Source organism: Chanodichthys erythropterus, chromosome 8, assembly GCF_024489055.1.
Source record: "Chanodichthys erythropterus isolate Z2021 chromosome 8, ASM2448905v1, whole genome shotgun sequence".
In the NCBI taxonomy this organism is placed as follows: Eukaryota; Metazoa; Chordata; class Actinopteri; order Cypriniformes; family Xenocyprididae; genus Chanodichthys; species Chanodichthys erythropterus.
The window spans coordinates 41942097-42043892 of record NC_090228.1 but is presented as its reverse complement, the minus strand read 5'-3'; the positions used below and the strand labels follow the sequence as shown (position 1 = coordinate 42043892).

The following is a 101796-nucleotide window of genomic DNA, read 5'->3' as shown; positions in this document are numbered from 1 at the left end:
TGTAGCTATTGGCTAACATAACAGGCATTGACAACAATTGTCATATATGCCCTTTTTTTGGTAATCAGAGTAATGAAGTTGGAGGGAGCAACAACATGGAGAAAGAGGATCTGAGGAGGAGCTTTGATCTCTTGAGGGCACACGGTGTGACTTTTGACAGCATTGTTACAGACCAGCACCCTCAAATACAAAAATACCTGCGGGAGGCCAACATCACACAGTATTACGATGTACAGTTGTGGCCAGAATTATTAAACCCCTTCATAAATATGATCAAAGGTGACTCTAAAAATAAATCTGCACTTTTGATCTTTAATTCATAAAATTAGCAAAACTCTAACCTTTCATTGAAGGAAAAGAATTGAAAGTGGGGGAAAATAACATTAAGAAATAAATGTTTTTCTCCAAAACATGTTGCCCACAATTATTAGCACCCCTAGAATTTTTCATGAGTAAAATATCTCTGAAGTATATTCGCATTCATATTTAAATTTTTTTAGCTCACTGGGGTGATCATGAACATGAAATTGTCCAGCCAGGACTTCCTGTTACACAGGAGTATAAACATGAGGAAACACAAAGGCCAAATTCCCTTAATCATTCATCACAATGAGAAAAAACAAAGAATATAGTTCTGATGTGCAGAAAAAGATTGTTGAGATTCACAAAACAGAAAGTGGCTGTAAGAAAATACCTAAAACATTGAAAATCCCCATTTCCACTATCAGGGCAATAATTAAGAAGTTCCAATCAACTAAACATATTACAAATCTGCCTGGAAGAGGACGTGTGTCTAAATCATCCTAATGCACGGTGAGGAGGAAAGTTTGAGTGGCCAAAGACTCTACAAGGATCACAGATGGAGAATTGCAGAGATTAGTTGAGTCTTGAATCTCAGAAAGCCTAAAAAAAATGATCAAACAGCACCTACATCACCACAAGTTGTTCAGGAGGGTTTCAAGAAAAATCCTCTGCTCTCATCCAGAAACAATCTCAAGCATATTCAGTTGTCAGACAAGACTGGAACTTCAAACGGGACCGGCTTCTATGGTCAGATGAAACTAAAAAAAAGAGCTTTTTGGCAGCAAACCCACCAGATGGGTTTGGTGCACACATGGATAAAAAGTGCCCCATGCCCACGGTCAAATCTTTTGATCTTTTGGATCTTTAATGTTTTGGGCCTATTTTTCTGCTGGAGCTCCTGGACATCTTGTTCAGATACATGGTATCATGGATTCTATCAAATACCAACAGATAAAAAATCAAAACCTGGCGCTTCTGCTAGAAATCCATTAATGGGCTGTGGTTAGATCATCCGTTGGGACAATGATCCAAAACAAACATCAAAACCAGCACAAAAATGTGTCACTGAGCACAAAATGAAGCTTCTGCCATGACCATCCCAGTCCCCTGACCTGAACCCTAAAGAAAATGGGACTGAAGAGAAGAAGCACCAACATGGAGCTGGAATCTCAAGGATCTGGAGAGATTCTGTATGAAGGAATGGTCTCTGATCTCTTCTCAGGTGTTCTCCAAACTCATCAGGCATCATAGAAGAAGACTCGGAGCTGTTATCTTGGTAAAAGGAGGTTGCAAAAAGAATTGAATAAAAGGGTGCTAATAATTGTGGGCAACGTGTTTTGGAGAAAAACATTTATTTCATAATGTTATTTCCCCCCCACTTTCAATTCTTTTCCTTCAATGAAAGGTTAGATTTTTGCTAATTTTATAAATTGAAGATCAAAAGGATAAACAATGCAGATTTATTTTTAGAGTCATCTTTGATCATATTTATGAAGGGGTCTAATAATTCTGGCCAAAACTGTATGGCACATTGAAAAAGGTATTAGCTCCTGTCTGGGTATGTGTTGTTTATGTGCCTAATGACTGTCATAGTCTCACAAACTGGTTATTTCTTTAAACAGATCAGTAAAAATGATACAAAACCATACCTTTGACCAGAACTTTCTTTTATTTTATTTTGTGTTCAATAAACACACTGTATCTTTCTGCATGGCTGAATGAAAGTTAGATTTTTTTATAGTATTAGGAGTATCAAAGAAACTGCTGAGGATTGCTCAGAACAAAGACAGTGAAAAACTGCAGAAGTGGTATCGCAGTATAAAAAAAACACATATATTGGACAGCGGCTTCTTCTTCATCAGGGCCAGAGCGAGTGGCAAAGTGGACGTCAATTTTGTTTTTGTTTGTTTTTAAATATAAAGTTTAATAAGTTCCACTTTCCCACCAGGAACAACTGCCTTCTCTAGATTAGAGAAGATCCTCAGAAACAAGAGGATTCTGAAGGATGTTGAAAAACTGAGCCCTCACCATCAAACCTCATCACTGGAGGCGTTCCACAGCGTAATTCTGCGCTTTGCGCCAAAGAATGTTGTCTTTTCTTTCCTGGGAATGTTATGCAGGTAACTCAATATAATTGGGAAAGGAGTGTGTACACAATTTAAAACACGCAAGTGTTGTAATGTAATGTTAACCATTATTTCTTCTTTATAGACTCTACCTGGCAGCCCTACATTTTAGATTATTGCACAGTATATTGCACAGTGCCTTTGGCTGGCCACAATAAAATGCCACTCTAAAATGTGCAGTTTTATCACACAGCACAATGCCACAGATGTCGCAAGTTTACAGGGAGAGAAACTGACAGCTCCCATGCAGTGATTTAAAGCCACAACAGGTGGATTCAGCGCCATGGCCAGCTTTGCAGCCTAAGGAATCACAAACAGTTGTCAGTTGGTGTTGATTCTTCACTCAACTAATTCTTCAGATTTAAAACTACTATAGCTTTCAATCCTCAATGACCTGAAATCCTAAACTATGACTCAATGGCCTGATATCCTAAAACAAGACTCAATGACCTGATATAGCATTTGATCATACAAAACTGGAATCAATGAAGTGCATCATGCATTTTGGAACTACATCAAACTTTATCCTCTCCCAAATATTAATAAGAGCACAAGTGTTCCATTAAGATAATATATTTAGTAAAATGTAAAAAACGTAATAATGTTTGCCTTTCTTTTCTCACTGTCACTAGTCTCTTGTTCTCCATATCCCTTGTGTCCAAGATACTGTAGCTGCTAATGTTCAACCTCACTCCCTCTCCATCTATAAAACTGACCCTGTCTCTCTGAATCCTTTACCTTTAGAACTAAAAAGGCCAACCAACATTTTGTCCAGATGTTGAAAGCATTCACTATGGGAAAACATTTAAAATTCCCTAAAATCTGACCATTTTACATTTAGCCATTTACAAATTTATACTTTGGGTGTACTTTATACTTTCAGCTCAGGAGCATAGCTCAATTTTTTCTTTGCAGAGCAGATATCCGGTTTTTGATGTAAAATTTAATAGCCAGCCAGTCCCTCTGTTTTAGGGCTTCCGGCTCAGATTTGAGGCACAAATCGCAGGCAGCCTTTCCTGGTATACGACAGGATTCAATGAAGTGCATCATGTGTTTTTCAACTGCATCAACCTCCACCTTCTGCCAATTCTTTTTCTTGACTGGTTTGCGACCTAAATAAGAATGAAATTAGTGAACTTGAAAGTAGGACAAATTAATAAAGCTTTGCTAGCATTCTCACAACCCAATAACCAAACCCATAAATAAATCACCTACCAAAACAGTTCCTTTAAATTAAACTGAGTTCTTCACTACAAATACTGTTAGAGAACTGTTAGGGCCTAGTGTGTGCAAGTTTTCGCTTTTACCTTGTACAAGGCTAATGGAGAAGCTCACTAATTGTTTAAGATCTCCCCTCACCTGGCAGTCTAGGTCCTAGTTATGCTCTAATTGAAGTGAAAGACAAAAAACCAGCATACACTAGCCCCTCCATGGAAGGGTTTGGACACTCCTGGGTTAAGTGGTCAGCCCTTTAGACTAACTGTTATAAACTTGGTCAGGTACAACCAGTCACTTCCCAGATCACACACCATGCTAATTGCTCCCCACAAGAGATCAGTTGTAGTGGTTTTGTTTACTTCATAACTGACTGTTCCATGATTAGTACATTACTAGTAGTGCATGGCAATGCAAAGAATACACCATGGTTAAAAAGGTCATTTGACAGTAAAACTTGATACTTTTCAATTTTGACTAGTCAGTTGGTTGAGAGGTTAGATTAATTTCTGTTTACAAAAACAAATCTGCAAAATATCTTGGCAGCCCTACACTCTAAAACATATTTGTCAGCTTTTGGTCATGTAAGGCCTGTGAATCTCAACCAAAGTTCCTTCAGGCTCTGACCATCATGATATAGATAAACATAGCCTAATTTATGATGTTGAAAAGGAATTCAGGAAGCTGCTGCTTTATATTACCTCAAAGTTTACACCCCATTCTAGGTGGAAGCATGAAGGAGTTAGGATTTGGCTTAGTAAAGAAAGAGAACATTCCTTTTTGATAACCCAAATTCTGTTAAAAGAGCAGTAACTCAAATCTTATCTTTGTAGAAGCAAATACCTGATGAAAAAACTGATGCAGACATGCATCTACAAGTACAGCAAGTACTGAAATAGATACCTGGTGTGTTCTCCTTCAGCCTGGCCTCTTGGATTTCTTTGTCACACAGGATTGTCTCTAAAATAAAAAGAAGGCAGTTGACAAAGCCATCACAACGCTATTTGGAGTGTACTGGAAAAACAATATCTGCATTTTCTTATATTTGTCTATGGAAAAGGCATTGGTACCATTTGGAGCGATGTTGATATCATCAAGGTTCTTTCCTTTAAACTCTGATAAACGCCCCTGCTCAAGGGCCATGAGAATCTTGCTGATCTTCGCAAGCTGGAGAGTGCCCTCAGGTAAGCGATAGAACTGGCGTTGGACTCTGATATCTTGGTCAAGGAAATCTGCCAGTTGGTCAAGCTCTGTGTCATTGAGATTGAGTACTTTTGAGAGTGTAGCAACATGCTTATTGAGCTTTGTAGAGGTGAGTGAGAGAGGGTTCTTGGCTCCACAAGCTTTCACAAAGTAACGGATCCAATCTGACCCTCTGTAGTGGGACACTGCATATGGCCGTGCAAACAAGTATGGGTTGTTATCAGCCACTCCACATTCTTTTCTCTTCTCCACAAGCAAATCAAGGGAATCCACCATGGCAGGGGTTAAGAGCACAGGCACCTTCCTCCCTCTTTTACCACTTATTTCAAGACTCACAAAATGCTTGCAGAGACTTTTCTCTAGCTCAGAGAGAGCAACATTGACATCTTCATGAGGATCTGATTTGTCTCTTAGGATGAAAGTTGAAACAAGCATTTTGGAGACTCCACCTTCTTTATCCCTGTTGAATAAAATTACTTGTGACAGAGTCACTTTTGTCAAGTTAGCCCAGTTGCAAGATGAGCACTCTGATGTCAAGTCACTGTAGAACTGGCGCCGCTTGTCATCCAGGTAGTAATGCAGAGTTTTTACATCTTCTGTAAAAGGTAACAGCTGTGGGGAATTCCACTTGGACTCTGTGAGGCTCTGTAAGGCTTTGGCTGATATAAGCTCCTTCCACCTGGCATCATACACTTGACGAAAGCAGCGAGCCGCTGTTGCACCATCATTATCACCTTTCATCATTGCATCATTTTCAAGGAGCATGGACACATTTTTCAGTTCACGTCCAAGCTTTAGAGCAAGTGTTGCACTTTTGTATTTGCTAGTTTCCTCGTTGAGACCCGCTGTGTGTCTTACAGCAGTAACTGCTAGCATGAAGTTTTCTGGTGTGACATAATCTTTGATAGTCTGCAGTGGTGTGACCTCTTTACCATGTAAACGCAGCCGACCAAGCTCCCTCAACTTTTGACGAATGTATTCGTGCTTGCTGACATTGGCTCCAAGCCTGTTATATAGATGTTTTCCAAACTCCATGATGCAGAGATCATTTTTTACTTCAAGAGAGATATCATCTTGTGTCATGTTGCTCACCAACTTCCAAACACTTTCACTAACCGCAGAGGGTGCCAGTTCAGCAAATGCACAGAGAGATTGGACACTAGTTTTTCCAGGTTTAGATTTAACACTGCTAGGTTTGAATTTACAGCTCTGCTTGTGTCTCCGAAGCACTTTTTTCTTAAACAACCCTTGACAGTGCACACAGTGAATGAAGTCTTGACCCTCACACTTTTCTTTTGGTTGTTTGAAGGGAACAAGAATTCCAGACCCTGTTTTTATAACTTCAGCATTATGTGCAAAGTTTCCTTTGTTTCTCAGATATTCAAGCTGCAATTTCCTTTGATGGGATCCCTTTGGAAAACTCAATGCTCTTGAAACCTCAATCTCTTTTGAGTGAGCACGCTCCAAGTGTCTAGACATTTTTTGGACCGCTGATCTACAATATAGGCAGTGCTGTCGCTTGTTGTACATTCGAGATCCATTACTCTTTCTGACGACAGCAGGAACAAGTACTGATACATCTCCAACTGTTGCTTTACCTGATGTGGTGCTGTCAGGAGCATTATGTTGGCTTTGTGTTATAGCAGCAATTCTGTCATTGTCCTGGAATTTAGCAAGAGATGTCTTGAATTTGCGCTTGCATGGAAGTGAACAACGTACTGTTGCATCAGCTCGACTTTTTAATGATAGTTCTGGGCTCACGTTACTATCCCCACTTGTGGATGGAACATATTTTTCTCCACTGTCCTGGCTTGATTCACTTATTTTTTCAGATCCAACAGAAATCTTCTGATTAACCTATAAAAACATAACAAATAAGCTATACAACACACAACTAGGTTTTTCCAATACAACATGAGTAGGTTAATTATAGCTACACAGATTACTACAAATCTAAATATTATTGGTGAAAATTGTTTTCCATTTTCATGGCTGAAGCCTGTTGTTGTTCACAACAAAGTCACGGAATAAAAACATAATTCTGTAAGAATACCTTATTTTATCCTGCGCATTCTCATCTCTGATGTCTTTTTTTTAGTTCTTGCAAGTCTACATTTCTTAATAATTTTGTACATAAAAATGTTAACATTTTAAAGTAAGACTTGTTTGCTTTTGATATATCTGTCTTGAATGTAATAAAAATCACGTGGGTCTTAAACAAAAGGAATGTATTACAACTGTGCTCATAGTAACTGGCTAAGTTAAGCTTCTCAATGGATTCATTATTTTGACAGACCTTTGATCTAAGTGCACAGCTTAGCACAGTACACATTTGGGCATGTCCAAATCCACTTTTGCTAGTTTGACGGCAGATAAAAGTGTCTGTGCACCGGGCGCATGGTCTATAAAGGTTGTACTCCGTTGCATAAATAATAATTGGGTGTGGTTTGGGCGTAACATGCAATAATCCGATCAGAGTTTCATCTCCAATTTCCCTTTAAGAGCCAGGTGCGTTTGTACCATGGAATATTGCTATTATGATGGCGGATTTGCTAAGCAGTCAGGAAAGATTCGGATGACCCGTTGTCTTCCACGCCTGTGAAACTGAGTTGGTAGAAGGCCAACACCACTTTAAGAATTCACAATAAAAACAGAAACACAAGAACGTTTTGGTTTTGTTTTATCCTATAATGAAGTAACAGTTCAAGTGTTTTCACCATAAAGGCAAAACGAATCCCCTAGCTTGCATCTATGTTAAAAAATGCAATGTGATTAAATATCCACTTTTACATACACGCTGAGCTTTCTTACTAGGCTACAGATGAAGCAGCTCGATCGTCTGCAGTTGTTCTCTCCTAGAGGTGCATTTCACTGATGCGCTGTTAAAATAATACTAGAAAGCGCGCTATTGACTTTAGACCAGGTTTTTGTGGGTCAATGGCGCGATCACCTTCCGATGTATTACGATAGCAATACGGCAAGAATTATCCTGAACACACCTCCCTGTAAGACCAGCACGCTCATGAGCGCAAAAATGAGCACAGGGCGATTTGCTATTTTAACGGTGTGAGCGCTTGATGGGAAATTGACAACTGCATTGGTCTTATACTAGCAAACACAGCTTGCGTCAGGCTTTGTGCTGCAGCTGCAACATAGAGCCCTTGTTTCAAGCCCTGAGTATTGTCTGAATAAAAAGGCTTGCTTACTTGCCATTTAAGGATTTAAGCATTTTTTCCAGCTGCTAGCGTACTTTTTCAATTTTTTTCAATGGGAATGCCGCCTTCAACCCGGTCGCCTCGAGTTGAAGAATGTTCAACTTTGAGTAAAACGCTGCGCTCATCATTGTCACTTTTTAACCAGCCGTCCAATCATAGTGGAGGAGGGGCGGGACAAATACAACACCGACCAACTGTCACAACATTCCTGCTGTACTACGACATCAACAGAGAACGGAACAAAATGGATGAGAAATTAATATTGCTGGTCTCCAAACATACAGTGATATGCGCAAGTTTGGGAATCCCTTGCAGAATCTGAAAATGTGAATCATTTTAACAAAATAAGAGAGATCATACAAAATGCATGTTATTTTTTATGTAGTACTGTCCCGAGTAAGATATTTTACATAAAAGATGTTTACATATAATCCAAAAGACAAAAAAGTAGCTGAATTTATTAAAATATCTCTGTTCATAATTATGTGAACCCTTGATTATCAATACTGTGTGTGGTTACCTGGATGATCTATGACCGTTTTTTGTTTTGTTTTGTGATGGTTGTTCATGAGTCTCTTGTTTGTCCTGAGCAGTTAAACTGAGCTCTGTTATTCAGAAAAAATCTCCATGTCCTGCAGATTCATCAGTTTTTAAGCATTTTTTGCATATTTGAACCCTTTCCAGCAGTGACTGTAGGATTTTAAGATCTGTGTTTTCATACTGAGGACAACTGAGGGACTCAAACACAACTATTAAAAAAGATTCAAACATTCACTGATGCTCCAGAAGGAAACACGATGCATTAATAGATGGGGGGTGAAAACTTTTAGAATTTGAAGATCAAGGTAAATTGTACTTAATTTGTCTTCCAGGAAACATGCAAGTATCTTCTGTTGCTTCCGAAGGGAAGTACTAAATGAAAAAAAAAAAAAATATTATTAACAATATTTCAACAAAATAAGAAAAATTTGGACTTCTTCATCCTGTTCAAACGCCCCCCCCCCCCCCTCCCCTTTTTAAAAGTTGTGTTTGAGTCCCTCAATTGTCCTCAGTGTGAAAAGATGGATCTTAAAATCATACAGCCACTGCTGTAAAGGGTTCGAATTTCCAAAAAATCCTTGAAAACTGAAGAATCTGCAGGATCTGGAGGATTTTTCTGAAGAACAGAGTTCAGTTTAAATGCTCAGAACAAGAATCAAGGGTTCACAAACTTTTGAACGGAGATATTTTAATAAATTCAGCTACTTTTTAGTCTTGTGGATTATATGTAAACATCTTTTATGTAAAATATCTTACTCAGGACAGTACTAAATAAAAAAATAACATGCATTTTATATGATCTCTCGTATTTTATTAAAATTATTCACATTTTCACAGATTCTGCAAGGGGTTCCCAAACTTTCGCATACCACTGTACATCGCAAGTAATTCTCCATTGTGTCAACATTTTTAGTATGAAACAAATTACCTGCAAAATCAGTTATAAATAACAGTGCCACGGATAATTTGTATCATAGCAACAAAGCATCTCAATTGAAAAAAAAAAAAAAGCTGCGCAGCTGAAGCATTCTCAAGCGCTCACAGCTAGGCGTTTTAAGCAGAGCGCCTAGCGTTTTCAGCTAGCTAAAAACGCTTTGGTGGACACATGGCCTTACTGGCAAAAATACTTAACCTACTTATTGATGCAATTTGTTGCACTGATGCATATTATAAAACATTTTCATAGTAACAGTGTAGATTTTCAGAAACAACACTATCAAGGAACATACATTCTTACACATCATGCCTTGCACTATGGCTGCTTACCAAAATTCTTCTTGACCTCCTAAGTCTTGGCACAATTTTATGTACAACGTTATCTTCCTCCGCATCTGTACTTGAGTCAAAACTTTTTCTTGTCCGCTTAAATTGGGGCACAATCATTAGAATATTTTCTTCATCTGGACTGTCAAAATGCTCTTCAGACCAATTAAGAGTCTCCTCCATCTTAAAAACAATGAATGAAATGTTAAAATATCACAGATTCTGAGGAATAATTGTGCTATTTTCTTACAAAACGCTACAATGTGTCAGTGGCTCATAAATAAAACTGTTTGGTGAAATCATGAATAATTTACAAATAAAAATATAGAGATAGAGCATGTACATGTTTAAAATGTACATGACAGAGCAAAGCTGTCAAGTTTTTTTTTTTTTTGTAAAAATGGCATATTCACACAGTTTCACCACATAAAAACATTGGACTTGACTAATGGAGAATAATTCTAAATAGGGAAATGCTGCTTGCCTTACCAGAATGCTTTTAGTCCTTCTAAGCTGTGGCACATGTTCTCCTTCCACAGTACGTTTACTACTGAGATGCTATAAAGGAGAAACAAATTATAAACAGGATGACATTTACTGAAAGTGCTGTTTTGTAATTAAAGCAATAGATAAAGTCTGATGTGCAAAACCAGTCCGCTTTCTACAGTAGTTGCATACAATAGTCCGTATGGCTGAATCTGATTGATAGCCATTGTTTATTTTGGAGAACGTTTTTTACCCACGTTTAACAATGTCACAGCTTTCAGACGCACTCAACACAACAACACTCAACGCGCTGTGCACGCTCGTGCATAACCTGATTTTGCTGAGTTCAAAATGTTCCTGGGTCAAAATTTTTGTTGATCCTGGAACAACATTCAAATCAATTAACTTTAAAAAAGTAATTAGTTCTAGTTACTAGTTACTTCTTGCAAATAGTAACGGAGTTAGTAACTGAGTTACATCATTATAAAAGTAACTAATTACCAGGGAAAGTAACTATTGCGTTACTTTAAAAAAAAATATATATATATATATGTAAAATAACTTGAATGCCCCCATTATTAAATATAAGTCCAAGAATATTCTTGATCCAACTCGTGATTCATGATCCGCTCTTGCTTATGAAATTTCTTTGTAGGCTACTGTACAATACAGGGTTGCCAACTCTCACGCATCTGGCGTGACACTCACGCTTTCAGCATCAATCTCACGCACTCACGCACACGCAAGAAATGTCACGCCAAAATCCATTTTTCTCCCCTCTCAATCCGTTACTTTCTGTTGATGACTAGACCACAGCGTATTAATGACAGGAGAGGAGTTTAAGGCCCACAGCTGTTACATCTCCCTACAACGTTCACATTGCAGTATTCTCTGATCGTTGATTGGCTGAAAACCTTGCACGTGATATACGTCAGTTGCGTGTGAGAAGTTCAGAGAAAGTTCAGAGAGAGTTCGGAGTCGGCACGTGTGAAAGTTTGGAAGACAATCAAGGTAAGCAAATAATAAAATGGTGAGCCATGCCCCCAGACCCCCCTAGCGGAGGTACATCCAACAAAGTTTTACAAATTACAGTGTCAAATAATGTACATTTTCTGAACAAGAATACGACAACAAAAGCTCCTTTCATATCAGTAAAGCTATTAATAGAAAATTGAAATGTCTTTGGACAAATATAGATTTGGGCTAAGCCCCTAATGTTTACAATGTCTGGCTCCGCCCCTGTCAGATAACAAAACTGACAAAAATAAAATATTTCACCCCAATGATAGCCTACTAAGTAAACATGGACTGACATTGATTTTTAAAATTAGGGTTACCAAACATTTTCTCCGCGCACACGCGCAAACTGAAATTTTTACAAAGTCTCACTCCAGCCAAAGTCCCAAAGTTGGCAACCCTGACAATACGTGTTGGTAGCCATTAAAGAAAATATAGTTTCATATATATATATATATATATATATATATATATATATATATATATATATATATATATATATGTTTGTTATGTTTTAAATTAATTTGATTATGAAAAGTTAACACCATGAGTAAGATGCATCATAAGATGCGCAATATATATCGGGAGACATGGAGTGGGTCATGATTTTAAACACTTCATTCAGTTTTGTTTTGTAGAAAGCCTCTCTTTAAAGTGAATTTCGTTTTGTAAAAATTGCATCTTAATTTTAATCAATGTTTCATCAACCAATTGCCTGGATTTAATAAATAAGAAGCAAATATAGCAGACAATATAATCATGGCAGGCGCAGACGCGATCACTGGCGCGTGAACTAGAGTACGTCTTTTAGGCTAAATGAACCGAAACTCAGAGGCTGCTTGCCTCGCAGACATGAGAAATATATCTATAGAAAGCTTGAAATATATAAAACGAAAAGAAATAGGCTACTCTGATTATGTAGCCTAATCCGAATGAAATGTGCATTTTCTCTCTAGGTGCGTCCAGTATATGCGGAGATGATGAGAGTCAGCAATGTCAACTTCATCTTCGCAGCTGACACTGATTCAGAAAACATTACCTTATTAATAAACAATTAAAATGTCTCCTTGCTGTTTTTTGTCACATTCATAATCATTACTTTTGCCAGTTCATGGCAAGCGTTATGAGTGCGCTTGAGTGCCTTTATAGCCTATATTAGGCTACATAAACGCTCATTTTTAGTTTATTCTCTCCAGTATTTAAGAAATTAAATTAATATAAATGTGATAAGTGAAATGGCTTAAATGAACAACTACTAGTCGACTAGAAAAACTTATTTCACATATTTTCGATCCAGCATGTCACGAAGGGTATTCTGGCTTGAGCTTGCGCTCGCACGCTCTGACACACACAGAGCATTATTTCATTATTATCAGTTTAAAATTATATTTGTGAATGACTAACTGCAGCACACACCAGAGAAAAATCTTTGCAGGTCCTATGAGAGAGCTTACTCGGATGAAAACTACTTCAGTGAGCTCAATTATAGTAACGCAGCATTTTTTTGCCAGTAATGGTAACGGCGTTGTAACGGGAGAAAAAAGTACTAGTTTGATTACTCGTTACTGAAAAAAGTAAGTTTACTAACGGTGTTAGTAACGCCGTTATCCCATCACTGTCAATTAATCAGATTTGAGGGACAAGTTTACATATTATGTCAAGTTTAGGCTTAAAATCATGAATTGGTGCTTCTACATCAGTGTTATTAATCTATCATTTCCCTCATTACTACTCTATAGGTGCTCAATTACTACTCTATAGGTTTCTTGACATGAGACTGACAGAAACAGTGTTTCACCCCCCCCCTTTTAATAGAAAATCCCCTATGCAGTCAGTAACAACCAGCAATGACATTCATGGGATTTACAGTTAGGTCATAAGCACGCAGCGAAAACATTTGTGACACCAAATCATGTTTTTGAGCCAGTAATTAAAAAAGTTAGTAGCTCAAGTAACACCAGTGGAAAAGGTTAGTGTAGAGCCCTGAGACTCACCTTCAGAATTGAAGAGGAAACCTCATTGGTGTCTTGTACCCTTGTGTTGGAACTTTCCTCCAGTTCCTTCTTGCTGTGTTCAAAGGCCACATTGGTAGAATGCCCACCATCAACCTGTAACATGAATTACATTTAATGATTGTGAATTCAAACCATGACCAATTCATATGCAAACTCTTTTGTTTAAACATCAAGACATTAACATTGCATGACATGCATTGTTGATTTTGAACTGATGGAATTAAACATTCTAAAAGGTTTTTATCACCCATATTGATATTTGGACCCCACAAAGGTAGACCAGTGTATGAGTGTATAAATATGTACTTATACACTAACATATGACCAAGTGGAAGAACTCTGTTTTGGGCAATACTAAAAGAGAAACAACAATTAAAAAGATTTTTTTCACATTATAAGAACAAAATTAATAGGAATGTAACATTTTAAAGTAGGTTTTTAGCCTAAATGTCATACATGGTTCCCACAAGGGTGAACCAGAGAAAGTGTTTTTCAGACTACACAAACACTGAAGCAAATACAAATAACAAACTTGTGCCATTGGACAAGATAAGTAACAGTAACCTGGAATATGATTGCTGCTTCCCACTTGAATGGTGAAAGTATATTGGCATGTTCACCAAACAAGAAGACTCACCTTCAGAATTGAAGGGGAAACCTCATTGGTGTCTTTTACCCTTGTGTTGGAACTTCCCACCAGTTCCTTGTTGCTGTGTTCAAAGGCCACATTGGTAGAATGCCCACCATCAACCTGTAACATGAATTACATTTAATAATTCGTCCCCTTGGAATTTTAAGGTTCTATTTGCGTTCTGAGCAGTTTTGAGATATTGAGCTTCAAGTTTTGCATTACATATAGGAAAACTTATATGGGGAACAAGTTTCTTTCAAACATGAAAATAACAAGGACCCTAAATGTATTATAAATATACAATATCAAAATCCTCTCAGATTTGTAAATGAGGATTTTTGGAACGGGTCAAATGCAGATAGAACATTCTAATTCTAAAAAAACACTTTTCGCTTAGAATTATAAGGTTCTATCTGCCAAAACATTATTTGCAGCCATAATTTTCAAGAAACAAAAATAGTTTACTTATAATTTATTTTGAAACATAAAATTAATGTTGTAACAATGTCTCAACATGTGTTAGAAAGTAAGTCTTGGCTTAGAAAGAAAGTAAGACATTTCAAATTAAGCAAGGCAGGTCTAAATATTTTGTCCAGTGCAGATGTTAATTTTTGGTACCAATATGGTGGGTAATTAAATACATTATTGCAGAAATTGTTACTTTAATCTTCCTTTTGTTTAGACAGAAAGCAGTTATTGTAATACATCTGAGCAGGACTTTATTCCACCTAAAGTGGGCCAGGTAAAATGGCTTTCTCTCTAGACATCAGTATGGCTGAAATAACATGCTAACGTTTATTGTTGTAATTAAGACCCTGTGGTGCCCACAAGTTGAACTTATAGAGACATTCACCCAGAGACTGCTCCTTTAAGGGAGCGGGTTGGGGGATATAGCGTTTCCGGGTTAACGTTGTGAGATTGTTGTTTACATCTCTCACTCTACCGCTGTACCACTGTACCGCCGTTGTGTTGTATTGAAGTGGAGAGTAAAACAGACTCGACGTACATCTGTCTCCTGTCTCCTCACTTATTACACTCCACATTTGGTGACCTCGACGTGAGTTGGATAAGGCTGAAATATGTCACACAACGGCGGTGGTGAAAATGATGCGGCCGCAGCGCCCGCCGCCGCTAGCGGTGCGGCTAATCTCGGCGCGATCTATGCTGCCACCATCAAGTTGCCGGACTTTTGGCAGCACAATCCACGGTCATGGTTTCAACATATCGAGGCCCAGTTCCAGCTGAGAGGGATAACGCAGGATGTTACAAAGTATTTTCATGTAGTAGCGGCTTTGGATGCCTCGACGACAGCCAGAGCTATGGCGCTATTAGAGGCCCCTCCGGCGGACGGCAAATACGACGCACTTGAAACATTCCTGTTAAGCCTCTTTGAACTGTCGGAGCTAGAGAAGGCAGAACGCCTGCTGTCCCTGAATGGCCTTGGCGATAACAAGCCATCTGAGTTAATGGAGAAGATGCTGGCTGTGTTGGGCACGGCGGATCCATCATTCCTTTTCGCCCACATATTCCTGCGGCAGCTTCCAGCACCTGTGCGCACCGCACTGGCCAGTTCCCCCCTCCCTTCCTCCAGAGACTATCGGGAATTGTCTGTGGAGGCAGACAGGATTTTCCTCGCTAACCGGCAGCAGTTTGTCCATGCGCTGTTGCCCCCTCAGCACACGTCTGCCCCATTCCCACCGTCAGTGGATGACCAGGGCACTGCAGCTGCTGTGACAGCCCGCCGACAGTGTGAGGACGGGTGGTGTTATTACCATTACAGGTTTGGGGCCAAAGCCAAGCAGTGTCGCCAGCCTTGCAGTTTTGGAGCACAGGGAAAAGCCAGGGCCGGCGCTCATTAGTAGCTATTGGCGCTGGCCGGGACTGCAAGCTGTTATTCATCACTGACGCTTTGTCTGGCCGGCGGCTGCTGGTCGATTCTGGGGCTCAGCGCAGCATCCTGCCAGCGAAGTCTGTGGACACCATGGCTGGCGGACATGGCCCCCCCTATGGATGCCGCTAACGGCACACCCATTCGTACTTATGGCACGAGGTATGTGGAGGTGTGTTTCGGCGGGCGGCGTTTTGGCTGGGATTTCGTCATGGCTGCTGTGTCTACATCTCTCCTGGGGGCGGATTTTCTCTGCGCTTACAGATTGTTAGTGGATGTTACGAACTGCCGCCTGATAGACGCCCTTTCTTTTGCTTCGTACCCCTGTACACTGGGAGGGGCGGGGGCGCTTTGTCTGTCGAACACGCTTGCCACAGGAGACCTGTATCAACGCCTACTGGCTGAGTTCCCTGACATCACCACGCCCACATTCTCATCAGCGGTGGCTAAGCATGGCGTGGAACACTACATCACCACAGTGGGCCCCCCAGTCTATGCACGGGCCTGGCGCCTCGACTCTGCTAAGCTCGCGATCGCCAGGGAGGTGTTCGCCACTATGGAGCACCTCGGCATCGTGCGACGCTCCAACAGCCCGTGGGCTTCCCCCCTGCATATGGTGACCAAAGCTGATGGCAGTTGGCGTCCCTGTGGTGATTTCCGTCGTCTAAACAATGCTACCACCCCCGATCGGTACCCTGTACCGCACATACAGGACTTTTCCGCTCACCTAGCCGGTGCCACCATCTTTTCGAAAGTGGACCTGGTTCGCGGTTACCACCAGGTGCCGGTCCACCCGCAGGATGTCCCCAAGACAGCAGTCATCACACCCTTTGGCCTTTTTGAATTCCTACGGATGCCCTTCGGCCTCAAGGGGGCAGCGCAGACATTTCATCGCCTTATGGACTCTGTCTTGCGGGACATGCCTTTCCTGTTCGTTTATCTGGACGACATTCTTGTGGCCAGCGCGTCTGCAGACGACGACCTGACACACCTCCGGCAGTTGTTCGGCCGGCTCAGTGAGCATGGTCTCATCGTCAACCCGGCCAAGTGTGAGTTTGGCCGGTCATCTATCACCTTCCTGGGCCATCACGTCACCCTGCAGGGAGCCGTCCCCCTCCCTTCCAAGGTGGACGCCATAGTCAGTTTTCCATATCCACACACTGTGCAGTCCCTACAGGAGTTTCTGAGCATGGTGAACTTTTACAACCGTTTCCTCCCCCACGCGGCCCTACTCATGCGTCCCTTGTACAATGCTTTGCGGGGTGGGAAACCGGCAGATGTGTTGGATTGGTCCCCGGAAATGACCGATGCCTTTGATGCTGCCAAAACCGCGCTAGCCAATGCTGCTCTGCTGGCGCACCCGTCTCCGACCGCCCCAGTTGCTCTTACCATGGACGCCTCTGATTACGCCGTGGGCGCTGTGTGTGAACAGTGGGTGGGCGGAGCCTGGCAGCCGCTGGCCTTTTTCAGCAGAAAGCTCCGTGACTATGAGAGGAGATATAGCACCTTCGACAGAGAGCTCCTTGGTCTTTTCCTCGCTACCCGCCATTTTCGTTTTCTGTTGGAGGGCCGGCAGTTCACGGCTTTTGTTGACCACAAGCCACTGACGTTCGCCATGGCCAAGTCTTCGGAGCCATGGTCTGGTCGACAGCAGCGTCAGCTCTCTGCCATCTCCGAGTACACCACTGACATTCAGCACGTGGCTGGAAAAGACAATTTCGTCGCCGACTGCCTCTCCTGGGCGGTCACGGAGTCTGTCCACTTGGGACTCGACTACGCAGCAATGGCCAAGGATCAGGCCGTGGACGCTGAGGTACAAGCCTATAGAACAGCCCCCACGGCGCTGCTCATGGAGGATGTGACGTTTGACACGGCCAACGCTACACTCCTCTGTGACGTCTCCACGGGCCAACCGCGCCCCATGGTACCTGCTGGCTGGAGGCAAAAGGTTTTTGACACCATCCATAGCCTTTCCCACCCCGGGGTGAAGGCCTCCACCAAGCTTGTGGGAGCCAAGTTTGTCTGGCCAGGCCTGCGGAGGGATGTCAGCGTGCAAAGGTGACTCGTCATACCAAAGCTCCTTTAGCGCCCTTCAAAGTGCTAGAGAGGCATTTTGATCATGTGAATGTGGACTTGGTGGGCCCATTTCCCCCCTCCCGTGGTTATACTTACCTCCTCACCATGGTGGACAGGACCGCTAGGTGGCCAGAGGTGGTTCCCCTGTCTTCCATTACATCAGTGGAAGTAGCCCGGGCGTTCATTATGGCTTGGGTGGCCCGTTTCGGCACACCATCGGACCTCTCTTCGGACCGGGGTCTGCAGTTCACGTCAGAGCTTTGGACAGCAGTCGCCGAGGTCCTGGGGGTGAAGGTCCACCGTACCACAGCCTACAACCCACAGAGCAATGGGCTTTGTGAGCGGTTTCATCGGGACATGAAAGCTGCGCTCAGGGCCAGCCTCACGGACAACAATTGGGCTGACCGCCTCCCATGGGTTATGCTGGGCCTTCGCTCCGCCCCCAAGGAAGATCTGCAAGCCTCATCAGCCGAGCTGGTGTACGGCCAGCCTCTGCGCGTTCTGGGGGAGTTTCTTCCAGACGCCACGGCTTCCCATCGTGCTGTGTCTCGGGGGATTGCAGACGCTTTTGTTCCCATTCCAACGTCTCACCATGGCCTTCCTCAGTCCTACGTGCCCAAGGATTTACCTTCAGCCAAGTATGTTTTCATACGCCATGACGGCCATCGTACCCCAATGCAGCCCCCCTATGATGGGCCCTTCCGTGTCCTGGCCGGAAGGTCTAAGAACTTTGTTGTGGATATGGGGGGCAGGCCTGAGCGGGTGGCTATAGACCGTCTCAAACCTGCTCACGTGGATATTGGTGAACCGCCTCAGCTGGCCCAGCCCCCACGGAGAGGGCGCCCTCCTGCGGCAGCCTCGGCCCCTGCTCTTGTCCCTGACACTGTCCCTGCTCCGCCTTTTGCCCCTTGCCCCTCTCCTGTTAAGCGCAGCCGGTATGGCCACCTCATCCGCCCCCCTATACGTTGACTCTTAGGGACTGTTTTGAATTGGGCTGTTCGGTTTTGCACTAGTGTATAGTGTCCCTGTTCGGTTTGGGGACTGTTATTATGGGTGAATTCTGGGGGGGCCTGTGTGGTGCCCACAAGTTGAACTTATAGAGACATTCACCCAGAGACTGCCCCTTTAAGGGAGCGGGTTGGGGGATATAGCGTTTCCGGGTTAACGTTGTGAGATTGTTGTTTACATCTCTCGCTCTACCGCTGTACCACTGTACGCTGTTGTGTTGTATTGAATTGGAGAGTAAAACTGACTCGACGTACATCTGTCTCCTGTCTCCTCACTTATTACACTCCACAACCCCCTCAATTAAATTGTTGACTATTTGACCTTTAAGGCTTAATATTGTAAAAATTAAGACATTTTAAGACATTAAAAACTGCAAGAAAACAGACATGCTTCAGCAAAGTAATTCATAAAGTTTAATATTCATTGGTAAATGATTCACTGACATATATATATATATATATATATATATATACATATAAAATCACAAAAAATGTCAGACTCATTTTTTAAAACACAGATAATACTCTCTATCTGACTTAATGTCACTCATCTTCGCCTCTGAGATGATGTTCTTTTTGGAGAGTACCCTTAGTTTGGGCAAGATGGATGCTTGCTTGGTCCTCTTATGTCTACTTTAACTCTTGGATCTGCATGTGATTTTGTGTAATGAAGAGTATACAGGTGCTGGTCATATAATAAGAATATCATCAAAAAGTTGATTTATTTCACTAATTCCATTCAAAAATTGAAACTTGTATATTATATTCATTCATTACACACAGACTGATATATTTCAAATGTTTATTTCTTTTAATTTTGATGATTATAAAATCCCAAATTCAGTATCTCAGAAAATTAGAATATTGTGAAAAGGTTCAATATTGAAGACACCTGGTGCCACACTCTAATCCGCTAATTAACTCACCTGCAAAGGCCTTTAAATTGTCTCTCAGTCTAGTTCTGTAGGCTACACAATCATGGGGAAGACTGCTGACTTGACAGTTGATCACTGACACCTTGCACAAGGAGGGCAAGACACAAAAGGTCATTGCAAAAGAGGCTGGCTGTTCACAGAGCTCTGTGTCCAAGCATATTAATAGAGAGGCGAAGCGAAGGAAAAGATGTGGTAGAAAAAAAGTGTACAAGCAATAGGGATAACCGCACCCTTGAGAGGATTGTGAAACAAAACCCATTAAAAAATATGGGGGAGATTCACAAAGAGTGGACTGCAGCTGGAGTCAGTGCTTCAAGAACCACTACGCACAGACGTATGCAAGACATGGGTTTCAGCTGTCGCATTCCTTGTGTCAAGCCATTCTTGAACAACAGACAGCGTCAGAAGCGTCTCGCCTGGGCTAAAGACAAAAAGGACTGGACTGCTGGTGAGTGGTCCAAAGTTATTTTCTCTGATTAAAGTAAATTTTGCATTTCCTTTGGAAATCAGGGTCCCAGAGTCTGGAGGAAGAGAGGAGAGGCACACAATCCATGTTGCTTGAGGTCCAGTGTAAAGTTTCCACAGTCAGTGATGGTTTGGGGTGCCATGTCATCTGCTGGTGTTGGTCCACTGTGTTTTCTGAGGTCCAAGGTCAACGCAGCCGTATACTGTGATGGAATTTTTGAACTAATTAATGAACTAACATTTCTTTTCTTCTACAGGCCTAATAATAATAATAATCTAACTTAGAAATAGAGAAACAGTCACTAGGACTGAGTGTTGTGATTCAAAACATTCTGCTGTGCTGGCTAGACAGCATCCTTCTGGGGATAAAAAATAGTCTTTGAGAGGTTGTTTTGACCTATTGAGTAATCTGAACTATTAACCCAGTGATATTTTTTGATGATCCTGTGATTCAGTTGTTCTAATCTAAATTTACTCCGGCAGTAAGCGGGACAGAGGAACTGAGATGTTTTTCTTAAATCTAAACCAATCATATTGGGACTGATGATAATGAGTAATAGATCATGCCATACTGACTGTAAAGTGTACCTGAAATCCTATAAAACCTTTGTATTCCTTTGTTCGGAGAGAGATTCTCTGGAATGATGAGAACTCTCCCGGCCGTGATTAAAGCATATTCTGAGGCATAGACTGGAGTCTGTTTGGTTTTTAGGCTGCAGCAAACAACTAAGCGCTAGAGAACTCTTTCCATACTATAGTGATAGTGTTTAGTGGTGAGGAGCACTAAAGAGCTTATTATCAGGTGATAGTGCCGGTGGGGAACACTAAAGAGCTTAGTATCAGGTGGTAGGCCCCCAAAACAGGCCGAGACGTCGGCCAACTCGAACAGGTACTGAAGTACGCTCAGTAGAGTATAAATTTATTGGTTTTTGTTTATGGTGTCAGGGACACCCAGATTTAACTAAGTCAGGTGCGTAGGGAAAAATCTACCACAATACCAGGACGTTTTAGAGCACTTCATGCTTCCTGCTGCTGACCAACTTTATGCACTGTGGAGTGGCCTGGAGTAGAGTATTTCATTGTTATCTTTTTAATTTGAGGATGCCTTGTCAGGAAATCTGCCATAGGAAAGGCTATTATGGAGCTTCTGTTCTGAGGCACACAACTGTCACTCTATGTTATCTCAGTGGCATTTGGATGGTCACGCACAACGCGTTCTAATATTTTCATTAGTCCACTTGCAACATCATTTCCTCCCCTACCTGACATTACCTCTGTCCACAAAGCACAGTAGCTTTTTTAGTTTGCGAACAGTGAGCAGTAAGATTATACAAGTTAAGTTTCCACTTGTAGAAAAAAGAGCTAATTTCGGCACGTGGACGTGAAATAACATTCTGTAGGTCAAATCAGACTGTAAGAGTATCTTTATCCTGTCTGTCTTTTTGGCGCTCTTGGTGCATTGGCGTCTTGTCAGCTATATGCTTTGTTTGATGGTATTCATCACTTTGGCCTACCATGTTTGCTTTAAGGCAGTCTCATATGCTTCACACTGATCACACCAATCCTTTTTATGGGTGTGAAAGCTAAGGTTGAACTCTGTGTTGAATATGAATCGGTAATAAGATTCTTTCACAGGTGTATTTCCATTCTCGTTGCATTTAAGTCTGTAGAGATCATACATCCTTGAAACATTGAATACCGGTTCAAGGTACTGTCTTTCTGTGCTGGCACGACAGTAATGTGACTCAACCACAGGAAATGAACTGATGTGTGCCTTTACCTGCTCTTTCTGATTTTCATCTATGCATTTTTTTGCATGCTTTCCCCTTGCATCTGATTTTGGCATGCTAGTCATCTGATTTTTCTTCATGTGTGTATTATACACAGGTTTCTGGCTGATGGCAAGTGTGCCCAGATAAAACTGCTTACAGACTCTCACCTTTTCACCCTCTACATTTAGATAGTACTTAAATGAGTAGGTACGCTTTCTGTGTGGTTCATCACAGGTTTGTCTTTCTTTTTCTGTGCAGTCTGTAGTCATGGCTATAAAGTATATTTCCTGTTTTGACTCAACTGGTAGAAATGTGTAAAGCATTTCTCCCTTTCAGCTGGGGTTACTTTCTTTGCACATTTGTATTTACATGACATACTACAGTTCTTCAGAGTTTTCACTTGTTTGGCAGAAGCCTTTTTATTTGCAGAGTTGACATGTTCCTTGCCCTCCTGATAAAGTTTCTTGCGGGTACATGCTTTCCATGTTGAAGGATTTGAAACATGTCTCCTGTTTCTTCTTTTCTGAGTAGCCCCCAGCTCTTCAATTTGTAAACTGGTAGGTGCAGTCACTGGCTTGGTCAATGACTCAGTCGCTGGCTCCACTGGTGTGGTCACTGGCTCTGTCACTGGCTCCACTGGTTTGTCTGGTAAGACCCTAAGCCCTGCTGCAACTACCTTGTCACCTGCCTGGAGAAAAAAATATATTTGAAAAAATACATATTTAAACTTAATATTTAAATACACAATGTAAAAAAAATAGGCATGCAATAAATTCATAAAAGTTTCTTATTATTAGCTCACTACCTCTGTAGCTCAAAACTAACCAATTCTGACTGACTGACTGACTGACTGATTCTTACCTTTCCTCTCTCTATTGTTCTCTGTCTTGGTATTACTGGACTACTTGTTTCTCCCTCTGTCTCTAAAAGTCTGATTTTACGTTGCTCCTATACAACATTGCTTCTTCCCTCTCTGCCTTAGTTTCTCTCCCATTCTCTGGTGATGCTTTTTTCACATTTTCTTTGCCTGGTGCTCTCTTTCTCATTCTCCTGCTGTTGTTTCTAGCATTACTTTTTCCCCTCCTGGATATGTCAGGTTCATTACAAAAATAGACAAAATAATAATAATAATAATAAATTTTGCATGGTATACCATTGAGTAGCTACAGGCTACAATCATTCTGAAATCATTTTAATACTGAGGTAACCGCTTTAACGATCTTTCACAAGTTCACATTTTCACATAACGATCATAACTTACTGTAACCGCACTATTTTGAGTAGGATAGGTTTGTTTGTTTTTTCTGTATTTTTTTTTTATCTTAGCGCTTGCCTCAAAGGAACTATGAAGCTAGCGCTTCTGGCTAGTGTGGTGTCTAAGTAAGAAAACAATCTCCTCAGCAAGACCTAAAAAAAACCAAAAAAAGACTGAACTTGCCTGGAATTTGGGCTGCTGTCCTTGACAAGATCGTCAATAAAACTGTCGATCTTGAGGTTTCTTAAAAACTTTTCGTTGCGTGCCATAATCCTCACAGATATTGTGTGTCTGTGATTTTTCTTGTCGTCAAGGAAAAAGCCGGCGACATGGTATATAAAGTAGATTGGTCTTGATTGTTCCTCTTCTGTGCATTCAAAGTGCTGATTGGCTTACGCAGATAGAACCTTATAGACCCAAGTTAGAGTTCGACTTTGTAGATAGAACCTTTTTATTTTTTAAATAAAAAATCCCAAAATGTACACAAATTAGAAAAAAAAAACATCACATAATGTAAATAAGTTGTCACAGAATAACAATATGTGAATAACTCAATTTTGACAAAAATGTCAGATAGAACCTTATAATTCCAAGGGGACGATATGTTTAATCGTCAAAAGAATGAAATTCAATGCATTGATTTTGAACAGAAGATTGAACATTCTAGAAGACTTATCAGCCATATTGATATTTGGACCCCACAAGGGTAGACCAGTGTATGTGTGTATAAACATTAGGGCTGAAACGATTCCTTGAGTAACTCGAGTAAGAGAGGCAAAATCAGTTGCCTCGAAGCTTCGTTTAGTCCATTTAACTACACACGGTCATGTTGCAGAATGAGTTTTCGTGTAAGGACTCGGAGTATGTGCGGATTGCGGTTATATCCTTGGGTCAGGTGGGTAAAGTAGGCTAATAAAAAGTAAAATTCCAAAAATTGCGGGTGGATGAGAGATAAATCATTGATGAGTTGAGTTTAATAAAGACGCAGAACTCTCATTTCATGGTAAAACACAATGAATGTGTGTCATTTTAAGCTCATTTCAAGATCAAAGACCGCAATGCATGAGAGAGCAGCATCAGCACTGGTAATATAAAAATACAAAAGATTTTTTTTTTTAATGCAACCTACTTCAGTGTAGCTAATGTTACGATAGCATCACGCTTAACACTAAGAATTTGAATAATTGTAATGTGACGATCGGGTGTCGAGATCTAAATCAGAGAAAATCATGTGCGGGTGGATGGTTTGTTCTTAACAGCAGATTCAGTGACATTAGAGCTGATCCACGCATCTCTTGTATGCCCATCTCTACTCTTGTTCTTGTTCCAAGTTTCCTTCCTGTCCAATATGGGACAGGTAGCAATAAGAGGCCGGAAAAGTTAAATGTACACATAAGGAACAGCTAGAGGACCAATTTGCAACTTATTAGGTCAATTGGCAAGATGATTGGGTATAAAAAGAGCCTCTCAGATTGGCAGTGTCTCTCAGAAGTCAAGATGGGCAGAGGATTACTAATTCCCCCAATGCTACAGCGAAAAATAGTCGAGCAATATCAGAAAGGAGTTTCTCAAAGAAAAATTGCAAAGAGTTTGAAGTTATCATCATCTACAGTGCATATCATCCAAAGATTCAGAGAATCTGGAACTATCTCTGTGCGTAAGGGTCAAGGCCGGAAAACCATACTGGATGCCCGTGATCTTCGGGCCCTTAGACGGCGATGCATCACATACAGGAATGCTACTGTAATGGAAATCACAACATGGGCTCAGGAATACTTCCAGAAACATTGTCGGTGAACACAATCCACCGTGCCATTCGCTGTTGCCGGCTAAAACTCTATAGGTCAAAAAAGAAGCCATATCTAAACATGATCCAGAAGCGCAGGCATTTTCTCTGGGCCAAGGCTCATTTAAAATGGACTGTGGCAAAGTGGAAAACTGTTCTGTGGTCAGACAAATCAAAATTTGAAGTTCTTTTTGGAAAACTGGGACGTCATGTCATCTGGACTAAAGAGGACAAGGAAAACCCAAGTTGTTATCAGCGCTCAGTTCAGAAGCCTGCATCTCTGATGGTATGGGGTTGCATGAGTGCGTGTGGCATGGGCAGCACATCTGGAAAGGCACCATCAATGCTGAAAGGTATATCCAAGTTCTAGAACAACATATGCTCCCATCCAGACATCGTCTCTTTCAGGGAAGACCTTGCATTTTCCAACAAGACAATGCCAGACCACATACTGCATCAATTACAACATCATGACTGCGTAGAAGGAGGATCCGGGTACTGAAATGGCCAGCCTGCATTCCAGATCTTTCACCCATAGAAAACATTTGGCGCATCATAAAGAGGAAGATGCGACAAAGAAGACCTAAGACAGTTGAGCAACTAGAAGCCTGTATTAGACAAGAATGGGACAACATTCCTATACCTAAACTTGTCTCCTCAGTCCCCAGACGCTTGTAGACTGTTATAAAAAGAAGATGGGATGCCACACAGTGGTATACATGGCCTTGTCCCAACTTTTTTTTGATGCCATGAAATTTCCCTTAAAATGATACATTTTCTCAGTTTAAACCTTTGATATGTCATCTATGTTGTATTCTGAATAAAATATTGAATTTTGAAACTTCCACATCATTACATTCTGTTTTTATTCACAATTTGTACAGTGTCCCAAATTTTTTGGAATGGGGTTTGTGTGTATATATTTATATATATATATATATATATATATATATATATATATATATATATATATATATATATATATATATATATATATTTTATATATATGTGTAACGGTTCACAAAATTCATGGTTCAGTTCGATACGATACACTGGTGTCACGGTTCGGTTCGGTACGTTTTATCACAACTATGCAGTGTTTTCAGCCACATAACGTTCTTTAACATTCATTCTTTTAAGATTTCAGATATTTATATACGCATAAGCACCATTAAAACAATATATTTAGAGTTTATAAAATGCACACTGATGTCAGACATCAGTGGAAGGAGCAATAACAATCCATTCAATTACAATTTGCCGATATTTATTCATATCAGACACACATAATGGGCCTACGTAACTATAAAGTTTACTCTATTATTCTTCCAGTTCACCAGCCTCTTACTTGCATATATTTCGGGAGAAAATTATGAATTCACCTGCTGTAAATCTGACTGACAGGACTGTGAACTGCAGCGCAAAATAAGATGGCGCAAACCTATCTCACATTATAGATCAAGATAAAGATCATTTATAAAGGCTTTTAAACGACAAAACACACTCACACATATTTGAGGATCGGAATATCAGATAGTTGATAACATGGTAAGCAAGTTTGTGAATATTTTAAATAAACAAGGAAAAACAAAATAATAGTGATCCATCTGTCATACAGTGTTATTGTTGCTGCGCTCAGCGCTAGTGACACGCAAGACGCGTCGCTATGGAAACATTAAAGGCAAACGTTCTAAAATAACGGTTGCATTAAAAAAAAAACTCACTCTGGGGGGAGATTAGAATATTTTAAACTCACGCTCGAAAGGGATAAAACAAAAACAGCTCCTTATAAAAAAATGAAAATGTTATATAGCTTACATGGAATCCAAAGTGCACCCAAACACCAGACCTGTTTGTTATTTGGACGATCTTCTATTTCTGGTCTGTTAAACCTTTACAGTCTATGTGTTAAACACATTAGCCATTTTGCAAAGAGCCTTCAGCGCGTACTGAGTGAGCGAGCGCCTGCCTGAGTAGCCAAATGTAACGTTAAATCAAACGCTCCAGACGCCCCAGACGCGTTCGGTTTGAACGCAGCATAACATAAACGTATAAGTTGGTGTTTTTTTTTCTTCGGGGGTGTCAGGGGCGTTGCCTGTTACATCGATTGGGTTATTGGGCTACCTTGTTGAACGCATAACATTATATTTCACAAACTTTTTTATTTTCCAAATGTAATTAATTAGTCCAACGAACCGTTCGGTACATAATGCGTACCGCGTACCGAACCAAAAGCCTCTTACCGAACGGTTCGATACGAATACGCGTATCGTTACACCCCTAATATAATATATATATATATATATATATATATATATATATATATATATATATATATACACACACTAGGGCTGTCAAAATAATGCATTAATTTCGATTAATTAATCTGAGAAAAAATAACGCGTAAAAAAAATGAACGCAGATTAATCTATTCCGTATTGACCTTTGAACCTGGAGCCGTTCTCGTGCGCGCAAGCTGTCTTGTCTTCAAAGTAAGCACTGTCTTTGCACTCTCTCTACCTCATACATAATAATCTTAATCAACTGACACAATGCTAAAAGTTCGTAAAACCTAATCCATGTTTCATGAGGCGCATTCAGAGAATGTTTTTCCTGAATAACCGCTGGGTGTGAATAGTGCTCAAAAAACGTCACCTCATCTTCTCTGACAGGTGCCCTGCACGTGCAGCTGACATAAACCACACTTTCAGTAAACAAAAAGAAAATCCTATCCAGTGGTGAAGTGTTTTCTGTATAGACAAATCTTTTGCGATATCCTAATAACAGTCGCGATTCGCACGCAACGCGTCAACGTCCGCTAATGTCCAATTCGCGACCTAATGACTCATTTGAACAGATTCATTTTAATGAATCATGACAACAACTGATTCTTCCACACGGTCTATAATGAATCATTTACTCAAACAACTCTGAAGTGAGAACATAAGTGTGCTTACTCCATTTAGCAAGAGTGGTTAGTAAAATTAGCCTTAATAATTCAAAGTATTTTCAGGTTATTTAAATGACAATGTGTAGTAAATTAGGTCTACCTATAAAATCAGTTAGTTTAGACTGGAGTGAGGTGAAACCAGAACAAAGCAAGTTGTTGTTAGCTAGGTGTATTCAATTGTATATGGTAGAAAATTATATTATTAGTTAATATAACTTCTAAATGCAAAAAATACTTTTCAGGTTTAGCAAAAAAGCATCTTCTCTTACAAAGCTATAAAATCATTTTTTTTTCATTTATTTTTTATTTTTTTGCAAAGAGGGCAAGAAAGAATTAAAGTGAGAGTGACTGGTACTTTATTGTCAGTATCGGGCTCGTAGATCACGTGGGTAGGGCACTTTTTACTGTTTGTGTGGATGACCATGTCTGTCACCACCGAAGACCATTTTTGACCAGGGAAAAACCCTGCATTAATTAATTTGAATTGAAATATTTAATACTTTCACAGCAAAAAGTATGTATACAATTAATTTAGATTAATTAATCACAGAGTATGTAATTAATTAGATTAAAATTTTTAATCGGGTGACAGCCCTAATATATATATATATATATATATATATATATATATATATATATATATATATATATATATATACACACACACACACATATACACAACTATTTTTAATGTAGTAATTTATTATAGTACCTTCGGTATTTCCATGCAGCAGACATTTTCAGCTTCGCTGGGCATTTTATTACAGTTTTCACATCTGCACCTAAATAAACGACAAAAATACACCAGTGTATTTTATGTTATTGTTATTTATTGGTACAGTGAAGATGCCTAATCAAACCTTTATAACATGGGATGTGAAAGGTAAGAGAGTTTAAATTAAAAACTTACCACTGTGAAACGTCCTGCTGAAGTCGCGCTTGCAAAGGATGTTCCAACTGATCATCTTGTTCATCTGCATTTTCAGGATCCGACTCGGGCTCGAACTGGTATGGTAAAACTGAAGACATAATTATAAGTATATAAGTATATACACTCGCGATTATGTTAAGGGGCATTACATTTCCGACACACGCTTGACGTGTTTGGCCAATCACAACGCACATGGTCAGATCAGAGCACACTGCACTTCTAGGAAGGATGGGCTTTGTAGAAATCTACACATTTTTGAAAAACTGAGCATAGAGGCTCTACAATAATGTACAGTATGTGAAAAATGTATTTTTTGAACATTAAAGCATGTTAACATTCTCTTGCACCCAAAAATGACATTCTTCTGTAGAGCTGGACATTTTACTAAAGATCAAATGACTGAGTTCAGCTCTGAGAATGAAACCAACCTGTTTGTTTCTCAGTATCTTCATGGTTCACTCTGAATGCTTCTTCAGTCCTGATGTCTTCTCTCTCCTCTTTATTAAACGACACATTTGTTTGTTCCTCAGCATCTTCTTGTTTCAGACTGAATCTTGTTTCAGACTGAATCCTGATGTTTTCACTCTCCTCTTTAATAAACGACACATTTGTTTGTTCTTCAGCATCTTCTTGTTTCAGACTGAATACTTCTTCAATCCTGATGTTTTCAGTCTCCTCTTTAATAAACGACACATTTGTTTGTTCCTCAGTATCTTTTTGTTTCACTCTGAATGTTTCTTCAATCTGCATGTCTTCACTCTCCACTTTCATTCGCCATATTTATAATAGTGTGTCACGTGGATCTCAGTCACTGCAGGAGTTTTTCTGTGTATTTGGACACTGTAATGTTTAAGATGCGAATAATTAACAGACAGAAAAATAAATCACAACTACATCTCTGGGTGCGTCTCAATCAGAAGTCAATCAGAGTTATTAGCCACCCCCTGCAGTACAAATTAAAGGTGCCCTAGAATTAAAACTTGGCATAGTTAAATAACAAGAGTTCAGTACATGGAAATGACATAAGGTGAGTCTCAAACTCCATTGTTTCCTCCTCCTTATATAAATCTCATTTGTTTAAAAGACCTCCGAAGAACAGGCGACTGTTACGTAACAGTCGGGGTGTACGCCCCCAATATTTGCATATGCCAGCCCATGATTGAGGCATTACACAAGGGCAGAATGTCTGGATGTGCACAGCTGAATCAACAGACTAGGTAAGCAAGTGATTTTAGTGATTTTAGTGATATTTGTAAATTGTCTTTCTAAATGTTTCGTTAGCATGTTGCTAATGTACTGTTAAATGTGGTTAAAGTTACCATCGTTTCTTACTGTATTCACGGAGACAAGAGCCATCGTTATTTTCATTATTAAACATTTGCAGTCTGTATAATGCATAAACACAACTTCATTCTTTATAAATCTCTCCAACAGTGTAGCATTAGCCATTAGCCACGGAGCACAGCCTCAAATTCATTCAGAATCAAATGTAAACATCCAAATAAATACAATACGCACATAATCCGATGTATGCATGCAGTATGTATGACGAACACTTTGTAAAGATTCATTTTGAGGGTTATATTAGCTGTGTGAACTTTATGCTGTTAAAGGCAAGCGCGAGCTCTGTGGGTGGGGGAGCGCAAGATTTAAAGGGGCCGCAGCATGAATCGGCTCATATTTAATGATGCCCCAAAATAGGCAGTTAAAAAAAATTTATAAAAAAAAATCTATGGGGTATTTTGAGCTGAACACAGACACCTTTAGGGGACACCTTAGACTTATATTTACGTTCGATGGCACCTTTAAAGTCCCCCTGTAGACAATCATTTTATCCCTTAAATCTGATCTTTGATCACCAAAATGAAAAGCTTGAGGCATTTTTTAATTTAACGTAAACTAATTCTTTAGACAGTCAATTGCTGCGAACTACTAGCGGTTTAATTTTGTCTGTATCATTTTTCCCCAACATTTCCTATTTGTATTTAACAAATATTTAAAAGAATATCATAGCATAATTTAATGTAGTTGTAATTTTTCAGTGTATATGATTTCATTTGATTGGTAACAGCCCTATAGTGTCTTATAATTTTAATCAAATGCATTATCTGATCTAATTTAAGAATTTAAAATTAAAGATGAAGACAAAAAGCCAAATGCCCTTGGGTAACTATTACAAAATTCAGATTTAAATATGCCAACGTTAATATAACACTGATGATAATATTGCTTCAGAATAAATTAGATATACACAACAACAAATCAAAATTTTTCCAGACAATCAACTTTTTTACTTGGAGAAGTGAATCACCGATTTAACTGTCCAAAGAACAAGAACATGAAGGCTTTGACAAGTCTTTAAGAACATAAATTATACATGCTCTTCATATTTTATAAGTTAAGTTGGTATTTAATTATCTGTATATAGATTTAATTTGCAATAGGTTTGTAAAAGTTTAATTCATTACACGTGTGTTTGTGTTTTCGTTGCATGCAGCGTTCGCTGAATCGAGCTCTTCGAATCACTGAATCATTACGCGAATCTTTTGATTCAGTTGACTCGGAGCAACAAAAGACACCACTTTATCCAGAGACCGAATTCGTGTTTACTGTGAACTGATGAAAGCGAAATGAGACGCACCTTTTCTGTTACTTATGTGCGGATGCACTTTTCTCACAGAAATAACGTTTATTAATGTTAGATAAAGCAATGCAATTGTACATTTAATGCATCATAATTCATTTAAGATCGCCTCTAATCATTATAAAAAGAGGTTGAACGATTTTTATCGATTCAAACACGTTAAATGCTTAAAAACAAACCTTTCTTCAGCCAATTCACAATAGATGCGGGCTCTGGGCGCAGAATTATGACGTCAGACTAAAATAAAAGTCCCATTCACAAGCTGCTTTCTAAAATCATAAAGTACATAGATATTTACATGCAAAAACACATACATAGTAAAAATAATAAGAATTAAATAAGGTATTCATATATGAATCATCGGAGGAATGCATATTTAACCCTCATTCCCCCCTCACACTTATAGTCATGTTTTAGATTAAGAGAAAAGAGAGTATACAAATTATATATATATATATACAAATAAGAATATGAATTATATAAATGCATTTACACAGCAAAAAGAAAATATCTTGCTATATCAGTGCAAGGTAAAGTTGTGAAGTTAGTTTATATAGCTGATAAAATGTACAGAGATGCTAACTTTTATCTATATTTGTTAATTTAAACAAAAAATTTAATAATAATTGTAAGAACGAAAAACTTAGCGCCATCAGTCCACAACATTTGAATGAACACCTTGTGCAGAGTAGATCCATGTGTATTAATTATTAATAATTGTAAAAAAACAACAACACATGTATTCCACCACAGAGAGCACAGAGTGGATCATAATACATATAGGACCTATTTGAATTCTGCACAGAATGCTGTATTTTAAAGCAATATAGAGGAGATTAGAAGAAAACTGAGGCTTTACGGAGCTCAACAGCTCTGGCTGAGCTGTGATTTAAACAACACACTATTGGCGACTTTATTTAGTTTCCTTTAATTATATATATATATATATATATATATATATATATATATATATATATATATATATATATATATACACAAAAAAAATCTTTGTTTTTGTTTTTTTAATTAATCTCTTAAGTAGAGAGAAGAGTCTTTCCATCCTTTCCCTGTTGAGGAAGAAATAGGTTGTTTGCACATGACGTCATTGCTGTGGCATGAAAGGATTTTTCTATATAGGAATCGCTATAAAAATAGCTGCATGCTATTGCAGAGTCAGCTGGTGCTGATGTGGATGTTGCCGGCCACACTTTTAGCCAATCGCGAGGGATCAGCGGACAAACGTGATGATTCATGAGTGACAGGTTTTTAGTGCGATGAGATATGATTTTGAACATGTAGCTGTAAATTCAAGTGATCACAATGCCAGAAATGACCTAAATCCAAGTTACACAGTAAATAACAGGAGTGTTTTTCAAAACGTGAATTACATCTGTGAAGGGATAGGATGCAAAGTCTCTAGATCACTTTAAAATGAAAATTACCCCCAGCTTTACTCACCCTGAAGCCATCCTAAGTGTATAAGACTTTCTTCTTTCTGATGAACACAATCAGAGTTATATTAATTAATATCCTGACACATCCAAGCTTTATAATGACAGCCAACAAGTCTGAAGCTAAAGAAAGTGTATCCATCCATGATAAACATGCATATGGCTCTGGGGGGTTAATAAAGGCCTTCTGGAGCAAAGTGACGCATTTGTGTAAGAAAAATATCCATATTTGATAAGTTATAAAGTAAAATATGTAGCTTCTGCCAGACCACCTTCTGTATTCAACTTACGAATAGTGTAAGTATAAGTATAGTGTAAGTAAGTTTTGAGATCAGTCATCACTAGATATTGTTGAAAAGTCATTATTTAGGTGGTTTTGGTGCACAAAAAGTATTCTCTTTGCTTTATAATATTAAAGTAGAACCACTGTAGTTAACTGTTTTAAATATGTTTTTAGTACCTTTATGGATCTTTAGAGGTGACTGTGACATTAGCTGGCAATAGACACCTCAAAGTTTGAAACGGCTTGCCAAGCTCCAGCTGCAAAACACCTTCGTACTACCATTGGTCAGTGATAGGAGGTGTGCATTGAGGCTCCGCCTTCACTCACATGGAACTGTTCTCTGACTCATTTCTTCTGTAGAGTTTGTTGAGGTAAGATCTCCACGGGTGAAAACATGAACACACTGGATAGCCGCTTTATAGTATAAAATGAAGTTGTGCTTCTGGTGAAATGAGGTTTTTCATGTTTGCTTAAAAGCAAGCAGCTTTACAGTATCAATCTATTGAATAAAGTGCTATGTAAATAAACATGACTGGAGTGCTAATTCTGTTATGATCAGATGCTTTTCTTATGCTTTCTAGAAAAATGCTTGCAGTTTTCTCATTTTGTTGTTTATTTTATTACTGAGAAGAAAGTGTACAGCTCGTATTTACATATTCTTCTAACCATTGCTCTCAGCAGTGTGGGTGGCATCAGATGTTTGATTACAGTATATCGCTGGTCATGCATTTCAAACTTTGTTTTACTCCTAAACGAAGAACGATAAAGAACTTAGTATGAAGTATATCGGGGCCATAAGTCTTGTGACATTTGTCTCTGCTGTTCTTGTTAGTGCAACTCTCTAGGTTTGGTCTAGTTTTTGTCTTCACAGTCTTTGCAGGTCATTGCAGATCCTGGAAATTTCTATAGTGCTCTTTGACTTCTAATCCTATTTTTTCTGGGTTGTCTGCTACCAACATCCTCTTCTCGTCCCAACTATATGGCTTTAAGTGTTTTTGTTGGCTTGACTCTGGAATATTCAACCTCTGGAAATACTGGTCTCTGAAAAAGCCTTGAAATCGCCCGTCGTCAATGTTACATAGTGGATTCAGAAAGTATTCAGGACCTTTTTTTTGTTAGGTTGTAGACTTATGCGAAAATGCTTTTTTCTCTTCAATATACACTCCATAACCTATAATGGAAAAACAAACTAGGTTTGTTAAAACTTTGCAAATGTATTAAAAAGAACAAACTGCAATATCACATATATTTTCAGATCCTTTGCTGTGAGGCTTAGCTCAGATGCATCGAATGTCTCTGGATCACCTTTGAGATGTTTCTAAGCTTTGATTGGAATATATATTTGCATTGGGAAAGGCACATACCCATGTACAAAAGGTCTAAAAAGGTGAAAATGCATATCAGAGCAGGAGCCAAGCCATTATGGTTAAGCCCAGAACACACCAAGCCGACAGTTGGCCGTCGGGCAGTTTTTGTTCGTCGGCCGACTAAGTTTTCTCAGTGTGTTCCGCACTGTTGGCTAAAGTTGGTCCTCGTCAGCTTTTTTTGGCCAATTCGACATGTTGAATTGCCGTCGGAGCTCGTCGGTCAGTCGAGCCATCTGATCATTCTGATTGGCCGTTCAGCTTACTGCCACCTGCTGGTACAGAAAGGCATTTCTTCTTACGCAGGTGCAGAACAGACGTGCTACTTGGCCGTTGGTTTGGTGTTGAGCTTTGGTTTGGTGTGTCAGGCCAACTTTGGACACAGACGCTGCTGACATGAACCAACCCCACAGTCTGCTTTTGTCGCCACTTGTTCGTCAGCTTGGTGTGTTTCGGGCTTTAAAGGAACTGCCTGCAGAGCTCAGAAGCAAGATTGTGTTGAAGCATTGAAGGTTCTTAAGAGCAGAGAGGCGTTCGTAATTCTTAAATCAAAGAACGTTTAAACAACCAGGGATTGTCCAGACAGGACAATGGGTCTCATTCACTAATAATTGTGTATTCTCTTTGTATTTATACACACCTTTTAACTCCTCATGAAAACTTTCACAACACGTGCATATGCACATGAATCTTATGCTGATGAATATGGAGTATTCTAAACAAGGAATATTTCTTGATTTCTTAAACCTCTTGACCCAGGCCCTGAAAATTTTAATTTGTTTCCAAGATAATTTTGACGTTTCAGGTCTCTGTGGATATATGTAATTCTTCTCCCACTGAAGACATGTGAAGCCTCATGTGATTGTTAAGATTTCCTTTAAATCTGAAACTCTTTTCACACTGAAGACACTTGAAAGGCCTCTCTCCAGAGTGAACTCTCATGTGAGACTGAAGGTTCCCTTTAAGTGTGAAACTCTTTCCACACTGAGGGCAGGTGAAAGGCTTCTCTCCAGAGTGAATTCTTATGTGAACCTCAAGGATTGCTTTGTTTTTACAAGTCTTTCCACAGTGATGGCACATGAAAGGCTTCTCTCCAGTGTGACTTACAACATGCCTCTTAAGATGATCGCTGTCTGTGAAACTCTTTCCACACTGATGACATATAAAACTGTTATCTTTTGAGTGAATCTTCGTGTGGTAATTAAGTGTTTCTTTACGTCCGAAACTCTTTCCACACTGATCGCATGTAAATGGCTTTTCTCCAGAGTGACTTCTCATGTGAGTCTTCAGATTTCCTTTTCTTGAGAAGTTCTTCCCACACAGTTTGCAGATATAAGAGCTCTCTCCAGTGTGATTTCTCAAGTGGGTATAAAGGGTTTCTTTACGTCTGAAACTTATTCCACACTGAACACATATGAACGGTTTCTCTCCAGTGTGAATTCTCATGTGAGTCTTCAGATTTCCTTTTAGTGAGAAGCTCTTTCCACAGAGTTTGCAGGTGAATGGATTCTCTCCAGTGTGAAGTCTCATGTGGGCATTAAGTGTTGTTTTATACACAAAACATTTTCCACAGTGATCACATGGGAATGGCTTCTCTCCAGTGTGAACGTTCATGTGATTTTTGAGGCTAACCTTATGACAGAAACTCTTTCCGCAGTGATCGCATGTGAAAGGCCTCTCTCCAGTGTGGATTCTCATGTGAGTCTTAAGGTTTTTACTGAATCTGAAATGTTTTCCACACTGATGACACAAGAAATGTTTCTCTCCAGTATGAGTTTTTACATGATTTTTAAGGAGTTTCCTGTCTGTGAAACTCTTTCCACAATGATGACATTTAAAACAGTTCTCATTTAAGTGAGACTTCATGTGGTAAGTAAGCTTTTCTTTACATCTGAAACTCTTTCCACACTGACCACATACAAATGGCTTCTCTCCCGTGTGAATTCTCATGTGATTCTTAAGACTGTCTTTTCGTGAGAAGTTCTTCCCACACAGTTTGCAGGTGAAAGGCTTCTCTCCAGAGTGAACTCTTTTGTGGACGTCAAGGTTTTGTTTTTGTGTTAAATTAGAAATGTTAGATTTTTGAGGTCTTTTTCGTGAGATCTTTTCAGTCTGTGTAGATTTTTCTCCAGTCATGAAATCATGATGTTTCTCAAACTGATTTTTATCTTCCACTTCATTGAGTTCTTGATTCTCGTCTTTCAGCAGCATCAGGTCTAAGGTGAAAAGAGGCAAATGCAAATTAACACCAGTGCAGACCTGCCAAGCTTGGAAAAAAATTGAGTACCATCATTGTGACGGGATGGGACACAGGGTTTGAGGAGATGGGGGAGTTCATATATATTCTAAAATTTTTCAACATATAAATTTGTTGTGAAAAAAAACAACGCAGTCACATATTTCAGAAAAACTCTTAATTAAAAGACATATTTACATTTAGGAAGAGGCAGCCATTTGTGCACATGTATGAATAATCTGCTTTTGAGAATTTTACATCATTCATCACCTCTGCTTATAGTCGCACTTGCTCTTGACTGCTTTGTCTCATAGCTTGCTGACTTGACCTTTCTGAGAAGAGCATCACTAAAGCTTTCCATGTGACAAGACAGTCTTCTTTGCAGCCATGCTCACCTTTCTTTTCACCACGGCACTTATGTCAATGTTCAGGTTGGCTCTGTTATGGGTCTTGTTTTTTGTAACGAGACTGAAAACCTTCTCACAATCAGCATTGCTATGAAAGACAACCGATAATCCAAGCATTGTCAACTTAATTGCCTGGTGAACATGCAAGCTAGCTTTCAAATTACGACAATACTCTTATCTGTTTTTTTGCAAAACAGAAATTAAACACTTACTACAGTACAGTAAATGGTAAAACCATGGTACATTTTCGTAAGTGCTGATCTATAAACTATTTTCATTACAAATCAGGGTAAATGTTTGCACCTCTTGTGGTTAAGTGGCACAAACTCACACCAAATGAGTTTCTGTGGAGCAGCAGTTAGGGCTGTTTCTTTAATTTTTGGAATCAAGTCTGTTTCCAATTCCTGGTTATGGAATCTATTGGAATTGATTTCAAGACTGTATTTTAGTCATATAGTTTTAAGTACAGCATTTTAAGCGGCTAATAGTAATCACTACACCTGCTTAGCATTTGTAATGTAAACATCCTTAAAGGTGCTAAAGAGGATCTTTTCGTCGACTGAGAAACCAAAGACTCGTAAACACTCGTATTGGAACACGCGCTCGTCTTGCACAAGGAACGTCACGGCAGTGATTGACAGGCCAGAGGGCCAATCGTTTATGCGAAGATCGCGTAAACGTTTGGCTGATGTTGTTAAGGCCCTACCTCGTGCACAGATGATGTATATTAATATTATTATTTTCAGTGCACCTAATAAATAGTCTTTTATCAGTTAGTAAAGACAGTTTCAAGTAATATTGCAAAAATGTATAAAACAAAACATCCTCTTTAGCACCTTTAATTGATATGGTAATACACCAAATCACATGAAAATCACATACTGGTGGATTCAAAATGGTCAATATTCATGCATTTTATTCATATCTCATATTAACCATCCATTATCATTTATGGTTCATGATTTCTTAATATTACCTATGATTTCAAGTAGTCATATAATCTTACTCAATGTACTCAATTACTATCATATAATCACATACTTACTCCTTATTGTACTCATTTATTATCATTGTATGTTTATAATTTTTCAAGTGATCTTTAAGTGTTTCGAGGTAATGGGTAATGTTGACACTGGTTAATGTTGGATGATTGCCATGTTCTGTCACGGGTGCACACAAGAACAAGATGATAGATCCAAGTGCAGCATAAGGGTTTATTGGGCAATCCAAATCGTAGTCCAGAGAACAGGCAAGAGTCAAAATCCAGAATATCAGTCCACAAAACAAAAAGCCAGCAATACAAAATGTGCAATACAACAAACCACAACCAAGGACAGAAACAACTGAGTATAAAAAGACAGACACTAATGATGAAACACAAAACAGCTGGGTGCAATGCCAATGAGATAATGAGTCCAGGGAAGTGTCTTATGTGTGTTATGGGTGAGACAGGTGACAAAAGTCCTTGTTGGAGTGCCCTCTGGTGGCTAAACTTGGCACTCCAACTCATGATCGTGACATGTTCTGCTGAAGCGAAGATATTCTCAGAACTGATGTTCCTGTGCACTTGATGCACCTTTTCCTGCAATATTTTGTACTCAACTAAGATGTGATATTTGAAATGTGTTAACGTTGCTATTCTGTTGTTCTGACAAAGGTGTGAAACCGACTCTTTCTGGCAATCTGGTAATGTCAACAGTCACGGGACCATAAAATTACCTAATAACGGGCTTGATAGCAATAAGCCATAAAATGTCATAAATTCTTCAAATTGTCCAAAACAACAGAAAAGTTCAAGCTGGCCTCTCTTATCTATCCATACAGACCTTGAGGGTATGATGTATGCTTAAGGTATATAACTGACCTGTTAATTCGACTGGTACCCTTACTCTTATCTTTACTCGCCTCTTGCTGTCTCTCATGGCGCCACTTCTACGTTTTCCTCGCAGGTTACTATACTCAGAATTCAGAATCTTCTAATTGTAGATGTTAGATTTTTAATGGTTGTCATACCTGTTGGTTTCATTAAACTTTTTATCATCAATTATGTTATGTTGTGCTATTTTAAGTTTGAATCTAATAAATAAAGAATTTTACATTGGCGTCATTGGCTGCCTGGATCTCATTACCTCAAATTTTTGCATCACACACAATCCATATATTATCGTAACTGTGTTAATTAGTTTCTTGATTCACATGTAGAAATGTTTCTTTGGGTTTGTTTTTCATGGAGCTCAGAAAATTGAGGGAAGCTAAATTAAATAATGACATCATGAAATTGACCTAAAGAGAAGGAAACTTCGGACGTTATGAATCAGCATATCGAATCATGATTCAGATCGCGTGTCAAACTGCTGAAATCACGTGACTTTGGCGCTCTGAACCGCTGATTCGACACACTAATTCATAACGTTTCAATGCTTCCTGAAGCAGTGTTTTGAAATCAGCCATCACTATATAAGTAGTTTTTTTTTTTTTTTTAGGTGCACCAAAAATATTCTCGTCGCTTTGTAATATTAATATTGAACCACTGTACTCACATGAACTGATTTAAATATGTTTTTAGTACATTAATGGAACTTGAGAGAGGAAATGTCATTGCTCCTTATGGAGGCCTCATCGGATTTCAACAAAAATATCTTAATTTGCGTTCCGAAGATTAACAAAGGTCTTACGGGTGTGGAACGACATGAGGGTGAGTAATAAATGACAGAATTTTCATTTTTGGGTGAACTAACCCTTTAATATAAAGAAAATCCACACGTGTTGCTGCTACAGAAGAAACTCTCATCCTAGATCAACTTATAATGCTGCAGTTACAACATTTGCATTGAGCTTTATAGAAAATGTGAAACTTTCAACAGTTACCTCCTTTAGTGCACAATGTGCGTCTTTAATTTGAACTGTTTGTGTTACTCACAAACATTCAAACTGTTTGATTTAAACTAATATGTTGCAGTTTGTTATTTACCCAACAAAGCCATTTAAATGAACAAGCTGTCAGTGGGAGAAATGTTTTATTTAATTAGCAAGCAGGTGTATGACTTAATACTTCTTGATTCAGTGAATATGTATTGTTGTTGTGTTCAGATATGTTAATATGTCATTATAATAATATTGTTTTTGTAAACCAACCTGTTTGTCCCTCAGTATCTTCTTGTTTCACTCTGAATGTTTCTTCAATCTTCATGTCTTCACTTTCTTCTTTAATAAACGCCATCTTTATAATAGTGTCACGTGGATCGCAGTCGCTTCACCAGGAGTTTTTCAGTGTGTTTGGACACTCTGTCATGTTTAAGAAGAGAATAATTAGCAGAAAGAAAAATAAACCAAAAGGGTATGTCTCAATCAGCTCATTAGTTTAGTAGTCAGAGTGAGAGTTAATGGCCTTGAATGACCTGATTAGCCAAAAACACTCAAAATTAGCTCTGCATATTAATGACATAACACAATTTTATAGTAGGTTTATATTTAGGCATGTATGCTTTATTGCTATTTAATGATACATTATGCTCCAAAACATTTGCAGTTGGTTTGTATAACTTTGTCATGACATGTTTGTGTTTCTGTTGCATTTACACAGTTTTGACCAGCATGTGTCGTCAGCGTGCGATGATAATTCAGTCATTATGTGGAGTTTTTCTCCATCACTGTTCGCCAGTGACCGAATTCGTGTTTATGATCAAATGATTCACGAATCAAAACGAGACATGCTTTTTCTGTTACTCGTGTGTGGATGCTGTTTACTCACAAAAATAACGTTCATTAATGTTAAATAAAGCCTTACAATGTCACATTCAATAATATATAAACATTTAATGTCACTTGTAAAATATATAAACTTGACTAAATCGTTAGCATTGATTTAAATATAAAACCACAAACCTTTCTTCAACTGAATCACAACAGATGCTGCTTTATGACGACATATCGCCACGCCAAAATAAAAGTCTTATTCACACGCTACTGTATAAAATCTCAAAAGTGCAGAGAAATGTGCACCCATTTAAAAAGCATCTTATATATTATACATACATATATATATATATATATATATATATATATATATATATATATATATATATATATATATATCAATAAAATATTCAAATGTCAATATAAATCAATATGCTTAAAGAGTTAGTTTACCCAAAAGTGAAAATTCTATCATTAATTACTCACCCTCATGTCGTTAACCTGTAAAACCTTTGTTCATCTTCGGAACACAAATTAAGATATTTTTTATGGAATCCAAGGGTATCTGATCCACACATAAGCCAAGTTTCCATCCAGTTTTTGCAATTTTTTTTATCGACAAAGCAAATATGCGCAAAAAAATATTTGCGAAATTTGCCATCTCAAGGCTGTTTCCATCCAATTGGCCTTTTAACGATAAAATTGTTTGAATGATGATGTCATCCAATCCAACATTGTTGCAAATGTTTTCTTGTATCACAAACAAAATCTCTTTTACAAAAATTGCGTATATCTCAAATTCGTAGCTATATTTCGCATCCAGAATATTTGTAAAATGTACAGAGTAATGAGACAATTTAAATTCATCAGTAGGCTACTGCTTATTTTCACATATAATGTTATTAAATATGAAATATAAGAAGAATGTGGTGAAGTGGAGCAGCTTGTCTGACAGGACTTTATTTAAAGAAAAAAAGGTTTGGACACAGAGCAGTTCATTTGTCCGGTATGCAAAAAACATGTAGGCTCCATAAAAAGATTGGTACAGTGAAATATTAAGTCTTTGCATATTGCAACAATGTTTAACGCCTTGAACATGCAGTCAAGCCAGTCGCGGTCTGATGCATCCGAGAACACATTCAGATCATTCAAAGCATTTTATTTGTGTATTTAACTTTTTTAAAAATTGTCTGAATTAGCTAAACTGAGGCTTATTGTCACGTTAGAGTTTCTATTAGAGCTTTTTCCAACCACTTTATTCTCCTTTTTTATTTGAGATAAAATTCTATAGCCTATTAATAAATTACACTTTTAAAATTATTTTATTTACAAGTGTCATGTTGATTTTCATTGGCCTGTCCAGGGACTGCAGGTGTAAATTAGCACAAGTGCTATAACCTGGTAAATTGCATCTCTCCTTTTTAAGGTTAATGTATATTTTACACTGTCCCTGTTTAAATAAATAAATAAATAAATGAAAAAAAGAAAATAAAAATTTTATGACAGCACTTTTATTTATTCAGATACAGAAGTAACATTTCTGTATTTTATTTTACCTTTCTTTTTGTCACCGTTGTTGAGCTGCAGAGATTTTCCTTGTGTGATGCATTTTGAACTAGCCTACAGTGAAACGGTGCTTTAACGGGAGCAACACCGAACGCAGACGCTGCAGGCTATAGGCCAATTCTGTCATGTGACACCAAATTTATTTGCGTTAAAGCCCTTTTTCTCGACAAAACGTGTTTCCAAACCAGGTTTTTTTTTTTTTTTCTCAACATTTGAAGTATGGACATAGAATTTATGCGCTAAAGATAAACGAAAAAATATTGTGTCGACATTTGAGAAATTTTATCGACAAATGGCATTTTCATCAGCTATATCACTAAAAAAATCCTTGGATGGAAACCTGGCTACAGGCAGCAACATCATTGCACCTTTTGAGGTCCAGAAATGTACTAAAAACATTGTTAAAATTGTCAATGTGACTACAGTGGTTAAACCTTAATATTATGAAGCGACGAGAATGCTTTTTATGTAAAAAAACAAAACAAAAATAACTTTATTCAACAAATTCATCTGTCCTCTGTCATACTGCTATGCTATTTTCGTTGCAGAGCTTCAGTGTTTACGTACAAATGGCGGCTCAGTATTGGTCAATAATGAGTCGGCGATCTGAGGTAGAACATGGAAGCTCTGCACTGCATTCACCATGTACACTGCATAAGAGACTGACACAGAAGAGAAGAAATTGTCGAATAAAGTCGTTATTTTTGTTTTGTTATTGCGCACAAAAAGTTTTCTCATCGCTTCGTAACATTAAGATTGAACCACTGCAGTCATGTGGATGCAGTCATCTTTAAAGGGGCTCTATGTAATAATGACACCCAGTGTTCAAAATAAGTACTGCAGTCCAAATTCAAAATATTGTTTGGCCCGCCCCCCCGATTTTGGCTCGCCGACAGGTTTTGAGAAATCGCAGACAAATGCCCGAAATCACAGGCAAATCGGTGCTCGTTCATGCGAGTGACAATAACGCAGTGTTCATGAGCAAAGACGCGTTCTGAGAGAATCGCCGACGAGTCACCGACGCCCGTGAGATATTTGGCATGCTAAATATCTGGACCTGTCGGCGATTCAAAATCCTGCAGTGTGAAAAGTGTTCTGACTGAAAACTACATCGGTGATGACTGACAGCCACTGAGAGAGCAAGATCCAGAACAGCGGGGAGTTCGGGGAGGAGTTATAGACCACAATATCAGCAAGCATGGCTTCATTCACATAAACATTACAATTCTATCAAACAAAAACAAAACACAAACATTTGCTTGACCATCCACAACAGCAGCACATTGAAAAGTTATGTATTTACTCCAACTCTCATTGCAGAACACACACTCCACAGTCTCCCCAACCATTTCCTCCTCCATATTCTTCTTTTCTTTTTCTTGTTTTCGCTGCAAATCAGTGCACAGGCAACTCGTATTGCAAGTGTCTTGCGGGCTACCGTTTTTAATAATAATAATAATAACTCCGGTGTTGCACGCGTGATATCGGGTTGTTTCCTTGTCACATCTCGCGTGTGTTTGGTTGTGAAACGTAGTTTGCGTGCCAGACAGAGTTGTCGGCGATTCTTCCTATAGTAAAGTCATGCAGTGTGGAACCTTCTATCGCCGATCCATTGTGCAGTATGAACACAGCAGCGACTGAATGCTGGCCAAGATAGTCATGCAGTGTGAAAAGAACAATGACCCGACTACTTTGAAAATCGTGCAGTCTGAACTCGGCATTACACACACAGTCACATTGTCTGGTCTCGTTTGCATCAAAGGACTTACCTGAATGCTTACCTCAAGGACTCCCCTTGCTACTTACCTGTACTCCATGTACCCAAGTTCCTCTCCTCGTCTTCGATCTGGTGTGAAGTGTTGTTTGAAGTCATCTACTCCATTCATCATTCTCCATTGTCACTCTGCAACCACAAAAGGACTATGTCATTCTTTATATCATTCATCAGTCACAAACTTGCATCTGTTTACTCACCTGTTGTCATCCAGATACTCTGTTTGTGTTCAATAAACTACCTGTTAACCTATCTTCTGTCTCCCGGCTGGTCCTATTGTAACAGCGGTGTTTTTCGCCAACTGGCAACCAGTGATGTCGAAATACTATTGGATAAACTGGCAGCACACGGTTTCACACAGACCAAAACAAAGACAGACATTCAGACACGGAATGCATATTTTCAAAGTAGAATATATGGCTGTAGCATTGTTTTTCTGAGGAACAAGTTGGTGAACTTAGCATGTTTCCTAAATATCTGCAAACATATCAGGGTATATTTATGCTTTAATAAAGTAAAAATCTTTAGAGGTGCCCTAGAACCAGTTTTTACAAGCTGTAATATAAGTCTAAGGTGTCCCCTGAATGTGTCTGTGAAGTTTCAGCTCAAAATACCCCATAGATTTTCTAAATTAATTATTTAAACTGTATTGGGGGGCGTACATATTAATGATCCCGATTGTTACGTAACAGTCGGTGTTATGCTGAGATTCGCCTGTTCTTCAGAGGTCTTTTAACCCCTTAACTGTCACCCCCACTTTTTTTTTTAGACAAGAAAATGCACTATCCAAACTTAAATGGTTGTAATTCAAGCATACTTTGGAGTATAGACAAAAGGCTGGTCTTGTTTTAAAGATGAAATTTAGATTAGGCAGATTATTGTAGATGTGAAAAAACTTATGTAAGTGAAACAGAAAAAAAGTTATAGAAGTTTATGTTTATGAAAATGTAAAATGTAAAAATATAATATTTTATATTTTACATAAAATATATATTTTACAAAACAAGTTTTACTCTAAAGCTGCAAGGAAATCAAAGCCAAAAATCTGATCAAGTTGTGTTCCAAATTTCAGGTTGATATCTCAAAAAATGAGCTTTCAGTAAGATTTTGTTTGGGCGCAGTACCACACTTTTTCACTAGATGACAACCAAGCTCCATTACTGACCATATAAAGGCGTCTCCATTTCCATATATGGTTTGAGTGATCTGAACCATATATTTCCATTATTTTCATACAATTTATGAAGTAGATATCCTATATAAAAGAAGTATGGGAATTTTGGCAGAATTTGATATGAATTCAGCCTCTAATAAACATAAAAATAACATGTATGTAGGCCTAGGTTATAGATCGGCGCCACAATCATAAATTTATTTTTTTTCCTATTAAAAACATTTTCAGACCTTTTTTTCTCAAAAAATTGAATGGATGTTATCTTTTGAACTCTTGGCATGAAAACAAACATGTTTAAACCAATCTTTAATGATTTTTCATGTTCATTGCAATTTCAAAATAAAGGTCTGAACATGCCTTATGAGTATGAAAATATGCTTGTTGCAAACTGATAAATTACTGCTCCTATGTAATTTATTTTGGAAATCAGCCACCAAATATGTAAACTACAGATTCTAAGCTTTCAAATGATATATAGTTTGTCAAGATTCGTTTAGGTTTAGTATAGAATATTACTGTTTTAAATATGTAATGGCAAACGTCCCACTTGTGGGACGGTGACAGTTAAGGGGTTAAACAAATGAGATTTAAAGAAGGAGGAAACAATGGAGTTTGAGACTCACTGTATGTCATTTCCATGTACTGAACTCTTGTTATTCAACTATGCCATGGTAAATTCAATTTTTCATTCGATGGCACCTTTAATGCCTTTCTAGACCTCAAGAGGTGCAATGACTTTGCTGTGTATGTGTGGTTCAGATACCCTCGGATTTCATCAAAAATATCTTAATTTGGGTTCCAAAGATGAACGAAGGTCTTACAGGTGTGGAACGACATGAGGGTGAGTAATTAATGACAGAAATTTCCTTTTTGGGAGAACACTTTCGATTTTAAGTGGTTAACTGCTCATTGATTCCCCATTGTTGACTCTTAACACTTGACCTCATACCACAACATTCATTAATATTTTTTTTTTATTCAAAGCATTGTACTTTGAATATAATTTAAAACATTATAAACAAGGTATAACATAGGACATAGCATAATTCCTACTGATATAGGAATAAAACAACAAAAATGTACTGAAGCGCTATTATTGGAATGAAAATGACAAACTATTCAGACAACTGTATACAACTATTTACATCTATTTACCACATTCTGCATCTTCTAATAGTACTAGAAGATGTGATGTACTTTGGAGTGTGTCCTACATGTCCTGCTGGCTGGTGAGAATCAGAAACAGCAGCAGGAGGAAGCACCAAATCAGTAAGCTCCAGGATTAGAGCTTCCCAGAATTCCTTGTTATTTTGCCCTCTTGTTTTGGAGTGCAGCCAGTTGCTGGTGGATGATGAAGGCATTTACCACTGCAATATCCACTAAGTGATTAAAAAGTGAGCGGTACCACTTTCAGGTTTTGCAGAGTACAGAATACTATCTGATGAAGGTATCGGACACATCCACTCCTTCCCATGATCCTGTATGGAATGCAAACATAAAAGTCCAATGAACACCTTTGCAATTTTTCCCCAACACCACTAAACAATTATACTCACATGTTGTAGTCGGACACTGCAGTAGGAATGGGAACAATGATAATTTAGGTCCATTGACCCTCACACAATTTTACCCTCCTCTGGACGGTCTCATTTCCAGTGGTCAAGTGGAAGGAGGAGCACATCAACACTTCTCTCGTGTCCTTCCATTCCACAGAGAGCGGGAAAATCACAAGCATAAATCTCATCCTTAAGGTCGGAGTTTACACCCTCCAAAAAGCGTGCAATCAAGGCAGGTTCATTCCACTCACATTTGGTAGCTAATGTGCGGAACTCAATGGCATAGCCTCACGTCCGTAGACTGATCGATCGAAAACCTTGGTCATCTCCTCCTTGAATAAGGCAAACCTCTCACAGCACGCCGCATCCGATTCCTAGACTCGTTGTCCAGTCACTCGCTCTCCCAGACAACAGTGAGATGACAAAAGCGACCTTGGCACGGTCCTCTGCGTAGGTGGAAGGCTGAAGGGAGAACACAACCTCACACTGGGTTAGAAATGCTCTGCATTCCGTGGGCTCACCCGAATAACGAGAAGGGTTGTTAACTCTGGGATCGGCGGCACAGCTTGAGGTTGGCTGATCCCACTGGAGATAATAAAGGCGAATGTTCAAATCTGTGACCTGGGCGGCAAGGTTCTGCATGGCAGCAGACAGCTTTTCCTCGCTCGTGTCTGCCCAACATAGCCCCCTGCAACTCGACAGCGGAGCAAATGGGTGCCTGTTTCGCCGGGTCCATGTTGGCCAGATTATTCTGTCAGGGAGGACGGAGGACCCAGAAGCGAATGGCAGGAACAGAAACAGTTTATTAATAATATAATGAAACACAGGCAGTCTGCCGAGCACCAACGTCTTGTGTGCACGCAGCTGGGGAACTTAAAGTCCAAAATTAACTGAAGAGGAGTCCCGAGCTTGACAGAGGTCTTTCACATAAAATATGCTATTCCACGAGACAAAATGACTGAATTTATAAAAATTGCCCCATTCAAAAATGTATATACACTTGAATCTTGTCCTGTCATTACATGATAATCCACGACTGTTTTCATGTTTTGCAATAGTTTTTTGGGAGTCCCTTGTAACTGTAAAAAAAAAAAAAAAATTACAACTTTTAATTGCAACTTTTTATCTCACAATTCTGACTTTTTTCCTTGCAATTGCGAGTTTACATCTGACAGTTCTTAACTTTTTTCTCAGAATTGCAAGATATAAACTTGTGTGGAGATGATCAGCATGACACAGTTATTGGGATAGATGTTTATAAAGAGAAAAGGTAACTGTTCATGATGGCTGCATGATAAGAAAGACAAGACAACTGTTTTTGTAAAAATGTTTAATAAAGAGCATGCTAGTAGAATAGTAAGGAAATAGCATGTATTAGTAAGAAAGGCAGTTATTACCGTTGAAGGATGTCTTGAAGACGAAGAGCAGGACACAGCAAAGAAGAAGAGTCCATGGAACAAAGAGACAAGGCCTTTATATATAGACTCAGATGAGGAGTATTCCAAAGAAGATGACCTCAAAAAGTCAGATTGTCTATAAAAGGCTGAAACGTAAAAACAACAGAGGCTGTTTCGCGCCTGAAGAGCTTCTCCAGCACCAGAACCATCGCTGATGTTGCCTCCATCGCTTATATCCCCGTGATTGAATAACTATTTGATATTTATACTTTATTTAATTACTTATATAGAATGTTTGTAGAATATATGTAATGCTAGAAATACTAATTGTAATAAATAAATGAACTTATAACTTTATAACTAAACTTGGCCTCATTAATTTAAGTCATTGAACCTGAACAGACCACGGAAAAGTCTTCTATCTGATTTTATTTTAAAATGCTTATAATTTAGATCAGATTTGACTTACTTACCTAACCTGAGAATAATAAAGAATAAGGTAAAGGTGTTTAGAGACGCACCATAAAACAGCCTTTAACACTATGATTATTCAGGTAGAGTAAAGGCCCTTTCACACCGGACGCGTAACGGAAAAGCGAAACGAAAAAGCGAATAGTTCGCGTTCTAATAGTTCGCGTCAAAACCATTCACATCAGCCGCGACGCGAATTTGCGACGTTTGTGCTCTGAAAGATTCCAAAACATTCGCAGCGACAGCTGAATGAAAAAATATATATATTTCAACAAAATAATCTTCATCCTGTTGGAAAGGTTGGTCAGTTTAACTGCTCAGGACAAACAACATAGACACTTTATCATCCAGTGAAGATGAGCTTTTCATTTTTTTTTTCAAAGACCGAAAAGAAGTTTTTGGGTGCACCCAGTCTTAATAACACATTCACTTTCCATAGTCACGGACACAATTTAGGTTTTAAAAAAAAAATCAACAAGTTTTACCTCAGAAGGTTATGTTATCCTTGTCTATAGCCTACAGCGACTTGCATGTACTCCCACACAGGAGCTGTAATGTCGTGAGAAATGCGATACCTGTCAAAGGTTAATGTTCATTGAATAGCTAGTGACATCTACTGGACATTTCATTTACAGAAAAGAAACCCACTCACATATACTGAGAGTAGCCCAGGCTATAAATAGGCTTCTGTCTAAGATAAGAAAACCTTTATTTGTCCCACAATGGGGAAATTGTATGCCTATGGACTACAGATAGAAGGTTAACTACTAGACATATAGTTTAAATAAACATTCACAAGGTAGTTTTCTATTGTAAATGCGTCGACACACAAGCTATCAGATGATCCGTCATTGTTGCTGTGACATCACCTTTGTTTCCTTGTATTTGATTGGTTGAAGCCTTTTCTGTCGCCTCGAATGTGAAAAAAAATCGACATTGAAGTGAAAAAAATAAACGTTGTTTTTTCGCAGCAGCACATTCGCGTTCGGTGTGGAAGCACTCATTACACAAACAGCTGATCAAAAAACAAAACCATTGCGCGAATAATTTGCGCGTCAAAATCGCATCCAGTGTGAAAGGACCTTTAGGATAGTCAAATCTAGGCTAAATCATAAAGTACTCACCCGCCTGCAGGTTGAAGTTCTTCAGGAATGATGGAAAACTCCTTTGTGGTTTTTCTTTTTTGAGGCTCAGTTTGTAGTTATAAGTACAGTCTCACAGAAGGCAGTTGTAACAATAAAAATGAATCAATAAAAATAAATTATTCGGTAACGTTTTATTTTACAGTGCTGTAGTTACACGTTACTACATGTACTTACTATAGTAATAACAGTAAATTAAAGGTGCTACAGAGGATGTTTTGTTTTATAAATTTTTGCAATATTACTTGAAACTGTCTTTACTGATAAAAGTCTATTTATTTATTAGGTGAAAGGAATAACATCAATATACATCATCTGTGCATGAGGTAGGGCCTTAAAAACATCAGCCAGTCATTTGTGTGATCATCGCGTAAACGATTGGCCCTCTGGCTTGTCAATCACTGCCATTACGTTCCTTGTGAGAGACGTGCGCGGAACGTAGTAACAACTGCAGATTATGAGTTACCTGCAGTGAGTCCGACATAATGAATCCACTAACACGACACGGCGAATGCCGGCGGTAAACACTCGTGTTCCAATACTCGTGCACGAGTTTTGGGAGGCGTTCCCTCGAACGCATTTGCTCATTTTAAAAACTCACTAACAGTCTTTGGTTTCTCAGTCGTCGAAAACATCCTCTGTAGCACCTTTAAGCATAATTACAAGTAACTAACCCTAAACCAAACCCTAACTGTAACTCTATAGTAAGTACATGTAGTTAATTAATAGTACTCAGAACTTATTTGAGTAATTACAATGTAACTGCAGCACTGTAAAAAAAAAAGTAACCAATTATTCTGCTGTTTGCATAATTTTTATTATTATACTATGTAGTATTGTAGTTAAGTTTTTATTGAAATGTCTTATGCATACTGCAAATGTTCTTGGCATATGTGTGTCTCATCTTAACCTACTGGGAATGCATGCTTTCGCATTAAAGATAAACCAGGTCTAAGCACTGAAATGTTTCCATGTTTACATAAAATAAGTTGGCCAAGTTTTAATATGTGCCTTGAGTTTTTAGAAGTTGATTTACAGAAAAGTTTAGTTTATAGAAAACTCTTGTTTGAAAGCATTGCATTTGTTAATTGCACCTATTGGTACTAAAATGTGACCATATTTTGTTATATAAGGTTTAATACCTGGTTTTTCCTTTACCATGACTTTTTAGTAATGTTTGCATTTCATTATTTTTCTATACATAATTACAACCCGAATTGGGGAAGTGTTGGGACGTTTTCTAAATTTGAATAAAATGAAAACTAAAAGACTTTCAAATCACATGAGCCAACATTTTATTCACAATAGAGCATAGATAACAAATGTTTAAACAGAGAAATTTTACAATTTTATGAACAAAATGAGCTCATATCAAATCTGATGCCTGCTACAGGTTTTAAAATTTTTGGGACGCGGGCATGTTTACCATGGTGTAGCATCTCCTCTTTTCAAAACAGATTGAAGATGTCTGGGCATCGAGGTTATAAGTTTCTGGAGTTTTGGTGTTGAAATTTGGTCCCATTCTTGCCTGATATAGGTTTCCAGCTGCTGAAGAGTTTGTGGTTGTCTTTGACGTATTTTTCTCTATAGGTGAAAGATCTGGACTGCAGGCAGTCCAATTCAGCTCCCGGACTCTTCTATGACGAAGCGATGAACACTCAGAAACACTGTTCACATCATTCAAATGGGAATTTTCTCAAAGAGGTCGAACGTATGGCCAGGTTTGATCCCATTATGAAAGATCACCTTAACTGTGTCGAAAGAGGAACAGCAAGTCACAACAGCTACCTAGGCCATCATGTGCAGAATGAGCTGACTGATTTGTTGAGCAGCAAAATCATATCAGCTATTGTCACGGAGTCACAGCCAACACCAACACATCATCAACACATCGTCACTGGATCATCTCGCTCCACCCACTCATTCACAGTCCCCTTAGTACTGATTCTATTCAGAAGTGCTTGATCATATTGACTCACCTACTTCCACTGTTTACCTGTGTTCGATGGGCCAAGCTTAAGAATCATGTGAGCATCACCTTAAAGATGTGGGCAGAAACAAGGTGGAAGAGCAAGGTCAAGAGTGTCGACCCCATGAGGTATCAGGGAACTGCCGTGAGAGAGGTTTTAATTGAGGTGAGAGACCACACCAAAGACCCTGCTATAAAGGCTGAGGCCCAGTTTTTGTCTGGGGAGGTGGGGTCATACCGCTTCAGCATCTGCACGGTTGTTTGGTATGACATGATATCTGCAATACAGCATGCCAGCAAACTCATGCCGTCTCCTAATATGCATGTGGACCTAGCTGAGAGTCTTTTGAAGAAGACTGAGCGAGATTTACAGGGCAAGTGGCTTTGTGACTGCACAGATGGCGACCAAAGACATTTGTGAAGATATGAATGTGGAGGCTGTTTTAAAACAAAAAAGGCTGAAGTCCACAAAGCACCACTTCTCATATGAATCACATGATGAGCTTTTCAGTGATGCACTTAGGAAGTTGGAGGTTGGATTCTTCAACATTGTCGTTGATGCAGCCACGTCAGACATCAAGGAGATATTTTCCACATTGGAAAATGTGGGAAAGAAATTCAGGGTTTTGACAAATTTCCCAAGTCTTGCAGATGAGGAGCTGGCAGAGCAATGTGAGGCACTAGGCACCACACTGCACTTTCAGGGGAACCCTGATTTGGACAGTAGAGAGCTTGTGCAGCTAATTAGTGCAGGTCAACTTCCCTGACCTGCCATCAAAGACCATGAGCCTTCTTGAGCTTATCACTTTTATGCAAGGATCTATTGGAGATCTACCCCAACTTTTGGACTGCTCTCACTTACTCTACCAGTCACTGTGGCTCAAGCAGAGAGAAGCTTTTCAAAACTAATGTTGATAAAGTCGTACCTGAGGTCAACCATGTCACAGGAACGGCTCACTGGCCTTGCCGTCATCAGTATCAATCACTCAATAGGGGAGCAGATTTCATACGATGATATCATTGATGACTTTGCATCAAGGAAGGCCAGAACCTGACCTCTCAGTTGCTACTAACAAATCTCTTGAGGACACCTTAAAATCACTTGGAGTGGAGACCCCAGAAGACTTAATGTCTTGAGGAATCAGATCTGGTGGCTGTACTGAGGACTATTCAGGCCAGAAAACTTATTTCATCTTTGAAATACATATATTAAATCACAAAGACCTCAATGGTAGACAAATCAAATATTGTTACAATTTAATCCTAAAATTATATTTATTTTTCTCATTAAACATTGAGGTAAAACTCATCACAGTCAGTGCTCATGTTTTATTAAGAGTTTATGTTAGTAGGGCTGTCGCGGTAAAGGAGGTAATTTTGAGTAGCTCAATAGCAAAATATGTGGTATTATCGGCAATTATTTCTTTGTTTATTTATTTATTGCTTTATACATAAATAAGTGTTACGATGTGCTAGGCACGAAAATGACACGGGTAACCAATGAAACGGAAACTAAACAGTGTTGAAACAGGAACTTAAGTAAATAGAAGAGAATGTCTAAATAAGGGTCCACATAACAGAACAAAAACATGATACTAAGCTAGTTGGGCTATAACAAAACAAGTCATGAGCTCAAAACGCGTATCGCACTACAATAAGATGCCAGAAATATGAACTACTCACTAGATGCACATTTTACAGAGTTTAATCATTAATTAATTCTTTGCATTATATAGGCATTTAAAGGGTACTCTTACCAAGGAGAGGAGGTGATTTGGATCGTATTCTGCTTAAACGGGAGGCCTATTGGATACACAAACTAAAAACTTTATCTCCATATGGTTTAAATGTTGATTTTGATCTAAGTTTTTTTTTATGAATGAAATGATCCAAGTCAGTATGTATCGGACTGAAACTCATGTACTGTATAATAGAGTATTTTGTTTATTTTGACATTATTTGTGATTGTTGACATTCAAGTTGCTGTTCTATTTACTGTAAGATTGGAATTGGAGTTTTTTTGTTTTTTTTTAAGAATTATTAATTAATTGTTTGTTGGACTGAGATTGATTGCTTACATCTGCGAATAATTACGTCTATTTATACTTCTCTCCATTATGTGTGAAATCACACCTTTACAAAGGGTTTTTGCAGAAACGGTGGGGAAATAAAGTATTTGCAAGTGAGTATGCGGTCATATCTCCTTTATACAGATTCATTATCTCTGACCTGCACCTCAGGTGGTGTGCATTTGCTTAAGTGCTTTATTAAAGCATTGTGTATTTACCATGCTAACTGTTGTTTCTGTAACCTTACAATGTGTTATTATGGACAGTGGTGGCTTATACCAACACACTAATTTTATTGTATTAGCAAATAATTTTTTGGGACAGCATTTAAATTGCCTTACCTTATAGTATTTATTCATCAGTGTTAGTGATATTCTTACAATTAATGGGCCCTATTTTAACAATCAAAGCGCATGGTCTTAAAGGGATACTCCACCGTTTTTTCATATTAAACTATGTTATTCCCTTAACTAAGGCGAGTTGATACATACCTCTCTCGTCTCAGTGCGTGCACTAAATCCCTCTGTCTTGCGGCGAAACTTTGTTAGCACTTAGCTTAGCCCAGTTCATTCAATAGGGGCCAAGCAGAGAAGCTACCAAACACCTCCACGTTTTCCCTATTTAAATACAGTTACTCGCGAAGTGTAACTCGACCTAGGACGGTGACACAAAACAAAACGTTGCGCTTTTCTAAGCGTGTAAAATGGATAACTATATTGTATGGCGGAATACCATAGCAAGTGCTCGGGAGCACTTTGACTTGGCGCAGTAATATCTTCACTCGTGAAAAGTCCTCTCACCGGCCCCCGCTCCCTCTCCTCCTCCCTCTCATTTCCGTCAATAGAACCAACGTGACTTTTACAGGAGAGGGAGCGGGGGACTTTTCACGAGTGAAGATATTACTGCGCCAAGTCAAAGTGCTCCCGAGAAAAATGGAAAAACTGGAAAAATGGTCAGCGTGCCTGGTGCATGGTCTAAAAGGGTTGTCCCTATTCTCTTAATGAGTAATAGGTGTGTTTTAGGCATAACGTGCAACAAACCTATCAGAGTCTCGTCTCCCATTCCCTTTAAAAAACCAGTTGCTCTTGCGCCATGGTGGATTTTCTATTTACGTGGCGGGATTTGCAAGTGGAAAAACGAAACGCTACTCTAGCAAGGAAACGGATCTTTTCATGCACAAGGTTAAAGCGCATGAGCAGACCATCTATGGGACAAGCCAGATTCCACCAAAGCATTTTTATCTTTATGCACACAATAATAATATTTAACATTGTGATCCTTTTATTTTTAATAATTGGCATGCCTGTGTGCTGCTGTGTGTCCCTGTGTGTGTGTAATAATTAAAGTGTATGTGCGCCTATAGGCACATATTACTAACATGCTCTTTAAATAAACAAAATATTGCTCCATTGACTTTAGATCAGGTTTCAGTTGGTCAATGGCGCAGTCCATTTCAGTTGCATCAAAATAGCAACACGCAGACAATGCGCCTGAACACATCTAGTTTTCAGACTAGCATGCCCATGGGCGCACAAAATGGCGCAAATGCATTTGCTATTTAAACAACGTGGCACAACGTGACGTGAAAATGATAACTGCATCGGGCTGAAACTAGCAAAGAACACTTGTGTCGGGCCTGATGCTGGGTGTAGGATAGGGCCCAATGTGTATTTTAGGTAAAGTGGGATGGTATTGGTGTGTGTTTGTGTAAATAAATTTGTAAATATAATAAATTTGCTTTGTTCAAATTCCTAAAAATGGGAAAATATTGGTCACATTTAGCAAGGAAAGCAAGGAAGATTAACTGCTTTGGATTGTTTATTGCACCAAATTAATTTAAAAAGAAACTGTTTATGTACATACAGGCTACTGGAAAAATGACAAAGAATCAACTGCGCTGATTAAAAAAAAAAAAAAGGAGCTTGATCACAATTTTAAAATTAAAAACTTAAGAGTCAGTAAATTCAGATATTACATTAATAAATCAAAAATGACTACTAAATAATAACCCCTATAACTGGCAGAAACGAGTAATGCAATGTTAATTTCTCAACCTTGGGGCCTAATTTATAAAATGTTGCACAGAAACCATCCTAAATTTGATCTTACAATCATTTCTCAGATGTGCGTACGTGTGATTCATAGAATGATTGAACACACAGAAAACGAATGTACGCCTCTCTTTCAGATGTGAAATCTATAAATGGCAAATGATCTTGAACTTGCGCGCAGCTGAATGGTTTCAGTAGTCCATGTTATAAAAGACACCTAATTAATGTAATTTACAAATAAAAGATCACCAGTTATCATCCAAATCCTTTAATTTAGAGTGGCGAGCTGCAAGAATAGCTTAGATTTCCAAAAACCTGCAGTAATCTGACCAGGAAAAGTGACTTTTTCCACGACAAAGACCGTTTTTATAAAGGCAGGAACACACCAAGCCAACGGTTGGCTGTCGGGCAGTTTTTGTTCGTCGGCCGACTAAGTTTTCTCAGTGTGTTCCGCACAGTTGGCTGAAGTTGGTCCTCGTCTGCTTTTTTCGGCCGATTCGACATGTTGATCATTCTGATGATCATTCTGATTGGCTGTTTAGCTACTGTCACCTGCTGGTACGGAAAGGCATTTCATCTTACGCAGGAGCAGAACGGACGTGCTACTTGGCAACTTTGGACCCAGACACTGCCGACGTGAGCCAACCCCGCAGTCTGCTTTCATCGCCACTAGTTCGTCGGCATCAGTTTGGTGTGTTCCTGCCTTAAACATGAGTGTTGGCGTGGATTTACGTGTATGCACACTCTAAGATCAAATCTGTGCGTATAAACACTTTACAAATGAAGCCCCTGGTCCTGAAGTCCCCCCATTTTGAGTCTGACTCATTTCAGGTCCTGGAGTTTCTTATAATGAGCTGAATCTGATGTTTAATTAGGGAGAAACACAAAATGTGCAGTGTTGGGGGTCCTCCAGGACCAGGGTTGAGAAAATGCATTCTTTGTCCATTTGTTTGTCTATTTATAATCTCTTACATTGTGACATTTCACAACAAGACAGAAGTTCAACTATATTTTGATTAAAAGGCATCAAGATGCACTTCAATATATGGAATTGAGTGACACTTCTACATAGTCAAAGTATAAAGAGGTGAAGGAAATAAAAAAAAAAATGTCAGATGTAGCCCACATTCAGCTGCGTTTAATTTTACACAGATACGCATTTTCTGTTGCCATATTCTTTAACAAATAACACAAACAGAGTCTTACATTTGCATGACTTTTCATGTGTAGCTGTAACTGTGAAGGAAAAAGAAATATTACCCTGATCACAATTGAATTTGCCTTCCTCCAGAATGAATGCACAGGTAATTTTTGAAATTGCTAGTTCTTCTAAACCTCGTCAATCCAAGGAACACGGCATTTTCTTTCCAGAACGAGTTTGCAAATGACGTTTCAAGTCTGTGTGATATATGAAACTCTTCTTACACTGAAGACACTTGTAAGGCCTCTCTCCTGTGTGAACTCTAATGTGAATGTTAAGGTTTCCTTTAACTGTGAAACTCTTTCCACACTGAGGGCAGGTGAAAGGCTTCTCTCCGGTGTGAATTCTCATGTGATCCTCACAGTTCGCTTTCTTTGTGAAACTCTTTCCACAGTGATGGCACATGAAAGGCTTTGCTCCGGTGTGAGATTTTACATGCCTCTTAAGGCGTTTCCTGTCTCTGAAACTCTTTCCACATAGATGACATAGAAAACAGTCCTCTCTTGAGTGAATGCTCATGTGATGATTAAGGTTTTCTTTATATCTGAACCTCTTTGCACACTGATCACATGTGAACGGCTTCTCTCCAGTGTGAATTGTCATGTGAGTCTTAAAAGTTTCTTTTCGTGAGAAGCTCTTGCCACAGAGTGTGCATATGAAAGGACTCACTCCAGTGTGATGTCTCATGTGGGTATTAAGGTTTTTTTTGTGCGTAAAACTCTTTACACAATGAAGGCATTTGAATGGTTTCTCTCCATTATGAATTCTCATGTGAGTCTTAAGATTTCCTTTTAGTGAGAAACTCTTCCCACACTGTTGGCAGGTGAAAGGCTTCTCTCCAGTGTGAACTCTTATGTGGGCACTAAGGTATTTGTTCTGTGTAAAAGTCTTTGCACACTGAGGGCAATTGTAAGCCTTTTCTCTAGTGTGAATTCTCATGTGCCTGTTAAGGTTTGCTTTTTGAGTGAAACTTTTTCCACACTGTCGGCAGGTGAAAAGGCTTTTTCCAGGGTGATATTTTTCTTCCAAATCATTCAGTTCTTGACACTCCTCTTTCAGCGGCCTCAGGTCTAAGGCAGAAATAAACAAATACAAGTTGAAGGGATAGTTTACCCAAAAATGAAAATTCAATGTTTATCTGCTTACCCCCAGAGCATCCAAGATGTAGGTGACTTTGTTCTCTAGTAGAACACAAATGATGATTTTTAACTCCAACCGTTGCTGTCTGTCAGCCATATAATGCATGTCAATGGGAACTTTGTATATAAGAGTAAAAAAAAAAACCAAACATGCACAGACAAATCCAAATCCAAATTAAACCCTGCGGGTCTTGACGACACATTGATGTCCTAAGACACGAAATGATCGGTTTGTGTGAGAAACAGAACAGTATTTATATACTCTTTTACCTCTAATACACCACTATGTCCAACTGCCTTCCACATCCGGTTAGTGAGGTCTGAACGTGCTCTGACAAAGGAAGTGATCTCTCGCACTCGTAGTATAGGTGCGAAAAATCACTTGCGTCATCAGAGCGTGTTTTCAGACCTCACCAACTGGATGCGCAAGGCAGTTGGACATAGTGGTGTATTAAGCCCCACCCACACGGAGACGCGTTTCTGTGAAACTGCGCAAATTTTTTATCGGATAGGCGTTTTGTCCACACGGATCCAACGTTTTCGAAAGGTGAAACCGCTATTTTTTTTAAACCGGGTCCCAGAGTGGATAAATCTGAAAACGCCGTCTTTGCGTTTTCGTGTGGACGGGGCAATCCATATATTTTATGAAACGATGATGTCCTCACCCCACATGTCGACCCTAGTCAGATATGCTAACTAGGGATGTCCAGATCCGATCACATGATCGGAAATCGGGCCCGATCATGTGGTTTCAGACTCGATCGGAATCGGACATTACCTCCCGATCAGGACTCGGATATATATGTATTAGGGGTGCAACGGTTCTCTGTAAAAAATCTAACCATACGGTTCTCCACTTACGGACCGCACTTGCACTGCGGTCCATCTCGAATGACGACGCATCTATTGGTTAATATAGTTTGTTTAAAATAGCAACGGGGAAAACATACAGAGTTCAGATAATGTATGTTTCAATCGATGGATGCACAAAACGTTACAACAACGATAATCAGAAAGCGTGGACAAAACAGTCGCTCTTTGTAAACTGTTAACTGCGAGTGCCGTCTGCTGTAATGTCCAGTCATTTACGTCGTCATCACCCGGGTGTTGATAGCGCGCAAGCGCAGGTGAGACCAGAAAAGCACACGTTGCTGTCTGTGTTTAACAGACAAAACTCATTTAAGCCTTGCTGATTTAAACCTTAAAAGAACAAGACGCGAAAGAGAACTCGCACGCGCTGTGAGAAGATTTGTATGCGCTCATCCGAAGCGCGCACACGCTTATTCCAGTCAGCGCGCAAATACTGAGTTCTCTTTCAAGTCTTGCGCTTCGGCGGCCACATTCATACAAAAATTATGTCAACATGCCCGTCCTAGTGAGTATCCTAGCAAACATAGTCGGTTATGTCTTAAGTGAACGTATATTAGTCGAGAAAGACAGCGCATATGGAACAGTATATGTACTGGATTGTGCATGTCTTAAAGGGAAAAAAACTATTCCTGCTGCCTGTTTTTAATGTTAAATCAAACAACAAATAACAAAGAAATCACTCACTGCTCTTGACTGAATAGTTTTTGTAACTTCAATAATGATTAATCTTTATTTTATACAGTAAAGATAATATGCAGTGATATTTTATATTTGATTACTATTTGAAAACTGTTAGATACCTGAAAAACCTGAAAAGCACTGTTCCTGGATCTGTTTTTTCGCTCTTCTTTATACTTTTTTATGTAGGCTATTAAGTATCGGATCGGGACTCGGTATCGGCAGATACTCAAAATCAAATGACTCGGACTCGAGGGCAAAAAAAAGTGATCGGGACATCCCTAATGTTAACAGCACAAAACAGCACCAACAACAGCAATAGCAAACTCTACATGCTTGCGTTTGTGCTGCAGAAGCTACTGAGCCAAAATAAAGTGTTATTTCTAAGCTTTGCTAAAGTTTGTATTCAGCGCGCAAGGTTTATGCGCATGCTCCAAGTCTTCTTTGCTTCTTTAAGTGCATTTCTGCGGCAGAATTATAGTGCCACATAATGGTCTGGCATGTATACTACATCATTTTGAGTCATTTCAGTGGTTTCGTGTGGACGCAGATATTTTTTGAGACGAGGAAAAAAAAAAAAGAAAGATCGGTTTAGGGTAAGCTCCGGCTTCGTGTGGACGTAGCCTTAGAGGTAAAAATTAAAGAAATACTGTTTCTTGCACAAACCAATTGTTTCATGTCTTAGGACATCAATGTCTCGTCACGAGCCGCAGGGTTTAATATGGATTTGTCTGTCGTGTTTTTTTTTACTCTTATTGATGGAGTTCCCATTGACACGCATTATAAGTCTGACAGACGGCAGCGGTTGCAGTTAAAAATCATCATTCGTGTTCTACTGAAGAAACAAAGACACCTACATCTTGGATGTCCTGGGGGTAAGCAGATAAACATCAAATTTTCATTTTTGGGTGAACTATCCCTTTAACCACAGTTTAATTGGCACAAAGCAAGAGACATAATGATATGCTAGATCCCATACCCACTAAGCTCCTTGCTTTCTTTAGGACCAAATACTTTCTAGCAAACACTAATCAAACAACTTATCAAAAACCCAGAATAGAGGACCGCATTGGGATCCTGCAGGGCTCTACAAAAAGTGTGGAATTAGGTGGATTTACCTGTACTGTAAACTCTAATGCTCAAATTAATTAATTGGTTTGAGTAGAGCCAACTCAAATTAAATTAAAGGTGCTCTAAGTGATCCTGGGCAGAGTAACTTCCTGTTGACGTTCGAAGTGTTGTCAAACAAAACAGAGGCTAGCTAGACCCTCCCTCCCTCTGATCGCTATGCAAAAGTTGCGCGTGCTCGTCACTCTTTGCTCCGCTCAAACGGCACACCTCCAGGCACTCAGCTGTTTTCGAAAAGTCTCGGTACAGTGTATGTATCTTTTATAAATATGATAAAACTAAAGACTTTTTGGAGATATGAAGATGCTATACTTCTCTATAGGTACTTAAGATTAACATGAGATTGGCAGAAACTGTGTGTGATTTCTCTAAAGATTAATATTTTTATAAGGATCAAATGACTGAGTTTAGCCTTGATAATGAAACCAACCTATTTGTTCCTCCGTTTCTTCTTGTTTCAGACTGAATACTTCTTCAATCTTCATGTCTTCACTCTCTTCTTTAATAAATGCCATCTTTACAATAGTGCGTCATGGATCTCAGTCACTTCACCAGGAGTTTTTCTGTGTGTTTGTCCTGTTTAAGATGAGAACAGTTAACAGAAAGAAAAATAAATCACAACTAAATCTCTGGGTGCGTCTCAGTCAGATCCCTAGTTCAGTATTCAGTGCACTGGTAAGGGTGACAAGAGTGATAATTAAAAAATAATGGTCTGATTAGCCAAAACACAATCAAAATTAGCACTACAAAAACAATAAAAGGACACAAACTACACAAACACTTCATATTTGATTATGTATGAGTTATATTTCGTATTTAATGATTTGTATATCTCATTTCATAGATCATCATTGCCATATTCACATCTTATGTAGTGCTCGGTTGTATTTACACCAATTTGACCTGCATGTGTTCGAGTGACTCGAATCAATGAATCATTTTGAAACAATTGATTCAATTGATTTGGAATTTCAAAAGCTCCGTTTCTCTCATCGCTACTTGCCGGTGACCGAATACGTTTTTTACTTATTCACGATGTAGGGAGATAAATGACACTCACCGTTTCTGTTACTCACAAGCTTTACTCACAAAAATAACGTTCATTGATGTTAGATAAAGCATTACAATGCTATTAATTAGTTCATTCAAAGTTCTAAAACTATAAAATTACGTCAGCTGTTTACACTGATTTAAACACTTTAAATGTTTTAAAACACTAACCTCTCTTCAGCCGAATCACAACATACACATGATCGCAGCGCCGACTTATGACATCACATCTTCACACCAAAATAAAAGTCCCGTTCACACGCTCCTGTCTAAAATCACAAAAGTGCATATAAGTTTAAAGTCCCCATTAAATCAAAATGATTTTTTTTTTTTTTTTGGCATTTAGTATGAATATGTTAACCTTAATTATAAATAACTAACAGGGGTGTTAAATATATCAAACAACTGTCAATACACAAAACAAGATTGGAACTTTCTTTCCAGATTGACAAGACTGTTGAGGACACAGTTGTCCATTCAGAAGGTGACAGAGTCTGTAACACTTAAGCCCTATTCAGACGGGATTAGTTTTACATGGGGAGGTGGGGGTAAAGTAATTATTACCAGAGCTTCTCAGTGATTTTAGTCCTGTCCGAATGTGCTAGCTCGGTAATCATTATGGACAATGTCAGTAAAGATTACGGCGACTTTTACCTTCTGTAAAAAGGTCTGGAAAAATTACCTCAGGTAATACTAATCCCATTTGAATAGACCCGCTGTAAATATGTATGGTAAAATTCCGTCATTTCCTGTTTAAAAGTAGTTTTTGGCGCATTTTGCAAGCATGGAGGCGCTTGAAGAAGCATTTGGTTGTGTTGTAGGTGGTGGGACAACTCTGTGGCAAACCTCCAGTGTTTTCCGCATACCATTTAAAGCAAAAACAATATCGAAAGTACTTAGAGGCACAAAACTTCTTTTAGCTCTAGGTAAGTGTCTATTACCAACACAATCCAATCAGAATCGTTAGAGTGGACCTAACTGTATTAACGTGTATATATACTGTATATATATTTGTGTGTGTGCTGGTACCTCAATTTCAGGATGCCAAAAACAATATTTCATCAACTTTGCAATGACCTTACCCCTCTCATTCATCCACAAATAACTGCAATGAAAAGTCCTGTACCCCTGGAAAAAAGAATGGCCATCACTCTCTATAAACTGGCGAGCAATATGGAGTTCCATGATGTGGCTAATTTATTTGGAATTGGTATTAGAACAGCCTGTGACATATTTTGGGAGATGTGCAAGGCACTTTGCCAAATTAGGAAGAAATATGTCACAAGGCCCAAAAATGAAGCAGAAATGCAAGCTATCATTGATGGCTTTGAAAGAAAGAGTGGATTCCCAAAGTGTGGGGGTGCCCTAGATGGCACACACATCCCCATCATTGCACCTTCAGCATACCACACTAACTACCACAACCGTAAAGGTACAGTGTACTGCTTCAAAGCCTTGTAGACAGCAATTACAAGTTCCTTGACTTTGATGTTGGCTGGCCGGGGAAATGCCTCGATTCTTTTGTGTTCGAATGTTCTTATCTCTCACAAAATCTTGAAAATGGATCATTCTTTCCAAAAATAACAAGAAAGATTAATGGGGTTCATATACCTATAGTGATTGTGGCCGACTCTGCATACAGTTTTAACAAGAATGTTATGAAGCCTTTCCCTGAAGGCACAGCAACTGCTTCACAGTGCAGCTTCGACGAGCACCTGAGTCGGGCACGCATCCATGTGGAGCACACATTTGGATGCCTTAAAGGCAGATGGCGGACTCTGATGAAAAGGAATGACTCAAGGACAAGCAACATAAAATACATTGTGCTACACAACTTCTGTGAGAACTTAAATCATCGACACCACACCACACTCAAACATCACTCCATGAAGTCAACGAGGGAGAACAAATCCGCAAGGCTTTAGAGGTTTTTATTAATGACTTGTCATAAAAACACTGACAAGAAATCCACAACATGCCACAGTGCTAAAGTGACCAAAACAACTCAGGAATAACTCAACATTCAACAAGATTCTACAAGTTGTTAAGACTTTATACAGTTCTAACAAGTTATTTCAGGAAAATAAAAAATAGCTTAGGTTTTATCTTTTGTTAAAATCACTTTTTTTTTTGTACAAGTTGTACTAATACTACACAAAGAAACGAGTAACCTATTGTCAACTTCTGAAAACAGTTATCTAACTGTGCAGATGTAATAAAACTTACATATTCTTTCAAGAAAAAAATTAACATTACAACTTTGTTTAAATAAAACAGCTTGTTCTTAAAGTTTTGTGCAAATACTTAAAAAAATACACTTTACCAATAAAGTGTATTTTTCTCTTCTTTGTAATAAAGTTTAAGGAAACAGTTTTGAAAAACATACAAGTGACCTGTAAGAAAAATATCCACTTTATGAAAGAGTGTGGGGATGAGACTGCTGTTTTGGGAGACACTGGTGTGGCACTTGGAGCAGGGGGACCAAAGGGAACCTCAGAAGGAGCGAGATAGCTAGGATATGGGCTATAATTGAATGGTGTGGTGGAAGGAAAGGCTGTTGGCCTAAGGAAATGAAATAACTGCATAATCAATTCTCTGTTCTCTCTCGAACGCCTCTCCTCAGCCTCCATCCTTCTCATTTCAAAATCGAGGTGACACTTCTCAAAATCCATCCGGTTCCTCTCAGCTTCCTTCTCCCATTCCAGTCGGTCCCTCTTGTACTGCATGTAGTCCCCACCTGAAACAGCTTCGTGCTGGAAAATGCGGTCAAGGCCCTTTTCCACAGCTTCCATGACTTGTGTTTTGTTCCCTTTATGTCTACGTCCCCCTGTCCAGACCTGCAGACTCCTCAGAGTAAAAAAGGTGACAGTGTCTGGGGGGGTGGGGGGTGCCCCAAGCTTGATTTTTTTGTGATTTTAATATGCAAATTACACATTTCTTTTTATTTACAACATTGAAACGCATGGTAGTGTTGTGACGCATGACACAAATAAAAAATAAAAGACTGACAGACATGAAAAACATTTATTTTTTTTGTCTCTTAGCTTGGATGAGTGTTTCACAAGCTCTCTTGCACCTGGCTGCATGTCGCTTTCCGGCCAGCGCCTCCTCTTCTGCCTTGGCTCTTCTTGCTGCGGCAGCACTTGAGGACAAAATAATAGCTGTTATTTTTGCTCCAAAAAGCTTGACTTACCTTGAATTTAACTGTCAATAAGCTTCTTTGCATCAGACTCACGTGTAGCCATTCAATGACGATCTCTCAGTTGGCGCTGTGTGCTTCAAGATTCTGACGCAAGTGCTAAGATTCCGATTGGCCCAGAGAAATATCAATTATAAGAATTATCCAATAATGTTTTGCAATTCACATAAATGACCCAAATGACCAAGAAAAAGCTGATTGTCACCTAAAAGTGACAAGTTTGCAGGTCTGCCTGTCAAAAAACAGTAAGATTGGTTGACAGGGATACACATGATTCTTTGAGAAGAGTGATATATTGAAAGAATTACATTTTAAAATATTTACAGAATTAATTTAAATGAAGCGCAACCGTTGCTTGGTGTTGGATCTGGCCCTGGTGATGGTTGTGGACATCTTGCTGGAATTGTGCTGGGTCCTGCAACATCCTCTTGATTGTCAGGTAAAGATTCTGTTGTGCTCGATGTAGAATCTTGCTCGAGATAGTCAGAAGGAGATCTATGTGATCTGTGATGACAGCCGTTATTTAACTATACTTTAATGTTATTTCATGTTATCAACAGCTTCCTACCCATATGCAAAATTAATTATAATTTTTTTTTTGCAAAGTATATGCTGTATAAGCTCAATGAAATATGTATTTTGAAACAGAAATTGTGTAGTTTCAACCTTCATATACTGAAATGTATAACTTATAAATACGTACATAACGTATTTCAGGGCCTTACAGAATGTTCTTTGATAAATTTTCTATAAATGTTAACAACAAGAATATTTTCTTAACTGATAAAAAATTATTCTTACCCAATACTGCATCCATTTCTTCAAAATATGGGGACTTCTTTCCAGCCAGATCAGTGCCAGTCCGTCTGTTGTGCTTAATGCACTCTCTACAGGTGCTGGTCATATAATTAGAATATCGTGAAAAAGTTCAATTTTTTATTGTAAATTATTTTTAAAAATTAAACTTTCATATATTCTAGATTCCCTGCATCTAAAGTAGATGATTACAGCGTACAGCTCATGAAAGTCCAAAATCCAGTATCTCAAAATATTCAAATATTTCCTAAGATCAATCAAAAAATGGATTTTCAAAACAGAAAAGTTCCAGTTCTTTAAAGTATGTTCATTTGTACACTCAATACTTGGTCGGCAGCACATATTACAGCAAATGACTTGCTCCTAGCACAAATTACAGCATCAGTGAAGTGTGGCATGGAAGTGATCAGTGTGGCACTGCTGAGGCACTATTGAGCCTTCAGATAATTTGTATATTGTTGGATCGACTGTTTCTCATCTTTCTCTTGAAAATATCCCATAGATTCAGGGGTCAGGCATGTTGGCTGGCCAATAAAACAGTAATATCATGGTCAGCAAATCACTTGGAAGTAGTTTTTGCACTGTGGGCAGGTGCTAAGGTCCTGCTGGAAAAGGAAATCAGCATCTCCATAAAGCTTGTTAGCAGATGGAAGCATAAAGTGCTCCAAAATCTCCTGGAAGATGGCTGCATTGACTTTGCACTTGATAAAACACAATGGACCGACACCAGCAGACGTCACGGCCCCCCAAATCATTACTAACTTCAGAAACTTCATACTAGACTTTAAGCAGCTTGGATTCTGTGCCTCTCCAGTCTTCCTTCAGACTCTGGGACCATGATTTCAACATGAAATGCAAAATTTACTTTTATCTGAAAAGAGGACTTTCGACCACTGTTCACTGTCCAGTTCTTTTTCTCCTTAGCCCAGGTAAGATGCTTCTGACGTCGTTTCTGTTTCAGAAGTGGCTTGGTAGTCCTTTTCCTGAAGATGTCTGAGTGTGGTGACTCTTGATGCGCTGACTCCGGCTTCATTTGACTCATTGTGAAGCTCTCCGAAGTGTCTGAATCGGCTTTACTTGACAGTATTCTCAAGCTTGTGGTCATCCCTGTTGCTTGTGCACCTTTGCCTACCCGATTTCTTCCTTCTAGTCAACTTTGCATTTAATATGCTTTGATACATCACTCTGTAAACAGCCACCACATTCAGTAATGACCATCTGTGACTTACTCCCTTGTGGAGGGTGTCAATGATTGTCTCCTGGACCGATGCCAAGTCGGCAGTCTTCCCCATTAGTGTGGCTTCAAAGAACAAGAGATACCCGGAATTTATACTGTAGGGATGGTCATTTAATGAAACTCAAATGTATATATTCTAATATTTTGAGATACTGGATTTTGGACTTTCATTAGCTGTACGCTCTAATCAACAATTTAAAAAAATTTACTTTACATGTACGGAATCTAGTATAAATTAAAGTTTCATTTTTAAAAATAATTTACAATAAAAAAATGAACTTTTTCACGATATTCTAATTATATGACCAGCAACTGTATACCTTTTTTCAGGTAGTCGATTCTATCCTTCAGTTTTCCCCATTCTCCAAAATCTTCCTCAACTTTTGGACATTTACTTACAACTTCTCGATAAACCGACGTTCTCCCCAAACACAGCGTTTCCTCCCTGCTCCAGTTTCGCTTTTTTCTTGTCGGCGCCATGTTGTCTGTTTGCTCACGTGATAACAGGAAGCAACGTCATACGCACATGATGACAAGGAGGTTACTGTGGTGCGTAAAGCGAGTTACCCCTCCCACTTCTGCTAGTTTTACTGAGATGTCTTATCCCGTGCGAATTGGCCATTAATATTACAGATGTCCTGAGGTAAAATTACTTTACCCCCACCTCCCCATGTAAAACTAATCCCGCCCAAATAGGGCAAAAGACCCCACTCTGTTCATCAAGCAATGCCATACCTGCAACATGCACAAACCCTCACATCAAGCTCCTGCTGACCTTCTACAGCATTGAGCTTTCAGTGGTTCATGATGTGCAGTGGTTGAGCAAGTAGTTTGTCATAACTGTGTGCTTCTGTTAACTAGTGCAAGTTCATTCTCACACTATAATAGTAATTTATAGCTCAGAATTTGCATAGTCATCACTTTCCCGATGGAACGTGCTCTCTCAGCTGGACTGAGTGGCAAAAGAACCTGCTGCATGATTGGATGTAATAGAGGAAACTGCGAAAACGCGAGTAAAACAAACAATTACACTAAAGGTTTGGCTTGAAAGTGTTCCTTATGACATGTCAAAGAAACCTAATCCATGGATATTGACATGCAGCCAGGAATCATGTTTCCTGACATGTGTCTGATTTTGACGCCAGGGAACTACATAGAGCAAATCTGTCTGTGAATATTTTATATAACTATAATATAGGTAGGTTTAAATCGGAGCGATCACTTATATCAAGGTTATATATTTTGTCATATCGTCCAGCCCTATAACTTGTAGTTTTTGTCACTGTTTATTTAAAAACACACAATTATACATAATTTAAAATGGTAAATATTTAATTGATGAGTTGTCAAAACAATATATAACAATACAATATATACAGTATTATATCCCTTAAAATCCAACATTTTGACACAAAATAACTGCAAAACATGTTTCTCTGCTGTTTTTGTGAATTGTAGCGATATATTTGCTTCTTTTTTCTGTAGCTTTCTGCACTCTTTAAATATATACCTCAGGTTTTATGTCAAAGTTATTTGTACAGTCAATCACAAAGCTCATTCCCATTTTGGATGTGTTTTGTGTTTTTCACAGCATTCACGCTGAAAACCAATGTTGCCGCTCAGTCTTTTGCCACTCATGGGCGTAACCTCAGTCATAACGGTCGACAGTGACGTCACGCACATACCCTCTATAAGGAATGTTCAGATTTGGCCCACATTCAGCTGCGGTGTAAACACAGCCTTAGTTTTACACATTTATGTATTTTCTGGTGCCATTTTAAATGGCCAAGCCATTTGAATCTCTTTCCACATGAAGAACAGGAAAAGCGTCTCACACCTGCATGACTTTTCATGTGTATCTGCAAGTGTGAAGGCAAAATAAATCTTTTATTACACTTAACACAATTAAATGGCTTTTCAGAGTGAATGTGCAAGTGATTTTTGAAATTGCTCCTTTTTCTAAACTTATTACCACTTATTTTGTGCCCGTTAAATTGTTTCATGTCTGGACAACCTATTCCGCAATGAATCTTCACATGGGAATTATTGGTTAATCTGAAACTCTTTCCACACTGTTCACATGAGTGTAGCTTCTCTCGAGAGTGCATTTCCATGTGTTTTTTAAGGTTTCCTTTTTGAGTGAAACTTTGTCCACACTGCTGACAGGTGAAAGGACTCTCTCCAGTGTGAATTCTCATGTGGACTTTAAGGCTTCCTTTTTCAGCAAAACTCTTTAAACACAGTTTGCAGGTGTGAGGCTTCTCTCCGGTGTGAATTCTCATGTGGGAATTAAGGGTTGGCTTATGTGTAAAACTCTTTCCACATTGATGGCAGGTATATGGCTTCTCTCCAGAGTGAATTCTCATGTGGCTTTCAAAGCTTCCCTTATGAATGAAACATTTTCCACACAGTTTGCAGGTGTAAGGCTTCTCTCCAGTGTGAATTCTCATGTGCTTGTTAAGATTTCCTTTTTGACTGAAGCATATTCCACATTGAGAGCATGTGAAAGGCTTTTCTCCAGTGTGAACTCTCATGTGGCAATTAAAAAGTCCTTTGCTGTTAAATTTTTTTCCACACTGATGGCAGGTAAAAGAGCTCTTTTCAGTGTGACTTCTCATGTGGACTTTAAGGCTTGCTTTTTTCTTGAAACTTTTTCCACACTGTTGGCAGGTGAAAGAGCCATCTTCAATGTGAACGCTCATATGGACTTTAAGGTGTCCACGCTGATTGAAACTCTTTCCACATTGTTGGCAGGAGAAAGGCTTTTCTCCAGTGTGAATTCTCATGTGGACTGTAAGGTTTCCACGTTGAGTGAAACTCTTTCCACACTGCAAGCAGGTGAAATCATTTGTAGTTCTTGTCTGATGGCGGGTAAAAGAGCTTGTTTCAGTGTGAACTCTCATATGGCCTGTAAGGTTTGCTTTGTTGTTAAAACTTCTTCCACACTGCTGGCAGGTGAAAGAGCTCTCTTCAGTGTGGATTCTCATGTGGGCCTTAAGGCTTCCTTTTTGAGTGAAACTCCTTCCACATTGTTGGCAGGAGAAAGGCTTCTCTCCAGTGTGAATTCTCATGTGGACTGTAAGGTTTCCACGTTGACTGAAAAACTTTCCACACTGAAAGCAGGTGAAATCAATACTAGGCCCTCTCTTTTCAGGTATTTTTTTTGAGGAAGTCTTTTCAGTCTGTGAGTAACTAAACAATTTTTCTCCAGTTATGAATTCATTAAATTTCTCTTCCATATCATTCAGGACTTCAATCTCTTCTTTCAATGGCATCAGGTCTAAGATGAAAGAGACAATACAAGTTAACCACAGTTTAATGCCTTAAAAGATGTATGCCTTATCATATTAAAGATACTGCACTTATTAATGTTACAGCTCTCTTAAAGTGCTATTAGATCTTTCAACAACATGGATCATGGCATTATTTTGAGTAGCTTGAGAATTATGCTGGCATTTTTGGACAAACATTACCATGATTTAAGACATATCTAAATGCTACCACTCATCAAACAATGCAGATCTCATCAAACACAAGTATGGTGTGCCACAGGGTTCAGTATTAGGTCCTCTGCTTTTCCACAGCTTGGCTTAGAGCATCGGTTTTTCTCTAACACACATGCAAAGAGAAAACAATAGTCTCAAATGCCACATACAATTAATCTACATGTAAGTGATATTCTTTCTTGTTTTTTCCCCCCAAAATGACTAAGTTTGTTTGAAATTAGTCAGCATTTAAAGACCCTGATATATTCAAGTGAAATCAAAGAGCAAACTTGTGTGATGTAATTTTACATAACATCAGGCCATAACGAAGTTAGATTGGAGTTTGTTTCAGGAGTTTGAAATTGCTTGCCAAGGCGAACTTTGAAGGTGTTCACCAGCTAGAACAAACCTTTCCGCAAACTACCATTGGTCTGTGGCAATAGAGTGGTGCAGGTATGACATTACTTTGTAGGCCAAAACTTAAAACAAGTTAGGATTTAGCACTTCCGGTTCCATCGTCCCCAAGTCTATTCTTTTTTAAATGGGATTTTGGTTAAATGGTTGACATAATGACTTTCACGTTTTATTTTACTACATAAAATACATCAGTATTACCCCACTTGTGATTTTTTAAAGCTGTTACATGTCTTGAAATGTTGGTTGCTAACAAGTGGCTAAATGGGACTACAGAGGCTGTTGGACATTGAATATCATCACTCTAAACAGGTCAACTCAGGGTACATTTACATGGCAGTTTTCCGTGAACAGAAGATCCCCATTCATACGAAACCGTGAAAATTACTAAAAACACGTAATGCGCATGTGCATGACGTCATTTTCACAGATTCCCGTTTTTGTTGTTTACATGGAGACCGTTTTCAAAAACTTGCACTTACAAACCAGTTTTCAAAAGTTTTCAGGCCACCAAAATGCTGTTGTTGTGTAAATGAACTGCCATAGTAAGTTTTCGTGTAAACAGCCCCTTATTCTGCTTTTACAGTCTAGTCATGCTCAATTGTGCTTTTATAAACTATTCTTACTCAAATTTTCTGGGAAAATGTTTTTAGAAGAAAACTGAAAGAGTTGTTGGAAGCTCAGTGATGGTGACGTTGAAGTTGTTGGACCGTGGTGGAGTTCGTTTATAGCCTACTTTTAGCTTTTTACATCTGGCAAATGCAATTAGGCTTCAAAATTCATAAGAGTTGTGTTTATCTGTGAAAATAATCTTGGACAAAACGTGCAAGTATCAAACTTTTGTTGACCTCAGAGCTTACTTTTTGCAACAATCCAAATGCCTATGGAATAATCCTATTGGGTTTTTGTCAAGGGAACCATGTGATGCGACAAATTAATGTCATACCTGCACCAAGTTGTACCCTGAGGCTCCACATTCTTTGATGTGGAAATTTTCTCCAGCTCATTTCCTCTGTTTGATCCATCGAGGTCAGACGTCCAGAGGTATGAACAAACACATACTGAGAGCTGCTTCATAATAGAGGTCGACCAATATGGGTTTTTCTCTGGCCAATGCCGATATTTAGAAATCAGGGCAGCCGATGGCCGATGATGCTGATTTTTTTGGCTGATTTTCTTTTTTTCCCCATCATCTCATAAAATATAAGTTAAGTAATAAGACGTTATACAGACAATTGCTTAAATTAAACATTTATTGAACAACACAAGCTTCTCCAATCAGTGCACTAAAAATAATTTATCTGTTAAATGTTAAATACACAAAACAGGTGATCAAAAATCTAGACTGTCAAATTAACTTAGTAGTAGCCTAATGCATAGTAATAATAATACATGGCTCAACTTTTTAAGCACCTTCTCAAAACTATTCTGAAGCATGCTTCTATACTGTAAGTCAAACAGCCATAATCTATGTGATAACAAAAATAAGAGTTCACCCATTTTACAAAGCCTGCTGCTCATAACTGCATCGAGTGCACTGGCCACGAGTGATGACGTTGTGGAGGCTATGTGTCGGACCCACAGACACATTTAATGAGGAAAGTTAATATGGACGTTTTAGCCAGAAGTTTCGTCTGAATTGCACGTTTCTACTTTCACATGCAAATGACTTCTTGCACTTATGATAAACATGGTCAGCATCAATTCTAGTGGACTACAATGTAAGTACTCTGTCAAAATGGTCTGTTTTCCCCTGCCATCATCAGATGAAGCTGTGTGTCAACGAAGCGGCTGCAGAGTGAGTTGCTCCGTCTCACACGCAGCTTCAGAGGGAGAGAAATTCACCAGTAACGTACAGAAACTGAATTTATAACGTCAGAGTTTATCTATACAGCGCAGGCTTGTATAATAATTTAGCCGCTGGGCTCCTTACCAGGTTTTGGTACCCACGCCTACCTGTAGCCTGAACTAGAGCTGGTTAAAGGCTCGCTCACCCCGTCCACCTACAGGACGATCCGCGAGTACAACAGGGCATGTGTGAGTGACTTGAGAGTTTCAAAACAGCAGTCCACTAAATCAGTTTTTCCGCGCTCACGGACAAAGGAGTATAATTTGAAAGGCTAGTGTGCTCAACTGTGCGTGAAATGCAGCGTGATGTATATGAAGTATAACTGGTCTTTTATGCCGATGGAATGACAATCACACCTGCCTATTAATCGTCCTAATTTGCAGCACAATCGACTAATTAAAAAATGCCAAAAATCGTCCCGAAGAAGTTCGCTGTGAGAATATCGGGGCCTTAAAGGGGACCTATTATGCCCCTTTTAGATGTAATATAAGTCTCAGGTGTTCCCAGAATGTCTTGAGATTCAGCTCAAAATACTGTTTATTACTGTTTAAAATAATGTTTTTGGGTGGGAGAAAAAATGTGATGAAAAGGCTCAAACTGTTCAACAGATATGACCATACATTAAATCTAAATAATATATATTTATATATAAAATATTATGTAGAGCTGTACATTTTATTAAAGGTTCTCTAAGTGATCCCGGGTGGATGTAACTTCCTGTTGATGTTCGAAGTATTGTCAAACAAAACAGAGGCTAGCTAGACCCTCCCTCCCTCCCTCCCTCCCTCCCTCCCTCCCTCCCTCCTCCTCCTCCTCCCCTCCGTGCTTCCTGAAACAGTCATGAATGTGCATTTAAAATCATTCTTGTCGGTTATTGGCTGGAGCGTGTTTATTATGTTTTGTGGTCCAGGCTGCACCAGTTTGTTTTCATTGCCCTTTTCGGAGCTTGTGGCGACTACTGAGACCGCGTTTTTTTTACAGTGTGTTCAGGGGGCAGGCAGCTAGCGGATAGTGAGGAGATGTTTGCTGTATGTGACAAAAAATGTTTTGGCCTAAAAACACGAGACATCACTTAGAGCACCTTTAAGGATCGGCTTTGAGAAAGAAACCAACCTGTTTGTTCTTGAGTATCTTCTTGTTTCACACTTAATACTTCTTCAATCCTGATGTTTTCACTCTCCTCTTTAATAAACGCCATCTTTGTTTGTTCGTCAGTATCTTCTTGTTTCACACTGAATGTTTCTTCAATCTTCATGTCTTCACTCTCCTCTTTAATAAATGCCATCTTTATAAAAGTGACACATGGACCTCAGTTGCTTCAACGGGAGTTTTTTCTGTGTGTTTGGAAAGTTTGTCATGATTAATATAATAATAAACAGAAAGAAAAATAAATCTAAAATAAGTCTCTGGGTGCGTCTCAATCAGCTCTAGTTCAGTAGTCAGTGCACTAGTAAGAGAGTAAGACTGATAGTTAATGGCCTTAAATGACCAGATTAACAACAACATAATCAAAAACACTATAAATTAATTCACAAATTATATATAAATTTAATATTTACATTTATTCTTTACATTTATTGATTCGTATATTATATTAAATAGATTACATTTTCATGGAAACATTTGCAGTTGGTTTGTAAAAGTTATTTATTAAAGATGTTTGTGTTCACGTTGCATTTACACTGTTTTGACCAGCATATCTCGATTTAAGCGCGTCGAATCACTGAATCATTTTGAGAAACATTTAATCCAGTTCCTCCTGAGTTTAGAAAGCTCAATTTCTCCATCATCTTATCAGCGTCTGAATACGTGTAATTATTCACGCAATACGACGCGAAATGAGACGCACCATTTTGGTTACTCAAGTATACACCCTTTAGCTTCTATAACGATAAAATTGCATCGATTTAAACACTTTAAATATCTAAAACACAAACCTTTTTCCAGCCGTTCATAATAGATACAGGAGCGCGGCGCCGACATATGACGTCACATAGCCACACCAAAATAAAAGTCCCATTCACACGTCGTGTCTGAAAATCACAAAAGTGCATCCACATTTACATACAAAAACATAATTTAAAATATATCTCAGTAGTTTTTAGAGTTGAATTCTTAGTTAATTTAAATATATGTTGTCTAATGTTTGAGTTAAGGTACTATTTTTACCAGGGGGCAGATTTTTTTTCTTTCTACAGATTGATTTGATGCATTTCTCACATTTCTCGTCAAAAACTAATATTTTACTATTATACAATGAACAGTGTTTGTCAATAAAACTAAATCTTTTATTAGAGTCACAGACTATTTTAAAAACACAAAATTATTTTTACCTATTTTTCTCAAGTTGCCATCCCAGAGCGGTACGAGAAATGCAAGACACAAGTTGAAACCAAGCTGTCACAAGTGGGATAATATGCAGCAACAATGGACTTGTTGTCCAGTCGAACAACGGAGCCCTACATAAGTCTGACCATACACTTTATTAAAAGAACATTGCAATGGGGATGACAGAAGTATTGGCTGCCTTGAGCCTAGATGAGAGACGTCTAATCTGTATAACCACAGACAATGCTGCAAACATGGTGAAGACTGCCAAACAGGATGGAGTTACCTCAGGTTCTGTCTGAGGACAAGGCAGCATGGCATCTGATTCAAACCTGGCAAGATATAGATGTCCTGGAATCTGTCAGCAAATCATTGGGCCCACTGCTGGACTTCACTGATGTACTCTCAGGAGAAGATTAGTGTCTCCTATATATAGCCAGTTCTTCACCTCTTCAATACTTTGATGCTGCTAATGAAAGAGGAAGACACTGACCTGACCAAGACCTTGAAGAAGGAGATGTTTCACTACATTAATGAGAATTATAAAGATGACGCTACTCAGGAGCTGCTAGATGTGGCCTCTTGTTTGGACCCCGGTTTAAGATGGGGTTCATCAGTGCGTAAGCCCAGAGTGAGGGCCAGAGTTGCATCAGAGATGATAGAATGCCAGAAAGAGACATTAAGCTGCAGCACTGAGGTGGAGCTTGAGGTTGCTGAAACATCCCAGGCAAAACAAAAAAAAAAAGCCAAGAAGTCCTTTGGAAGTTTCTTTAAACAGAGCAGAGCTGCAGCAAAGGTTGATTCCTTCAGGATGCTGTGGAAGCAGAATTCAGCAACTACCTTATAACACCTTCCATAGACAAAGAACAAGATCCAAGAGCAAGGGCGCTGCTCTCCTCTTTATGAGCCTGTCCCCTGTCGTGATGGCTGCTTTGTTGCTTCTCTCCAGCCGCATACCTAGGTTCTGACAGCTGGAACCCTGGCTCAACATCTCCATTCACCCATCGACAGAGCTCCAGAGGAACACGAGGAAAGTTAGAAGCCACCACTGTCCACTCTGCTCTGTTCCCATGTTTGTTGCACTCTCGCCACAAGGCTGGACCATACATATGGCGGGCAGGAAGGTTAAAAAATATGACTTGGAATAAAAGATGGCAAGCAAAAACTCAGTGGAGGATGATGCAAAATATGGCAAATGATGTCGAGACCTGGATCTGGATGGCTCGTCAAAGTACCTTTGGGTTCTATTCAGCTGCTTTGTCAATTAAATGTCCATCTACATAGTTATCTGGAATGTAGGTACAGCATACGGTTCTTATCATAGCACAGACTCCTCCTATGGCTGATGTCAGTTGGTCCAGGGTCATTCTGTTATGAAGGAAACGCTGCTAAGCGTATAACTGCCCTCCACAGGTCAAAGTTTGAACTAATTTTATATGCAATATGCTAGTTCAATAGTATATAACAATTAGTTCAAACTTTGACCTGTGGAGGGCAGTAATACACTTAGCAGTGTCTACACTGCTGGAATTCAAATAGAGAAGAAGAAGAAGAGAGCTAGTTCAAGATGAGCATTTCTGGTTAAAACTTATATAATTTATTTATTTATTTTATTTTTTTCAGAAAATGAGCGATGGTTTCACTAGATAAGACCCTTATTTCTCATCTGGGATCGTGTAGAACAATTTGAAGCTGCAGTGAAACTAATTATGACCTTCAACTGTTTGGTGCCCATTGAAGTCCACTATAAGGAGAATAATCCTGGAATGTTTTCATCAAAAACTTTAATTTCTTTTCAACTGAAGAAAGAAAGACATGGGCATCTGGGATGACATGGGGGTGAGTAAATTATCAGGAAAAGTTTATTTAAAAGTGGACTAATCCTTTAAAATACTTTAGCGGCACTGTTTTTCTTTGAAGTGGGAAACACTTCTACCCACTTTGACCATGTCTACCATTACTAGACAATACTTTTTTCCCTTAACTAGGGGTTAACGTAGTAAGGTGATCAAATGGTTTACTTGGTGGTGGGTGTGCTGCCTGCTGCACTGTTACTCCCCGCCAACATTTCGCAGATTAAAGGGTTAGTTCACCCAAATATGAAATTTCTGTCATTAAGTACTCATCCTCATGTCGTTCCACAGCCGTAAGACTTTTATCTTTTCTAACCATTTTCTAATATATGTTCTGTCTAATTCAATCAGCAATGTTAAGCTGGCTGAACAAACACTTAAGTAAAGCTGACAATACTCATTTTTAGTATAAACAACTCATTTGAATTAAGTTTATTTAGTTACATGAGTTATGTAATGTGAACAAGAATGGGTTAAGTGAAAGTTAATTTGAGTTGTCAAGTCACTTTTATTTATATAGCACTTTTTACAATGCAGATTGTTTCAAAGTAGCTTTACAGTGATATCGGGAACATAATTTTGACTGTACAGCAGCTCTAGAAGAAAATAGTGTCAATGTCCAGCCTAAGTAAGTTCAGTATTGATTCATTCGGTTGTAAACAGAATGAATAATTCACTTATCTATAGAGCAGCTCTGGAGAAAACAGTGATGTAATCATCCAGCTCAGTTCAGTTTGAATACAATGGTGTCAATGCAGGCAGATCAGCAATAATGTTGAATATCAAGTGTCCTCGACTAAGCAAGCCAGAGGAAACAGTGGCAAGGAACCGAAACTTCATCAGGTGACAGAATAGAGGGGAAAAAAAACCTTGGTAGAAACCAGGCATGATTTCTGATTCAGGCAGCATTACAGGTCAGATTGGGTTGGAATATTCAAAATACTGTGAATATATAAAATATTGGGAAAATATTGTGACATTTCACAGCAAGAGGGAAGTTTTGTAATATATTGATAGCTTCTTTATCTAATATATCAAATCTACTGTATTAATCTTATGCCTCTATCCAATCAAAATTAATTTCACACAGATACATATTTTATGGCGCCATTTTAAATTGCCAAGTAATTTAAAATTCTTTCCACTTAAAGAACAAAAATAGAGTCTCACATATGATTTTTCTGGAGTATCTGTAGGTGTCATCAGTGTAATAAAAAAACTTTTGCACAATTAAATTGTCTGTGAAGGTGATTTTTGAAATGGCTCTTTTTTCTGCAGTGTCTTTCCAGAATGAGTTTGCAAATGACATTTCAGGTCTGTTCGATATGTGAAACTCTTCTCACACTGAAGACACGTGAAAGGCTTCTCTCCAGTGTGAACTCTTATGTGAGTCTTAAGGCTTTGTTTAACTGTGAAACTCTTTCCACACTGAGGGCAGGTGAAAGGTTTTTCTCCAGAGTGAACTTTCACGTGAACATTAAGGTTTGATTTGTTTGAGCAACTCTTTCCACACAGATGACACATAAAAGGCTTCTCTCCAGTGTGAGTTATTACATGATTCTTAAGGTGATCACTGTCTGTGAAGCTCATTCCACACTGAAGACATATAAAACTGTTATCTCTTGAGTGAATCTTCTTGTGGGAATTAAGGGCGACTCTTTGTCTGAAACTCTTTCCACACTGATCACATGTGTATGGCCTCTCTCCAGTGTGACGTCTCATGTGGGATTTAATAGTTGCTATATGTGAAAAACTCTTTCCACACTGAGGGCATGTGAAAGGCTTCTCTCCAGTGTGAACTCTCATGTGGATTTTAAGGCTTGATTTTCGAACGAAAAATGTTCCACACTGTTGGCAGGTGAAAAGGTTCTCTCCATTGTGAATTCTCATGTGGGCGTTAAGTCGTTCTTTTTGAGTGAAACTTTTTTCACATTGTTGGCAGCTGAAAGGGCCCTCCAAAGTGTGAACTCTCATATGTTTATTAAGATTACCTTTTTCAGCAAAACATTTTCCACACTGTTGGCAGGTAAAAGGCTTCTCTCCAGTGTGAATTCTCATGTGGACTTTAAGGTTTCCAGGTTGACTGAAACTCTTTCCACACTCTTGGCAGGTGAAATTACTTCTAGCTCTCATCTTTTGCGAGGAAGAATTTTCAGTCTGTGAGAAACTAAAAGACTTTTCTCCAGTTATGAAATCAGGGTTTTCATTCTGATCTTTCTCCTCCTTTTCATACAGTTCTTGACTTTCTTCATTCAGGGCCATCAGGTCTAGGGTAAAAGAAAAGACAAATTAATTCGTTTAACAGCACAAAGCAACAAATATCAAAACATTTAGACATTTAAAGAATTAAAATAAAAAGTACATTCTATACATCTTTATAGGAAGTGTCTCTACAGTATGCTTAGTTAACCATGTTGAGTACTTCTGATGAAATAAGATGGCCTATCTGCATGTTATTGGGAAATTTGAGATGGCCTGCTTGCTGGACCTAGTCTACGTCTAAATCTTCATCCTTAGGCTCTGGGTGTTGAAAACAATGAAGATTTCTGAATTGTCTGCAATAGAATATATTCATCTGGATCATTCCATCATCCATTTTATACCCTGCAGTGTCAATTCCACGATACACAACAGCAAAACTCTTTCAGTTATACTTTTGCCTCTCCGAACTTCCACTGGCTCTACATTTACATCCAGATGTTGTGCATCAATCTAGTTAGAAATACATTCATCGTGGATCCCGACGGAGTTATAACATTGATACAAATTCAATACGATCCTTTTGGTCATCTTATCCACACCGTATAAGGAAATCAACACTGACCACTGATCACACCGTGCTAACCAGCCTTTCTGGTTAACAACAACACTGACAAATCGAAGTTCTCCTTTGGATTACTGAAAATCCGACCTCTCTCCAATAAAGGCCCTTTGATTTATGACCTTCTCTCTGAATGTAAGTTTGATTTTTTTTTTTTTGCTTGACTGACACTTGGCAGCAGCCTGATGAATTTTTACATCTCAATCAGCCAGTTCCTTTGGTTTATGTTTGTAAACCCTGTGACTCTGGTCGAAGATGGGGGCAATTATTCACAATGAAAAGGGGAAAGTACCTCCTATAACTGTACCTGCTTTTACTTCATTTGAATCCACTTGACCTCTTGTTGTCAATACAAGTCAATCTATCAAATTTTGCAACATCAGGACTATTGATATATGTGACCAGTGCTGGCAAAATGAGTCAGAATGTATGAAATGTCAATTTTGGTAAAATTTGAGGTTTTTACAAGAATGAGTTCATTAAGCTCTCATCTAGCGATCCGAATGCTACAAATAGCACTTAAACATCTAAAAATATCTTTAGTTGTATGTTTCCTGAGAGGAGTACCTTCCTAAATCTTTCCTTTAATTTAATAATCCATGAAATAATGCAGTTTTTCTTTGCTCGTTTCTCAGTGACTGGTGCTTCCCCTCAGCACAAGTTTGATATCGTTGTAATTCCAACTTTGTAAATATTCATAGCAAATTCTCGATGGCATGAGTCCGAAACAATGAAATGTGATTTTCAAATGCATGCTGATGTACACTAAACCAGCTTGTTGCTAACCAGTTGCAATAACACCTTCGGTGATTAATCAAAACACTCCGCGCGGTGGCATATTGTATCATGGATGTGTCCATTCTCTAAAAACACGAAAAGTAAAGACAGCAGAACTGGATTTTAATTCAATATTTCACCTATATATTTCACCTGTTTTGTAATGGACATGGATGATAGTGAGAGTGCTCAGTCTTTGGCTAATGCTTTGAGTGATTGACAAGATGATTGTGGACATTAATGTAACAAATCTTGAACAAGGGTTGGGCATGGACACAATATGAAACTGTCATGACTGTCAAAATGAACTTTGCTACTGTAGCTGTGTTGATCACTATTAATCTGGCTACAAATCCATGCAGGAAAAATCATACCCCATTTCCAGAAAAGTTGGGACATTTAGTAAAATGCAATAAAATCCACAATCTGTGGTTTGTTAATTGAACATAGACTGTAAAAATATTATGGATGGGCACCTTCACTCTCTTCCATTGTAGTAACTGAAGCTGCCAGTGTGTCTATATGGCGCTGATATCTTGAGTCTCAAGTCTGCGCATAGAGAACTTGAAACCTGAGTCTGTGCAATAGTAAGCGCGAAGTGAAGCAGCGATATCAAGGTCCCGCCCATACTCAGAACTGTTATGGAAATGTAGAAATTAAAGTTAAATCTCCATTCATCTCGCGAAGATCCAGAAAAAAAGTCAGTTGGCGCCTCAATGGCCACAGCTGTCAATCATGACGTCACACCCCCATTTTTATAGCATTAAATAACTAACTAAAACCAAACTTATTTAAAGAATGAACACCAGTGTGATTAAAAACTGCCTAATATGACAGAAATTGTCTTTGGAAAAAAATATTTGAAGTGTAATTTAATTGTGTAGTTTGTCCCATGTCCCACTGGAATACATAGAGAGGGCGGGGTTTATGACCTATACTGCTTCCAGCCACCTGGGGGCGATCGAGACGCTTCACTTTTCAGGACTTGTGTGGCATGCTTGGTTTTGAATCTTTTTTTAACTGACAAAAGTACAGAAAAAGTTTTCCAATGTTTTCACTGACCAACATAATTGTATTTTGTATAAACAAATTTTGATTTTGATGGGTGCAACACACTCAAAAAAAGTTGGGACAGAGGCAAAATAAAAGTGAAAAGATCAGAGATGCTGCTGAGTTCTCTGAGCTCAAGCTCATCTCAGATGGTCTAAAAGACGGTGGAAATGTGTGCTGTGATCAGATGAGTCCATATTTCAGCTTGTTTTGAGGAGAAAGAAAAAAACAAAACAAAACAAAAAAACAGATATCGAGTTCTCAGCCCCAAAAACGAAAGAGACCATCCAGACTTTCATCAGCGACAGGTGCAAAAGCCAAAATTTGCTCTTTCTGACTCATTTTCCAGTACAGGTCACATATCTGCTTTATTTTCTGATGATCTTGCCACTTTTTCCAGCAAAGGTGATTTATCCACTGTGTATGACCAGGGCTGGATTTTCTGAAACCTTCGGAACTCTACGCTGTTCTTAAGTTATACCTTAAGCTGTACCTTAACATTAATATTTTTCCCAAAACGTTCTTAGTTAAGTATACCTTCTGTAAGTTATTTGTTTGTAAGGTTGGTCTGGACAACTCTTAGCTATACCTTATCATGGAGCATTCACACCAGACGCGACTTGCGCGAATAAATCACGCTATTCACGCGTGGTTGGACACTTGAACATTTTGAGTTTATTCACGCGTGAAATTCACTTCACAACAGACACAAATTCACGTCATGAGAGGGGCTTCTGCCAGGCGGCTCCAGTCTCTTTGCGAAATGGTTGACATGGATTTTGTTGAGAGGGTAGCTGAACATCAACTCGTCAGCGGGAAAGTAGTTGTAAAATACGGCAAATAAGCTCAATTTGCTGGCTTTAGCTAGCTTGTAGTCTCAATATGTCTATATATATAGCTCAAATTGTGTAAAGAGCGTTTTATACAACTTACCAGATCATCCGACCTCCTCACTTTCCAGAACTTACCAGATCATCCAACCTCCTCACTTTCTTCCAAGCTAGATACTTTTTATTCCTGTTTCTATGAAAGTGTGAAGATGTATCGTACAGCTCCAGGTATCCACATACAACAATGATGATTTTGTCCTCCACTGTTGTTTCAGATTTCTGCCTCCGCTCGCTTCATCATAATCACGTCCCTACTAGAGCAAGCTCCTGATTGGTTAAAGCGGGGCAAATATTCACCAAAGTTCAGATTTTTCTAATCAGGCGTTACGCGCATCAAATGCCCGAAACCCTCAATTCGCGCAGCAGGATGTCTATCGCGTCTTCGCATTGACTTAACATGTAAATCACTCCCACTTAACGCCCACTTATTCGTATCTGGTGTGAACACACCATCACTGTTGACAGTTCACTCCACTAGTAGCCAACACTGTGCAAAAAAGCTTCTTTAAATCTCGGAGCCCATACATAAATTTTAGGGCTGACCGATATATCGCATGAAATTGTCACGCGCATTTCATCAGTAAAGCCGGTTCCCTGATTACCGCTAAATCACCATCACCTGCTTTCAAATGGAGCGGCATTTAATAGACAGAGCCGTAGTTCGCGGACAAGCCAAGCAATATTGTGTTCATTATCGAAGGCGATTCATCTGCGATATGAACGCGATATTGCATGGCTTGTCAGTGATCTACGGCTCTGTCTATTAAATGCCGCTCCATTTGAAAGCAGGTGATGGCGATTTAGCGGTAATCAGGGAACCGGCTTTACTGACAAAATGCGTGTGACAATCGCATGCGATATATCGGTCAGCCCTAATAAATTTTGTATCGTATGGGCGCTTTGTCCAGATGTATCCAGCGTTTTGGGAGCATGAAACCACTTTTTTACACCGGGTCCCAGAGTGGATAAATCTGAAAACAACACCCTTGCATTTTCATGTGTACGGACAATCCGTATATTTTGTAAAACGAAGTCATCACCCCATGTGTCGATACTAGTCAGACACCACTACATCACTAAACATCAACAACAATGGCAGACTACGTGCTACATGCTTGTGTGTGTGCTGTACAGGCATTATTTCTAAGCTTTCCTAAAGTTTATATACAGTGTGCAAAGTTTATGTGCATGCTCCAAGTCTTATTTGCTGTTTTAAGTGTATTTTTTGTGTTGTAAATATAATTTATTCTGAAGCTTTGACATATTTAAATCTGCATTTTTGTGTTATTTACCCCAAGGGCATTTTTGGGGGGGCTGAGTTCAGCTTTAAGAATGAAACCAACCTGTTTGTTCCTCAGCATCTTCTTGTTTCACTTTAAACGTTTCGTCAATCTTCAGGTCTTCGCTCTCTTCTTTAATAAACTCCATCTTTATAATAGTGTCACGTTGATCTCAGCTGCGTCACCAGGAGTTTATCTGTGTGTTTGGACAATTTTTCATTAAGATTAAAAAATAATTAACAAAGAAAAATAAATCCAAACTAAATCTCTAAGTGTGTTTTAATCAGATCCCTAGTTCAGTAGTCAACGCCTAAAAAAACCCCCACTTCATATTGTGTTATGGTTTATAATTGTCACTTAATGGTTTTAAATGACATTTCATATAATACACTTTAATCAAAACACGTGCTATTGTTGGTGTTCTCGTTGCATTTACACTGTTTTGACCAGCACGTGTCGTCAGCGCGCGGCGATTCAAGCGCTTCGAATCACTGAATCATTTTACGTAGTAATTAACACAAAGATCCGTTTCTCCATAACTACTCGCCAGTGACCGAATTTTTGATTCACAAAATAGGGAGCAAAATGAGACCCACCTTTTCTGTTTCTCACATGTAAATGCGCTTTAATCACGAAAAATAACTTTCATAAAGTTATATAATGCATTTCAATGTTACATTCAATAATTAAACATTAGTTTAAATACAAACACTTTAAATACAAACCTTTCTCCAGCCGAATCACGACGCTGCAGCGCGGCGCCGCTTTGTGACGTTACATCACCACGCACTCCACAATAAAAGTACTGTTCACAAATAAAAAGTACTGTTCACGTGGTTATTTATCATAGTCAATTTACACCAATTTTACCATCACTATACATTGGGCCAACTGAGTTTAAAAATAAGAAATGTACAAAAGTTTATATTACACATTTTCAATAATGTCATGTTTCCTTACAGATCTGCAAGCAATAATTTGGATATTTTCTTTGACAATTTTTTTTTAAACATATTAGAACTTAATATTTAAAATTTCCAGTTCACCCCAAAATTAATGAAACTCACTTTAAAATCGTATGATATTTACCCTTCTGAAGAGTTTCTAAGGGTTATATTTAATATTGAAATGATTTGTTTTTTTGTTTTTGTTTTTTGCTTGCAAAAGTGTCTTCTGGGACAAAGTGCAATTATGGTTAAAAGAGATAAATGTGGTTTAATTGAATCTGTCCTTTATAGATATTAAGTATGGAAACTATGAAGATGGTAAAAAAAGTTTTGATTAATATTTTACTTTTGTTAATTTTATTCACAAATGTAGATTTTTTTTTTAAATCACCCCCCTGTTTACAGTATTTAAGAATTAGAGACAATACTCAAAAACATTGTCAAAAACAAAAATAAAAAAGCTGGAATTTTGTTAGATTTATTGGATAAATATAATTTATTATAATGTTTTTATTAAGCATCTCTTAACACTGATGTCTTTGAATGTAAGTTGTGTACCAATTTGTTTTGTACATTTGTAATATTTTTGTTAATACTTCAATAAAATAGGTAAATCAGGTGTGCAAAGAAATTCACATACAAATAAAACATAAGCGAGTATCATTCAGAGTTGAATTCTTTGTGAAATACATATTTAAATCCATGTTCATTTTAATATGTTGGGAATTCTGCCAATGAAAGCCTTTGAACCTCATCTAATATGAGATTGTCTAGCTGAACACTAGTGTTTTGTGCAAAAAAAAAAAAAACTATACAAGTGATCTTTTTTTTTTTTTGACACTGTTTGTCAATAAATTTAAACATTCAGGCCAGACAAAACAAACAAAACAAATATGCAACAATCAATCGGTAACATTTTGCAGTTTAAATGTTTATTAAATTCATGCCATCACAATGCAGTAATTTCCACACACACCCTTCTTAAATTTACCACATAGTTGAAAGTACAAATATAATCAACTGAACAATTACATTTTCAGTTATGACACCTAAAACACTAATGGACTACCTGCACAACTACTTCCACATTCTTCCATTACTTCCATTATTACTACATTTATAGCAGCAGCAGCAGCAGCAGCAGCAGCAGCAAAGGTTCAGCATAGAGTAACAGTCCAAGTAACAACAAGATAACAGTCCAGGGAATAACGCTCAGAAATGACCACCATAGCAAATCAAGACTTCACGATGTATGAATGCAAGTGTGTGTGTTATATAGGGTGTGTGTGATGCCGTGCAGGTGTGTGTGCAATCAGTCCCAGGAATGAGGGCCTATGGGTAATGGAGTCCGAATGAGATTCAGTATTCCGGTGATGGTTCCCTCCGGCGGTCCGGAGGATGAGACGAGGGCGCCACATTCATGACAGTGAGACTGTCCAAATTAGTCCAATTTAGAGATGACTGATAGCTTATCAATGTTGCTAACTGCCGATACCTAATTTTACCGAGAGAAAAGTCATGAATAACATATGTGGTCAAATATTATGTCAGAATTAAATAAACGAGAAAGCAGGCATCTTTAATGAATTCATCTCATTATAATGGTCGGGGGATGGCGCTATAAAAGCACATGATCATTGTCTTAAAAGTGCATGGACACGAGTTAAAGATACTAAATTTAATACTATACATAAAAACTGCATACAACAATGTATACTTATTAATGTGTTTATTATTGATGTGAGTTTTTTATTATCTTTATGTATAAGAACACGGTTAACTATGGAAAATCAAATCTATGTTTAATATAAGCTACCATCAATACGCCTAAAGCTGACACGGAGGTATGTATAATTACAAACTAAAGTCACTATGACTTTTATCTATTTCTAAAGTAAGCTACATAAATGTATGTGACAAAGTTTCTGCGACAGCATTCTGACGTGATTCATCAGTGTCCGAATTCCTCGCTTCATTTCGTTCACTCCTTAGTGCACTTAACCATAGACATTATGCACTTAACTGCCATCCATCATGTTGGCTATGGTTTTGAGAATCAGTAAACAAGTGAGCGATTCTGGACACAGCAGCAGAGTTGACACCGAGAGTTGATTCCTGTGCTGGAGTCGACCCTGACTCTGTGGCTATTCAGAGTCGAGGAATCGACTCTTTTTTGCTCATCACTAGTCATTATATTATTAACATTTGACCAAAATCAAGCTGAAATGGATTTAGAAAGTTTTTCACCAGTGAATGTTGGTTTGTCAAAGTGTTTGTCTCTCATTAGAACGGCAGCATTGGAGGCAGTAAGTTCATCACATTACTTTCATCAACTTAAAGTTTATTGTAGCTATGTAGGCACTCACTTTTTTATGTAATTCAGCCAAAATATTATGATATAAAAGAAAATGCTGTCTGACAGACCAAAATGTGTGCGGCACTCAAAAGATATTAAAGCGGCAGTGGATTCCAGAATACAACCCCTTCAATATTATATAATTATACACTGTAAAATAAATTCAGACCACTCCAACTCAACATTTTCTAGAGATTGGTCACATCTAAATTTTTCAATTGGCCTAATTGAATTTACATTTGCCATTTCATAACCATATAATTAAATCAGATATTTTAATGTTTTATAAGTTGCAAAATTAGAATGAAAATGTATTACAGAAATGATTAGACATGTTTAACATGGTCAAGCAAAAATTGTAGGAAAACGATCATTTAAATGTTACTTTACTTAATTGCGTTTACATTCACAGTTAAGACACTTGTGATTGCAAATAAATATCACATGATCAATGTAGCAAAATTCAATGTGGATTTAAAAATGCATTCCTAGCCGATCATTTCCAATTCCCGAAAATCAGACAGATACACTAGACACGTTTCAGACTACTGTGAGCCCAATGATGATGAACTAACGCTTTTTAATGAATGAAAGTAAACTTCAGTGACTAGTGATTTGCAGCTAATAGAGATATTTGCGCTCTTTTTTTTCTACATTAAAGCACATTCCACAAAAAATGCAATCCGACTGTTAATTTGCTAGTGATAAAACACCAAATATAAACATTTATTCACAAGATCAACACACTAATCCACAAGAAACTGATTAACATGAGCTGTAACCGACTGTCATAAAACTTTGAACGGTGGACACTGATGTCACTGCCACACAATAGGCGGAGGTGCATCACATGATCCAAGTTAACCGTTACACTTTTTCCAATGGTAAGAGATACAGACCCTCTCATCTCCCAATAATAACACAATATGCTTGTTCAACTTCATGCAGTGATGTGCAGATTGGTGGCTGACTTGAAGCAGTGCATGCTGGTTATAAATGCTGTCAGACTTGAGACAGAATGATTGTCGGAGAGGAGCTGAAAACGGAGACTTGAAGTCAGACACTTTTTTGCTTCCCGTAGTGATGCTCGTGTTACGTTTACATACTTTATCACAACTGAAGTGAAATAAAAATACAGATTTGTGAGGATTAGTGGAACTGAAGGTGTGAGAATAAACACGAACATCGCTGTCATGCGCAGGGCCGTACGCAGGGTTTTATATTTACCGAGGTCACAAAATGTGTTTTACTAGGGGGGTTGGGGGGGATGCTCCCCCGAGAAAATTTTGATTTCCTTGATGTACATATATGCATTTTAAGACGTTTTAAGGCCAACAAATTGGATAACAATAGCTTTAAAACCATGTCAACAAATACATACATGCATGCAGTTTTGAGGCAGCTTAATCGCATGTTTGGTAATTCCATGACTTCATTTACCTCAGAATAATGATGGTGCATGCCTGTAGTTTCTTTAGCGCTTTAGTTAAACTATAATGCAGTAATATGCAGCACGCGCCGCGCATTTGCGCGAGCAATTCTTGAGTTCACGCTTCGAGCACAGTAGGCTATAGCCTAACAGCTGATTGGAGTTTTACTGACATAGCCTGACAACATCTCATCTGACAGTTCACTGTTGTTGTTTTGTTTAATTCTTATTCAAAGAACAATAACAAACCATGGCATAGCCTAGCCTACTGCTAGTTCACAGTAAAATATCACAGTCAGATGAGCAGGCTGCGCATATCTGACTAAACGGGCTTGTCGAATGGCTGGCTGTGACTGTGAGTGGGACTTTTTTCGTTGAGCAAAAGTCACTATTGCTGATGTTGCTTAGCTGACCGTCTAACGGATAAAGTACTATCAATCTACTTAGCCAGCAAACTCGAACAAGCCTGTTTAGTCAGTCCTGTTTAGTCCTGTGACAACGTAGTTTTGTGTGTTTCTTGAGATTCTAATGACAAATGAAACTTAGCGCTTCACAGCGCTGAACAGTCTGCCACTGACACACACAGGCTCACCTTCTCTCCTACTCTTTCCCTGCCCTTCTGTTGTTGGCTTTTTAAAACTTAATTTAGTTTGATGCAAGTTCTTCTTCATGTCTGCATTTCGCTCAAGACCACACTACGATGTATTAGCTTCCGTGAGAAAACATACAATCAGCCTGCCGGCTTTCCCGACTCTCTGAATCTGTAGCCTAGGTAACGTGTCACGTGCCACTGCCTGCAAAGACAGATAGAGGCGGAGATTTCACTTGAGATTAGACGGAGAATGTGAATTTAATTGGGAGAAAATACAGACGACATATGGATTCGGACACGGACCGGGTTCTGTGTTTGGCATTGATCATCACTGCTGGATTTCAGGTTTGACTAATTTGAAATTTAGGGAAAAAATACAGAGGACATGACCTCGGTGTCCTCAATGGTAGATACGGCCATGGTCATGCGGTGAATGCCATAACGTCACAGTCACATGGCGTCGGCGCTGTCTCAGGTCAGACAAAATTACTAACCAGCATGCACTGCTTCAAGTCAGCTGAAGAATCCGGTGCTGCAGCTTCACTCACTCATATTTAACTGTGATTTTCTGAAACACTTTAACTGGTAAAATCCTCAGAGGGGAAGTTGTGCAGCAATTATATAAGAATGGAAAGACAGTCTCTGTGAAGGATGTCCTGAATGTGCGCAGACAGTTTTTGGTCACAGGATTAGAGAATGACACTGTTCCTCCATCATAATCCAGTTGAACTCTCACACGCTGAAGCTTCTCTTCAGTAAAGGCAGTCAAGGGTTGCTCTGGGGATTCTGAGCTGTATTCACTGTCCTTGTGCCGCAAACGCCAGACATTAGAGTCAAAGAAAACGTCTCCCTTCCTTTGGTTTGATGCTGTGGTTATTCCAAGACTCCAGTATGTATTGTCACCAACCTCCACATCCCAGCAGTGTGTTCCTGAGTTAAAGCCCTCAGAACTCAGAACACACGGATACTCGTCAAACATCTCTGGATTATCAGGAAACTTTTTACCTTCATCACTGTATGACACACTGGTCAGATCAGTAGAGAGTGTGAGACATGGATGTGCTGTGTTTGGATCTAGAGTCAACGGAGCTGCAGAGAGAATAACATCAGATTAGAGGATGAAATATGATGGCATTAGAAATGTAAATGTAAAACACAAAGACTTTCTTGAAAGAGATCATAAATCATAACAATGATCTCTCAGTTACTGTCAGAATGGATTGAGGCTTCAGGTTTAATATCAGTATTCAATAAACACCATTGCATCCTAATACATCAGCATAGACCACGAGGAATAGACTTTTTATGAGTTCACTGTATGATCTGATGATTTTCTGAAATACAGTTCAGATTTACTTAGAAATTCATTTTCTTTTAGAAATTCAGTGATTATATTTCTATCAAATGTTTTAGTTTATATCTGAACTATCTTTTGCACTGGTGTCAAATCTGCTGAGACTCACTGTGTTGGACAGTTTCCATCATCTTCTTCCAGACTCTGAACGACAGGTTACCCAGGTAATGTGACACATGAATCAAAGCTCCAGAACTCATCTCTGGATCCGGCTGTGAGATCTGGACTCTGGAGGAACATTCAGGAGTCAGAACTGCAGTGAATTTGAGTTCAGATCCACTGAGAGAAGAGATACGAGCAGCTCACTCACCTTTCCATTGTGACGGTAAAGTTCTGGAAAATAAAGAGTTTGAAAACATTTTAATATTTTATTAAACACTATTATTGTCAGTGAGTCTCTCTATACAACATCGGCAAGTAGTTTTAAGCTCAAAGAATGAAGCCAGATTCATTTGTCACCTTTAGAAACGAGACGTCATTGGCTTTCATCATCTCCTCCATGTCTTTGATAGTGTGTGAAAGAGATGAGATGTGTCTGTTCATCTCCTCCAGCTTCTCCTTCATCATCTGCTTCTTCTGCTCCTCTTCCTCCCTCAGTGCAGTGATTGTAGCTTCTTCTTCATCTCTGAGAAACTGATGAAGCTTCTCAAACTCTTCTTTAATCTGACGCTCTGTTTGCTCAGCTTGAGACTGAAATCAAATCACATTCCCTTCAGTCAGCTCTGTATTAAAACACACTTAATAATTAATGACATTATTAATGTCATTAATAAACTCTGTGTGTGTAAATGTGGAGTATTTAACTCTATATATCCTCACCTTGATGTGTTCAATTATTTCATCAAACTCTTCTTTCATTTGTTCTCCATTTTCGAGCTTGGTTTGTAAGGATGTCAGTGCTGTATTAAATTCCTCCTACAGGTTAAGATGAAAATCTGTGAAACTTATGTAGCTAAGAGGTTTAAACATTGTATGTTTGGATGCTTTTGTTGTTATATTATTTAGTAACCCGTGACATTTCTACTGATTTTCAAACCAAACATGTTTTGTGTCAATGCTGTTACATTCAAGATGTGAACATCGGAGGGTTGAATCTCAGTGCAGAATGTCATATCAGTAGAAACCCAGATATCATGTGTTCATTGAAACAATGTTGAGTCAGTGTTGATGCGTCAGTGCTTAATTGCATTGAATTAACGTTACAAAGTGATGCTGGTTTAATATCACTTTTGCACCCACAATTAATGTTGAGGAAATGGTGAGATTTCAATAAAAAAAATCAGTGGCAACGTAATGTTGGTTCGAAATCGTTTTTGCACCCACAATTGATGCTAAAACAATAATGATATTTTCGACAAAATAATCAATGGTAATGACATTGAATCATTGTTACACTATGATTGATTCTACATCACCAATGTTGAATTGACATTGAACAAAAATAATCATTAGTAATATAATTTGATCAATGTTATTGTTTTGTTGATTCTAAATTACTTTTGTTGAAACATTTAAATTACAGAGCCCCAGACATGACATGCAGGACAATTTACAGACATCATGCATTCCCTCGATTTTCACTCTGCCAAAAGAAATTAGGTCTGCTAAATCGTTCAGGAAGTGTGCTGATCCTTGTCCCAGGTTTCTGACACCGGAGGACACACAAAACTTGTGTGTTTTTTGTCTGGGCGAGGAGCTTACGCCGCTGCAGGTCAGGCTGGTGCGGCGTTGCACACTATGTCAGTGCTTCTGGCATACCAGGCTGATCTGCTTACGGATCTTGATCAGGGAGGCGAAGACACGCTCCGCTGCGTTTAGATCTTGCATCCCGCTCAGATCCAGCTCTGGACCCAGACAGCCGGGAGATCCCGGGCCGTCTCGAGCCGTGGCTCAGAGGCATGCCCAGAGGGAAAGTGTCGCCACTCGTGCGCCTCCTCCTCCTCGGAATAAGTCGCAGAGACGGCGAGATGCTATAAGGAAGAAGCAAGATTTGAGGGATGTGTTCGAGGAGTGGCGCCAGCAGCGCCGGTAATTGATCTCCGCTCTCGTGAGGGCTTTTTCTCGCCCTCGCTCTTCCTTCGCCTCCCAGTAGCGTTTGTGACATCTATATGCTGCGGGCTTTACAGTCGGGCTGATGTTGTGGGCCTATGATGGATATATTCCTGATGGCCTGCCGTCTGGCTTGATAGTGAAAGTGTTTTTGGGCTTATGGGACTTTGGATTTTCCCCTCCGTGTGACGAATCGGGGAGGAATCTGCGTTTTACGAGCCGCAGGAGGTAAGCCAGGTCCATTTTTCATTTTCAATATAGACCTTGCTTTTCCTGTATAGCTTCCCGTGCATATAGTTGTCATCTGTTCATGTTTTTAAGGGGTTATTTGGGCAAATAACTGTATGTTAGGCTGACTGTTACAGGCAGGCCCTTTATGGCCGCTTTGTTGTTTAGCGTTGGTGTAGTTTCTCGGCTGATAATGTGTATAGCTAGAACTAGCTTTCGCTATTGTCAGTTATGTGTTGGCCGGTTTTTCGGCCACCTAATGCTGTCGCTCGCGCTACTTTCTCTGTATGTTTGGGAATTTGTAGCCCGAGTGTAGCGTGGTCTACATACAGTCCTTAGCTAGCGGCTAGGCTAGAACTAGGTTAGGTGTATGTTTGTTTACATCCCCCTGCGGTTGTATAGTTCCTAGTTCTGGCCTCCTTCTGAGGAAGGTTTTTTTTGCCCATATTTCCCCTTCATATGTTTATGCAGGCGTGTTATGTGAGCGTACTTGTGCTGCCACAGGTTACACCTGTTTTCTATGATAGCAGGCTTTATCCGGCCTCTATATATGAATACGGTGTTGTTGTACTCCCTGGTTAGGGTTTGTGTTTCACTGAGTGCATCACCTGTTGGATCGCACACTCAGGGTGAGTGTAGGGAATTTTGTTTACCAGACTTCTCCCGGTCGTTTGCACCACAGCATCTGGGGTTCATTGCTGTTTGATTGTTGGCTATTTGCCTTTTAGCCTCTCTGTATGCAGCTTATTTGGATACAGCGCTGTTGGTCTACGATGCTGGTTACGCTCACGCTGTTTAGCATATTAATATTGCCTGCTGGAATGTGTATGCCTAGGCTCAGGTTGTGTAGCTAGTTTCCTTAAAATTATCCTTTTAGGTTATACTGGCCCTTCCTTGTAGCTAGGAGCCCGGCCAAGAACCACGGGCTGGTGCCACATGGTTCTTTAAGTAGCAGGCCTTTCCAGGCCTCTCTTATAGCTTCCTGTTGGCCCAGCTATGCTGGTCGTGTACGGGCATCATTCCATGATGAGTCATACGTTACTCTGTTGTTGCCAGATGTTTATGGAAGTCGTTGGCCCCCGTTGAGGCCTCCTTTCATGTCTTACCTAGCATGTTGGCACAGCTTGTATGGGTTTCTGTATGTCTCATCCCCCTTGGGTGTTGTATAAACGCACTAGCTATCGCAGCATGCTTTGAAGGTTACAGGCCACTTTTAGGCCTTCCTTTGCTAGCATGTCGGAGTTTAGCTTGGTACTCCTCTCGCTGAGAGTAAAAAATGTTTTTACTGAGTAAATTGTGCGTTTCTTCCCTTTAGCTCTAGTTGAGCTAAAATATTTTCTGTCTATCTAACAGGTTCTATTTTTGCTCCTAGAACTTTAGTGGCCGCTGGCTGATGTCGTGTGTGACGGGTAGGCCGTAAAGGCCTCCTGTGGGGCATGCTGACCTTTGACAAACAAAAGGGATGGTTTCGCCGGCTGGCCAGGTCTCAGGTTGACTATGACCTCCTGTGTAGTCGGACTGTGTAGCTTGAACCCTGATAACACTGCCATGAGCTGATGCCACGTGCCTGCTGGGATTATAGGCCCACGGGGCCTTTCCTTAGCGCATGATGGTGTATGTTGTACTCCTCTTGCTTAAAGAGTAGAAGGTACTTCACCGAGTGCACTGCACGTTGGTTTGTGTTGGACGGGCTGTCTCGTGGGCACTTGCAGCTGTTATGTCTTGGTGTTTGCTCCACCTTGATATGCAATAGGGTGTGGCCCTACAAGCCATCCTGGGCTACCGCCGTCTGCATTCAGTTCTAGTTCTCTGGTGAACTCTGGTTATGTTGTAGGCCCTTTTCCCGGCCTCCATGACTATGTGCCCACCTTACAGTCTGTCTGTTAGGTTGAGCTTTGTACTTCCCTTCGGGGTTAACTGCGTAATTGAGCTTAGCTCCCTAAGCTGGTATGGTTGTAGACTTCTATGAAGTCTCCCGTTAGACCGGCCCCCAGGCTGGTTTGTGCTCCCCTGGGTCAGGGTTCTTTAGCACACAGCCTCCTCAGCACCTTGTTAACGGCTGAGTAGATCCTTGGATGAGTGGTTGTACTCCCCTCATACGAGGGTCCAGAGCGTTTAGCTGAGTTCCGCTCTCCAGGATGCCCATCTCTGCGTGTGGGTTTGAATTGCTTACTGCCCTTTCGCAGTCGTTCTTTCCTGCTCTCCTCTCTGGAGTTTGCGCTTGGAGATTCTGTATATCAGAGAAGGTTGGCTAGGCCAGATTTAGCTTTGCTGGATCTGGCTAGGCCTCCTTGGTGGCAGTGGGATGGATTTTTCCCCCTGAGTGACTGGCCAAGGTTCCTTTGGTTCCTTGGCCACATTCCCTTAAAGGGACCACCCCCTCTCGGGCTGTTGGTTCCAGATGCTTGAGCAGCCTTGGTAGGCTTTTTTCGGAAGGCCTCTTTTAGGCTAAGCTTGGGCTGTTGGCCGTAGGGAATGCTGTCACTGACAGCCTTGGAGTTCTGCCCCCGGTTTTTCCCTGGAACTGCCGGATGTGTGTCCAGACATTTGGACTGGCATTCTCCTCTAGCATGGTGGCATGGGTATATCGTTCCCCATTGCGCAGTCAGCGCAGAGTGGAGTTCCCTTTTGAAAGGGAACGTCTCAGGTTACGTATGTAACCATGGTTCCCTGAGAACAGGGAACGAGACTCTGCGCTTTCATGCCATGCTGTGGGATGCCTGCTACAGTCGCTCAAAGACAAGAAGATGTCTGCTGTTTCCCCAGGCGCTCCCTTTATACGTCACAGTTCACGCCATTTGACGTGATAGGCTGTCGCCGGCCAATAGGATTGGAGTGTGGTGATTTTTGGCATTTCGAGTACATGTCACGGAGGACGTTCCCCATAGCGCAGTCAGCGCAGAGTCTCGTTCCCTGTTCTCAGGGAACTATGGTTACTGTAACAAAGGCGGGACTCAGGTAGGGATCCATGTGCAAAGCTTTATTTACAGTGAGCGTTGTCATACAGGCAGGGTCAAACGGGAGCAAACGGGAACAACAAGGAACAGGCAGAATCGTAGTCAGGGTGCAGGCAATGGTCAGGACAGGCAGCAACGGGTCAACAAACAGGAGACAGGCAGGAACGGTAACACAGGACAGGCAGACAGGATATAACGCTTGGTAAAGCAACACTTGGGAAAACAAGACCTAGCAACAAGGTGGTGTGTGTATGAGTGTTTTATAGTCCATGTAATGTGTTGCAGGTGTATGTGGCAACTGGTGATTGGACAGGAGTGTGTGCATGTGACTGATGATGACTGGCAAAGAGGATGATGGGAACTGTAGTCCGGAACTTGACAGGATTCATGACAGAATGTCCCCCTCCCGGAAGGCGCGACCTCGCGCCGTAGATGGCACAACTGGGGAGGGGGGGTGGGTGCCCTGGAGACCTACAGGCAGGAGATACTGGATGTGCAGGCGGGTACGGAGGTCTCCAGGGCAGGTCCAGGAACTCAGGCAGCCATAGTGGGTCAGGAGCCTCGGGTGGCCTCGGTGGGTCAGGTGCCACGGGCGGCCACGGCGGGTCAGGTGCCACGGGCAGCCACGGCAGGTCGGGTGGCTTGGGCAGCCACGGCAGGTTAGGCGGCTTGGGCAGCCGCAACAATGAGTCCATAAATGGCCCTAGTAGTTCAAAGTCCGAAGACGGCAGTGACCAGGCAAGGTCCCCACCCACAAGCTCCCCACCCTCAGGTGTAATGCCCCCACCAAAAAAGTTCTTGGGGATTTCAGCGGGGTCCGTAACGGGCTCGTGGGCAAGGAGTTCGAGTGGCGCCGGCAGCAGGGCAGACGTATCAGGGAGAGCGGGCAGCTCTGGGACGGCAGCGGGCTCGTACTGCTCTGGGACGGCAGCGAGCTCGGGCTGGCATACAGTTTCAAAGTCAATTGCGCCCGAGTGCATCCTCCACGCACGCAGGACAGCCAGAACATAAAAAGAGAAGACAGCCTTCTCTGGCATCACAGGACTGACAGGGAGAGTAGGCTCTGGAGCGGACTCCCTGGCTGAAGCCGACTCAACGGCTGGAACGACCCCTACGTCCATAGACACCGAAGGGGCGGCCATCTTGCCCGTGGGCACTGGCAAAGCAGCCATTTTGTCCATTGCGTCCAGGGCGCTTGAGTGTGTTGCAACCGGCGAACATGAGTCCATAGCAACCGGCGAACTTGAGAGCGTTCAGCCGGCGAGCTTGAGAGCGTTGCAAACGGCGAGCTTGAGTGCGAGGCGGCCGGCGGGCTTGAGAGCGAAGCGGCCGGCTGGCTTGCGAGCGAAGCGGCCGGCTGACTTGAGTGGGAAGCGGCCACCAGGCTTGAGAGCGTAGCGGCCGGTGGGCTTGAGTGGGAAGCGGCCACCGGGCTTGAGTGGGAAGCGGCCGGTTGATGCCTTGGAATGCCAGCCGCTCGCGCTGAAATCAGCGGTGGGTCAACCACACTGGAACGTAATCCTTGCCGTTCTCTGACTGATCTAGAGACGTGACGTTGCTCTGGGCGATCAGCGGCGACGTGACATTGCTCTGGGCGATCAGCAGAGACGTGATGTTGCTCTGGGTGATCAGCGGGGGTGTGATGTGATTCTGGGCGATCAGCGGAGACGTGACGTGACTCTGGGCGATCAACGGAGACGTGACGTGACTCTGGGCGATCAACGGAGACGTGACGTGACTCTGGGCGATCAACGGAGATGTGACGTTGCTCTGGATGACCAGCGGGGGTATGAACTGGTGTTGTTGTTGTTGACACCATCTTGTGAATGTCCTCTTTAGCAGCAGCCAATACGTGATGCAGCATGGTGTCGTGTTCCTCCGCGACACCCACGGTAAAACTAGAGCCACTCAGCTGCAATGCGAGGACAATATATTGCTCCAACGACCACCTGGGATCGTGAAGCGGCATGACGGAACACAGCGGATGAGACAGTCCTCCTCGGAAAAAGATCATGAGACATACCTCATCAAAACACGTTAACTGTGCCAGTCCGATAAACTCCTTGACGTACTGTCTCCTTGACGGAGACACATCAACTGAGCAGATGGATTCATATTGCCGAGACGGGAACGCTCACAAAGCTTGCTGGACCTGGGTATGGCTAGGTCTTCTGTAATGAAGGCGGGACTCAGGTAGGGATCCATATGCAAAGCTTTATTTACAGTGAGCGTTGTCATACAGGCAGGGTCAAACGGGAGCAAACGGGAACAACAAGGAACAGGCAGAATCGTAGTCAGGGTGCAGGCAATGGTCAGGACAGGCAGCAACGGGTCAACAAACAGGAGACAGGCAGGAACGGTAACACAGGACAGGCAGACAGGATATAACGCTTGGTAATGCAATACTTGGGAAAACAAGACCTAGCAACAAGGTGGTGTGTGTATGAGTGTTTTATAGTCCATGTAATGTGTTGCAGGTGTATGTGGCAACTGGTGATTGGACAGGAGTGTGTGCATGTGACTGATGATGACTGGCAAAGAGGATGATGGGAACTGTAGTCCGGAACTTGACAGGATTCATGAGTTACATTCGTAACCTGAGACGGTTTCTGATGCCATAAACTACCTTGTATCCAATCATGTCAACGTGCCGGTGAGCTTTAGCATATCATTAACTGACCATGCAAGGGAAAATTTACGGTAAAATTTACGGTAAAAAACCGGCAGCTGAGCTGTGGTTGCCAGAACTTTACCGTAAAAAATACAGTAGCAATGTAAAAAAAAAATCTGTTAAATTTACGGTAAAATAACGTATTTCATTAACTGATATAATGTTAATTTACCAACCTAATTAAGTACTAATATCTGTTTTGTACCTTTATAATACATTGACAGTCACAAAACACAGTGGTGATAAGAGTCACATGAATCAAAGTTCATCACAAGCAGCTTTTCTACAAGTTGAGAAGGACAACACTAACATATAGAAGGTGCACACAGTGTCATTCACACACACACTAAACACCATCATGGTAACATGCATGAAATTTTAAAAATGAAATAAACATTAATTTAACAACATTAGATGTAACATAAAACCCTAATCTACATAACTGATTAGAAAAAAATGAGAAAAAATAAGAAGAAACAGTTATTTCAACAAAAATATATCAAATGTGAAGTGTGGGAATGTCAATTTACGTTTTTTCACTGTAAATTTTTTCACTGTAAATTTTACAATGAATTGTTATTTTTCACTTCCAAAAACTGTGAATTTAACGGTATTTTACCGTAAAATTACATTAAATGTACCGTTAGATCTATTACAGTTATTCACCGTATATAGTACGGAAACTTTCTGTAAACCAATTGACGTCTTTTACTGTTAAAATCACGGTAATTTTTTACAGTGTAGTTTGGATCAAAACTCAACATTATATCAATGTCACCATGCTTTCTGGGAAGTCATGGAGATTTAGTCTGAGCAAAAATAAATACTAGACTATGAACAATACTGTTCCAGTGTTTAGCACTGTATTTAGCACTTAAAGTGAGAGACATTTGTTTTACCTTGTAGGATGAAAGCACTTCACTGATGGGTCTGAATGTGTGATTGACGTGTTTCTCTGAGTCTCTGCACACTAAACACACAGGCTGTTTATCCTCCAGACAGAAGAGTTTGAGTTTCTCACTGTGTAAGCTGCAGATGTCCTCATTTCCCTCCTTTATCAATGAATCGCACAAGTTTTTTAACACTAGATTAACTAGAGGTTTTTGTCTTAAAGCTCTTTTCCTGCAGACCGGACACTCCTGAGATTTCTTAGTTTTCCAGAACTGTTGTAGACACTCTTTACAAATACTGTGACTACAGGACAGAATAACAGGAACCTTGAAGATTTCACAGCAAACAGGACAAGAAAGCTCTTCCACAGATTTTGAATACATTTCTCCGTCTTGTAAAAGATCCAGTGATCTACAATTTACTTTCACTTTCTGAACTTTGGTTTGAAAAGTAAATAATCATTACAATCAAAAACTTATCTGGATTAATTCAGAAAAACACAAAAATCCTGATATAATTTGTCCTCCTCTGTTCTTCACAACACTGACACGTTTTAGCTTTCAGCAAAAATGAAAGCTAGAAATAATGACTAGTCACTTCCTGGTAGGTTTTGTAAGAGGTGGAGTTTCTGAAGACAGACTGGTTGTAGTTTTACCTTTATTTTATTTGTTCTTACAAAGTTATTCTGGACTCAATGGACTGAATAAAGAATCAAGTGAGAAAATGTAGTATTAAATATTAGAAAATTATAAGAAAATGTAATCCTATAAAACAAAAGTTTACTAAAATATGTATTGAGATTGAGACTGTCAGTGTGTGGAGGAGACACATTTTATGACTGGATTCATGAGCTTTCAATTCAATATCTATTCAATTCGATACATTGATTATAGAACATGTTAATTCTTCTTAAAGACGAAAATCTAATGTTGTAAACTACACAGCTAGTAAATGATTATTAAAGGGTAATTAATAACTGATTTGTATACAATTAGATGTAAGGCTGTTTTTACAATACTAACATGATAAAAATGTTAATGGTATAAAATATAATTGTAAGGATTGGGTCAATGGAGTGAGAATCCACCTGCAGCTTTTATTAAAGTCAAGTTCACAGACAAAATAACAGCAAGGATGAGCCAGTGGCAGAAACAGTGACATGCAGTGATCTGGGTAGGCAGCAAACATATACAATCCAGGAACAGGCAAGGGTCAAGGCAGGCAGCAGAGAATCAGAAACGAGTAACAGTCCAAGGTCAAACACAAGAATACAGAATGCAGGGGAAATGCTCAGAAATGTCAGATGGGGCTAAACAAGACTTTGCATAGAGGTGTGGGTGCAAGTGTCTTTTATGTGTGAGTGAGTGATAGTATAATGGGTTGCAGGTGCAGGGTGATCAGTCCAAGGTATGAGGGTAGATGGGAAATTAAGTCCAAATGATGTGTGTAGTCCAGAGTGGAATGCCCTCTTGTGGCAATGACGGGCACTTTCACTGGTGATCGTGACATAGCCCCACTCCTAAGGAGCGGAAGCAGACGACCACCACGGTAGTGTAGATGGGCTTGAAGACCACCATGGCGGAGCAGAAGACCACCAGGGCAGATCTGGCAACACCGGAAACCACCAAGGCTGATCAGGTGAAACTGCAACATGAAGCACAGATAGGTTAGTTTTGGCCATTAGAGCCGTAACTGGACAGGCAGGGAGCTCAGGAATGCCCTCCAAGGCTCTGAGTAAGACGTCCTCTCTGGTTGTCTTGACGCAGACAGGCAGTTCAAGAAGGACCTCTGTGGTCGTGTTGAGGCAAACATAGAGCTCAGGTATGACCTCTGTGGTTGTGTTGAGGTAGACAGGAAACTCAGGGACGACCTCAGTGGTCACATCAGGGCAGAGAGGGAACTCAGGGGTCACAAGGCTGGGCTCTGGG

At 39.5% G+C, this 101796-nt stretch overlaps 4 protein-coding genes and 1 long non-coding RNA gene across 5 annotated transcripts; all 5 read right to left on the bottom strand.

The window, feature by feature from the left end:
* Positions 1–9903: 9903 nt before the first annotated feature.
* Positions 9904–13478, bottom strand: LOC137024987 (uncharacterized). The gene is made up of 3 exons (XR_010895810.1): positions 13363–13478; positions 10355–10423; positions 9904–10048 (listed from the first exon to the last, which is right to left on the bottom strand). It is a non-coding gene; the product is annotated as an uncharacterized lncRNA (long non-coding RNA).
* Positions 13479–13696: 218 nt separating this feature from the next.
* Positions 13697–31932, bottom strand: LOC137025267 (gelsolin-related protein of 125 kDa-like). Its single transcript, XM_067393284.1, has 7 exons — positions 31903–31932; positions 29508–29919; positions 29059–29167; positions 28861–28930; positions 14021–14134; positions 13840–13891; positions 13697–13737 (listed from the first exon to the last, which is right to left on the bottom strand). The coding sequence occupies exons 2-7, from the start codon at positions 29848–29850 to the stop codon at positions 13697–13699; spliced, it is 729 nt and encodes a 242-aa protein (XP_067249385.1). The 5' UTR covers positions 29851–29919; positions 31903–31932.
* A 3690-nt stretch (positions 31933–35622) lies between these two features.
* On the bottom strand, positions 35623–62600 carry LOC137025266 (zinc finger protein 585A-like). Its single transcript, XM_067393283.1, has 7 exons — positions 61776–62600; positions 58081–58600; positions 57678–57996; positions 47586–47692; positions 40600–40715; positions 36039–37037; positions 35623–35954 (listed from the first exon to the last, which is right to left on the bottom strand). Exons 1-7 carry the CDS (start codon positions 61858–61860, stop codon positions 35623–35625), a joined length of 2478 nt encoding a protein of 825 aa, XP_067249384.1. The 5' UTR covers positions 61861–62600.
* A 6397-nt stretch (positions 62601–68997) lies between these two features.
* LOC137025265 (zinc finger protein 585A-like) lies at positions 68998–85158 on the bottom strand. The gene is made up of 5 exons (XM_067393282.1): positions 85120–85158; positions 84458–84590; positions 78813–79843; positions 74509–74680; positions 68998–70927 (listed from the first exon to the last, which is right to left on the bottom strand). Exons 2-5 carry the CDS (start codon positions 84540–84542, stop codon positions 69366–69368), a joined length of 2850 nt encoding a protein of 949 aa, XP_067249383.1. The 5' UTR covers positions 84543–84590; positions 85120–85158; the 3' UTR covers positions 68998–69365.
* A 1138-nt stretch (positions 85159–86296) lies between these two features.
* LOC137024962 (nuclear factor 7, brain-like) lies at positions 86297–100416 on the bottom strand. Its single transcript, XM_067392938.1, has 6 exons — positions 99877–100416; positions 91892–91987; positions 91532–91762; positions 91383–91405; positions 91182–91300; positions 86297–90807 (listed from the first exon to the last, which is right to left on the bottom strand). Exons 1-6 carry the CDS (start codon positions 100249–100251, stop codon positions 90263–90265), a joined length of 1389 nt encoding a protein of 462 aa, XP_067249039.1. The 5' UTR covers positions 100252–100416; the 3' UTR covers positions 86297–90262.
* Between the last annotated feature and the right edge of the window lie 1380 nt (positions 100417–101796).

Coding starts and splice junctions, on each gene's coding strand:
- LOC137025267 (XM_067393284.1), bottom strand. CDS start 29,850: ATGAAAGTGGAGAGTGAAGACATGCAGATTGAAGAAACATTCAGAGTG. Junction 28,931..29,058: donor CAGCAGGACGTTTCACAGTG/GTAAGTTTTTAA, acceptor TCGTTTATTTAG/GTGCAGATGTGAAAACTGTA. Junction 14,135..28,860: donor GCTGCATGGAAATACCGAAG/GTACTATAATAA, acceptor TTCATGTTACAG/GTTGATGGTGGGCATTCTAC.
- LOC137025266 (XM_067393283.1), bottom strand. CDS start 61,860: ATGGCATTTATTAAAGAAGAGAGTGAAGACATGAAGATTGAAGAAGTA. Junction 37,038..40,599: donor AGATACTGAGGGACAAACAG/GTTGGTTTACAA, acceptor TTTTCACCTTAG/ACCTGATGCTGCTGAAAGAC. Junction 35,955..36,038: donor GTGTGGAAAGAGTTTCGGAC/GTAAAGAAACAC, acceptor AGAGTTTCACAG/ACAGCGATCATCTTAAGAGG.
- LOC137025265 (XM_067393282.1), bottom strand. CDS start 84,542: ATGGAGTTTATTAAAGAAGAGAGCGAAGACCTGAAGATTGACGAAACG. Junction 79,844..84,457: donor AGATGCTGAGGAACAAACAG/GTTGGTTTCATT, acceptor CTTTTACCCTAG/ACCTGATGGCCCTGAATGAA. Junction 70,928..74,508: donor AGATACTCAAGAACAAACAG/GTTGGTTTCTTT, acceptor CTTTCATCTTAG/ACCTGATGCCATTGAAAGAA.
- LOC137024962 (XM_067392938.1), bottom strand. CDS start 100,251: ATGTATTCAAAATCTGTGGAAGAGCTTTCTTGTCCTGTTTGCTGTGAA. Junction 91,988..99,876: donor AAGTGCTTTCATCCTACAAG/GTAAAACAAATG, acceptor CTTAACCTGTAG/GAGGAATTTAATACAGCACT. Junction 91,301..91,382: donor TTTACCGTCACAATGGAAAG/GTGAGTGAGCTG, acceptor ATGTTCCTCCAG/AGTCCAGATCTCACAGCCGG.